The sequence below is a fragment of the Pelmatolapia mariae genome, linkage group LG6 (assembly GCF_036321145.2).
Source record: "Pelmatolapia mariae isolate MD_Pm_ZW linkage group LG6, Pm_UMD_F_2, whole genome shotgun sequence".
NCBI classification, from domain to species: Eukaryota; Metazoa; Chordata; class Actinopteri; order Cichliformes; family Cichlidae; genus Pelmatolapia; species Pelmatolapia mariae.
The window spans coordinates 3,658,605-3,802,783 of NC_086232.1; the positions used below are offsets into that span (position 1 = coordinate 3,658,605).

Consider the following 144,179-nt stretch of genomic DNA (forward strand, 5'->3'; position numbering starts at 1 on the left):
GCCCAGTATGGCCAAAGGCACCCCAACAGAACTCCAGCATTAGGGAGCAGCAACTTACAGCTAGTTAGATACAGCTGTCACCTCCTACTTTTCACTGAACTCCAGCCAAAGTGTGACACAATGCTAGCAAGATGAGATGCTTCCAGAAAGAAAGAACTATGTAGCACAGAGTGACATGAAGTATGAGGTGGGGGTTGCAGGGTGTGGTGCAGGGGTTGAAGAATGGTAGAATGGAGGAAAGGGCTAATAAAATATTAAGAGACAGTGTGGCAGCAGATTTGGCCAATATAAAACTTGACACGCAACTAGAACATACAGGGCATATGTACACACATACTTATAGAGTGTATGCAAGTGTGTGCGTGAAAGAGAAAGAGGAAAAGAGGCTGAGGAAAAGAGAGAACCCCCTGAATAGTCGAGGTGAAAGATCATCTGGCCTTTTACACATCTTGCTCTCAGTCTCACACACACACATACCCGTGTGTGCGCACACACATGCCTGTCATGGCTTATGCAGGAGGGATGTGCAGGGGGCACAGAGCAAGTTGTCAACACTGTCATCAGGCAGGCAATGAACTGCAAGAAGCAAAATGTGACAGGTGGTGTGCATGTGTGTGTGATGGAGGAAAGTGGTTGGAAAGGTCAAGAAATGTGGAGGGATCTGAATTATGTAAAAGTCTTTTATGTGTGCTGCAACTCAGTGTCAAATAATCTGTTGCTGAAATATCAAGCAGGAGGTGGCCAGAGCAGAAGATTATATGCACAGTGGCCCAAAGGTGAAGCCCAGAAACCTTTCAAAGTGTCTGACCTACCAACTAAAACATCCCCGTCTTAGCAAGTCACTTTGTCATTTGAAGACCTGGTTTCAGATACTGACACCCTTTTCAAAAAGATTATTTCACCAAACTGTGATTTTTTTTGTAATAGGTAATATGTTTAAATTGCAATGCTTGAATCTTAGATATGATCAACCTACCTCTATGAAACAGCTATGCACCACAGGCATCACTTGACCTAGCTGTCTTAGCTAATTATAGGCCACACCCCAATCTTCCGTTTACCTCAAAATTTTTTGAAAGAGTAGCTGTAAAACACCTGACTGATACTATTGACCATAATAATTTATTGCAGTGAGGACTGCATGCTGTAAAGGTATTAAAGGTACTGCAATGCAGTGGTTTGATTCATGTCTATCGAATAGATCCCAGTTTGTTCATGTAAATGGAGAGTCCTCTTCACACACTGAGGTCAATTATGGAGTTCCACAGGGTTCAGTGCTAGGACCAATTCTGTTTACATTATACATGCTTCTCTTAGCCAGTATCATAAGGAGGAATAGCATACATTCTCACTGCTATGCAGATGACACTCAACTCTATCTGTCCATAAAGCCTGGTATAACACACACCAATTAGTTAAACTACAGGAATGTCTTAAAGATATAAAGGCCTGGATGGCCTCTAATTTTTGTTTTTTGTTTTTTGTTTTGCTGCTAAATTTAAATAAAACTGAGGTTATGGTAGTCGGCTCCAGAAATGGGCAACATGGTATCAAAAGTGTTGCTTACTCTTAATGGCTTTTGGACTCCATCTTATCTTGATCACCTTGTAGTACCATATCACCTCAGAGCACTTTGCTCTCAGACCGTGGGCTTACTTGTGGTTCCTAGGATATTTCAAAGTAATATGGGAAGCAGAGCCTTCCGCTTTAAGGCCCCTCCTTTGTGGAACCTGGAAGACTTTCCTTTGACAAACCTAAAGTCAGGGCTGGATCAGGTGACCCTGAATCCACCTTTAGTTAATGCTGCAATAGGTCTAAGCTGCTGAGGGCTTCTCAAGATGCACTGGTTGTTTCTCTTTCTCGCTTCTCTTTTCGCTCACCATACGTTTATACATCACTCTGTATTTAATTATTGGTTATTATCAATCTTTGACTCTCTTCCATAGCATGTCTTTGTCCTGTCTTGCTCCCCTCACCCCAACTGGACACAGCAGATGGCAGCCCCTGCCTGAGCCTGGTTCTGCTGGAGGTTTCTTAAAAGGAAACCCACTGTTGCCAAAGCGCTTTCTCACAGGAGGTCGTATTCTTGATTTTTACTCTGTTTTCTTTGTGTTATTGTAGGGTCTTTACCTTACATTATTAAGCTCCTTGAATTGAAAGCCTGTTTACTTTCTTTTAAACAGCAGCCATAAATGTTCAGTGGAGTTGGGTGAAGACTGCAGGCAGACCTCTCCACTCTCAAATTCTGTAGTCTCTAACAAATCCTGCTCTGTGGTGATGAGCATTGTCAGGAGGATAGAATTCAGTCCCAAAGTTTGACAATATGGACTGCCATTGGTTGCAGAATAACATCTCTATATCCCTCTTCACTGAGATTGCCTCCAATGATGACAAACATTGTTTTCCAGTGAAGGTGATGCTGAGACACAACATCACACTGCCACCAGCCTATTGGCCAGCAATCAGAATAGTGTTCTCTGTATCTTCTCCACACTTTGACTCAACAATTCAACTGTCATTGGCAGAATCTGGAAACACTGCTGAACCTCTCTCCACATGTTCAGGTTCCAGTGCACATGTTGCCAGAATCAGCACACCACCAATGGGCCTGACGGTGAAGGGCAGCCATTGCAGTACAATAAGACTGAAGGTTTGCTCTGTGCAGTCTTTTTCTAAACTTGATCCACTGCCGACAAATCTTGTTAAACTCTCATTCCCGTCTCTTGCCCCACTGATTGCTAATATCGTACACTCTTCTCTTATATCTGGTTCTGTTCCTTCTTCTCTTAAAACTGCAATAATAACCCCAATACTGAAAAAGAATGGTTCAGATCCCTCCAATCTAAATAATTTCAGGCCAATTTCAAATCTCCTTTTCCTAGCAAAAAATCTTGAGAAGATAGTGGCTGCACAGGTTCATCATCATCTTACTGGAAATAACGTGTACGAACAGTTTCAGTCCGGCTTCCGTTCATGTCACAGTACAGAAACAGCCCTAGTAAAAATCACCAATGATCTTCTGCTTGCAGCTGATTCTGGACTTATATCCATCCTCATTCTCCTTGACCTTACAGCAGCTTTTGATACTATCTCCCACTGCATCCTCCTTCACAGATTAGCATCTATTGGCATCAGTGGTACAGTACTCGCCTGGTTTATTTCTTATCTCTCTGGCCGCTCACAGTTTGTTCAATTACTCCCTCACAGATCAGTATCTACTCCAGTTATTTCCGGTGTACCCCAAGGCTCTGTCCTGGGTCCTTTACTTTTTATCATCTATCTCCTACCCCTAGGTAATATTTTTAGGAAGCATAACATCCAGTTTCACTGCTACGCAGATGACACCTCTACCTATCCTCCAAACCCACAGCTACTCTCCCACCCACATCCATTTCTGACTGTTTAAGTGAAATCAAGGTCTGGTTTACTCACAACTTTCTTAAACTTAATGGCAATAAAACAGAATTCATTTTAATAGGCACCAGATCAAAACTGACTACAGTTCCAACCAGTCTTTCGTTATCCATTGATAACTCTGCTGTCACACCCTCCCCTCAGGTTAAGAGTCTTGGTGTCATCCTCGATAGCACTCTGTCCTTCACAGCACATATAAATAATATCACTCGGTCTTTCTACTTTCATCTTCATAATATTAACCGTCTTCGTCCCTCACTCACACCACACAGTACCGCCATACTTGTCAATGCTCTTGTCACATCTCGTCTGGATTACTGTAATTCTCTTCTCTATGGTCTACCTCATAAATCCCTCCGTAAATTGCAGTTAGTTCAAAATACAGCTGCTCGTATTATTTCCAGAACTAGATCCACTGAACATATAACACCTGTTCTTAAACAGCTCCATTGGCTCCCAATTCACCTCCGTGTCAATTTCAAGATCCTGCTTCTCACTTTCAAAGCGCTTCATAACCTTGCTCCTCCATATCTATCCAATCTTCTCCATACATACTCACCCCTTCGTACACTCCACTCTTCTTCAGCTTCCCTTCTGTCTGTTCCACCTGCTCGCCTGACTACCATGGGACTCAGAGCCTTTAGTTGTTCTGCCCCGAGACTTTGGAATGCACTTCCACTTGCTCTACGGACCACACACTGTCTCACCACTTTTAAATCACGTCTCAAAACTCATCTATTTAGAATTGCATACACCTGATCTGTCTTAGGCCATTTTTACCTTGCTCAGTTTTTATATTTGCTTTTATACTTTTATGACTGTTTATGTCTAAATTTTATCTTACCATGTTTGCTATATATACACATTTTTCTTATGTTTTTTATGGTATTGTTTACGTGTTACTGTAAGGTGACCTTGAGGGTCTGAAAGGAGCCTATGAATAAAATGTATTATTAGTATTATTATTATTATTATTATTATTATTATTATTATTATTATTAAATAGCTAGATGCCAACGCAAGATTAAATAAATAAGTCTTTAACCGTGATTTAAACAATGGCAGACACCCGGATAGCAACAGGAAGATTGTTCCATAAGACTGGGGCAGCTACAGCAAATGCAAGGTCGCCCCGAGACTTCAGCCGAGAATGAGGTTGCTCCACCTGGGTAGTTGGGTAGCAGATCTAAGTGCTCTGACAGGAGTGTGTAACCTAAGAAGTTCATTGAGGTAGCTTGGCGCTAAATTATTAATAATTTTGTACGTGCAGAGTAGTATTTTAAATTGAATACGGTACTTAACTGGCAGCCAGTGCCAGCCGGCAAGACCAGGAGTGATGGAGGAAAATTTCCTGCTGCATTCTGGACAGTCTGCAACCTAAGGAGAAGGGAGGAGGAAAGGCCAATGTAAAGAGAGTTGTAGTAATCCAACCTGGAGGTCACAAATGCGTGAATAAGTTTCTCCAGGTCTTTATGCGGAACATAGTGCATAGCCTTAGAAATAAGGCGCAGCTGATGAAAACTACACCTCACTACAGCAGACACTTTCTTGTCAAATTTAAACGAGCTATCCAATGATATACCCAAATTACCGGCATAATCAGAAGAGGAGCTAGCAAAGGGCATCAAAGCAGCACACAATTGGTCGCGGGGGATTTTACTGTTGAACACCACAATCTCTGTTTTCTCTTTGTACAAGACAAGAGAATTACTCTTAAACCAATCTTTAACCTCACGCATTCACGAAAATAATGAAAAGACACAGCAAGATCATCAGTAATCTCAAAGTAAATCTGTAAGTCATCGGCATAGCAATGAAAGGTAATATTATACTTATCAAAAATTGCTCCAAGAGGGAGCAGATATAATGAGAAGAGAATAGGGCCTAATACAGATCCTTGAGGCACACCACAGCGTACAGGTACCGAGGAAGACAAGAAGTTGCCCAAATTAACCGAGAAGGACCTGTCAGCCAGATAAGATTTAAACCAGTTAAGGGCAGTGCCTCTAATACCCAAAGTATGCTCAAGTCTTAGTAGAAGAATGTTATGATCCACCATATCAAAAGCAGAGGAAAGGTCCAATAAAACCAGGACCACAGAGCGTCCAGAATCAGTGCTTATAAGAAGGTCATTGAGAACTCTAAGCAAGGCAGTTTCAGTGCTATGCCGTGGCTTAAAGGCAGACTGAAATTTCTCGGCAATGTTGTTTGCGTCTAAATACGCCTGAAGCTGAGAAAGAACTAGTCACTCCCGGATCTTGGACAGAAACGGAAGCTTAGAGATTGGTCTGTAGTTCAAGAGATCATAACAGTCAAGATTCGTTTTTTTTTTTCAGAATAGGCTGGACTACAGCATGCTTAAAGGCCAGTGAGACAGATCCAGAGACTATTCCTAAATTATTAAGAATAGAATGCTCGGTCCAGTTACATCAAAGCAGCCCTTAACAATGCGTGATGGGAGAATATCAAACACAGTATTGGTGTTTTTCAGTTGATCAACCAGCTGCTTGAGAGTCAAAAGTACCACGGGCTCAACTCAATGAAAAGTTGAATTACACCCAGAGGAAAAAAACAGGACAAGAAGCAGATGAAGAGGAAGACTTAAAAGATGAAACCTTATCTAAAAAGAGAATTTGAAAATGCTCACAAAGAGCTTGTGAATATGGTAAAGGAATATCAGAACAGGGATTAACAACAGAATTAAAAATTTTAAGTAACATATGGGGGTTGTGACCATTAGCCAGAATGACTTTGGAAAGAAAAGATGCTTTAGCCATTCTAGCAGCAGTTTGAAAATTTGAGCGGTTAGTCCGTAACATATCATAAGAGACCTGAAGTTTACCTTTTTTCCACCTTCTATCATCATGGCGACAAACACGTCGTAAGGCATGCGTGGTATCGTTTAGCCAGCAATGAGAGTAGGTTCTAGAGCGCTTCATTTTGATGGGAGCAAGAGAATCAAGAATAGAAGAACAAAGAGCTAACAAGATATTACCATAACCATCAACTGAGCAGAGAGAACAGCAGTCAGGTACAGCCAAATCAGGGGTAGAAGAAAATAATGATAATAAAATATTAGCATAACCATCAGATGAGCAGCAGTCAGGAATCATAAATACCGAATCCAAAAAAGACAAAGCAAACTTTGACACATCTTCAGAGCTGAGTACATGTAGCAGACAAGAGGGAGCTACAGACTGCGGTCCAACGGCAGATAAACCAATATCAAAAATAACTGGGAATTGATCAGAAATTCCAGCGTCATTTATATCCTTAATACAGATATCCAGACCATACGTAAAGACCAAGTCCAAAATATAGCCTTTAACATGGGTTGGTCCATTTACCCACTGTAGGAGGTTAAAAGAGTCAGTTAAAGCAAGAAAATCTTTAGCAAGCAGGTCATGCTTACAACAGATATATATGTTAAAATCACCAATAATAAGAACAGAGTCATATTTATTAATAATAATAATAATAATAATAATAATAATAAATTTTATTTATGAGCGCCTTTCAAGTCACCCAAGGACACTTTACAATAGGATAAAACACATAATAAAACAATGACAAAATAAGAACAATAAAACAAAAGCACAAAATAAAATTAACAAACGGTGGATTCACAGTGAATATGCAGATTTGAACAGATGGGTTTTGAGTTGGGATTTAAACTGGGGGAGAGAACCAATGTTTCTTATTTCTGGGGGTAGAGAGTTCCACAGCCTGGGAGCAGAGCAGCTGAAAGCTTTGCTTCCCATGGTGGTGAGGCGGAAGGAAGGTACAGCAAGCTGGATAGAAGAAGAAGATCAAAGTGAACGGGCAGAACAGGTAGTGCTTAACAGGTCAAAGGTAAGGAGGAGCGAGGTTATGAATGGCCTTGAAGGTGAGCAGAAGAACTTTGAATATTATCCGGAATTTCACAGGGAGCCAGTGAAGTTCCTGAAGAACAGGGGTGATGTGCTGGTAAGAGGGGGTTCTGGTGATAATGCGAGCAGCAGAGTTCTGAACCAGTTGAAGCTTATGGAGGGATTTTTGGGGGAGACCATGCAAAAGAGAATTGCAGTAGTCAATACGGGAGGTAATAAGACTGTGGACAAGAATGGACGTAGAACGGAACCCAGGAAGTTGGCGAAGTCCGAGATAAAACACTTGTTATATTTGGGCGGTCAGTAGACCAACACACACAGAGTGGTCATCTCCAATAACTGAGCTTCAAAGCTAGCAAAGTTAGGTGAGGAAAGTTGCCTAACATTATATAAGTTTTCAAAAACCGAGGCTAAACCACCTCCCCTACCAGAAAGCCTCGGTGAACTAAAAAAGACAGTCCAAAGGAAGAAGTTCAGAGAAAGGGATGAGCTCACTAGGGCGAATCCAGGTTTCCGTAAGGAATAAAACATCATGGCTGCTAGTAGAGAAGAAGTCATTTAAAACAAAGGTCTTATTTATCAGCGACCTGACATTAAGCAGTGCCATTCGTGGCCAGGGTAGTAAGTCACCTCTAGAAGCAAGACATAGAGTACTTAGATTGCTTCGACAAACTCCCCGTCGGCGCAACGTTATCCAAATCTGAGCAGGAAAGCGTGTTGCAGAAAGGGCAGAGGAGGCTTGATGATCAACCGAATAAATCCAGCGATGAGTAAGCAACTTAGCGTCAGAGCAATCAAGGGAGGAAGGAGAAAATGATGGAGTGTCCAGGTTAGCATGTACATGGTCTGTAATTCTGGCTTGAGAAAGGCCCTGAGAAAGGCCCTGAGAAAGGCCCTGAGAAAGGCCCTGAGACAGACGCGACGGCCACTCCTTCTTCCCCGCTTCCTGTAGCGTTGTAGGTAGGAGAAGCCGAAGAACGGCTCCAGTTGTGGTAGATTAGCATTGCCTACACTCCAGCAGGGGTCGGTCCGACACGAATGGAAGGAACGAAGATTCAAAAGTGTTTGCCTGTCGTATGTTATCAGTGCACAACAACTAGATGAGCATACAATTAGGAAAATAAAAATAAAAAACACACTGCCAAGGTCCATAAGTGAAGGTAAAGGGAAAAGGGAGGGTAAAAAACGGCAAGACAGGCACGACCGAGGACGCCAAGCCAAGCACACCGGCGCCATCTTGGTATTCCTCACTAGCCTAGACCTCCCTCCCTGAGCTACTGTCTCCAGATCTTCTGGGGGAAGACCAAAGCATTCTTCTCTTCCATATTCAGCCAAGAGACATAATCTCTGACCCCCTCTTTAGGTCTACCATTAGGTCATCTGCCCAGTCTCCAGCTTCACTCTCTCTCCTTTCACGAATGAGACTCGGACATACTTGAACTTCTCTACTTGAGGCAAAAAAATCTTTCCTCACCCAGAATTGGTAATCCACACATTTCCAGCTAAAAAACCACACTATCTGTAAAATTAAATCTGATTTTTTTGGCCTTTGAAAAGAGCAGCAATATGGATCTAGACTGTGATAGTATAACAGAGAAGGAGGAGCTCATTCTGTCTATCAGGGTTTCAGTGAATCACTCAGAAATCACATTGGCAATTATCTATACTCTGAAGGATTTAATGGAAACGTGATGCTGTAAGAATGTTTGAAATGTTTGTCTGATCCACAAGTGTCAGACTTCTGTTGATCACATGAGTTATTCTTCAAAAGTAAGGGGATGAACTTTTCCATGGATTAGTGGTGTGTGTAAAAGCAGCTGCAGCACTATTGCATGTATAACGGGGGTTCTGTCTAGACTCTGAAATCAATAACATAATAGGTGGCTGATGGTAGCTGCCAAAAAGTTAATATTCTGTAATGGAGAGATAATGTTGCTACATCCATTCAAGACTGGTCAATGAAAATTCATATTAATATTCTCTCTGTGCATTCCTTTAATGCTATATAGTAATAAGTCTGAAAGAGGAATAAATCAATTTGCCAGAAGTGTCTCATATAAACATGACATTTTTGTGAATCCAACTGTCACGCATAGAATAACCTTTTACTATAATTTTATATTTTTCACTAATTGTTATTTACTTTGTGGCCAAATGTGAAATAGACATACTAAATGCATAATAAACATAATAAAGTAAATGGCCGCTACAGAAAAAAAATATGGATAATAACACTAATTTATGCTGCTGTATGATATTTGTGCACGGTGGGGTGGTGGTTATCTGGCTGGGGCCTTTCTGTGTGGAGTTTACATGTTTTCCCCATGTTTGCATGGGTTCTATCCAGGTAATCCAGCTTCCTCCCAGTATACAGTCACTGGGGTTATCAATGACTCTAAAGTGCTCATAGGTGTGAATGGTTGTGTGTCTCTCTGTGTACCCGCCTCTCGCCCTATGTTTGTTGGGATAGGCTCCAGGCCCCTGTGACCCTGATAAGGATAAGTGGAATATAATGGATGGATGTGTAATATTTAGTTGTATCTAAAGGTGTTATTTAACACTGGGTACCTTCCGTTAACAGTTTTCTACCCATTGTTTGTTCTTTTTAACATTGATTGAGCTTTTGTATACATCAAAAAAAGTTATAAAATATAATCTTAGCACAAAATGTAAAATTTGTGTTTGGTTGATTATTTCTTTGTTGTAACAATGCTTCATGGCAATAAGTCTTGCCCTGTTGGAAGGTCTGTTTAGTTTGCCACATTTGTAAAGAAACAGCAGAGCTGAGTATGTGGGGTGCTCCCATGAAAAAGGTTGCAAATCTCCTCTGCCAAAGCTAAATAGCCTATTTTGCTATTGACTGTTATTTGGTGTCATTTGTTGGATTGGCCAATTGAAGTCTGAAGAAACAAAACATATTAGCAATTTAACAATTTATACATTATACAGCCACAACAGCCTGGCACATCCTTCTCATGCTGCTCACCACTTTGATCACACACTGTTGTGGGATGACATTCCATTCTTAAACCAGCATTTGTCACACGTCAGCCAGTGTGGTTGTGTTGGTCACCCTAACCAGAACAGCATGCACACGTTGAGTGGAAATGGATCAGGACTGAGGGCAGACAATTCCATTTTTCAAATCTTTTGTCTGTATGATTGTAAAACCCTAACCAACATAAATAAACGATCACAATAAATCAGAGTTTGTGTCTGTGCAAGTTGCTGTGATCCTATGGTTTGGGACCACTTATGACAAAATTTGCAATGCCCTGGTAGACTGGAAAACTGCAGTGGTAATGTCTTGGAGATATTTCTGTAAATGACTCCATTCTGATCAATCTCCAGTTCTTTCTGTCAGTTCCTGAACCACCTGGCATATCTTCTCTCAATTTATCTTAATGTTGCACCTTCAGCCAATTGTTTTACCTGTCATGTGCTGGCCGTGTGAAGCAGACAGGAGAGGACCCAAGCACAGACTCAAACACAAAAGGTAAACTCAAAAGGCTGTTGCTGAACATTAGAAACTACAACACTGAGTAAACTTGGAAGGTACATGTAACTAAACAGGCAGGTAGGCAACACACAGCAGAGAATGAGGGTACGACACAGAGTAAGACAGGGCTTAAACACAGAGCGATAACGAGGGAATGAGACACAGGAGGAGAGCACAGCTGGGAGTAATCAAACATGATGAGACCAAGCGGAAGCAAAACTGAAAACATTAACATAGGACAAGAACTACCAAAGTAAAACAGGAAACATGAGACAGTTCACAAAGACGCAGACTAGACACTAAGACATGGAAACCTGACAGACCTCGGAAGAGAGGATGAAGCACAGAGACGGGAGTAACAAACTGCAACATGAGACACGACTGATTGGGGAGCAAGAGAATAAACATGACAAAACTAAACCTACACTAAACCTAAGAACTAGAAATCAAAAAACAAAGAAGAACTAGAGAGCCAGATATACAAAACAGAAACCAAAACACAAAGCGGTCAAAAGCTATGATGAAATCAAAGATCAATAATAGTACAAACTCAAAACACTGGGATGGGTGACATAAACCAATTGTTAACCGATTGTTATCATGAGGACATAAAAAGAAAAAAAATCATTTAGCTGGATGCTTCTAGGGAAGGTGCAGTTTGTGTGCCAGTGTGCACATTTTGACCAAAAGTTGCTATTGTCCAGTAATTGTAGACTTCAGGGATCTCTTGCTGGAGGATTCTTAACACAAGTTGGAACCAATTATAAAACCAATTATTATCTCTTGTAAACAGTCAGGCTGAAATCCTCCCTTCTTCGATTAGAATTTGATACCCAGGCTAACCACCGCTGTGGCCTGATCTGGCCTACACCCTTGTCCTAAAACTTTCAGATTCAAAAACAGAAACTATATCTACATGTTTACATTTTTGTTTACTGTCTAAATGGCCCAGGGGAAGAACCTCTTTTTAATCGTGGAGCTGTGGGACCTGATTAACCTGAAGTGCTTTTCCTCCTCTTTCTTGGGTTTCTGCTGCCTGACTTATTCACTGAGCACGCGGTCGGTTGGGGCCATCTTCCTGATGCATTCATGGATGTTCGCTGCCTCATTCTGGACTGTGGTGCTGACACCAGTCCCCGCCCTCCTTCCTTCCGCTTAGCATAGAGCCTCAGGGTGTAGGACTTGGGGTTACCATGCATGTTCAAGAGTTTTCTGGTCTTGATGTCAGTGGCTTCTATCTCCTCCTTTGGCCATCTTATTATCCCAGCAGGGTACCTGGTCACGGGCGTAGGTGTTGATAGCCTGGAGCTTGTTCTTACCGTTCAGTTGACTCCTCAGGACTTGCCTCTGCAGGTACTTGGTGGTTGCAGCATTTCTAGCAGCCTCTTCATGGTTCTCATTTTCCTGTGGGATCCCCAGGTACTTGTAGCTGTCCTGTATGTCTGCAATGCTGACTTCTGGTAGTTCGATCCCCTCAGTTCTTACGTAAGAACTACGTAAGTAAACTGCTTTACTTAAAGTCACTAATGATCTTCTAATCAGAGCTGACTCTGGTCTTCTCACCATTCTTGTCCTTTTGGATCTGAGCTCAGTCTTCGACACCATCTCTCACTCTGTCCTTCTAAGCAGACTTTCCTCCAAATCCAACCTTTTGAAGGCGAACCATTTCTCACTCACTATTGATAACTCCACAGTTTTCCCTTCTCCTCAGGTTAAAAGCCTTGGTGTCATCCTAGACAGTTCACTTTCCTATAAATCTCACATCAATAATCTCACCCATTCTGCCTATTTCCATCTACGCAACATTAACAGATTACGTCCTTCTCTTTCCACCTAGTCTACGTCCATTCTTGTCCACAGTCTTGTTACCTCCCGTATTCACTACTGCAATTCTCTTTTGCATGGTCTCCCCCAAAAATCCCTCCATAAGCTTCAACTGGTTCGGAACTCTGCCGCTCACATTATCACCAGCAATGTCCCCTCTAAGCTGCGCGCGTGCGCAATTGCGCACTGCTGGCACGATCTCTGCACACAGAAAATCTATGTTGCGCACAAAAAAAAAAACTATCCTGAATTGAAATGAAAATTAATACTTTAACAATTTTGTTTTGCGTTGTTAGTCAGTAAGTGACTGGCTGCTCCCGTATGGGATTAGAACGATGCCACCTTATCCCATAGTCCAGCCAATAATGCGATTCACATTCGTATATACGCAGCTAATCAACGTTGTTGACAAGCAAAGCGGCGTGGCTGATGTGGAGTGAAGCCACGTTAATGACAACGTGTACAACCATTGGAGATGTGAGCAGGACAGACGGAACAATTGACGGAAAAAGTGTGGACTTTATACCAGTTTTTAAATTGGGTTGATAGGCCACGTAAAACCAGAGTTATGATAAAAATATCTGCAATGTTTGGTTTTCTTCCTGAATACTATCGTTGTTTATATTTACTGCGGGAAGAAACGGTAAAAACAGCGTTTTATAAGAAAGCGTTCGAAAGCACTCTCCGCATGTGAGCAAAAACAAAACCAAAAAAACCCCCAGCCTTTCCTATTGGTCAAAAAATGCACCATGTCAACCAATCAAAAAATGATATGGCAACGTGGCATCTAGTTGTTAAGAAACGGGGGGAAGTTTTAGGAGTGACGGCGGTGTTTTGAGATGTGAGAGATTTGCGACGTTTAGCGCAAATCTTGTGTAGTTAGTGTGTAGTGTAGTCAATAGTTTTGTTGTGTGTGTCAGAACAATGAGGCGACTGCTGAATGTTACAGGTGTTACAGGAGTGATACATCTCCTGTTGTCAGGCCTGCAGGTATCAGGCTGTTGTTCTCCTTTATCTCATAGTGGACAGAAATTATTTTTTGGAGTGAAACAAATAATTTGTGTGTCATCAAACTTGATGCAGAACAGCTGATTGTTCTGTAAATAGTTTGAAAAGAAAGTTTAACATAAATGTAAATGCTGTAATTTGATTATTTTAATAAACCATGTAACTTGGATGCATTCGATGCTGGCGTGACCACAGTGCACACGCCTGCTGTTGCTCACAGTGGTCCAAGGGACCGCTCAGGGAGTTTGTGTGTTCGCTCAGACACATGAAAAATTAGAGGGAACATTGATCACCAGAACTCCCTCTTACCAGCACAACACCCCTGTTCTTCAGGAACTTCGCTGGCTCCCAGTAAAATTCCGGATAGTATACAAACTTCTGCTCACCTTCAAGGCCATCCATAAACCTCGCACCTCCTTACCTTTCTGACCTGTTAAGCACTATCTCTTCTTCCCGCTCACTTCAATCTTCTTCTTCTATCCAGCTTTCTGTGCCTTCCTTCCGCCTCAGCACCCTGAGGCGGCACCGCCATTCCGCAGCGCCATTGTGATATAAAAACATGAATTTAAAAAAAAGAATGCTTGGACACTGCTAGCATAATGGACAGGTTTTTGACGGGGCTCCCACTCAAACGCAAAGCAGAAGATGAGGCATCCCCAAATATGCTTCCAAACCAACTTCCTTCCAAGCCAAAGACTAGAAAATGTGATAAAACATATCTTCCCTTTGGCTTCACCTGCACAACGGTGGTGCCAAGGTAGGTCTCTGCGAGAGAATTTGTTTGCCCTGCGTCAGGAGCACGTACTGGGCTGTCCAAATCACGGACAAACAGTATCCCACAGCTGTTTATGTTTTTAAACCCATTTGCACAGAGGCATTTTTTGAAAAATGTATTGATAGCAATGTTGAATATTATTACACAGTAAAAACAAAACAAAAAAAAACAAAAAAAAACCAACTACATGTAAAATAATTACACCATGAAGATTATTTGTTTTTCTGTTATTTAAAAGAAGTAGTAGTTTATTTTATGTATTTATCAACCTGTAATTTATTGCAGTTTATTTGTTTCATTATTTACAAAAGGTTTGAGGTGTGAAATAAACTTGATGCTTTGCTTCAAATGGAGTTTGAAGTCAAATATGGGTGTGTGTGGTTGGAGGATGTGTTTGTGCTGGACCACCGTCACTGTGGCTTGTGAATGGTGTCAAGCCTTCATGATGCTACCTCTCCTTGCAATTTTGATGCATTTGATGCTTGCATTTTTTTAACAATAAGCATAAGCATAAGTCTTTTTGTGTGTGTTTGGAATAATAATCAACATTTTTTAAGTTGCATAATTAGTTTTTAATTATTTTTAAACATTAATTTGTTCATAATTTTCTAAAAAAAAAATTATAATAATTTAACACATTTAGAAACGTGTGTGGTTAAGGTTTTTTGTTTGGGTTCATGTATGGCATTTAAACAGCTTTCCATTGTACATCAAGGTTTGATCTGTCAGCTCTCAAACATTGGAGTAATTCAACTTGTATTTAGAATCACAATAAATAGCGCGAGTATGGCATTTGTCTTGTTTGTGAGATTGCACAAATAGAAAACAAATGAAAAAATACAATGACTTAAGCACAGCTATTCCAGTGAGTACAGGAAAGAGATTTTACTGTCCAGATGAGGAATGCCTCACTAATATGACAGACCTATTACCAGTAACGATCCACCAGACAAATGATGCAGCAGCCGATTCAATTTAACATCTACATTAGCCGTGTGATGTGATTTAGGGGATGCATGCACGCTTATTTTCCAGCCGGCACACACACACACACACACACACACTCACACACACACAAATACAGTCACCATCAACACAAATGCATGCTAAAGTCTGCATGCTCAGTAACACATAAATTTTGTAAGGTTTTTTTCAGTCCTCTTCTAAATACAGACACAAATACACATCTTTGGCCACACACACACACACACACACACACACACACACACACACACACACACACACATACACACTGTCAGGCTGTTATGAATTCCACAGAGCTGAGTGCAGAGCAGGAGAGAGATAATGATAATAAATGGAGAGAGCCTGAATATTATTTGACTACTGTGCCAATATTAGCTCCTAATCTAGCCAGTGTACCTCACATTAAACAAGCCTAACACTTAATGTCATGGTGCGGCTGTGCAGTAGGCAGGAAGAGGATCCAGAGGACACCAGAGACAAAACGTGAACTCAAACAGGCAGCTTTATTGCTCAACTCTTATAAAAGCACAAGGAAACACGGGCCAGGGGTAGATAATAAAAAAACTGAGATGCTTCAAGGAAAAACATACTACTGGGAGGGATGCAGCCATGAGGGGCAACGTGACAAAGGACAAAGGAAGACTTGAACAATAAATATATCAGGCAATGAGGGGAGATTTATCACCAACCTAGACACGAAACAGAGAACCAAAACAATACTAACAGAAACTAGGAACAAAGCCACTTCTTGAAACCCAAAAGACACTGAAAAATGCTAAACTCTGGGTCCACAATTCAAGAATCCTGACACTGACATGTGTCCAAGATTAACTGTTTTTTCCCACTTTCACAAAAAATATGACTTTTTGGTTTTGGTTTACTGTTCCACTCACCATTTAGTTGGAAGAGGTAACAGGGAACTAATGATGACATTAATTCAATTATAAAAAATTTAACAAGTGCAAACTGTGAAAACTACACATACAACTATCTGTACAGTCCAAATTTAACTGATATGAAATGACAAAATATACTCAAATAATAGTTCCCTGTGTGGCACCATTTTTAAGACAGATTTATTATTAAAACCTGTTTTGGATTACAACTTGTTTCATATGGATCCAATCCCAGTTGTCACTGGAGGAGAGTCAGGCTACTCACGTATCACTTGACTTCTGATTATGAAAATTATTTACTCCCACATTCACACCAACAGTTAATTTAGAATTACCAATTAGACACCAACTTCCTGTAATGATCTTCCTGTAGATATATGTCTTAACTACTCTGTCACAGTATAGTAGTGAACGAGTTGTTAACCATGAACAGCGAATGCACCATTTCGTCTTTGTTTTTTAATTATGGTGAAAAATAACAGAAAAGTGTTTGCAGAATAATATAAAGTAATCATAAAGTTAACTTCCTTACGAGTTATGCTTATAAAGTGTCATCATTTTCTTTCATTACCAATTGTTACCTGTTAGACATTTTTTTTAAATTAACTGTGGCCTTGAAAAACAGTGTGGATTAAAGAGATTCTTGTTGCAATTCCCTCCAGGGTCTCCTGAAAACCTGAAAACATAATTCCTCAGGACACAGCTGTCCACAGGAATTAAGAGGCATAAGTTAATGTTGTCTAACATTAATCACTGCCATTTCTGACATGACAGCAGTCAGCAAGAAGTCATTTATATATGGGCCAGGTGTAGGTCTTAAGTTATTCGTTCTCCCACTTGCTCTTGTTAAGTTATAGTCTAACTCCTTAACGAAAGCTACATTTGGGCTACAGCTGCTGTACCATCTGGCACTGTGAATTATGGAAGGGAACATCTAGTGTACACTGGATTGTGCTATACAGCAAAACCCTGTAACGTGTATTACATTAAGAGACTAGTCTGCTGATTCCTCTGTCACTCAGGACTCTATTATCATACTATCCATGCATAGGCACGCACGCACACACACACACACACACACACACAAATATATACAGTATGCCTGTATGTGTATAGACAAAGTGATTTTAACTTGTCGTTGTTGTTGCACGTTGGTCCAACACACATCTCCCACACCTTTTACACACTTTTAGACATTTTAATTAACTAAAGAAAACCAAAAATTCTTTAAATAAAAGGAACACAAATATATAAAAGCCACAGTGTGGAAGTTAAGGCCACGTTTGGTGTATATATTCTGCTCTCTTCTAACACATGAAATGAGAACACATGGCAGTATGTTTTTGCTTGGGTTTCTCATCAGCCCAGGCCTGACTTGGTCCTCCATCAACCCATGCTGTCAGTTTGACTCTACTATTCTTAGTGGGTCCGTCTGCCACTATAGTCCCCCTGGACACCATGCCTTCAGACACAGTTCCCATCTGACAAACTGCTCTTACTTCCCCCATACAGACAGGATGTATTAAATTGGTCATGGTAGGATTCTACTGCATTGTGTTTAATTAACACTGGTTGTCACTGTATAGGGGCTGGTGGGAGATGTAAATATCCTGAGGTTTCGCTTTGGCTCAGCACGGTGATGTTAGATGACAAAATACAGTATGAAAAATGTCTGTGATCTGTCAGAAATCCACAGAAAGGCAGCACGAAAGAAATCCACACTGTGGGTCAACCTTTAGAAACAAATTTGGCTTTTAAAAAAAGACTTTCCTCTTCCCTGAACATGAATTAACCAACTGAAACCTTACTTGTTTGACACATTGCTGGTTTACTGAGTTGCATTTATTAAAATCTGTTTCAGTAAAAGAGATTTTGGTCCTTACTATCATAAAACAATAAATGAAAAGAACATTACATATAACATATTTGTAATGTGGGCACCTGTCAAAAGGATGCTTGTAAGAACCATCAGACGAGCAAAAACAGTTGCATCAAGTTATGGTCGTCCTTAATCCTGCTGCTGCAACATTTGAAGCTAAATTCTAAATTTGACAGTTTCTAGTTCTATATAGTTTATTTAGTTGAGTTGCAGATTTTTCTCTCCACCAAAATGAGCTTCCATTATTGCATTTTTTATAATAATGGTAATAATAATCATAATAAAAATAATAAGCGAATACAACTGCTAGATTTTGTTTTACACAATACAGAAGTGTGTTTTTGCTCTTCTCTATCTTTCCTTAGGTCCATCATTGTGTACAGGTTTCATGGGAAGTATCAGAAGCAATAGAGGAGAGCAGGTGGAAGAGAGGGAAGGCCAAAGCTGTGCATAGTGGCCTTCCCTGACCTGGACTGCTTTGTGAAAGGCAGAGGCTAACAAAAAAGACAGAATACAGTAAGAAAAGAGAAGGGATGGCAGACAGTAAGAGACAAGAAGAAAAAGGGGAGGTGTGAAGAAGGAAAAAGCTAAAAGAGAAAAAACAAAAACGGCAGCGAACAAGGGAAAGAGACTTGACAAAGACAATCCCTGGGGTTGTCTTCCTTCTTCTGTGTGCAATTATATGTGCATGTGTGTGTGTCTGTATGTGTGTGCATGTTTGTGTAATGAGCATAGTGGGCTCCTGAAGCACTCATGCTGAGTTGCAAAACCAAAAGAGACAATAGAATGGCTGCAAAGAGGGGAGAGGGAAGTCGTTATGGACCCAATAATACATATATATGCAGGCAAGTCACACACAAAACTCCAGTGAATCAGTGAGCCAAAACTGTCACAGTGAGAGAAGGTTCCACTGGGTGCCAAGTTGTGTCCCTGTCGATTAGAAAAATGCTGGTGGCATTTGAAACAAACACACACACACACACACACACACACACACACACACACACACACACACACACACACACACACTTTGAAAAAAGAGTAGAACAGGCCTTGCAGTACAAGAGTGTATCTTCTTGTCACAACTGGCTTGTGGAACTGAACAACGAATGAACTGAGTACAACATTATGACACAGTTTAAAAGCTACAGAACAAACAAACTTGCAAAGACAATACAAACACCATCACGTTTGACAGTACACAGTTAGTCCATCTCAAATCAACTTTTAGACCATCTGGTTTTTATTAAAATTTTACAGTAGGAAGTTTGATGAGAAATCTCACCTTCATATGTCAAATACCTTTGAGGTTATATTTTCTGGAAAATTGGTCTGTCGACCCACTTTGAAGCCATCAAAACTTGATGAATATCACAGAAACTATTAAATATATTTTTAAAAATGCCTGAAATATCCAATGCCCTTTCTTACCATGAACATGAATTGTGGCCTATTGGTAACCTACCTGCATCCTTTCACTCTGCTCTGTGATTTTGCTGTTATTCCAATTACTTCCACGTTGTAATTTATACCTAATATTTCCAGTTAACCTTGGAATATTTAGTACCAAATAAATTTTTTGCATAGACGGCTTCCTATCATAGCACCAGGCAGTGAATTCTTGAGAGAAACCAATTTTTTCACAAAAGTTGGTAGAAACAGTTTAGATGCCCAGGTATTTGATTTTATACACCTGTGGCCATGGAAGTGATTGGAACACCTGAATTAAGTGATTAGAGTGGATGAGGGAATATCCTTGGCAATATAGTGTAATTTTACATTCAGAGATATAAAAAAACTAGTATAAATCAATTTATAAAACTCATAATAACTTATTTTGGAACAATCTTTACATGTTTAGAGAACAATTGTTCTCTCCCTGATCTCCTCAGCATCATTTATATTTGTATTTTTAATAAGAATGCTATTTAAGCATTTACTTTATTGTTATCAAAATCATTATTATTCAATAATACATTTTGTTCTGCACATTTTTGTCAGCTTTACTACATCTACATACTTTGTGCTACAAATTCCACTCTGGTATCATTTGTTGAGGACAATTGTGCCTTCATTCTTCATTTTCATAACTTTTTCTAATATTGATGTTTTTTATGAATTTTTCATACCATTGAAATGAATGGAGCAAGCACGAAATATGTTTCATCTCAAAATCTCAAAATTTTCTGTAACTAATCGCAATTAATCACAATTACTTGATCAATAGCCTGGTTGCAATTACATTTTTTCAACTATATATTTAAGCTTTTAACAGACATTTATGCAATATAATGAAGAAAATGCAGGATAAACACAAAGAATGTTAAATGCTTAAATTCAAAGTGAATTTGTATAGTTTTCTTCAATCTTTTAACACATGTTCTCTCCTCTGAAATGCAACATTTTAAAAAAAACCCTATATACTAATAGGTAAGTATACACTAATATATATAATATATATTAGTGCTGTCAAACAATTTAAATGTTTAATCAGATTCATCACAGGGGTACTGTGGATTTTGATTAATCACAATTAAATATCATTCATTTTTATTTTATATTAATCACCTTTCATTTTGCATGAGCAAACAGACTCGAGAAAAAAAGGGAAAATATACGCACTTAACATGTTTATTAAGCATCTTGAACATTCATGTTAACAAAAAACTCTGTAAACATTTATCCATTCTCTCTCTGTCACTCTTGGGGAGGCACTTCAAGTCCTTGAAACGAGGAACCAAATCTATGTAAAGCGCGTGTTCTCAACGATATTAATAGGTCTGCAGTTTGTTGCAATCCACTTGGCAATTGTGTCAGTCAATATGTCCGAGGTAGACTTACTGAGTCTCCGATGCTCCGTGAGTGGTTTGCCGCAAGCTGGGTGATGCATTAGCCAAAGTCCTAGCAGCTTGCCCGACTAACGTATGCTTAGCGTCAATGTAATATTTTAAGCTTCAAAGTGCTTCAGTGAAAAGAAAATTCCTTCTTGCACAATGTGCATAATACTTTATGGTTGACTGTTCCATGTTGTTATTTTTTCAATACTCAAATTTCCCATCAAGAGGGCCAGTGTGCGTTTCTCATTTTCCATATTCAATTCAATTCAATTTTATTTATATAGCGCCAAATCACAACAATAGTCGCCTCAAAAACCCAACAGTCAAATGACCCCCTATGAGCAAGCACTTTGGCAACAGTGGGAAGGAAAAACTCCCTTTTAACAGGAAGAAACCTCCGGCAGAACCAGGCTCAGGGAGGGGCGGGGCCATCTGCTGCGACCGGTTGGGGTGAAAGAAGGAAGACAGAACAAAAGACATGCTGTGGAAGAGAGACAGAGATTAATAACAATTATGATTCAATGCAGAGAGGTCTATTAACACATGGTGAGTGAAAAAGGTTACTGAAAAGGAAAAACAGGAAGCCAATGAAGGGAAGCCAATACAGGAGAAATCTGCTCTCTCTTTCTAGTCCCTGTCAGTACTCTTGCTGCAGCATTTTGGATTAACTGAAGACTTTTCGTGGAGTGTTTTTATTACATAATGGTGAAGTTCATTTTCTTTTGGTAGTCCCATAGAAAGAAAATAATTTAACACAAACGCCTTTTTTATTTAGATTCTCTGAATGTCCAAATGATTCTTTATTTCCATTTTTTGAAAAGGTGTTTCAGCAAATGCAGCTAAGCTTTCATTATTCTTTATTCAGCATAACATTCAGTTGTGGGTACTGCTACTTTTTAACATTGTTCAAGCTTGTTGATTTTTTCCCCCAGTTAAGATATTTCAGTAAATACAGTTTCAGGTATTTCAGGCTTTTCTGGGCATTGCAGGCAACATCTTTAAGTTTTCAACATTCACGTTTTGGTTAATGTTGAAAACTGTTGGCATTTTTGGTAAGAAATATATTTTTCTAATGTTATCATTATCTTTTTCATAGATTTCTGTCAAATACTTTCACATACTTCAGTTAAATGTGTGTAAATGTATGTTCAGTTAAATTTGCTTCAGTTTACAAAAACAGCTCTCTCTCGCTCTCTCTCTCTTCCAAAACTATATTTTACCGTCTTTTTAATATCGCAACTTAATTCAATTACTTGCGACCAATTCATTATAATAATTTACTCAGAAAAACAACCTCCATGTCTTATCCATACTGCTATGTTGTGCAACTTAACAATGTAGACCAAATGACTGCGCTGCTGTAATGATGAAAGAGGTGTCCCCCAATCCTTTGCTCACCTGTTTGAAAAAAGCAAGTTAGTGTAAAGTCTTTGTTAAATGAATCAATGAGGCTTTTGCATGTAAAAAAAAAAAATTCTCTTGAGTTAAAAAATAAGTTCTTTATAAAACATTAAAACTAAACTAGGTTGTAATGGCTCAGTGTAGGCAAAAGAATTATAGCTCAGAATCATTTAAATTGAGAGCTCCAGTGGGTTTTCTTAGTGTACAGGCTGTGATCAGCTGACCTGCTCTGTGGTATAGTAGAAAGTTGGTATGAAGGTGGAATTCAGTGAATCTAAACCTTATCAGCTAAAATTCATATGAATCTCTGCTACACGTGATGTAACCTTACTCTTACAATGAAACCACAGCCACTGTGCACCAGTCACTCACTGTTCGTTTAAATCCATCACAGTAAACTAACCTGTTTATTATGCAGAGTGTGTTCATGCAGCCTTTAAATAGCAGTTAGTCTACCTCAGTTTGTTTAGCAGCATGTTTCACAATATAAAAAAAATGTAATGTCACATGCACAGACCCAATATATGCTTTAAAAACATGAGGATTGACATGTAAGTTTTAAATTTATCAAACACCACTGAGAAGTCATTACCTTTAACACTAACCTCCCTTCTTCCTCTCCTCTCCTGTCCTGTCTTTCTTATCTTTCTCCATCTCTGAGTGAAGTTAGCTCTCTTTCTTTTCTCTCCCTGTGAAATACAGCAGCCGGACCTTTAGCTGCAGCACACTGTGAGACAAACCCAAAACAGTTTCTGTTTGCTGATGTTTAACTAATAGAAATGTTGCATTTGAAATTAGCTGTCACTTAAAAAAAATATCACTCCCTTTATGCTCACTCGTCTTCTGTATGGCTAGCTAGATGCTGAAGTATGGCAACCGCAACTTAGGACACCTGCAAGTGTTCCAGTGTTGTGTTAACCCCTGACTTTGGAATATGTCATTTCTTTTTATGCAGCATCCTCTGGTGATTAATAAACAAACAGGATACTCATTCGTGTTTCTGTTTGGGCTCAAATCGGTTTGATGTTTGGAGGCTTGCAGTGACGAAGTAATAACTCCCCCAAAATGCGTTTAAGCAATAGTAACAAGCCTGTTTTGAAAATGTAAGGAGTAGGAGGATACTTGTTTAAAAATGTAGGGAGTAAAGTAAAAGTAAAAGTAATAGTAGTAAAAATGTAATCAAAGTATAAGTCTAATTAATATGATGACTGCACAGACTCTCAGTGACAGGCCTGTTTATAGAATCATTTCATAGATTATAGTAAATGAACTGATTCTTATATAGCGCTTTTCTACTTTCATTAAGTATTTGATTAAGAATAAATATGATTTACTATTAGCAAAAGCACATATAGATAAACCATTTTTAACATCTTCGGGGGGACTTAAATCTCTCTCTCAATCCCACCTTTCTTGAAAAGGTAAAAACCTGCATGTTATTATAACATCACTCATTTTTCTGGTCTTAAAAATGAACAAATCCTTCGGTCTTAGTTTTCCAGGCCACCAGTTAGTTACCAAGTGCACGGATTTAGAGGGAAGCTGCTAATAACGGGGCCACCCTGGCAAGCACACCTTCAGAGACTGGAGCCTGGCTTCATCTAAACTCTGTATTGCCTTCTGGGTAATAATCAGAGATTAGTACTTTTTAAACAAAGAGTTGGTTCCTGTCTTGGCTGGAGGCCGATGTCGGTAGGGGACACCCTCTGGAGGCCGGCAATGAAGGAAGCAGTAGGACACCTCTATTAGCATGGGTAGGGGCCGAAGATGGTGAAGAAGTCCCCCAGCTGGCATATCTTGAGGCTGGCATGGGTGGCAGAAGAGACTGTCAGGGGGCTGGACTGAAGAATGGTAGGACCACTTAAAGTTCCGGGTCCACTGGCTTAAGAAGCGCATGCAACTCAGGACTTGGGCTCTGGCTCAGATGGAAAGGGTTTTAAGGTTTTATGGATAAATTCAGGTTCCATTGGAAGTTCTGCAGGTTCAGGGTTCCTGGCTTTTATTGAGTTGGCTTCACCACATCAAGCTGGGGCTGTGGCTGCACAGGACACCTGTGCGACCCATATTCAGAATACTCAGGTTACAAAGGATGCTGAGCTGGCACCGTGCTCCAAAAGAGCACTCAAAAACAAGTTTACTGTACTTATAGCAGAGGCAGACTTAGGTTTGATCTCTGGCCGGGGCCTGGACTGATAACAGGAGGAGCCCTCCTTCATCCTGGAACAGGGAGCGGTGTGGAGCTGTGGAAGTAGGCCTCTCATCCTCAGTCTATAGCCCCATCAACAATAAGGCAGGTGAGGAGAAGGTTGGGCGGGTGGCACAGCTGGGCTTCCAACAGGCTGGACAGCAGCACTGATGTAGGAAGTGTCTCAGGTGAGGTCAAGCCTAAGAACTGGGAGACTTCTTCATCTAAAAAAATGAAGTCTTTGGACTAATTACTAGTGATGTGTCGGTCACGAACAAAACTGCTCTTAGAGCCGACTCTTTGAAGTGAACGACACAAACCGGCTCCTTATGCGGAGCCATGGGTTTTTTTTCTTTCTCTCATCCTCTCTCTCTCACTTTTTTTCACTTCACTCCGCATGCGAGCCTTGTGCTTGCGCTGGCAAGAGAGGGGAGGGGCGGTAGTTACACTGCAGTAGCACAGGAACAGAGCAGGAGGGAAAGAGAGAGAAAGAGAGCCAGGGACAACAACATCACATTAGAAAAGTATAGTAATCATCCACAACTATTTTCAGTTGCGGATGATAAAGGATTCAGAAAGTTTATTCATGCAGGCCCATATGACAGAGAATGTGCATCTTCTTTTTGTTTTCATATTTTTATTTATATTTAATTGTGTTGTGGTTTGCAGTGTTTTGTGTTGTTTCACTTTTAAATATGTTTAAAAGGAAAAAGCTGAAAATTTAAATAGTTAAAAGTTGAAATGTAAATAGTTGGTTTTTGTATTATATGATTTATTTATTACATTTTATGTGGAGTGAATAAATAAAAGCACATTTACGGTGGCCCCTAGAGACAAAGCACGTACAAACTCCAAAACACGTACGAACTCCCAAGGACAGACAAACTCCAAAACACGTAAAAATTCAGAAGCACATAAAAACTCAGAAGCATGTACAAATTCCAAAGCACGTACAAACTCCGAAGCATGTGAAACCTCCAAAACATGTATAAACTCCAAAAAACAAAACAGAGCACGAAGTGCTGTGCTTTTGTTACCCTAGTAAATGGTCAATGAACTGCTTCTTATATAGCGCTTCTCTACTCTCACGGAGTACTCAAAGCACTGTATACAACAACCACACCCATTCTCGCAAGCACTGACTCTGAGTGCTTTTCTAAAAACATTCACACTCCGATGGATGAATCGGGGAGCAACTTGGGGTTAGTATCTTGCCCAAGGATACTCCATGCAGACTGGAGGAGCCAGGGATTGAACCACCAACCTTCTGATCAGAAGGTGACCTGCTCTACCTCCTGAGCTACAGCCACCCGTAGTGGCTACACAAGCCAGGAAGTACCAATGACAGGATTTGGTGTGTGGTAGTAACAGGTAAATTAACTTTTTTTTTTAAACTATTTAAATATATATGAGTGCTTCGGTATAAATACACAAACAATAAACATGCTTTCAATTGTGTAATTTAAGTGATCTAGGTAGCTTTGTTTTGGAAGTTCAGTTAACGCTAGCAATGCGTTTTGGAGTTCGTATATGCTTCGGAGTTTGTACGTGCTTTGGAGTTTTTACATGCTTTGTCTCTAGGGGTCAGCGTATATATTTATATATAAACATATATAAATAAAACCACGTTTGTTTGTTTTTTACATTAGTATTTCCTTTTGTGCATAATTTTATATTGTTGTTGATAATAAATTAATTAAAGCAACAAAACAATCTGAATAGCCGGTTGGGAGCCGGTTGGGAGCCGGAAGAGCCGGCTCTTTTTAGTGAGCCGAGCTGAAACAGACGGTTCTCTAAAAAGAGCTGGAATTCCCATCATTAACTCCTGGTCTGATTGGGGAGGGGACCAGAGAAAACTACAGATTCCGACATTGTTTTGGTAAAGTTACACACCGATTTAATATTGATTTTAGTGACCTCCGATTGGCGTAACCGGGTGTCATTACTGCCGATGTGAATTATAATTTTACTGAATTTACGTTTACCCTTAGCCAGCAGTTTTAAATTGATCACATTGTGTAATTTCATAACATCTCCACAACAAAATACTTTTACTGAGAAACCGATTCCTCATTTGTTGAATTATTGCTGTGTGGGTTACTGTGATTGACCAAACTATTCCAGCTCATGCAGCCCTTTGCACTTTGCTGCATTTACATGAATCAAACACAGCCTGTGTCATTATTACTCTCCCCAAGCACAATGAACTTTTAACCTTCAAAGCATATTAATATTTATCAAGAAAAACAAGTTCCATAAAATCCTTACATTAATATTTATCTTCAAACTAGCTAAAAGCAGTGTTTTCTTCTCTGTGACTTACATTGCAATGACTACGTTTTTATTGCCTCTGCTGCTGTGCTCTTAGATTAAATTTCTGTGCAGTTCAACATGTAATATTCACGCTTCAAAGGCCAGCCAACAAGAAGGCTCACGCTGTGTTTGAAATGTGGAAATGCTTTTCATTAAAACATTAATACAATCTCACAATAATAAAGCAATAACAACTGAAGTACATTATTAAAAAGTGCAGACAAGCTTTACCTATTCTACAGTCACAGGAGGGAAAGGAGATATATAGCACAGTTGACAACATCAGTTATCTCAAAGTGTGAAGGACAGCAAGAATAGGGGTGATGTGCGAGGACTGGCAGCCTAGCTGCTGGAAAAAATTATCTAAATGTGATATTAATGTTCATTTTCTTTTTTGTTTTCTTGTTTTTAGCTTTGTGATTTTTATGCTTACTGGTATATTATTTATAGCACCATTATACAGCACCCATTATATGTTAATTCAATAATTTATTAACAAGATAAATTAATAACTGGAACTTGAACTCATATGTCGGGCAAAAAAACTGCAATCCTTGTAGCAAGAACTCTTTTTTTCTGGTCCCAGTTATTTTCTTGGCTTCTCTCTTTCTCCTTTTCTCTCTGAGATCCTGAATGTTATTTTTCTCCCACAGCGGGTGACAGTGAATATCATTCTGCTCTCCTTCAGCTTAAGGCGCCTCCTCCAGTCTCTCTGTATCCTCCTCTGCCACAAATGTTTCCTCCACATGGCCATCATTGCATACCTCTTTGTCTAAGTCTCCCTCTGCAATTCAGTTATGAATTCTCTTTGCTGCATTCAGTGGAAAACCCCTACAGTGTTGTATAAAGCATCAAGGTCTAAACAGCATTCATAAACTGACTGAGCAGATTTCTCCAAATCCACTGTCCTACATGCAAACTAAATAGTTCAACAAGTTAAAAAAAATAGTGCTTTATCTCCTCCTTTACGTTAAAATGTGTGTGTACCGATTTCAGCCATTATGTAGGGCACAGAAAGAGGCTGCTTTGGTTACACAGCAACTAATAGAACACTGGCTGTAAAGTAATGTGATGTAAATGGAACTGGAAAACCATGGATGTCCTTTGAGGTTTCAACAAAGTAGCATACAAGCACCTTTCTGACCAGTGCAGCATGATAAAACAAAATTCAGAATCTTCTGTTTCAGCTGTCGTTGTATTTTTTAGAAACATCTAGTTGTGAATATTTTTCCTCAATCTGTCATCTGTCCCTTCTGTTTTAATGTTCCTCTATTAATCTGGTAGCACTAAAAGAAAAATGTACAATTTTATTAATTCTCTGTATGTTTAAAAAATGGAGCAAACAAAAGAAAAACACTTTCCAACTCAAAATTTCCTGAAAGATTGTAAGAGGATGATTCTAGTGAATAATTTGAAAGCGCCCTGTTGTAGCCGTCTATTCAAAGTAAACTGTTAATATAAAATAGAAAGGTGTCTTTTTGAATTTTTTTTAGGTCAGTTCTTTAATATCATAGTTCACATTATTAAAATGAAGCATTTTCTTTTTATCTTAGTTTTGTCAAATTGTCAAATTTCCTTAAAATGATATCACATTAAAAAGCAAAAAGAGCAATCTTTGAAAAAAATGAGAGTCAGAAGAACAAGAAATATTTTCTTCATCCCATGTCAGAACATCTGCACTTAAGGTGCAAGAAGCTTAAGTGCAAAGCTTTATGTTGCTTTTTTGTTACTATCATTTTAAAACAACACAATAAAAAAAATCATCATATTCTACGATCTTCTGATTACAAGCTTTATTTTATTAAGTGCTCCTGATAAATCACATTATTAGAGCATGACAGTGTTCCAAAGAGCTTTTAGTTCTAATATCATCAAATGCGTCCAGCTGTGAGGTGCAGTTGCTGTTCACCAACATTTAAAATTTGAAGTCAAAAGCTTCACAAACTATGGATTTTAAGAACTAGTCCTACTTAAAGCACTACATATCGGCTGGGACATACTGTCATTTCCTGAACAGAAAAATCTCGGTGGTTACAAAAGGTTCATCATGGTTTATAATGAACATGATGTTGCCTCATTTGAGTTCAATGTATCTACAGCAGATAAAGTTCTAGTAATATTGATTCTAAGTCATTTGAGTCAAAGACAGCTGTATCATGACTGATGACCTTTTCTCTCTCTGCGCCATCTCACTGATCATTCTCCCCCACATATCATCTAATACTGCAGAAATCCTCCATAAACATCCCTCATACACAATTTCCCCTCTCATTTGCACCTTATCCTGCTGATTCTGTCTAAAATAAAGCAATGAAATGAATCCATCACTGGGCTGATAATGAAAGACGACGGAGACACTGCTTCCGGGATTTTATTTTGTACATTTAGCCGGAAAATGACTCTGAACTGTCATAAAGTGAAATTCTCTGATGGAAGCATTTGTGTATGTGAATGCTGTATGCGTGTGTGTGTGTGATATGCATGTGTGTGAGAAAGCGAGTGTGTATGGCTTCCAGCCTCAGTCATCATGAATCATTGATTTAAATGATCCTAGCATGCTAATTCCTGCTGATTCCTTTCCATGCTGTTATTATAAAAGTCAGCACAACAGTCATTAAGAGCTGAAAACAGCTTAAAACTTTACCCATCTGACTCCTGAATGAACCCAGCACAGCACGCCATGAAACATGACCCTGTGTGGGTGTGTTTGCATGTGTGTGTGTGTGTGTGTGCATGTGTGTGAGAGAGAGGGGGAGTGCGTGTGAGCGTCCTAATCCAGGATTTATTGGCCATTAGTACAGCCTGAAAGTCATTACAGTTCATTTTGCTGCCGGCTTGACGTTTTATTAGGACAAATACAGGCTTTTTGGATACGTGTATGTGTGTACTTGTGTGTATAAGAGTGCGTGTGTGCTTTAGTGTTTGTGGGTAAGTTTGCATGTGAGTGTTCGAGAGTGACATTTTATCAGGACAAATTTCCCTACAGGGATCAAGGCCGTGATTTCTCAGAGCAGGAAAAAGACTAAAAAGCCTCAAGAAAGCAGAGATAGATAGATAACAGAGGGATTGACAGCTGGATAGAGACAGAAAAGAAAGATTCATATGAGCTGCAATAGACAAATGATGTGAAAGACAGACAAATGGACAGAGAGAAAGATCATATGTGGGTTGGACAGATGGACAGTGACCTAATAGGCAAATAATAGAGGGAAATTGTGTGAGATGATGTGGAGAAAAGCATATGAGAGTAGAGAGGCAGAAAGAAACATGTAATTGATAGACTGATGGTAGGTAACGTTAGTGATGATGGATGGAGTTCAACAAATCTTAAAGTTTCTGGGCTGACAATTACATCCACAATCTTTAGTTCTGTTCACCAGGTTTTGGCGCTGGATATGTGAAGACCAGTGTTATTAAGTAACGCATTACAGTAACTACGTTATTATTGTGGTAACGAGCATGGTAACTAGTTATTATGCCAAAATCAGGAACGTTTTAATCATTACTGGGATTTAGATAGGGTCGTTATTCGTTACTTTGTGTGTTGTGTTCGACTTACCTCGGAAATCGGAACACGGACCTGGGAATAATGTCACACTCGAGTAAACGGTGTTCTGGTTAGCCTCATTGGAGAAGTCGAGATTCCAATATGGCAATGCCCTCGAAAACGGCTGTTTTGCTAGCCCTCTACAAAAAGACTAAACACTACTCCTACACTACTACTAAACACATATGCAGCCATAGCTGGACTCGGTGGGCTGATGGTGATTTTTCGTTTTGATGTGCCAATGTTTTGGGGGTTTTTTTGTTTTTCCATAACGGTATAAACAATGAAAGGTGGTGGATTGGCCAGATGCTGGCAGATGTGTAAAAATAACTCAATTGTTTGGTGGTGGCATCGCGGCGCTTCCACAGATTCAGTAACAGATCATATGTGGGCGATCGTGGCACAAGAGTTGGCAGTTTGTCTTGTAATCGGAAGGTTGCCGGTTCGAGCCCCGGATCCGACAGTTTCTTGGGCAAGACACTTCACCCGTTGCCTACAGGTGGTGGTCAGAGGGCCCGGTGGCGCCAGTGTCCGGCAGCCTCGCCTCTGTCAGTGCGCCCCAGGGCAGCTGTGGCTACAATGTTGCTTGCTATCACCAGTGTGTGAATGAATGGGTGAATGTAGTGTAAAGTAGTCTTTAGGGACAAAGTAAAAGCGCTATACAATACAGGCCATTAGCAAGTGGTGGAGGCCAGCAGGTGGATGAGGGAAAGGGGAGGCAGGAGCAGGAGAGGCGGCCGCCGGTCCGAGTATCAGGTGAACTGAACTTCAGGTAAGAAGTTATGACCTGCAGTCTATCTGGGTCAGATATAAACCAAGTTTAGGTGGAGTTTATTTTCGTTGTGCTGACTTTTTACAGTCAGTTACAATAACTCGTACTGCGTACTAGCTAGCATGACGGAGTTTCTATACAGCTTCGTGGGTGCTATGTTGTTACTGATAGTGAACTGTATTTCGTTCATAAGGTTAGTTAGTAGAGTTGCCAACCGTCACGTAAAAAATGGAATCGTCTTGTATTCAGAGAAAATATTACGCGTTTCGTATTGAGCTGAAAAGGATCGCGATTTGTCCCGGACTTCAGCTAGAATGAAAAAAGACACAAAGGTGTTATTCTGCTGGCTCGTCTTCTCTCATTCTCTCCCCTCCCTCTCCTGTTGCTACTTCAATCATGAAACTGATCAACGATCAGCGGATCGGCTTTTCTGTCCTAAGTCCCGTCTCTCTTGTTTGTTTATCGCCCACTTTGCGCCAGAAAGAGGAAACCAGCGGAGGTCGCGCTAAACAACAGCAGCACGTTTAAGCTTGATAAGCTGTTGTTAGAATTTATTTAATATTAATTTCTAGTATCAGCTGATGTTTGCTGGAGCCACAGCTGTAAAAGCTGCTGGTCATGATATCGGTTTAGATATGTGGTGAGAGGGAAACATGATGATGAAACCAGGAGATGTCCTTACTGAATCATCAGAGCTGAACAGGTGATGGAGAAACATGTTTACCTTTTAGGTGACATGAATGAGTTGAAGGGAAGTTATGAACTGTTTCTGACAGACAAATAACACCAGGATCCTTTTTTTACGTAGCAGACAGCTGGTAACAGCGGGTCTAGCAAAGTTTTGCCAGGGGGGCCAGGAAGGGCATTAAAACGGAAAAGGGAGCACAAAGAAATACTTTTCTTTCTTATTCTCATTTAAAATATCTAGCTTTTAACAAATAATTATCTGAATCTTACAACAAAAGATTGATTGATTGATACATATATACCAACAAGACAGTGTACATCACTGTCACAACAGCGTTTGTTTTCATTCAAAGGCTTTGTGTTTTTTCCTATAATGGTGGGCTCTAGTCAAAATGCCTGGGCCGATTTTTTGTCCCAGTCCAGCCCTGTATGCAGCTCATCTGCAGTCTGGAGTTACCTACATCTTCCTACTCGGAAGGCAGAATTTCCGAGTTCTGAGTACAATCGAAAGCACCACGACTGCAGTTTTCGTATTGGATGTTAAAAGCACATGTGACGCTGTGACGTAGGCTAGAATCATGGCGGCAGTCGACGACGGTCCAGGCGTGGGATTTCTCTCGTGGAAATATGCACATTATTTTTTCCTTTCTGTTGGTAGGTGGCACAGTGCACTTGTGGCAGGATAGTGCTAACATGTAAGCAAGCTAGAAGATTGGCAATCTTGCTGGGTATCCAGTTAGGGAAGCAACACATTAACAAGAGAATTCTGAGTAAAACTAAAGTTACTTTCCCTAGTAACTAGTTACTTTCAAAGTAAGGAGTAACTTGGAGTAACTGAGTTACGTTTGATAAAAGTAACTAGTAATGTAACTAAGTTACTAATTTAAAGTAACTTATCCAACACTGGTGAAGACTTATCAAAGTGTCTGAAATGTAACATTCCAGCCTTCCCTTCAGTTTGCTTATTGGGCGACTTAGATGATATCACTATAGAGATGAATATAGTCCACATGAACTGGAAAAGTAAAAATAATCTTAATTCTAACCAATATAGAGACCTTTTATAGTCTTAATACAGCCCCTGCTGCCACATGAGCTCAATCTCTCTGAGCCCTTTTGATTGGCTCCATCACCTAGTGGGGGTGGGGGGTTATGGTTTTGTCCGGCCTTTGTTATTGTAGTTGATGTGGGGATGAGTATGGGCTTGGGGTGTCTGGGGGTTCCCTATGGACAGGTTTCTTGGGGAGCTAAACCCAGGGGCTGTGATCATGACCTGGTGTGATCTTGGGTGGTGTTTTTTTGGGGGGCAGCTGCATGTGGCACAGCTGGGGGGGGGGGGGGGGGGTCTGGCAGACGTAGGTTACCGGTCTGGTAGCGGCGCTGCTCCTGGGTGGGTCTGGGGCAGGCTTTGGCACTTGGTGTTCTGGGGTGTGCTTCACTTCCGGGCTGGGGTTCTGGCTGGGCCCGGGAGGTTAGTGTGTCACCTGGGTTGTGGGTGGGTGCATGCGCAGGCGGCCTCTGGTGGAGCGGTGGAACTGGAGGCCTTTTCAGCTGGCAGGGAGGTTGTTACCATCCTTTGCAGGTGGTCTCTGCACTTGAGGAGTCCACTCTGCAAGAGGGGGTTATCTAGCAGAGGTGGAGGATGAACTCAACTTGGGTGTCTATTGTCTTATGTAGTCTGGGAGTTGACTGAATGTTGGGGTGGGTGTAGTTTAGGGTTGCCACGATTAGTCGACTAGTCACGATTACGTCAACTATTAAACTCGTCGATGACTAACTTAATAGTGGATGCGTCGTTTGAAGCTTTGTAAGATCCTGAAAGACGCAGGAACAAGTGGTAGGATTTAAGAGTGTAATAACGGACTGAAACAGAAGATGGCAGCAATGCATCTATAAGGATGTCAGCTGTCGTTAAACACCAAATAAGAAGTAGCAGTCTCCGATAGCATGGCTACCTGGCAATGGAGCTTGAAAGTCTGGGAGCATTTTGAGAAAATGAAAGAGAAGAATTTTCGGTGCAAAATCTGCAAAATGGAACTTGCCTTCCATGGCAGTACGACCGTGATGCACGAGCATCTGAACAGGAAGCACGTCGTGGCTAATTTAAGGACGACGAAGTCGTGCAGTCGTTTCGGTAAGCTAATTGGCTAGTTAGCTTCTAACATTAGTGTAAACAGTGAGCTACTTACGCATATTGATAGCTGTAAATGTTACGTTACAGTACTGCTAATAAAAAGACGTTCGTCTTCAATGACAACTTTGTCACCAAGCCAACAACATGCACACCTCGGCAAGCAGATGTCCTGACTGAATCAATCTTGAACATGTTGGTGACGGACATGAGGCCCCTGTTCATGGTTATTGATCAAGGATTCAAAGAGATGATCAAGCAGTTCAACCCAGATTAGCGTGATAACTACCTACCAGGCTGATCCCACTTCACCAAAATGATGGAAAAGAAATATGATGCAACCTTTGAGAAGGTTTGTCTCTCTATGTCTCTCTCTTCCGTCTCTCACACCGCAAACACAAAACAGCAATTTGTATTACAATTTAATACATTTCATGATGAAATAATATTAAGCGCAACCAATAAAATAATCTTGGTTAAAGCATGTAAAGATTGTTTTACTGATATGTTGAATGTTTATTGTTTAACCTACTTAACTGTATTTCGTGTAACTGAATTATTGAACTGGTAAATTTAAATCTTGATGCATAAACTGACAAACATTATTAATAATGAAAAAATATACTGTAATTTTCTCCCTAATGCTTACTATTGTTCCAAATCATCTCACATCTTTAGGTAAAGCAGACCCTCGGGGTGTCAAAGGTTTCTTCACCCTGACTGCTGATGTCTGGACCAGTCGTGCAACAGAGGCCTACCTTGGTGTGTCTTGCTATTTCCTGAGAGAAGATTAGAAGTTGCTTGAAGAAAAACATGGATTGGCCTCTATCCGCGTCGCTGGACACTCACTCTAGCTAGTCATAGTCAATACTGCTCTCAAAGAAACCACCATCAGCAGAGCACTAGGTACTGCTAGGCAGCTAGTGGAGCATTTTAAGAGAAGCGAGCTGGTTAGTACAAGGCTAAAAATGAAACAGGAGCAAATGAATGTGAAGACTGATCTAAGATGTCAGTAAGATGACAATAGTACATTCTCCTCCTCGAACAGCACTGGCCTCTCACTGATCAGATCCTGAGGTAACTCTGAGGGGGAAGCACTACTTTGACTTGAAGCCAGAGCTTCAAGAACTGAAGCAAGCTTGAAGAACTGAAGCAAGGGTTGGTGCCTTTTGAGCCTGCTACTGTTTACCTTAGTGGACAGCAGTACACAACCATTTCCGGTCTTCCACAGGTGGTCAAAGGGCTGACGCAGGCTGTACACCAAAGCCAATTTGAGACGAGCTCAGGAAAATCTTTCATTGCCAGCGCAGAAAAAGGGATAACACAGAGATAGGGGAGTATTTGCACTTTCTCAGCAGAGAAAGAAAACCCTATTATTCTCGCAGCTGCCTTGGACCCCAGATACAGAAAGCTGAAGGTTTTAGCTCCTGAAGATGGCATCAGAGTGCAATGGACTGTTGAAGTGCTTGCTGTCAAAGAAGCAAATGCTGGGACACATGAGCATGCAAAACTGCAGACGGCCAATGGTTCAGGTATAATTGAAAAGACTGTTCTGGACACCCTCCTTGAGTTTGACACAGACAGTCAGGGTGAAAATGGAAGAAGCATCTAAGGAGGACCAAGATGTCCAAGTTGTGAGAAGTGAAGTACTTTAAAAAGGCCACAGTCTCTAAAAAGGATGATCCTCTTAAATGGTGGAGCAAAAATGAGGGACATTTCCTCACACTATCAAAGCTAGCTAGATCTTTTCTGTGCATTCCTGCAACCTCCACCCCATCAGTCTTCTCCACAGCAGGGAACATCTGCTCTCAAAAGATAGCAAGCCTTTCTGCATAACATGTAGAAAAGCTAACTTTCCTGGCTATGAACAAGAATCTTGAGTAGATGGGGACTATATAGTCAGAGTGTAGTAAAGTTCAATATAGTTATGAGCACTGAGCAGAAAATGCACTTTTGTTATATTGGTTTTCGCCAACTGGGGCAGGGAGCCGGATGAAGGAGCTGGTCGTCTGGTCGATGTCTGGGCTGGGCCTCCCTGCTGCTGCAGGACCCAGGGGCGGTCTGCTTGTTTCCATCCCAGAGTAAAGAAAACCTTCTCCTGGGTCTGGGGGTGGATTGCCCCTCTGGGGGTGCTGGTGCCTGGACCTGGGAGTATGGATGGGGGACGGTGAGTGAGTGTAATACATTCATTTCTGTGGTCAAGCAGATTTTCTGTGTCTTTTCTCCATCCTATCCCTCTTCTCCTCACATTTTGTTTCCCTCTCCTTCAGTTAACTCTCTTCCCAACTTTTTTTCTTCTTTCTCTTTTCCGTACCCCAGTCCTGTCTGTTCTGATTGTAATAACTTAAAATTAAATAAATAAATAAAAATCGAATAAACTATGACAATCAAGTGGACCAGTATAGCAAAAGCTGTAGCGTTCCACTTGGGAAAATAAATCTGTTTGGCAATTGTCCTGGCCTTTTGACAATAATTCTGATTGCTACAGTGCCGGACAGAAAAGGCAAATAAATAAATAAATAAAACGTTTCTGGGCTGTGAAGAACAAACTAACAGCTCAATACTTTCTGGACAATTTAGGCTAAACAATGAGTAACACAGCTAGTAACAAAATGTAGATTTAGGTGTAGATAAAATGTAAAAAGTACAAAAATTAGTTCACCAACAGAAAAATTAGAAGCAATTACAAATCCCTCTGTAACCAGCAGGGGCTAATTTTAAATCATAAATAACACAAAGTGAAATTTAAAATTCAGGGGTTTTTTTGTTTTGTTTTTTTTTTTGGCCCAGTCACGTTTCAAGTAAAAAAAGTAGAATGGCAATGCAAATTTCTATGTACGTAGATAGAAATTAGAAAGAAATTTGCAAATCTTTGCTCTCTGATTTGCAACAGATTTGTCAGCCTTGCATTGACAGTTAATCACTATATTATCACAAACAGATTGCATATAATTCCAAACTTGACTGCTTTCAGTGAAAAACTGAGAGCGGGCTCACTCCGTTTTGACTCACCAAAGTTGCTTTTAATACAGCAGCTGACAGCAAGACGTCACAGACTTCTTCAGTTCAGAAGCAAAAAGATTGCAAGTTGCAGTACATGGATTGCACATGGTTGGTTGTGCCATGGTCTCCAACTACTGTTTTCTCTAGTCCATTTCTATCATCAATGTAGAACTTTATACTGGTGCTTTACAGATTGGAAAGGTCATATCCGAAGATGTAACACAAAATGTTCCTTATGATCAGGTCGTTGCCCGCTCACACATTAATGAAATTCATCAACTGTTGGCAAAATAACAAAAAAGTAACTCATTTTAATATGTTATTGTAGAGGAAGAACAGAATTTGCCACAGTGGCCATCTGTTTTTCCAGCTCTAGTAAACACATCCAACCCCATTCAAATTTCAAATCTGCTGTGTGACTTGGTCAGCTTACATTTTTTTGAAAATTCCAGGCATGCACCATTAGTCAGTAATATTGCCATATGACCATTTAACCAGAATATTATTCTTGTCATAGTGGAATGGCTTCTGCAAAAGCATTTAGACCATCAAGGGACACTGACAGCATTTCCCACAAGCAAACAGAACTGTATTGATTGAATTTACAATAAGCATGGAATCAATCAAACTGCATCACATCCATCACTCTGGACTGGAAACCATCCAATTCTGAATAACAGCACTGTATTGTTTTGATCTATCAGCCTAATCCACTCTGTGTGTATGTATGTTTTTATTTAGTCATTTTCAAATGTGTGTGTGTGTGTGTGTGTGTGTGTGTGTGTGTGTGTGTGTTCTCTCAAGTGTTCTGTCTTAAACCAAATAATTGCCATATATAAACACTCTGCATACGCTGTGGTCTCCATCCCCTCCGATCATCAGTTACTCAGCTGTATTGTTATCTTTATAATCAAGCATTGCACTGTACATTGTAGACAATGAACAAAGACCTACACTTTTGCATAATAGGATTCACCAATCATCATAAACCTTCTAGCAAGAAACAAGAAATATGAGTGTGAGTAAGAGAATGGGAGAGTTGATAAAATACAATAACCACACATCATAATGATGCATATCTCCCTAAAAGGAGGGAAACTATTCAGCAAGAAGGAAACGCTGTTCAACAAGAAGACAGTATTGGGTAAGATTCAACCATATTCCTGAAAAGCTAAAATCACACCAGAATAAGAAGAATCCAGTCCATGTACCACTAAAAGTCAAATCACCCATATGTATAAGTAGTAATGCTGGCATAGTGGCCTAAGTAATTATTAGCAAATAGCTTCCCGAAACAGCTTTAATGAGTGCACTTATTTCTTGTCAAAGCCAGATAAACTAATTGTTGTACCAAATAAATCGCTTCTATCTCTAATTTGCAGCTGACATTGTTGCCATTGTTACCACAGAAGAAAATCAATGTTCTTCTTAGTTTTGGTAAACAGTCAGAAAAACAGACTGGCTTTATTTGAGCTTTGTTCAGAAACCTCTGGCAGAACTATGCTCAGGGAGGGGCGGCCATGTGCCGCGACCGGCTGGGGTGAATGGAGGAAGACAGGACAAAGACATGCTGTGAAAGAGAGCCAGAGATAATTAAATGCAGAGTGATGTATAAACACTGTGAGTGAAAAAGGTGACTGAAGAAAAAAAAACAGTGCATTATGGCAATACCATCAAGTGTAAAAAGTAAATACTTTAAGACCTCTGTGAAAATCATTTACAGTGTATATCACAGAATTTAAGGCCTTTAAAATCACAGAGCATACAGAGAAAAGTACTAAACTGAATCAATTTCAGCTTTTGTTTTTCATGATGTATATTGTATTAATAATTAAATTTCATTATCTGTGTCTTTACCACACATTTGCCACACAGGTGTAGATACTGTAGGTTCAGTGAATGCTTAAATTGCACTGATTAGAATATACTGGACATTCAAAGCTAAGATTCAGCGCACTGTGTTAGAGGCTGGGATTTGATGAATTCATCATATATACAACCTTTGATCATCATTTACGTCCAGTTGAGAATGAATCTGTGCACTCACATATTAAATGAACTGAAATCAGTAGTGCGATCTCCAGTCTTGATATAAGGAATGAGAGAACTGACAGCTGTTATTTTAATCAGCCTGTCTCAGTTGTTTTAACTCTAAGTATCACAAAGTAATGTGGTAACATCTGGACTGACGAGTTTACTGTCAGCATTTTAATCGCTAGTTTAAAGGCTGTAGGCTGCAGCCATTGCTCTAACACTGTATAAATGTAACAGGGCTCAGTGCTGGTTCTAACAGTCTGAGCTGCTTCCAGCTTTATTTGTGAAGAGCACAGCAGCTTACAAAACACGTAGCTAGCTCGTACAGCTGCGACGTAAAATTTTCATGAGCTAAGATGACCTTAAAATAACGGGGCTACGTGCGGTGATGCTAGCGTTAGCCATGTTAGCACGTTACCTTCAGACTGCGTAAACAGGCACTCAGTCAGAGGTTGCGCTCTCCGTTTCGCTGCAGGGTCCCTTCATTCTTCACATATCCGTGTCAAGCTGAGTGTAAATCCCGAGGCTGCACGGCCTTTGTACAAGCACACACGCTTCTTAGCAGGGCGAAGCTATGAGCTAGAGAAATCCAGGCAGACAGCCTGTGTCTGTCCAACCAATCAGAGAGCTCCTTACATCCCATGATGTGGCTAATTTGATTTTTAAAATGAAGTTGTTAATCCAACAGCTAATCCAGCAGCTAATCCAAAAGTTAATTCCAGGGCGAACAGGAAAGGGAAATGGATTTTGAAATGCAGTTTATTAAATTGGAATTCAAAAATGTTTTTTGAAATGAAGTTTTTAAAAAGCATTTTAAAAATCAGTTTATTAAATTGGAATTCAAAAATGAATTTACAAATGGAGAATTTATTCTACAATTCATTATTTCAGCACAGAATTCTTTATTTCGATTCGCGTGGCTCTTGTGGTCCTCCATATCCATCAAGCCAGATAACACACACTAATTAGTTAAAGTTGACTGCAGTGCAGTACCCTTAATACCTACAGTATGCTCTAATTGCCGTAATAAAATATTATGGTTAGCAGTATTGAACACTCCAATGAGGTCTGGCAGGAGAAGGACATAAATGAATCTACTGTCAGAGGCCATAAGTAGATCATTTGTAACCTTCACTCAAACTTTCTGTACTGTGACGAGCTTTGAAACCTGACTGAAACTTTTTAAATAAGCCATTCCTCTTGATCAGTTAGCTTTTTTACAAAAATCATCTTTCAAGAATTTTTGAGATAAAAGGAAGGTTGAAGATTGGCCTTTAATTAGCTAAAATAGCTGGGTCTAGAGATGGCTTTTTAAGTAATGGTTTAGGTACTGCCAACTTAACGGTCTGTCGTATGTACCCCATTAAAAGAGATAAGTTAAATGTATTTAAGATTGAAGCATTAATTATTGTTATGATTTCTTTGAGCAGTCTTGTAGGAAGTGTGGGATTATTATATTATCTTATGCCATGTTATACCCTTAATTAAAGATTGTGAAATTATTATGTAGTTTTAGTCTGCATTATTCTCCTGACTTAGAAGAAGGTGACAACTATTACAGTTATTAAACTGATTTGTATTACATTAGACTGCTGATTCAGTGTGAATGAATGATATTGTTTATGATGCATTATGCTGCTGAGTTATAAGAAATACTGTTTTCAGAGAGTCAGGACCTTGCATTTTCTGATAGTAGAGGAGACAGAGAGCACATTCCACGGGAGCTTCACCCCCACCGTTGTTGAAGGCAGACAAAATAGGGAGCCAAGGCCATAAGTCAGGCTCGCTAGGAGTTAGAAAACATGTGAATGTTTAGGTTTTTACGACTAGGTGGGGGCCACTAGAGGCTATAAGAGTTTGAGTAACCCTCCACCAGTTTGAGATTTGCTGTGACCCTCTGCATGCATGTCTCCCCATCCGGATGGTTTATGCTCAAAAGGGTTGAATTGTATGTAATAAAGTAATTGTTGATTGAGCATTTATACACCGAGTATTGTCCTACCTTCAGCCCAAAGATCGAAAGAATTGGGAGGTTTTAACAGAAGTTAGTGGCCATCCAAGTCTTTATGTCTTTAACACATTCATGCAGTTTAACTAATTGGTGTGTGTTGTCTGGCTTCATGGATGGGCGATCGTGGCTCAAGAGTTGGCAGTTCATTTTCTAATCGGAAAGTTGCTGGTTCGCGCCCCGGCTCAGACAGTCTCGGTTGTTGTGTCACTGGGCAAAACACTTCACCCGTTGCCTACTGGTGGTGGTTAGAGGGCCCGGTGGTGCCAGTGTCCGGCAGCTTCGCCTCTGTCAGTGCACCCCAGGGCAGCTGTGGCTACAATGTTGCTTGCCATCACCAGTGTGTGAAGGACTGTGGATGGCTGAATGTAGTGTAAAGCGCTTTGGGGTCTTTAGGGACTAAGTAAAGTGCTATACAAATACAGGCCATTTACCATGGATAGATAGAGCTGGGTGTCATCAGCATAGCAGTGAAAATGTATGCTATGTCTTCTAATGATACTGCCTAAGGGAAGCATGTATAATGTAAACAGACGTGGTCCTAGCACTGAACCCTGTGGAACTCCATAGTTAACCTCAGCATGTGAGGAAGACTCTCCATTTACATGAACAAATTGGAGTCTATTAGATAGATATGATACAAACCACTGCAGTGCAGTACCTGTAATACCTACAGCGTGCTCTAATCGCTCTAATAGAATATTATGGTCAACAGTATCGAATGCTGCACTGAGGTCTAGCAGGACAAGCACAGAGATGAGTCCACTGTCAGAGGCCATAAGAAGATCATTTGTAACCTTCACTAAAGCTGTTTCTGTGCTGTGATGAGCTCTGAAACTCTTCAAATAAGCCATTCTTCTGCAGATGATCTGTTAGCTGTTTGACAACTACTCTTTCAAGAAGTTTTGATATGAAAGGATGGTTGAGGATTGGCCTATAATTAGCTGGATAAAGGTTTAACTACAGCCAGCTTGAAGGCCTGTGGTACATAGCCGATTATTAGAGATAGGCTGATCATATTTAAGACTGAAGCATTAATTAATGGCAGGACTTCTTTGAGCAGTTTTGTAGGAATGGGGTCTAAAAGACACATTGATGGTTTGGAGGAAGTAATTATTGAAGTTAACTCAGAAATATCAACTGGAGGAAAAGAGTCTAAATGAATATCAATGGTACTGAAAGTAGCTGTAGATAATATTACATCTGTGAGATGGTTGTGGGTAATTTTTTCTCTAATGATTAAAATTTTATTTGTGAAGAACTTTATGAAGTCATTACTAGTTAACGTTAAAGGGATGGTTGGCTCAACAGTACTCTGACTTTTTGTCAGCCTGGCTACAGTGCTGAAGAGAAACCTGGGGTTGTTCTTATTTTCTTCAATTAGTGACGAATAGTAAGATGTTCTAGCTTTACGGAGGGCTTTCTTATAAAGCAACAAACTATTTATCCAGGCTAAATGATGATCTTCTAAATTTGTGACACGCCATTTCCTCTCCAGCTTACGAGTTATCTGTTTTAGGCTACGTGTTTGAGAATTATACCACGGAGTCAGGTACTTCTGGTTTGAGGCCTTAGTTTTCACCGGAGCTACAGTATCCAGAGTCGTACGTAGTGAGGAGGTAAAATTATTAACAAGATGATCGACCTCTGTTGGAGTAGTGTTCAGGTAGCTGCTCTGCTCTGTGTTGGTACAGGGCATTGAAGATGATAACAGTGGGTGGATTATATTCTTAAACTTAGTTACAGCACTTTCAGAAAGACGTCTACTGTGATGAAGTCTACTCCCCACTGCCGTGTAATCAATTATTGTAAATGTTATCAGGAAATGATCAGACAATAGAGGGTTTTCAGGAAACACTGTTAAATGTTCAGTTTCTATGCCATATGTTAAAACAAGATCTAGAGTGTGATTAAAGTTGCGGGTGGGTTCTTTTACATTTTGAGAGAAGCCAATTGAGTCTAATAACAGATTAAATGCCATGTTGAGGCTGTCATTTTTAGCATCTACATGGATGTTAAAATCACCCACAATAACTATTTTATTTGAGCTGAGCACTAAATCAGATAAAAAGTCTGAGAAATCAGAGAGAAACTCTGTGTAAGGCCCAGGTGGACAATAGATGATAACAAGTAAGACTGGTTTCTGAGTTTCACAGCTGGGGTGGACAAGGCTAAGCATCAGGCTTTCAAATGAATTAAAAGTCTGTTTTGGTCTTTGGTTGATTAATAGGCTGGTGTGAAAAATTGCTGCCACACCGCCCCCTCGGCCTGTGCTTCGAGATTTCTGGTAGTTAGAATGACTCGGGGATGTTGATTCATTTAAACTAACATAATCATCCTGCTGCAACCAGGTTTCTGTAAGGCAGTCAGTCAATTCGTTGAACAATTATTAAGTCATTGTCACGACCCGCGGGATCAGCAAGGCGCTGATCGTCATGTTTCCATCTCTTGCGCTCTCTGTCTCTCTCTCTCCTGTTTTGCCGGGGTGGAACTCATGGTGGGTTCACGCCCTCGGCCCACGCCTCCCTGTATTGGAAACACCTGGACCTCATCAAGACCAGCTGGTACTTAAGAGGGAAGAGGTCTGCTGTTTGTCGCTGGATCGATGTTAAACTCTCATTCCCCGGACCTATCTCTGTGTTTCCTCGAGCGGTGTGTGGAAGGAGCGACTGGTCACTAGTGGAAAGAGAGGTCAGAGTGGAGCGCATGTATGATTTCCCTTTTTCCCTGGAGCCCTGTCCCCCTCACGTCTTGTATATAGCACTATCCCTGCACAGCCTGTAAATACACTTGGTGAAGAAATTGTAAATAAACTTTCATTGTTAAACTCACAACTTAGGAGTCCTGTGTGTGGATCCTCAAGGGCAACCCGTGACAGTCATGTACTAACAGAGACTTGGAGGAGAGAGACCTAATGTTTAATAATCCACATTTCACCGTTTTACTCTTTGGTTCAGATGTGGATACTGTATTGTTCTTTCTTTGTGATTTTTTATGTTAAGTTGTTTATTGCTAGTTTTTAGTTTGTTTTTTTTCTGTTTGGGAGCTGACACAGTCTCTATGGAGATGGGGTTTTGGGGGGGAACAGGAGGAGAGAAGCTGCAGAGAGGCGTGTAAGACTGCAACTCTGCTTCCTGGTCCCAACTCTGGATAGTCATATTTTGGGGGGTTTAATAAATTTGTCCATATATCTAGAAATGAGAGTTGAATCATCCAAAGTGGGGTGGATGCCGTCTCTCCAGGTTTCCTCCAGAAAGTTTCTCAATTATCTATGAATTCCACATCGTTTTTTGGACACCACTCAGACAGACAGCAATTTAAGGAGAATATGCGGCTAAAAATGTCACTCTTGGTAGTGATGTGTCGGTCGCGAACGAAACGGCTCTTAGAGCTGTCTCTTTGAAGTGAACGACGCGAACCGGCTCCTTATTGGGAGCCATGGTTTTTTGTTTCTTTCTTTCTTTCTCTCACTCCCTCTCTGGCACTTTTTTTCACTTCACTCCACACGTAAGCCTTGTGCTTGCGCTGAGCAGAGGGGGGAGGGGTGGTAGTTACAGTCGCAGTAGCACAGGAACAGAGCGGCGGGGAAGACAGAGAAAGAGAGCCAGGGACAACAACGTCACATTAGAAAAGTATAGTGATCATCCACAACTATTTTCAGTTGCGGATGATAAAGCATTCAGAATGTTTATTCATGAAGGCCTATATGACAGAGAATGTGCATCTTCTTTTTGTTTTGCATATTTTAATTTATATTTTATTGTGTTGTGGTTTGCAGTGTTTTGTGTTGTTTCACTTTAAATTTGTTTAAAAGGAAAAGGCTGAAAATTTAAAAAGTTAAAAGTTGAAATGTAAATAGTTGGTTTTTGTATTATATAATTTATTTATTACATTTTATGTGGAGTGAATAAATAAAAGTATATTTATGGTTGTCCCTAGAGACAAAGCCTGTACAAACTCAAAAACACGTACAAATTTCTAAGCACGTACAAAATCCAAAGCACGTGAAACCTCCAAAACACAACGGAAGTGCTCCAGGATGCTATGGGCAGTGTTGAGCTTTTGTTACCTAGTGGCTACACAAGCTAGGAAGTACCAACGACCGGATTTGGTGTGTTGTAGTAACAGGCAAATGAACTTTTTTTTTTTAAATTATTTGAATATATATGAGTATTTGTGTATAATTACACAAACAATACACATATGCTTTCAATTGTGTAATTTATCTAGTTAGCTCTGTTTTGGAAGTTCACTTAACGCTAGCAATGTTTTTTGGAGTTTTTACATGCTTTGGAGTTTGTACTTGTTTTAGAGATTGTATGTGCTTTGTCTCTAGGGGCCACCGTATATATTTATATATAAACATATATAAATAAAATCAAGGTTTTTTTTTACATTAGTAATTCCTTTTGTGCATAATTTTATATTGTTGTTGATAATAAATTAATTAAAGCAACAAAACAACCTGAAGAGCCGGCTCTTTCTAGTGAGCCGAGCTGAAACAGACGGTTCTCTAAAAAGAGTCGGAATTCCCATCATTAACTCCTGGTCTGATTGGGGAGGGGACCAGAGAAAACTACAGATTCCGACATTGTTTTGGCAAAGTTACACACCGATTTAATATTGATTTTAGTGACCTCCGATTGGCGTAACCGGGTGTCATCCCAGATAGCAAGGAAACATTGAAACAATGTTGAGTCAATATCAGGCGACGTCATTGAAGCAACGTTGAAGTGTGACGTTGACCCAACATCACTCTTGCACCCATTTTTAACGTTGAAACAACGTCAGGTTTTGATGTTGAATCAATGTTGAAACCTGACATTGATTCGACGTTATATTTTCTAACACTGTTGACATTGAAACAATGTCAGATTCTGATATTGAAACACTGTTGAGATATGGTATTGATTTTCCACCTCTTTCGCACAGTTGCTTTTTATTGAAAAAAACAAAAAACCAAAAAAGGTCAATAGACATGTATCATTTGCAAAATACTTTATTAAAAGACAAAGTTTCCTATTTACATTTCTATGTTTCACGTCACTTTTTATTATTTACTCCGGGATGGGGATGGATGATGGGCGTCCTGCGCGCCACCCGTACGACCTGGAGCATATCTGAGCCATTTCTGGACTGCTTGAGCAAAGACCAACTCAGACATAGAGTTCGCCCCTACCTGCTGCGCCAGGCCATCTAGGACAAAAAATAGACACACAAAAAAAGGGAATTAGAGCACATGAATAAGCTCTTGTTAATTGTCTTCAGCAGGGAGAAAGTATGTAAACTCCTAGGCTGATAAACATGAAAGTCACCAGGCGGAAATCAGCAAACTGCCGCATTTGATTCCCAAAGAGCTATAAGCTGAAAATGCGATATGTCTTAGCATGGTGTGCCGTGTATCCTTTAAAAAAAAAAAAAGAAAACATGGGTCCTCGGGCTGTACAAAGTGTACAACCCGAGGACAAAACAAGCCGAAGACCAAAGACTCCATCTCCAGATTAACCGGACATGAAAGTCTTGTTATTAAGAAAGACAAAGTAATATAGCAAAAAACAGACATAGGAAATGTGAAATGCACCCAGCACATCAATTGATCCCTTTATTGTTCACTTTAAGCTCATAAAACTACAATAAATGTTAAAACTTACCAAATATGCATCTGCACGGCGCTGTCTCTTTAAATGCCCTTTTTTGCTTTGTCTGGTCCTTGTTTTTTTCCCCCTGCCCAGTTGAGTACAGAGGCCAGCTCCTTTGTAATGGCATAAACCATTACACGGCGGACTCGCACCTCCAGTGTGGTCCAGCAGCACCAATCAACGCAAAGCGTCTCACCTATAGACACATTTTATGAGATGGAATTAGCGAGTCTCATGTCTTAAATGTGTATGCAAGTGCCTGTGTGTTTACTTCATGTAATTGATGATAGAAACATGTCATTTAGTTTTCCCTAAAGCCTGATTTTCAAGTCATACAAAGAATAAACCAAAGTATTGGCAGTGCAATGTATTTCTATTCCCTTTTGTTGGATATTCATTTGTTAGTTCTTGTAACTGCTAAAAGTGTTTACTAGTTTTTGCCTGTCACATATATTTGTTATACCATGTAAACTGTGAAATTCCAAGATTTTCAAACTTGCCTTGTAATAGTGGCTTCACAGAGTCTCTGGAATCTACAGAAAAAAAAAATCACAACAAGATGACATTCAGGAGTATAAATTAGGTTTTTTTTTTTTAGATAAGAGTACAATGACATTGTGATGCAGCTTTAAAGCTTTTTTAAAAGCATACCATCTATAGGGAAGACATCAGACTCTGCATGCTGGCGAGATCGCAAAGCTGTGTCGGTTTGTGCCGGAGTGGCGAAAGGTGCCGGAAGCTGGGTGGGGCATTATGATGGTTGCTATCAGTGGGCTGGGGGGCAGACTGCGGAGTGATGAGGGCTGTTTAGAAAAAGATAATTTTTTAAGTATTTAAGAATACAGACAACTTGTCAAAAAAGTTTCCTTGTGTCAGACACAGATATGTACACAGACACTAGACAGTATTTTATTACCTGGTATTTTCACTCGAGGGGCCTGGGGAAACCGTTTTTTTGTAGGCTGCTCATCCTCTGAGTCCGTATATGTGTACAGGGGATTTGGTCTAAAGAAAATAAATTAAAAACGGTCTTAAGTAATTGTAAATATGCTTTTGGCATATTGTTTCCTAAAGTTAGTTTGATTTCTAACAACACACACAGGAAACAGAGACGTGCAAGAAGGTACAGTATACAATGAATTTTTGAAGTGCACAAGTGTACACGGCTTTGCATTTTTAAAAAGTTTACAAACTTCCACTTTTTGGACTATATTATGTGGTGATATTGCAGTATGCAAGCACCACAGATATGTATAAAAGACAAGATCATAAATTCTTAACAATCAAAGATATGTTTGTGAATATAAAGGTTTTACTTGTGCTTTCTTTTAAGACTGGTCTGGGTTTCTTCTTCGGACTGAAGGTCAGACGTATCACAGCGTTCACGTGGATATCTCTGAAGACTGCGTTCTGCTTCGTGAAATGTGCCTGGAAATACAAACACAATGTACGGCCAGACATACATTACGTGTGGACAAAAGGTGCAAACGCATAGAAAAATCAGCGGTTTCAGAAATACGCTGGTACGTGTGGACGTAGCCTTATTCATTATTCAAGGCACAAACGGAAAGTCATGTACGCGTGCAACTTAAAGTTAGTTGAGCGTGCAACGTACAGTCACGCATGCTGCGTGAGCATTCAAACTGAGTCTAAAGTTTTCGTGTGCGCATTGAAGCGAGTGCTCTCCAATCATCAAAAGTAACAAAGTCATTGAACACGTTTATACAGTTAACTTTACGTTTATCAATCATATATCACAGATTTAGAATTTTTTGTAGTACTAAGCAACTACAGAGCGAAAGTCTGGGTCAAGCGCCGAGGCGACGGCAAGAACAAAGGAAACCTCGAAGCGTTAAAGCTAGCTTTGTAAGGGAATATAACGAAGAAATTATGAAACGAAAATGTTTTCTTTGTTGATATACTTTGTTCGCAGTGCAATTTATTTGTTGCCAGATTGTAAGAAGTAGACACAATTTAAAAAACTCGTTAATGTACAACATTAACAAGTTTTTTTTTTAATGTTATTCAAATGCAAACATGGAAATACCGAGTAGGAAAAAAAAATCATTCATTCTTACCTTATACTAATCGTGGTGCGGGCCAGTGCAGTGCATGAACTGATGCCTTCTCCGGTCAATTCCGCTGAGAGTAAATTAAATGTCCCGCTCTACTGTAGAAGACAATGAATACCGGGGGAGGGGGGGGGGGGGATGTACCAATGTGAGAGGGGTGCTGCGGAATAGTCCAAGTGATCGCTGCTTTAATTTCCCGGTCAACTATACATAAATTGCACGTAGACACGATTTTTTAAAGCTGGTGAACTAGACCAAGTCATTTATAACAAATGAACAATAAATCTACTTTCTCTGGTACTTTATACCCGATCAGTTGCAATGCAATTTAATGCTCAACTACAAATCGATGGTTTTTGATGGTGACCGGAGCCGAATGATCGTCAACTATAAATAGACGTTTTCTCGATGTTGTTGTTGTCACCTGGTCGACTATAAATAGATCAAATATCAATGACAAAAAAACAACGGTGAATCAACATCGTTACAACGTCCCTATAGTAAGACCGTCGGTTTACCACAGTATTTCAATGTTGTTACAACATTGGCATTTCAACCCCGACCATATACGACGGTTCGGATGAAAAATCAACATAGATTCAATGTCGTCTTGCTATCTGGGATTACTGCCGATGTGAATTATAATTTTACTGAATTTACGTTTACCCTTAGCCAGCAGTTTTAAATTTCCCTCAATGTCGCCTGCTCTGGCCCCTGGAAGACAATTGACTATGGTTGCTGGTGTCTCTAGCTTTGCATGTCTCAGAACAGAATCGCCAGTTACCGGAGTTTGACCCCCGGTGGGTTGTCGCCGAGTGGGGAAAAACGGTTTGACATATGAACAGGTTGGTGGTGTACCTGGGGCTTCTGTTTAAGACTATGCTTCCTCCTCACCGTCACCCAGTCGCCCTCTTTCCCCAGCTGCTTGGGGTCTGCTGGGGAACAGCTAGCGGGGCCTACGCTATCTTCGGCTACACCGCCTATAGGAGCCTGGCTAGCTACAGGTGGATCGAGGCTGTGAAGCTGAGTCTCCAATTCAGCAATCCTGGCCTCCAGAACTGCAAATATGCTACATTTGTTACAAGTATCATTACTGCTAAAGTAGGCCGAGGAGTAACTAAACATCTGACACAATGAGCAGGAAAGTGCAGGAGGGACAGGTGAAGAGGCCATGCTGCTAGCGAGTCGGCTACGAGCTAAGTATAAGAACAAGATGGTAAGATTGAAAACATGAAGTGGCCAGCACAGTCTCCAGACTTAAACTTCATCAAGCTAGTTTGGGATGACTGGACAGAAGAGTGAAAGCAAAGCAACCTACAAGTGCCACACATTTGTGGGAACTTCAGTGCAAGTTTTCTAGCCCTGAAGATGGTAGTTAAAATTAAGAAAAGAAGATAAACTGATGCTGAATGTACAATTTTTTAACAAAACAAAAACTTCTGAGTATATGTTAACTGAAGCCAGAGGTAACTTGTGTACTTTGTTTTGGAAGAGTAGGGATGGAGCAGTTAAGACCAGCTTTATGATTTCCTAAAAAACTGAAAAACAGTAAGTAGTTTCAGAACATGATCCTCTCCAGGCAAAGTGTAACAAGACAGATTGTGCCACTGTAGGAAACGTGGTATTTCAGCTGAACAACAAAGCTGACTTTTTGCTTGGCTCTGGTTGAGAGCTGTCTTGAACATCTTAGATATCATGGATAGACTTGAGCTGAAATGGGACAAACTACCAAGTGGCACAACTGATGGTTGTCCAAATTTGACAGGGAAATGCAGGTAATTAAGGTAATTAAACTACAAGCTAGATAGCAATAGTGGCACCGTTTAGCTCAGTGGGATTAGCAGATGACCACATGCCATATGTCTGGGGAGCAGTAGGCCCAGGTTTAAGTCCGACCTGCGGCCCTTTGCTGCATGTCTTCCCCTCTCTGTATCTCTCCACTGTCACTATTAATTGTTTGATATTTTTATTGGTTAATTATAACATCTACTATTTCCAGTAGTGGTTTATAAACAGATCAGTTCAGTTTACTGGTGAGCCATGCACAGCAGTCCCAGTTTCTCATGTGTGTCATTGAGAAAATTACTTGCTCACCCCTGTTCTAGGTCGTAATCCCACATCTGGGGTTGCCAAGTCTATATAGGAATGGGGAATAAGGAGAGCTGGATTCCCAGACAAACGTTGCAAGTATAAAAAGTGGTTCAGAATGGATGGAAATCTGGTTTTGGAAACTCTTTCATAAACTGGTTAAAAATATTATATAATTCCCTAACAGCCTGTGTCAGGACAAATGACCAAACATCCTCCAGCTTCTGTCTCCAGATTGGCACCAGGCAGTCATGCCCACTCTCCCCTTCACTGTTTGCAGTTTTTATCGAACCACTAGCAACAGCAATCAGACAGGCTATTCCGATTAAGGGTATAAAATGCAAGAATGTAGAACATAAAATCAGCCAGGAGCCAGGAGGGAGGGGGTGAGTGAGTGAGTGATTCGTACATGCTATGATTCAGCACAGGAAGGGAGGGGGTGAGTGAGTCAGTGATTCGTTCAGCTCGTTTGAGCAGTGAGCCAGGAGGGAGGGGTGAGTGAGTCCTGAGTGATTCGCTTACGCTACGATTCAGCACAGGAGGGAGGAGGTTAGTGAGTCCTGAGTGATTCGCTTACGCCATGATTCAGCACAGCAAGGGAGGGGGTGAGTAACTCAAATGTTCTGTTAGCGTGTTAGCTGAGCGATGCTACTGTGAACCGAGGAGCTATTGTCTTGAGGTGAGCTTCTACTCAGGGTTTTTTCTTCCAGTTCAGAGCAGAAATGTTTTTGTTAAGAAACTGGCTGTTGTTTTTTTCCCACAATTTTAATTATAAGCTAGATATATTTCTACTAATGAAATTAGTTTGCTAACAGCAACAGGGATGAGTCAGTGAGTCAGTTGTGCTTGTGAATCATGATTCACGAGTCAGTAAAGTGATTCTCGAGTTTTGAACAATTCGTTCACGAATCGAACATCACTAGTCTTAATGCGGATGATGTGTTGCTTTTTCTCCAAAGCCAATCTCTCTCTGAAGTAATTGCATTAATAAACCCTTTCGCAAAGTTTCTGATTATTCAATAAACTGTTTAAAATCTGCAGTTCTTCTGATTAATTGCTCCTTCCATAATTCTTCTTCTGCCCCACTACAATCTGGAAATATTAAATATTTAGGTATTAATTACCTAACTAAACTGAGGTATTAACTAAACTAAACCACATTCCACTTTTAAAGAAAGTAGAAGACGATCTGGCTAGATGGAAATCTGTACCCATATTCATGTGAAGGGTCGCATAAAAATAATGCTCTTGCCAAGAATCAATTATTTGGTCCCAATGATCCTGAGTAAACCATCACCGGTCTGGTTTAGCTCTCTGGAATCATCCATTTCTAAATTCCTTTGGAAAGATAAACCCAGCGTATTAGTTTGAAAATGCTACAAAGGGCCAAGGATAATTTAGGACTATATCTGCCTAACTTTCAACACTACTTCTTAGCCAACAGGCTTCAATTCATCTCAGAATGGTTAAACATAACCTCTTAGAGGAGCCCTGGCAGGAGGTAGAACAGGCACTATGTAATAATATAGAGATTTTGGACCTAGCATTCATTAGATCAAACATGAAATGAAATGTATGCTTTAACAGCATCAATATCGGCTCCTCTCTGACAGCATGGTGAGAGTTTCTAAAAATAAGAGTTTTCATTAATCCCATTCAAATGTATACCCATTTGGAACAGGCCTGACATACTACAGCACAATAATATGCTTAACTGCCTCAAAGAGATTCTGGCAAACTGTCAGGCGACTCACGAGGGGAATGCAGTGCTCTACCTGCACTGTGTATAGGGCGAGTGGAGCACTACTGACTTCGAATGAGAACATTGTCAGGCGATGGAAGGAATACTTCGAGGACCTCCTTAATCCCAATGGCACATCTTCCTTGGAGGAAGCAGAGTCTGGGGACAAAAGGGACAACTCGCCTATCTCTGGGGGTGAGGGCACTGAGGCAGTTAAACAACTCCTTGGTGGCAGAGCCCCTGGGATGGATGAGGTCCACCCTGAGTTCCTGAAGGCTCTGGATGTTGTAGGGCTGTGACATACCTGGGGACAGGAAGGTGTGTTCCAACTATAAGGGGATCACACCCCTCAGCCTCCGTAGGAAAGTCTATGCCAACGTGCTGGAAAGGAGAGTCCATCCATTAGTCGAACCATGGATATAGGAGGAACAATGCAGTTTTCGTCCTGGTCGTGGAACAGTGGACCAGCTTTTTATCCTCTCAAGGACACTTGAGGGTGCATGGGACTTAGGCCAACCAGTCTGGAGGTACTTTGTGGACTTGGGGAAAGCATTTGGCCCTTCGGCCCTCGCGGTGTCCTGTGGGAGGTGCTTCGGGAGTATGGGGTGTCTGGCCCATTGCTACGGGCCATTCGATCCTAACACAACCGTTGCAAGAGCTTGGTCCGCATAGCATGCAATAATTCAGACTCATTCCCGGTGGGTGATGGACTCCACCAGGAGTGCCCTTTGTCACCAATTCTGTTAATAATTGTTATGGACAGAATGTCTAGGTGTAGCCAAGTGGCAGAAGACTGTCACCTGGGTGGTCTCAGAATCTTATCTTTGCTTTTCGCAGACGATGTGGTTCTGTTGGCTTCATTGGGTGATGGCCTGCAGCTGCACTGGAATCGTTCGCAGTTGAGTGTGAAGCGGTGAGAATGAGAATCACCATCTCCGAATCTGAGGCTATGGTCCTCAGCCAGAAAAGGGTGGACTGCCCACTCCGGGTCAGAGACGAGTTCCTGCCCCAAGTGGAGGAGTTTAAATATCTCAGGATCTTATTCACAAGTGATGGGAGAAGGGAGTGGGACATTGACAGACGGATCGCTGCTGTGGCTGCAGTGATGCGGATGTTCTTATTGATCGCAGATACAAGCAATGGAAATGAGCTTTTTCCAAAGAGTGCTCTCCCTTAGAGATAGGATAGGGTGAGAAGTTCAGCCATCCAGGAGGGACTCAGAGTAGAGCCGCTGCTCCTCCACATCGAAAGGACACAGTTGAGGCTTTTTGATATCTCACTCAGGAGGCATCTGATAAAGATGCCTCCTGAGTGAGGTGCTCCGGGCATGTCCCACTGGGAGGAAGCCCTGGAGCACCTCCAGGACATGCTCTCTCACCCTCTTTTTTCCTCTCCTTCAAGATTCAAGATTCTTTATTTGTCACATGCATAGTTATATGAGTACAACACACAGTGAAATGTATCCTGACATGCTCCTCGACTGTGCAAAAAGGGAGAGAACATTATAAACATTTAGCGAATATTACAGGAGGACATTATGTGCAGTAAGTAGCATTATATGCAGCAAGTAAGTGAATTGTGTACATTAAATGTATTAATACTAAATAAAATAGAAAATCTGATTCTGCCTGATTGCAGAAGTTCCAACAGATTGTTGCCGGGATATGACGGGTTCTTCAATATCTGAGCTGCTCTAGTCCAGCATCTCCTGGTGTAGATGTCCTGAAGGGAGGGGAGAGCAGTCCTGCAGCAGCGTTCTGCCGTACGGATCACCCTCTGAAGACCTTTTTGATCCTTAACCTCAAACCTTAACCTCAACACCCTCCACATCAAAAAGATGTGGAGGGTGTTGAGGTTTCAGGTCTCTTGTGTTCCAATTTACTGATATTGCTATCATTCAGCATAGCTACATCTATCACTACAGCAGACTTCTTCTGCTTGTCCACCCCTACTATGTCTGATTGGTTAGCCATTACTCTGTCAGAAGAGGACTGAGATCTTCCTTTTCTAACTGGCTGATGGACTTCCTGTCAGAAAGACCCCAGTCAGTCAAAGGTGGAAACCGAACACAACTGCAAGCACTATGGACTCTCAATGGATAAATGCTGAGTCTTCTTTACATACACTATGCAGACCAACACCAGCAATATAAATTTTGGAATTTGGGGGATTATACTACAGTCACTGGGTTTATCACTAAAGGAAACCAGCTTAGGGATGTCACAGGGACGAAAAGAGGACCAGTGGACTGGTATATCTCTCTCAAATTGCAGATGAGACCAAAAAGGTTTATTGAGCCTAGGAGGATGAAGTAGCGTCACACTCAAACTGAGATGCGCTGATCACAGCTGAGAGAAAAGGAGCTTGCACATTAGCTCTAAGAGAGAGAAGAAGTATGAGTATAATGGAGGAAGAAAATGAAAGGAAAACACTTTATTTGAAAGAGCTGGAACTCAGACATGGTGGTCCTGCTTTGCCAAATGCATTTATCTAATATCACCATTGTGTGACGAGGATAAGGATAAATATTTTGTCCTGTTTGATTGTGTGGCTAAAACATTGGGTTGGCTGCTAGATGTGTGGACTTTATTTTATTATTGCAGTCTATCTTTATAGAGTTAAAGGATGCGATTATTTTGGTCCTCCATCCATCAAAGTGCTTGATGGGCAGAATAAAAGTGTTAATGATGTGCATTTGTTAGAGACTTAGAGCTTTTTATTGTCATTGTGCAGTTTCTTGCACAGCGAAATTGGGTAGCTGGACCACAAAGGTGCAAAAGTAAGAAGAAGAGAAACCAATATAGAACGAAGGGGGAAAACATAAATAAATAAATAAAATAAAAAGCAGTGTATATGTATACATATATGTGAGTGAAACTATATACATGGTGTATGTGTAAGAAACATTGAAACAGACTGGGACCAAAATAATTGCACATGAGCCAAAAATATTGCACAGAACATGGAAAGACTGAGATATTGCACATAGATGATCAACAGCAGTCTCAGAGTGGATGTGTTGGGGAAGTCTTTACACACTCTTAGTTTGCATTAAGAGTTCTGACAGCCCACGGGAAGAAGCTGTTCTTTAGTCTGTTGGTTTTGCACCTGATGGATCTGAGCCTTTTTCCAGAGGGCAGGATGTTGAAGAGGTGGTGGTTAGGATGGAGGTGGTCCTTTATAATTGCCCTGGCTCTGGAGAGACATCTTGAGCTGGCAATTAAGTTCAGGGAGGGGAGTGGACAGCCGATCACCTTCTCTGCAGTTCTGATGACCCTCTGTAGTCTCTTCTTGTCAGCTGTTGTGCAACCAGCGTACCACACAGGGATGGCGTGCACCAGCACACTCTCGATAGTGGCACGGTAGAAGGACACTAGGAGTTCAGTCTGCAGCCTGTTCCATCTCAAAACCCTCAAGAAATGGAGGCGCTGCTGGGCTTTCTTTACTAGGGCTGATGTGTTTGTGGACCAAGATAGGTCCTCAGATATGTGGGTGCCGAGGAACTTAAAGGAGGACACCCTCTCCACATGAGGACACCCTCATGTGGAGTATCTCAGATCTGAGCAGAGTTGTGATTCTTTTTTTTTGCTTCCCTCCCTCCCTCACTCCCTTCTGTTTGATCTTGTGCCTGAGGAAGAAGTTGCACAGAAGGTGTGTGTATATCTGAGTAAGCCACATTCTTTTTCACCACATTCCTCACCAATGTTACTGATCTGGTTAAAAGAACAATGTAAAGTGATACTGTATTGTAATGTCATTTTTGCGAAAAATCAGGTAAACCAAATCAGACGATTCGATCTTATCCAATATATCCCATTCCGGCTGTCGGTGTGCCATCTGATCATGCTTTATTGGATTGTGTTGGCCCAATAAAGCCCCACAGAAATGCTTGTCACAATTTTTTATTAATTGTGATGTGTACGTTAACTAGGTTTCCTGAGGCAATTCCTATGGGAAATCTTACTCTTCCTGTGGTGGTCAAATCTGTGATGAAAAGGTCCTCAGTCTTTGGTCTGCGCGAATATATCCAGACTTCATAGCCCAGTTCTGTGCAAGTGATTAAACAGCTCGACATATTTCACTGTTATTCCAGTGTATACCACCCCAAAAGCCAAGGTGTACTCAAAGAGGTTTTATCAAACTGTCAAAAGCATGATCTGAGGACACTACCTTAAGTTTGATGCAGACTGGGTTGAGGGTGTTCATCTTCTGTTTGTGGCATGAGAGGTGGTGACTTTAATCCAGCTGCACTCATGTTCACTCTTAAACTGGGCCTTTTGAACTATTGAGGGGAAAATGGCTTTGGAATGAAAAACCACAGAATGCACTAGATTATGTCAGTGCTTTCTCCTTCAAACATCACTGGGCCTGCAAGTTAGAAAACAAAATCTGTACACAGTGCAGAGGAAGAGCAAAGGATTGTTTGTTACACATGCAGAAACAATTTACTATATATTGCTGCATGGTATTGCAGAATGTAGTTCTAGTACAAAAAGTTCACACTGCTTAGTGGCCACTAAGTGTTATGGGTCTGATTGCTTTTCTACACACTTTACAAAGATCAACAGTGTCACAAAGCCAGACTGCTCCCCTCTTCCACAAATGGAAGGCTGCATAGACTGTGTTGGCTTAGCATCTGTTGTTGGCAAGTGCCACTGATTCCTTGGGCCATATTTAACACATAGGGGGTGTAGGTGCTACATACCTTCAGTGTGCCAGTACATCCATCATCTTAATGTCATTTTTTCATTCTTATTAACCTGTTCTCTTGTCTGTTTTATTCTTAATGCTGATTGACTCCAGAAGTGTCACTATAAGCGGAACCATTGACTAGAAGAGTTGCGTCAACTCCATTCACTTCAGTGGACCTTTACATTTTTTTAGCAGTGGCAGAAGTGTGCTTTGTTATTAGCACATGTAAATTAAATTAATTTGTATGTGAACCATGTTAAGGGTTCAATCACCAGTGACTTAGTAGATTCAGGGCTACCCAGTAACACTTAATTGATTGAAAATTAGGTTCTATAAGTGTTATTTTCTCTGCTATTGTGAATCAGTTGTTCCTCATTTGATGGTGTTGAATGTTAGTGACATTATGAAATTAAGTTTTCAGCATGTTTATACAAGTGTATCCACTGGACGTATGACAAATTTAAGACTGCACTATGTTAAAGGAATGGCCATTTCTGTCATTTATGGCTATAAATATAGATTCAGGAAGTATATTTGATATTAGGCATAAAAAGAAAGCAAATTGTGTTTTAAGGGTTTGAGATTCAGTCCACTGTTATCCTCTGTTGTATTTTCATTCTCGTTTTGCTACACCAGATTCGTTTTGCTTTTACTATCAGTTGCGAAACAAGCAAACAAAGTTAAAAATATGCCACCGCTTTTAAAAAAATACATCACAAGGCTTAATGCTAAAAGTTTGTATTGTAGGCTTATAAAGTCTAAAAGATACTATGACAGTTTTAGTGTTTATATTTGTTACATAAATTCATAGTAACTGATGACAATTAGTACATATTAACTTAAAAAACTCTTGAATTTACATAACCTAAGTTGGGGAATAAAACTCACACCTTGCATTTACCAGTCCAAGCCTACACAGGTGTGTATTTAACAGAATTTTAGTGTTTTTTTAATGGACTTTGTTTGTTTGGGAACGACAGCTTGTTATTTACACACGGCTGATTTTTTTTTTTTAGATATTGTTTTTATACCTTCGTTTTTTGTTTTTTTTTTGTCTTAATTTTTTCCCTACCCTGGCCAGGGCTGTTTGGGTGCTGTTTGGGTGCTGTACTTGGTTACACACTGCTCTCCACCTGTTCAGAATGGTTTTTCCCTTTTTCATTTGGACCCACAACTCTATAAAAGAATTAGAGAAAAACTGCTGTACTGTTCACTTTATTAGAGATTTACATTGCGAATAAATGAATTGATGAAGTACTAAGTAAAAGTCAAAACATACATAAATGTGTTTGTAGCAAGGAGCCCACGCACACAGAGTGTTGTCAGGTTGATTGTCTATGGCAGCAGATTCTGTTGTTTTGGTGTTCTGCACACTGCGAACTCACTGTGTCACCCCTCCTCTGCAGTAGGCCAGAGACTCCGCCACAGTGTTAAAATGTCAAAATGTCCATTAAAAACATCTAATATTAATAATAAGTAGCAAGTGCAATGACACATGATGCACATGTCATGACCCAGTGTTTTGTGTTTTTTGAACATTGTTAAGCATTATTGTTTTGATCTTGAGGAGTAATTTATGTTTCCTAGGCTCTATTGGTTTACTTCAAACTTTAGTTTCCCTGTGCTCATGAGTTTTCTGTTATATTATGTATCTCTAGGGTACTGTAGGGTGACTAGTTTAGTTTCCTTTAGCGTACCCCTCTGGTCTTTGTCCTCGTCTTTTCTTTGTTTTAGTGTTTGGTTTCCTTCACTCTCCCTCTCTGTCTGTCATTACTGGGCCCTGTTGCTGTTTGCTTACAGCATCAAGTTTGTGTTTTGAGTCTGGGTCTCTGTTTATGTGTTTATCGTGCTTCCTGTCTTCCTGTATTCTTGTCTCGTTGTGTCTAATTGGTTCCAGCTGTGTCCTCCCACTCTCCTAATCACCTGTATGTGTATTTATTGTGTCAGTTCGCCTTTGTCCCTTGCCAGAACATCAGTTCACCTTCCTTCACGTCTTTTTAGGCTCTCTCATGTTTTTTTGAAAGCCTTACACAACACTTATCATGCAATTACTATAAGCATGATGAAAGGAAACTGAAAGGAAACTGGAAATTGTCATTTTTTTTAAATATTCTCTTTCATCAATATACTGTAATGCCTATTAGAATTCCACTGTTACAAAAGTTTAAAATATGTGAAAGAATATAAAATATACAAATATTTAACTACATTTATTTCACTGTGGTATACAAACCACTGCAGTACTAATTACAAAAATACAATTTTGTCCAACTGCTCATTAAGCACTATCAGAAGTCTACATGACAGACTTATTCTAAATGTTCTGCATAAATCATATAATCGTGGAGCATCGAGGCTGGCAATCGGTGACTCTTTCTGCTCCTGTCTTGACGGTGAACAAAGACCAGTGCATGTTGCAGCAGCTGCACCTTTTGCCTACCAGGAAGGAGAAGCCAAACCTCCAGGTAACTCACACAAAGACTTATGTATTAATACAACATACCACAGAATTTTGACCTTGCAGTGTCCCTGTTGTTTAGCTCCTGTTAGTCAGGTTTTAAGCTTTGGTTTTACTTTTTTAGGTTCCTTCTGCAAGATTACAAAGCCATAGGAAGTATGGGTGTTGAGGCTGCTGCAACATGCACTGGTGCAGGATAGAAATCCTGCATGCCACAAAATTTTAAATATTAATAATAATAATAAAAATAGTAATAGCAGTATAAAAAAGAAAACAAATACCCTCTTGCATTGTGGCCAGTCTTTATCCTTCAAGCTCAGAGCCTCCACCAGAGGCCTGGGACCTTAAGGGTCTTGTGCAGTCTTTTTGGTGTTCCTAGGACAGTGTTGTTCTGGACAAAAATCTCGAACGTTGTTCCTGGGATCTGCTGGAGCCACTCACCCAGCTTGGGGAGGTCGCTGCTCCAAGTGCCCTGAATGCCACTGGGACCACTGTTGCCTTCACCACATCTTCTTGAGCACCTTTCTCAGCCCTTGGCATTGCTCCAGCTTCTCATCTTCCTTTTTTCTGATTTTGCTATCATCCGGTATAGCTACATCTATCATTATTGCTGTCTTCCTGTACTTGTCCATCACTACTATGCCCGGTTGGTTAGCCATCACCAATTAGTTTCTCTGTATCTGCAAGTCCCACAGGATCTTTTTCAGTGGTGGTCAAGTTATGGATTGTCCATAATGCTGCATTCACATCTTCTAGTAGACCATTTAGAGGCTACTTCACATTCAAGGTTCAAGGTTCAAGGTTCTTTATTTGTCACATGCATAGTTATACAAGTATAACACACAGTAAAATGTATCCTGACACGCTCCTCAACATGTGCAAAAAAAAAAAGGGGGGGGGGGTAGAGGAATAACATTATAAATATATATATATATAGTATATACATTGGGTGAATGTGCAGTAGTAGCAGCAAGCAGGTGAATTCTGTACATTAATATGAATAGACATCTGACTATTTTACAGAATGGACAATATAAACATATTTAAAGTTAAAGGAATTGAGTGTCTGGAGGAGAGTCTCAGTCTCAGCCCGGATGATGCGGAACCTTCTACCAGATTGTAGAAGTTGGAACAGTTTGTTGCCAGGATGGGACGGGTCCTTCAGTATCTGCGTTGCGGCATCTCCTGGTGTAGGTGTCCTGAAGCGGGGGGAGAGCAATCCTGCAGCAGCGTTCCGCTCTACGGATCACTCTCTGGAGAGCTTTTTGGTCCTTCATCATCTTGGTAATTGGCCTCAGAGGGTCCAGGGATACCTGAGAGAATACCAGAAGGCAAAATTGCAGACATCGAGAACAGCTACAAGTACCTCGGATTTCAACAAGCACATGGAAAAGTATGAAGAGGCTGCTACGAAGGCCCAACCACTAAATACCTGCAGAAAATAAGGCAAGTCCTGAGGAGTCAGCTGAATGGGAAGAACAAGATCCAGGCAATCAACACCTACCCCCAGCCTGTGATCAGGTACCCTGCTGGGATACTAAGCTGGCCAAAGGAGGAGATGGAAGCCACTGAGATCAAGACAAGGAAGTTACTTGGAGGGTTTTACCCCAAATCCATTACCATGAGACCACACACTAAGCAGATGAAAGGAGACAGAGGACTAGCCGCTGCTCGTGCGGTCGACCGGCCAGTCAGCTGAGCAGTTTTGCGTTCTTTTTCTAACTTTAATGCTCTTTTCGTTGTTGTTTTTCGCCATCTACTCAGTATATTTGTATTCTTCTGTATATTCTGTGTATTTATTATCTCATTCTTATTGCCTGTTTATGCCCTGTCCTTATCTTCAACATCATGCTGCTCTGTTGTATCTTAATTGCTCCTTGGGGATAAATAAAGTCTTTCTGATTCTGATTCTGATAGAGGACTAGTGAGTGTCAGAACTGCTGTCCAGGATGAAACAACAAACATCTATCACTACATCTGGAAGATGGCTACAACTTACCACATGCATAGTGAATACCTCTGGCAGCAGAAACCCCCCAAAAAAGAGGAGCAAGCAGAATGATCATCATGGAAGGACAGGCCCCTGCACTGTATGTACCACTGTCAGTTAGAAGAAGTGACTGACATCCAGAAATCCTTCCAGAGGCTGGACAAACCTGGACTGAAAAACGGAACAGAGGCACTAATCATGGAACAAGGAACAAGCTCTGAGCACAAGATCCATAAAGGCTGGAGTATATCACACCAGGGAAGACCCCAGGTCCACGCTGTACACAGATGCCCCTGAGGCAATCCAGTTTGTTTCTAGTATTCAATAGCACAAGAAAATGGCAACAAAAAGCAGCACTTATAGTACATACTCTGATATCCCAATTACCTCAGCTTATTTTTTGCTAGACACAAAGCAGGAAGCTACTCTTATCAGGCTACCAACTGGATATCAAAAAGGATTATGGTTAATGGTCCTGTCTGTAAGCTGTAATATGGCTTGGGTGTTATACTGAAAGTGACTCCTTTCAGACACCATGTTTTCTTTGTGTTTTCCCTTTATATATTTTTCCCTTTGTGTTTTCCTTTAAATTTTATTTTATTATGTGTATCATCACTATTGTGTAACTTACCAGTGAACTGGTAGAAAGTCACTGTGTTAATGTATTCACATTTTTTTAAAGAACAGAAACAAAACATCCAAAAACAATGCACATTTTATAATATAAGGATGTTACTTAAAAGTAGAGAGGCACAGATTTTCCTCCTCAGAGTCAGTATTATGAAGAGGATGTTAGGAATAGAGTGAGGTTAAGGCAGATAATCTATTGTGCCAAATCCCTAATGGAGCAGCCAATGAAGTTTAAAACTTAACCATTCTCCAATATTGCTCTCATCTGCTTCGATCTTTTGAATGCTTAGACCTTGGCTCATACCAAGGCTATTGGATTTTGGCTGGCTCTGAGCTCTTGACAGCTTTAAACATTAACCAGCTGTTTTGTAAATGCCCACGTTTTGTTTCTGCAGATGTTTGTGTTGGTCGCCCTGAAGTTTACCTTTGTGAACCTTGTGACTTCACTCACAGTGACTGTGAGTGAAGAGCCGTGCAAACTACATGTTAGTGTGGCTGTGAATGTGCATGTGCATCCTGCTTTGTGGTGTGCACGTTGTGCACATGCATGAACAGATGGATTGAAATAAGACACAAGTAAGACTTCCAAATAAGGTATAGGTACTAATTTTAAAAAATTAACACTTATTTCCCTTCAGAGGTGGTACCATACAATTTCATAACTTGGCTTCATTTTTATTTCTCTAAGGAGCTCCCCACTGCACGTGCATAAAAGCAAGCACAGCATTTATGCTTTATGATTATTTAATGCAGAGAAGTGGCACTTTTTACAGCTGAGATGTGACTGAAAAAGAAATATTTACCAACTTTGCCTATTAGGTGCTCTGCTGTGCAAAAGCTCCTGTTGAGTTAAAGTGCTTTCAGAATGCAGTGAATATTCTACTTTATACATTTAATATTTCATAGCTTATATTCCTAACTTTACCAATTAAGATCGCCCTGGGGGAAGAAGGACTCTCGCTCTGTCTCCCTTTCTCTCTCTCTCTCTGTCCTTCCCTTCTCTCCTATGGCACAGTGTCAATTAAAATGACATTTGGTGTCACTGTCACTGTCGATGAAATGACACGCTTCTCCTGAAAGCCTTAATAAGATCACCCCTCCACCACTCAACCCAAATATCTGCTGTAATTGTTCCACATTCAGTCATCACCAAATGTTTGAAACTTTGGCACTGTTTCCCCCCACTCTGTACACCCTTTTCCAAGTCTCCCTCAACTCCCCCCTTTGTCACTTTACCCCTTTGCCCTAAAATCATTTCATTTTAACTTTTCACACAGTCAACTGACAGCACAGACGGCATCTTCACATCACTGTAAAAGGCACCCGAAAAGCAATTGCCCACTATAGGTAACCTGAACACTAATACAGTTGATTGCAAAAGTGTTGCAACACCCCTCGATTCTTTATACACTGAACAAAAATAAAACGCAACACTTTTGTTTTTGCTCCTATTTTCTACATACACAAAGGACCCATTACTATCAAATATTGTTCACAAATCTGTCTAAATCTGTGTTAGTGAGAACTTCTCCTTTGCCGAGATAATCCATCCCACCTCACAGGTTGATTGATTGAAGGAAATGGGAAATAGGTGCAATCTATTAAATTTAATTCAGCATCATTTTATTCTCCACCCAGGGAGGGAGTAGGGATGGTAATCAAGAACCAGTTCTTGCAGTAGTTTAATTCCTTGGAAATGTTGGTCTGCTTGCCTGTCGATTCCACTTATTGGTTCCATTTTTACTTTTCGGTTTGTGTGCCAGAGGAGGAAAATAGTGGCAGTCTATACAGTGGCTTGCAAAAGTATTCGGCCCCCTTGAACTTTTCCACATTTTGTCACATTACAGCTACAAACATGAATCAGTTTTATTGGAATTCCACGTGAAAGACCAATACAAAGTGGTGTACACGTGAGAAGTGGAACGAAAATCATACATGATTCCAAACATTTTTTACAAATAAATAACTGCAAAGTGGGGTGTGCATAATTATTCAGCCCCCCGAGTCAATACTTTGTAGAACCACCTTTTGCTGCAATTACAGCTGCCAGTCTTTTAGGGTATGTCTCTACCAGCTTTGCACATCTACAGACTGAAATCCTTGCCCATTCTTCTTTGCAAAACAGCTCCAGCTCAGTCAGATTAGATGGACAGCGTTTGTGAACAGCAGTTTTCAGATCTTGCCACAGATTCTGGATTGGATTTAGATCTGGACTTTGACTGGGCCATTCTAACACATGGATATGTTTTGTTTTAAACCATTCCATTGTTGCCCTGGCTTTATGTTTAGGGTTGTTGTCCTGCTGGAAGGTGAACCTCCGCCCCAGTCTCAAGTTTTTTGCAGACTCCAAGAGGTTTTCTTCCAAGATGGCCCTGTATTTGGCTCCATCCATTTTCCCATCAACTCTGACCAGCTTCGGCAAACTGCAAACGGGACTTCTTATGGTTTTCTGTTAACAATGGCTTTCTTCTTGCCACTCTTCCATAAAGGCCAACTTTGTGCAGTGCACGACTAATAGTTGTCCTATGGACAGATTCCCCCACCTGAGCTGTAGATCTCTGCAGTTCAAGGGGGCCGAATACTTTTGCAAGCCACTGTATTGTTGGTAAGGTGCAAACTGCATCCAGAAAAGAAACAACTGCATTCAGCTCCTAACAGAACTTTGGCTCGTTGCGAGCATCTACACAGACAGAACCCAGAGTAGTTTTAAAGCTGAGTGAACGCAGACCCAAACACGGCAGCTAGACCCTGAACTTCCACTGGTAACGAACAGATGAGCAAACAGGCTTAAGCCTCTGTTTCAACCTGTTCATGTTAATTCTACTCCAAAGCAATTGCCACAGTGATTCTACTTTAACGTCTTTTCATGCTGGTTATTACCTTTGCTTTGTGTTGTTGACTTGTTCATACCTAATACTAAGAGAAAAATCATATGTGTGTTCTCATTAGAACATACATTTGTTTTGAGATGGGACTGAAGCCTGAGGGTTATATTGTTACCTGGGAATTATAGGGCAATGCATGTCCAGTCATTTTACAGAGAAAGAAGAAAGTAATGTAACAAGATGTACAACAAATTACTTTCTCCTGCGAGTAATTATGTAACATACTTAATTACTTTTAGGGAAAAAATTTCTGTGTAATATGTAACTTTTTTGAGTACTAACCCCAACACTCATCACAACAAAAGAGGGGAAATATCTCTAACATGCATATTTAACTACACGTAAGTAAGTAGATTTTTTTCCTCCCCTACTTTATTTTTTATTTTTTAGCATATAAGCTAGTGATGTGTCGGTTGCGAACGAAATGGCTCTTAGAGCCGGATCTTTGAAGTGAACGATGGGAGCCGGCTCCTTGTTGGGAGCCGTGTTTCTTTTTTTCTTTCTCTCACCCTCTTTCACTTTTTTTTCGCTTCACTCTGCACGTGAGCCTTGTGTTTGCGCTGAGCAGAGGGGGGGCGGTAGTTACACTCGCAGTAGCACAGGAACAGAGCAGGAGGGAGAGGGAGAGAAAGAGAGCCAGGGGCAACAAGAGACAGCATCATCACATTAGAAAGGTATAGTAAAGAAAATGAGTGACACCAAGAAAAGAAGCAAAATCTGGAATCATTTCAATTTTATTGACAATAGAAAGGCAGAGTGTCGAGTCTGCAAAAAAAGGATCTCATATAGAGTCTGCTCCACAAACAATCTGCACAGGCAGCTGAGAACTGTCCACCCATCAGTGCAAGGAGAAGATAAAACGCAGTCAATTGAGTGTGATATTAATGAAGGTGCCAGTGTGTCTACTGGAACTGTTGCTGCTGCTGCATCTACAGCATCTTGCAGTATACCACCACAACCACCTAAACCAACCCAGAGCTCTATTAGACAGTTTTTTGAAGAAGTCTGTGACCCCAGCAAGACAGAACTCAATTTATAAAGACCTGGCAAAATGATTGCACTTGATTTCCAACTATTTTCAGTTGTGGATGTTAAAGGATTCAGAAAGTTTATTCATGCACTGAATCCTATGTATGCAATTCTAAGCAGGAAAAAAACGCTCCCCCAAAATATCATCCCAGGCCTATATGACAGAGAACATGCATCTTCTTTTTGTTTTGCATATTAATTTATATTTTATTCTGTTGTGGTTTGCAGTGTTTTCTGTTGTTTCACTTTCAATTTGTTTAAAAGGAAAAAGCTGAAAATTTAAATAGTTAAAAGTAGAATTGTAAATAGTTGTTTTTTGTATTTTATAATTTATTTTTTTAATTTTATGTGGAGTGAATAAATAAAAGCATATTTATATAACAAACATATATAAATAAAAAACACATTTTTTTACATTAGTAATTCATTTTGTGCATAATGGTATATTGTTGTTGATAATAAATTAATTAAAGCAACAAAACAACCCGAAGAGCCGGTTGGGAGCCGAAAGAGCCGGTTCTCTAAAAAGAGCCAGCATTCCCATCACTAATATAAGCCCTATAAAAATATGCTTTGTTCACATTTTAATCCAGAAAATCAGTAATGAACATCATCCGTGCAAAGATTTATGCTTCTAAAGCGACACAGTGAAAAGCACCTTTAATAAATAAATATTCAGGTGTTGTGCAGCTTGCTCAATTTTGGCACACTTTGGTCACCATGTCTGAGTTGCATTTTTTGGGTGTTGAACCCGCGGTAATTATTTAATTTCATTTACATGCCTAAAAATGCTTTTTTTTAAATATATTTTTGAAGAATTACCCACAGACTGTCATCCAGCGGGCCCATTCTCCTGTGTGCCATAGACAGTTTAAATGGACTCTGTTGCTTTAAATTCTGAGGCGCTGTAACGTCTGCTTTTATTGGCTGATTTGCATGATTGACACCTCTTTTTACCTTGACGAAAACTCCACGTGACACTAAATTTACGACACATATCAGTAGCTGGGCTTAAAATGGCGATTGTTGACGTTAGTGGCTCTGATGCATCGTGTTCGTGCTGCCATTCGGTCTTTAAGTCTAACGTCATTAGCCGTTTCCAGGTCCGAACTCCGCTTTAGGTCCCAAAGTCAAACGAACACTGCGGCATCACTGAGAGTTACAAACTGTCTAAATTCTTTAATAAAATGATCAGCATTGCTGCTCTACCAGCTGTAACAATTAAGTTCAATCAATCAATCAATCAAAGCTTTATTCGTCACATGCAGGTTGCCCTGCAGTGAAATGGGACCCCCCCCCCCCCCCCCGACCTTAGATACACAACACAGACATTACATGGGGATACAAGTCGGAGATTGGTAGCGTTGGAGAAAAAAACATTGAAATGTACATTACAATGGGAAAGTACAAGAGGAAAAAAAGAGACCCCTTCTCATGCTGTGCTTCCATGGTAGGACAGCACGAGAACAGGAAACAAAAAAAAAACTCCTCTGCACAAAAAAGCACATAAATGTCTACAGCACAACATTGTGAAGACATAACAAGCCACAGGGTTGGGTGTTGGGTGAGGAGAACACAGCAGCCGCCTCGCACAGCGCTATCTTATCCAGCGCAGCACGTAGACCCGCCGTGTTCCCCCGCAGGAAACAAGCGTCGAAGGCGTTTGGAAAGGGAGGGGGATGAGTGTCTGCTTATCAGTGTAAGTGTATGTGTGTGCGTGTCCATAGTTCAGCGGAGACAGTGTCCTTCGCCCTGCCAGGCTAAGTAAACAGTCTACCAGCCAACCCAGGTGGCCTTGCATGGAATGGGAAGGAACAGTCTCAACATAGTCGTTATCAGGGATTGTTTTGATCGGCTCCAGCCTTGAGCCCACAGCTGGCGCCGGAGGGGTACCGCATTATGATGGCGATTTTCTTTCTACAACTCATGAGAATTTCGAGCTGTTTTTTAGCACTCCGACACTGGTCTCTCCATCTCCCGTTGGATAGCTGCCAGTTTCTCCATGATGTTATTTACCCTCACTTCCGTGGTCTTATCCCTCTTTTGCTCACAGAGCAGATTCTGAGACCTCACGACCGCAGCCATCTGATCCGTGATGTATTCCAGCTTCCGCCCATAGGTGTTGATTTGAGCGGATTCTTCCCTGATGTGTCCCAATATCCGCTCAGAGATCTTATTCTGAGTATTCACTGCAGCCGCAATTGCCTCCAAGCTCTTGACCATGTCCCCGTCTGCCAGCCCTTTCTGAGAAACCGCACCTCGTCCCGTCAATTCAATCTCAGCGGGCAGCTTTGTGGGGGTTTGAACAGCCGGTTCCACTTTCTTAATTCTCCGATAAGCCAGGGCCAAGCCAGCTCCGATCAGCAAGAACCCTGTTATCATGGTTCCGAATAGGTAGATATCTTCACCGTCCTCGATCGACAGTCCCGCCAGGCACACGATCCTCCATTTCTGCCACCCGTCCATCGTGTATCCGGCAGGGAAAGTCCCTCCAGGGCACTCGGGCTCTCCCGAGCCCAGACTTCTCGTTGAGAAAAGGGTGTCAATAGCATTCAGAGACCAGTTGATCAAATCCATAGTTCTCTTTAGGTTTTAGACACAGACTGTGAGAGAGTGTTCCAGGGAGGTGAGAAGAAAAAACACGAGACAAGACAAGGACATAAGCAGCTAAGCAGGGAAGATAGGGGAAAGGAGGAGAGGAGAAAAGTTTAACATCCAGGCATCCATGAAAACTGAATTTATTAAGTTTAATGGAGTTAGAAGTTAGCAGGAAGTTAGCTTGCTAGTTTCCACCGAAACATGATATAGCATGTTCTGACTGAGAGATTTCAGAAAAATTAAAACATCCAGCTCTGCTATCACTTCCAATATAAATAGAGACAGAAACCTAGACAGCAGTGACGTTTGAAGGGTTACTGAAGTTGGGCTACGTAGTGGCTAGCTACACAGCTATGGTTAGCATAATATAAACAGTGAAGCTGTAGGATGAACGCTAACTTTTCCACTTGATAAAAGTTAACATGAGGGTTCCTGATGATGGGGCTGTAGTTACATTGGTTGGTTTAAAAACCAATCTTTATTAAAAACTGATAGACGCTGACGGTGATCACTGACTTTTTTTTTTTAAGGGGCTTGTTCAGACTAAATAGAACAAGATACAAAGCATTAAAACATGTTAAAAACACAACAGCCTTGATAAAAACAGAGTAGTTTGGACCCAGAAGCAGGGTTCATACGTCATCACTTAAAGACTGGATTGTCAGTAGCTACAGCTGTTATTGGCTATCACAGGTCCGAATTTCTGTCTTAACAGATATGGGACACTACATATTTTTGTGGGGGTTTTTTGCGGCTGGTTCAGTTACTTTTGGTCGGAGCGTGGGCAACGTGCAGTTTTGCAATCTGTGAGATCTCTGCTAGCTAACAAGCTATACCTTTTGTGGTTGCATGAAGTCAGGAGAGTTTTTGGCTGCCAGAAGGTGATTACCATTCGCGAGCGCATGAACAAACACATTTACGCGTTTGTTATTAGGCAAAGATATGTACTTATGGAATTTTAATGTTTTAACCAAATTATGACTATTGTCAGAAGTTTTTTTTGTTTTTTTGCAGTGTATAGCACAGTCACAAATGACTAAAGGCAGCACGATGTTATAATTAATGCCTACAGGTTTAGTGTGTCTACTCTCGTTGTTTATATTGGTAAAAAAATAACGACTTAGAACATGGAGTTTTTAAGCTGCCAAAAAGTGATTGTGGCTTATCACTTATGACTGTAATACTGTTTCAACCGCAGAATTGCTTGATTCAGGAGGATTATATGTGACACATTATACTACAAACTTTAAGCGAGAACTTAAAGCAAAATTTAACAGACCAGAAACACGGGATATAGTGGAGGCTAAACACCAGGAAACCAAGGAACTAATATATATATACACATATACACACACACACACATATATATATACACATATACACACACACATATATATACACATATACACACACACATATATATACACATATACACACACATATACACACACATATATATATACACACATATACACACACATATACACACACACACATATATATATATATATATATACACACACATACATACATACATACAGTCAGGTCCATAAATATTGGGACATCGACACAATTCTAACATTTTTGGCTCTATACACCACCACAATGGATTCAAAATGAAACGAACAAGATGTACTATAACTGCAGACTGTCGGCTTTTATTTGAGGGTATTTACATCCAAATCAGGTGAACAGTGTAGGAATTACAACAGTTTGCAAATGTGCTTCCCACTTCTCAAGGGACACACTATATCTTTCTTGGCTGCTGCCTCAAAGCATACTGTGTGCTGTCGGTCTTGCGTGCTGCTCAGTAACATTCAGTATTTATCTTTTACTGTTACTTAGTTATCTAGGTTGTTGCTGTGGTCTCTTTGTGTTGTTCTCTTTTTGCTTGTTTTCTTGTTTTATTCCCCCACCAGGTGATCCAGTGGACTTTTTAATGTCTTTTCTCTCCGTCCCTCTTCCCCTGTGTTTTTCTTTCCCTCTCCTTTTCTTGAACTCCTCTTGTCTACGTCTTTCTCTTTCCTATCCCCTGTCATGAGATGGCTGTGTGCAGGCAGGAAAAGGACCCAAAGTGCAGACTCCGGAGACAAGCGTGAACTCAAACAGAACAAAACTAAGAATCCAAATAACTTACACAGGCAGACAGAACACACAGCATATATGATGGTAGATCACGACACGGACAGATGAAAACACAGGGCTTATATACACAGAGGGAGCAATCAGGGAATGAGAGACAGGAGGGAAACACAGCTGGGACAAATCAGAGCTGACGAGACAAAGGAAGCAAAACCAGACGCATTAACATGAGATACGGACTTTCAAAGTAAAACAGGAAACACAGACTGAACTTACAGACACAGACTCACAAGCAGGCACTGCAACAGAGGGAACAGAGACGTGGGACCAGGGCAGACACAGACACTGACTGGACACAGAATAGAGGGAGTAAGGAAACCAAAACTTGAGAACTAAATAATCACACACCAAGAAGAACTGGGGAAAAAAACAGAAATGCAAAACAGAAACCAAAACCTTCACAAAAATAAACTAAGATAAGAACTCAAATAAAAAGGTACAAAACTGAAACCACTGGGTCAACGACCCAGGTACCCTAACATCCCCCAGACATGTCTGTTCCGTCTGTAATAACTTAAAGGTAAAAAATAAAACAAATAATAATAATTATAATGATAATAATAAAGACCAATCAAGTGGACCAATAATGATCCACTTCGAAAAATAAATCCCTTGGGCATTTCTCTTGGTCTTCAGACAATCATTCTGATTGTTACAGTGCCGAACGGGTCAGGCAAAAAACGAAAAAATAAAACATTTAAAATGTTATTTATGTCGTGGTCCTGGGTCCATTGTTTATTTTTGGACTATTTAATATATTCTGATGTAGTGTTTTCCAGGGTTTGGTCTTCTGTGTTTCTAGCTTCCTAGGTTCTTTAGTTCTTTGTGATTCTCAGATCTTAGGTTTTGTTCCTTTGCCTTTCCTGCTTAGTTACTCTTGTCTCCACCTTTCATGTCACCTTGTCGTTATGTTCCCCATATCTCCCCAGTCACTGTGTTAAGTTTGTGTGTCTTGAGTCTGAGTTTTGGTCTGTGTGTTTCCTGTTTTATTTTGATAATCCATGTCCTGTGTGCAGCATATCTAGTTTTGCTTCCCCTTGTTTCTTGATGTCTAATTATTCACAGCTGTGTTTACCTCCTGTTGCTCACTCCCTCGTTACTGGATGTGTATTTAAGCCCTGTGTTTTCCTCTGTTGCTGGTGTGTCTGTGTTTCTTCTGCTTGTCATCTGTGTTCCAGGCTCCGTGTTCTCCGGCTCAGGTTTTTGTTTCATGTTCTGGGTTTCTAGTAACCCAGGGTTTGTTCCTTTGAATCATTTTTAGTTTCTCCAAGTTTAGGGTTTTGCTGTAGTCCTGCTTTTGTTTGTTTTTTGTTTCCTCACTGTAAATAAATATTCACTCGCATAAAGTCATTCATCAGTACCTGCACTTGGATCCTTCTCTCACCACTCCACAGTTTATTTTTAACTCACTCTGTATTCAGCCAGAATTTGAGTGGGGTACCTCGCCTGTCTTCCAAACATTAAAAAAAGGCTGAATACCTTGTGGTCACATGGCGCTTTGTCCTCAAGTGACGGCATCCAAATGTTTGTTCAAGAGTTGAACGCGCACGGGCAGAAATGTTGACACATTGCGAGCAAATGCAAAAACTGAGCGAGAGGGGCTGCTATTGTGTGTGTGTGTGTATGGATAATAGCAAACACTGAAATACATTTTTTTGCACGCAGCAATGAATTTTGTTCATTCAAATTGAGCTTTTCTTCATTCAAAATAAATTTCTCCTCAAAATGCAACACTTGCACCTGCAATTTTTTTTACGTGCGCTCAAATTTTTTTTACGTGCGCTCAGAATAGTGGCACAAAAATAACGCCATATGGGAGCAGCTGTTATGTTGCTGACGCTCACGCTGTAGTGCGCTGCATTTAATGAAACTCCAATTAAAATCATGTGTCAAATACAGACAGCATAACAGTGACAGGCTAACAAGTACTCATCGACAAGTCAACAAACTCACCTTGAACCTCAAAGCTCTTCTTCTTTCAACCCTAAATTTTATTTTTGTGTTGTAGAAAACCCACTAGGAAAAGTTCAGTTGGTTTTATAAGACACAATATGCACATACAGAGTGGGATCCGTTACTCTGTAGCTCTTTACTTACACAGTTTTAAATCGAAAGACTTTGGGCCTATCAATTGAGCTGTAAACCAAACAACAGGATGCAGGCTGAAAGTAAATAGTTTTTTTTTTTTTAAAATCCCAACTTAAAAGTTTGAAATATGTAAGATGTGTGAGTTCTTTGAAAAAATAGAAATGACCTAAATGGCTTAAGTCAAAATATAGTTTTGCATCTACAAAAAAATAAAACAGAAGAAGCATTCAGTAACTTGAAACTAGTATTACAGATGAATATAGTTTAGCATTGCCTGACATTGTTTTAGGGCACACTTTAATCATCAAAGTACCCCACGCAGTGACTTCAATTTTAATCTAAGCTAATTAGTCTTACCTCACACATGCGAGACAACTCTCAAATGTTGGAATCTTATTGTCACAATCACAGATTAGAATCGAGAAATGTTGTCAGTTGAACCCGAGCGCACTTTTGGCCTCACCCGAAGAAGGTCATCCACACTGCTGTATGAAAAAATTAGATGAGGAGACAAAGCCACGTGGTGACATTTACAGCACACCACTAGTGGTTTCACTGACGTTTTTGTAGACGGCTCAGCGTCTAAAAGATCTGTCAGAAACACAATTCACAAGGCAATCTGAGGACAAAGAGAGGACATTTCCCCATGCCACCTCATCCATTTCACACCATTCACATGGACTTTATTGAATCAAGTGAAAGTCAAGGCTCAAAATACGCTCTAGTGATTATAGACGTATTCTCAAAATAGCCAGAGATTTATCCAGTGAAAAAAAGCAGATGCAATCTCAGTTGCAAAAAGTGAACCTTTAGACAAATCTGTCAGAGAAACAACTCTGGCAGAATGGATGGCAAAACTACTAGAAAATAAGGATATTGTTTTGAACAATAAACTGCCGTATGACTTTTCTCCAGTCTCTTGCAGGTTGAAACCAGGCGATTGGGTCCTAATATGGGTGCTCCAGAGGAAAAATTGGAGTTTACCCCACTTGGAGGGCCAATACCAAGTGTTATTGACAACACCCACAGCCTGTAAAATTGCAGAGAGACCCTCCTGGATACATCAGAGCCAATGCAAAAACGTTGAGGTCCCGGGAAGCCCCGACACCAAGGAGGAAGCACCTACGCTTGGTTGTTTCGGGGGTGAGGGTGGCAAGTGCTGATTGGGCCCCCGTGGGGTAAGCCCGCACTCCAATCTCCATCCGATCAACTTTAGGGCAGCCAGGTGTAGGTGTGATGGACCTATGTGTAACCATGGGAAGGGGAACCCTCCTGGTTACCTTGACTACAAAGCTCACCCTTACAGGACAACAGCTGATGACAACAACAGCTGATGACAACAACAGCTGAACAACGAGGCAGACAGAGAAGATGGACGTACGACAACCTAATGGACATGACACAGGATTACATCCATCCTTGGATGAAAAATGCCTGATACAGATACGTGTTTTACAGAACCACAGAAGAAGAATGTTATGTTTGCTCGCACATGCCGAGCGTATTGACACAACCATTTATGGGAAACATCCTGGAACAGGTGCACTAACTCTGATCTCCGACCACACCTTCAGAGTGACTTTTGTAAAGTGCACAACAACAACATCAACATCCTCATCCAGGAAGAAGCGCTCAACTTTAACAAATTTTAAAAGAGACTGTTGATCGTCATTGGACTTTTCCTGGTTTTATTTTGCTTTTCTTTACTTATGTTATTCCTTGTTTAAAAGCTGTAATTTCACAGGTGATAAGTTTGTCATTTACAGCATATGCAGATGCATCACAAACTGATGAAGATCATGAAGACTTCTTTTCCTATTTGTTTCATAAAGATGAAGTGTAACTAATGATGTAGTAACTGAGAATGTGAAAGACAAGTAGTTACTCACTGATGAATTGTACATTTCATTTCTCTGATAAACAGGGCGGAATGTCAAAAGAAAATTGTATATAATGTGATCAGCTAGATGAAATGTATTCTTTTACTTATCACTAAGCAAATGTCTACGTGACTTTTCACCTATTAACTTGTGTGATGAACTTATTCAGCTACTAACCGCTTCCTGTTTTCAGAGAACATTTAGATGTAGAGAAGAGAAACCTCAGCTCTTTTACGAGAACATACAGCTGTAGAAAAGGGAAAAACCCGCTGCTCTGAGTGACGTTGTTATCTTTGTATCACACACACACACACACACACACACACACACAGATACACACACACACACACACACACAGATACACACACACACACACAGATACACACACACACACACACACAGATACACACACACACACACACACAGACAATCTTGTATAAATAAAGGATGCAGACAGTCATGAGGCGCAAGTCTTGCGTTCCATGACTGCCCCTCGCGAGTGAAAGACAACTGCAGTGTTTGTGTTTTCTAACTCAAGAATCTTAGCTGAAGAACTACGGGGTGATTTAAAGAAATCCCCTGTCAGGAACAGAGCAGCTGTGAAATCTGTCTATGTTATTATGCTCAGCATCTTTTAGTTTACATTTTGACTGCACAATTGTGAGCTCTTTGTTATGCACAAAAACAACATAGTTTTCTTTTATTTATGGAGCATTATTATTTAATAAATGCTCATAATTTATTTTTGAGTAGTTTTTTTCATGTACATCTATGCTGTATGTTAATAAAAGTGCCTGTGTGACATCTGGGACACAGCTTTGACTAAGAACTCTATTTTTGTTCTTACTTTATGGCTTTAAAAAAATATCACGATATACATCTTATATCGCCATCCAGCTAAAAAATATCGAGATATGAATTTTATTGCCCAGCCCTATACCACACATCTGTTTGACCTCACCAATTAATCTGCAACACGAGTTAATTTGTAACACTGTTACTGGGGGCTTTGGGGCTCTCCTAGTTAATAAATGATAATGATAATAGAATCACAATCACTGGATTCTTAGCAATTGCCATTCCGAGGAGAAGGTGTATATAAACAGTTCCATTTGTTTGTTTGTCAGTATGTCTGTTTGTAAGTCTAGCATCCACAGTTTTCAAGATGTTCAAATTTTGTCTGAGCATGTGACCAATAACAGCTGGAGCTAATAATTTTGGTGACAATAGGGTAAACATCATCACATCAAATTGGACAATCAGTAAAGACTTTATATTACCCATGAATCGTCCTCAGACTTCACAACATACCAGGCCTTGGAAAGAAAGGGAAAAAAGGGAGCACAGAGATAGGTTAGCTAAGCATTTACCTTGACCTTCATTGTTAGTTCCTAAGGTCAAAGTTGACATTGAAAAAAAATTCACGAAATCATATCTAGTATATTTTATCATATGAAAGGGCAAAGAGACAGCTGTACAACACACTTTTTGTTTTTGTTTTTGTCAATACAATGGCCTACAACTTCATAATGATGCCATAAAGTTTTGTAAAATCACACTACATAAATATATCATAAAATGTCAAGTTTTCAGATTTCAGCTAATTCTTCTCCAATCGTATAGGTAAAGATAATAAAATAGACCATTTAAGTATGCAATGCTTCAAGGTCGTAGGTTAAAAATCAGAGATCAGTGTGTTGTTATAAAAGCAGGCTGATGTCAGCATATTGTAATAAAAGCACGCTGACATCTGCTGAATTCACAACCACAGAGCACAGGGAGCCTCGGTAAGTTACTGTCAAAGCTTTGTTTTAGAACATGAACACTGTGATTAATAAGGACCCAATGCAGACACAGAAATTCCTCATTCCTCAGCAGAAAAAATGAAAGTGTGGCTTCTTATTAGTGATGCGCGAATCATGAACGAATCGTTCAATACTCGAGAATCACTTTACTGACTCATGAATCATGATTCACAAGCCCAACTGACTCACTGACTCATCCCTGTTGCTGTTAGCAGCAATATATCTAGCTTATAATTAAAATTGTGGAGAAAAACACAACATCCAGTATCTTAACAAAAACATTTCTGCTCTGAACTGGAAGAAAAAACCCTGAGTAGAAGCTCACATCAAGACAATAGCTCCTCGGTTCACAGTAGCATCGCTCTGCTAACATGCTAACAGCACATTTGAGCTACTCACCTCCTCCCTTCCTGTGCTGAATCGTAGGGTAAGCGAATCACTCAGGACTCACTAACCCCCTCCCTCCTGTGCTGAATTGTAAGCGTAAGCGAATCACTCAGGACTCGCTCACCCCCTCCGTCCTGTGCTGAATCATAGAGCGAACGAATCACTCACTCACTCACCCACTCCCTCCTGGCTCACAGCTTCTTCTTCTTCTTGGTTGGCAACCAATGTTAAGGCGCATTACCGCCCCCTGGCTCACAGCTCAGTGGACATTTAGATGAGAAAATATATATTTGACACATTTAAGGAAAATACTAATAAAGTAAAAATAAACAAAATAAATGTTCCCTTTAGAAATCTTTTTGCTCTATAAAATAGTTGTTTTCTTTTAGAATCACTCATCTTAGCAGTAGGATATACATGAAAAGAGAAACAAATTAAGTTTGAGTGAAAATGTAAATTTTTTGCACTCTCTGGTCAACTGACTCAGTGAATCAAATAACTCAAAAAACCCGATTCACTTTGGTGAGTGACTCATTAAAACTCGATTCAGTAAAAAGAATCAAATTTACCATCACTACTTCTTATTAATTTTGTCCCAGTGCTGACAGTAAAAGAGGACTGTTAGTTCACCTCTGAATTTGCACTCAGAACCACAGGACTGTTATTCAGTGACATTAAGACATCACACTATAAGTGACACTAAATCACAGTCCTCTTCATGCTGATTTACTCATGTTTATTATAATACGAAAAACAGGAACCCAAGGTCGTAACTTAGGCTCACTGAGCGATAGAAAGAATGTGGATGTTTAGGTTTTATGATTAGGTGGAGGCCACCAGAGGCTATAAGAGTTTGAGAAATGGTCAGACACTTCGAGATTTTGCCAGACACCCTCATGTGCAAATCTCCTTTATTTTATGTACTGATCACATATTTTAATCATATCACTTTAGTATAGCAAAATCACTCCTGACATCTCTTTGTATACATGCATGTGGAATGTTATCACAAGTGGGCCTCAGGTTTTATTACACCTCACAGAGGGTGCATTGTAGACTTGAAGATCTCCAGAACATCCTGCTCTTAGGGAGGTGACGGGTGGTTGTAACTTTTCTTAGAGTGGGAGAGGGGCAAGGGTGAGCTGGATTGAAGGTATAGATATATGATGTGGTGTGGAATGTTCTTTGTTTGAGAGTGTTTTGGGAAGGTATAAAATGGTTCAGGGCAGTGGCCTTCGTCAGAAAATTGTTTGGTGTTTGACCTGAACATTTTCTCCACTGCAGTGTTTTCCTTTTCTTTTTTAATAAACCTCACTTCAAAAGACACGCTTGCCTGGTGGTTGCAGTTTTATTCAAGATTTTCCATAACAATTTGGCGTTGTCGGCAGGATTACTTGGGTGAGTTTTGCTGAATCATGGGCAAGCGGTGACTGGCCATCCTGAGGTGAAATTACTTCAGTCCCACCGTTCTTTTGTTTTCAAAAAAAGGGGGAACCGCAAGATGTGCTTCAGCGACTCTCACATGCAGGAATTCTAATGAATCAAGAGGGGAACTGAAAAGAATCTGCAACGGTGAGCGGGTTTTGAGGACGCTCCGTTACATTATGGGAAAGGGGCCATGGGAGGCATTCCTCTAGGTGGTCTGGGTTAAAACTCCATTTTTGATTCCATGGTAAAAAAGTTTGGACTTTATAGTATCAGATATGTTGAGAAATGGCAAAAAAAGAATGGTTTTCCTGAAAAAGGTTCGCTTAGTGTGAACCAGTTGAGAAAGGTGGAAGAGCAGCTGGGGGGGGGGGGGGGGACAACAAATGTTAAAAAAGAAAAACGTTAAATCGGCTGATGTGCGTAGGATAAATGATGAAAAGAAGTGTTTTAAAATGTGGATAGAGGAAGCAGGGAGACGGGAGAAAAAGGCAGCTCTTAAGGAGATGCCAAAATCAGATAAAAAAAGGAGCTGAGGGAGAAGCAGCTGCTGCTAAACCCACAGCTCCACCACCATATGTTAGCGACAGTTCACTGCCCTCTCCTTTCCTGCTATTTTGTAGGCTGCCCTACAGGCGATGAAGCCTGACCCCGACTTGGACTCCTGTCCTCCCAGACCGCAACAGCCGCAACAGGACCAGCAGCTCCAGGGCTCAGTGCAACCTTCCCAGCAGCAAGCCAGATTGCAGTCATCCGGCGCTGTAAGACCACCACCTCCACCAAGACTCCCACCCCCACTACTGCCTCTGTCTTCATTCTGGCCCCGAAGAAAAGGGAGCCACCAACCGGAGCGAAAGGTTTTTGGGTCCAAACCAGTGGGCCTGAAATGTGGGACGGTTGAACTCGCCCAGCCTGAGTATCCGATCCTAAAATCCCTCTCAGAGGAAGAGGATGGGGCTCCCGACACCGGTGAAGACATGCTCACAGAGGTGGACAATGAGGAGAGTGACCAATGGAACAGGGTGGAAGAGAAAGTTGAAACCCCCAAAGGTGTGAGCTATTTTCTGAGAACTAGGGAGAAGAAAGAGCGAACCACCCCACAAATGCCAGTGGTTGAAGTGTCGGGGCCAGCTGGGCCCATTTTGGTACACAGACCATGGACAGCTTCAGATGTGAAAGAGGCCACCTCTCTCCTGCCAGACCCGACTGTTTCTGGTGCAAGGTTTGGAGAGCAGTTGCTCTTTTTCTGCCAGGAGTATAGACCTACGGGCGCGGAGGTTCGCTGGGCAGTTGCGGTAAAGATGAAGCCTGCAGACCTCCAGAAGATTTCCCAAAGTCTGACAGCGCCTGATCTCCATATTACACACCCTGTGTGGACAGATGATGCAAACCGGGACTATGGGGATGCCATAGCTAATTTGAACCTGGCTTTGCGACAAGCTTTTCCTGAAAAAGTGGACATGGTGGAAATAAACACCTGCATACAACATAAAGATGAGTCAGTGGACGACTTTATTCATCGCCTTATGACCACATTTGAATCTTAATAGTGGCATGGTTAAACCCCCGAAAATGGACGGAGCGGAAGCTGATCCTTATGAGAGCCACCTCTGTGGACACATTTACAAAGGACTGAGCCCTGACATAGCAGCTGAGGTCAAGCAATCCTATGTGGGGGGAGAGGATGAGCCGAGGCTGGTCGAATTATGCCGTCATGCCCGTCACGCCCAGAAGCGGTTGGATGTGAAGAAAACAACTAAGGAAGCGATGCAAAGCACTGACCTGCACAATGCAGCACTGACATTGTTCAGTGCTGTAGCAAGTGGGGGTGCAGGCCAGCAGGGAAATGGAGAAAGAAGGAGGCGCAGAGGAGGAAGGGGAGGAGGAAGAGATAACCGCTGGAGGATGTGGAGAGATGGCCGCGATCGTGACCGCTGCTACTTTTGTGGGGGAGCTGGACATTGGAAGAAAGACTGTCCTGATCGGAGGTTTAAGAAAGCTGAAGGAGGAGAGAAAAGCCGGCACCGGTCCGGGGCAGATTTAGGGCGGGGGGACAGGACTCCTGACGAGGTTACAGGCTGTGGTTTGCCCGCGACGCCATTAACACAGGGAGGTAATACACATAGACACACACATCCTAATGCAATGAAGAATGCTTTGCCCATACGCACATTGCCCACTTAGAGAAAGTTTGCCCGTCACCTGAAGGAACTTATGTGCATTTTAGTAACGAGTCCTATAAATCGTTTCCCACCTATAAAATGTTAGTTTGTGGCAAAGAAGTCGAGTTTCTAGTAGACTCGGGGGCAACATTCCATATCTGCATCAGGGACCGTTCAGAGGGAGAATTTCACCACACCCCTGGCCTGCGGATTGTGACCACACAATGGTGAAATACAGTCCTGCCATCCCAGCATTTGCTTATGAATGGAAGCTGGGAGGTGGGCCGGTGGCTGAGCACTTTGTGCAAGCAGTAAAGCTTTGCATGTCTCCAGAGCATTGTTTTATGGCTGCTGTAGACCTGCATTGCACATCATATTTCCCCACAGGGGCCTGATGACAGGTATGAGGGAACACGGTACCGGGTGAAGAATGATAACTTAAATGTAAAATGTTTGTTTTGGAGCTCCACGTTTGCTGCTCTTATGATTACGCTTTCTGAAGAGCAACAGAAAGCTCATGATCGCCAGTGGGAAGATGTGGGATTGTTTGTGCACTGGTGCAACAGCGCTCGTGATTGGCAGGCCACAGAGGACCCCACAGTGCTATATTCCCTAAAATTGGAGGCTTACAAGAAAACTATGCATTGCACAGTCCACGGTGTCCGCTCAGTTGAGCTGGTAGACAAAACTGTTTCACAGTGTGTTTTTTCAAGCAGCATCTTCTGCAGACCTCACACACCCACTGCTCACAAAGGTGCTTGATGGCCTGTGGGCCTCATCTAAATATGATGTAGGATTGATTAAAGACCATGAGCCTGTGGTAATAACTCCAAGGTCCTCTTTTCGGCCGTGTCAAAAACAATACCCTCTGAAACAGGAAGCTGTGGAGGGGATCACTCCTGTTTTTGAAGCTTTGTTAAAAGCAGGAGTGATTGTTCCATTCCCCACTGTTCCCTGTGAAAAAATTTAAGGGGCCGAATGAACCTTAAATTTTTTGTGCAAGTGGCGAGTGGCGTTTTGTGCAAGATTTACAGGCTGTAAATAAAGCTGTGGTCCCCAGAGCCCCTGTAGTTCCAAATCCTCATACCATTCTGTCACAGATCTCTTCAGATGCTATGTGTTTCACTGTTGTTGATTTGTCTAATGCATTCTTTTCTGTTCCAGTTCATCCAGATAGTCAATTCTGGTTTGCTTTCGAGTTACAGGAAAAGCCTTAGACCTTCACCCGTCTGTGTCAGGGTTATTGTGAGTCCCCTACAATTTATAATGCAGCGCTTAGGGATTCTTTGTCAGATTTGGTTCTTTCCCAGGGCACGGTGTTGTTGCAGTACATGGATGATTTGCTGTTGTGTGCACCCACACAAGAGCAGTGCAGAGAGGATTCTCTCTCCTTGTTGAAACATCTGTATCATAAGGGTCACAAAGCCAGCAAATCTAAGTTACAGCTCTGCAGGGAGCAGGTCACATTTTTAGGATATGTGATTTCTCACAACTCACGCCAGATCTCTTCCAAAGGGGTGCAGGCGGTCACAAACATTCCAAAGCCTCGCACCAAAAACAGATGATGTCGTTCCGGGGAACCACATCATACTGTCAAAATTTCATTCCACAGTATTCTTCTGTGGAAGCTCCACTGGCTGCGCTCATACACGGTACGAACCTGTCTGCACATGATTACATTTCCTGGACACCGGAGGCTGAGTTGGCTTTTGTGTCACTTAAGGAGTTACTACAGACAGCACCTGTTTTAGCGCTTCCAGATGCGTCCAAACCATACATTCAAATGGTGGATGAGAAACATGGTTTTATGTCTTCTGTTCTTTTACAGCAACACAGTGATTTGCTTCGTCCCGTTGCCTACTATTCTTCTAAGCTTGACCCAGTGGCTGCAGGCCTTCCTGGATGTCTGGTGCAGTCGCCGCGTGTGAAAAGGCTTTGCTTGCCTCCCGCGACATTGTTGGGTATTCCCCTTTGACGCTGCAGGTACCCCACGCAATTTCTGTTATTTTGCTAGAGCAAAGAACCTCACACCTGTCTACAGCTCGCTGGCTCAGGTATTCTTCTATGTTGCTTGATATGCCCAACATCACAGTGAAGCGTTGCACAACACTGAACCCTGCCACTCTCCTCCCTACACAGGAGGATGGTGAGCCACACAGTTGTATTTCGGTGTTGACTGAAACCTGTACACCCCATGTTGATTTGCTAGATGTTCCTCTTGAGAACTCTGATATGGTGTTGTAAGTGCATGGCCCCTCCTCACGTGATTCAGGAGGAACTAACCATGTGGGTTTTGCTGTGTGTTCTGATCATGCCATTCTTGTTTCAGGCTCGCTGCCCAAGCATCTCTCGGCGCAGACCACGGAAGTTGTGGCACTGACACAAGCCTGCAAACTTGCTGAGGGTCGTTCTGTCACTATCTACACTGATTCTTGTTATGCATTTGGTGTGGTGCATGACTTTGGTGCCCTGTGGAGACACAGGAAGTTTCTGAAATCTAATGGGAAGCCCATCCTCAATGCAGACCAGGTAGCAGCACTGCTGGAAGCCATCCTCCTACCTGCGCGCATTGCTATGGTGAAGTGTGCTACACATACAGGTAATGCTGACACTGTCTCCCAAGGCAACGCTGCAGCTAGCTGCCTCAGGGGGGCCGTCCTTTCAACTTGTGTTAGCTTCATTACCCACACCTGACCTCACTGACCTTTCTGCTGTGCAGTCTTTTGCCTCTCAGGCAGAGAAAGATCTCTGGCGTAAATCTGGCTGACACAATCCGCCTGGCGTTTTCTGACGGCCGCCCATGCCTGCCTAAGCATGTTTTCCCTTGGTTTCTCAAGTGGGCACACGGGTTAGACCATATGTCCAAAGGGGGGATGCTACAGGCAGTAACAACGCTGTGGTTCACAAAAGGCCTTTCTGCAGCAGCTGAAAAGTTTTGTAAAAAGTGTCTAATTTTTAGTAATGTGGGACGTCCAGCTTGTGTAGATACCGTAGCACACCCTCCACCTGACATGCCCTTTGACCATCTTATGATGGATTTCATTGAACTAACACCAGCAGAGGGAAAGAAGTATTGTTTGTTGGTAGTGGACATGTTTTCTGAGTGGGTAGAAGTGTTCCCAACCAAGCATCTGCATGCTTGGTTGGTAGATGTTGGTAGGTGTCGGGGGTGCAGATCCCATGAGGTTGTTTAGTGTGAAATTTGGAATGGGCAAATGCAAACTCAGCCCATGTCTCGACAGAGTTGCCAGGACATCAATTAGTTACTTATTTGAACATAACTGGACCTGAAGACGTGGTGCAAATAGAGACAGGTTATGTAGATAAGAATGTATGGCTGGATTGGATATAGTGATGTGTCGGTCGCGAACGAAATGGCTCTTAGAGCTGACTCTTTGAAGTGAACGACGCGAGCCGGCTCCTTATTGGGAGCCGTGGGGTTTTGTTTTTTTTTCCTTTCTCTCACCCTCTCTCTCGCACTTTTTTTCCGCTTCACTCCACACGCGAGCCTTGTGCTTTGCGCTGGCAAGAGAGGGGAGGGGCAGTAGTTACACTCGCAGTAGCACAGGAACAGAGCGGGAGGGAAAGAGAGCCAGGGACAACAACGTCACATTAGAAAGGTATAGTGATCATCCACAACTATTTTCAGTTGCGGATGATAAAGGATTCAGAAAGTTTATTCATGCAGGCCCATATGACAGAGAATGTGCATCTTCTTTTTGTTTTCATATTTTTTCATATTTATATTTAATTGTGTTGTGGTTTGCAGTGTTTTGTGTTGTTTCACTTTAAATTTGTTTAAAAGGAAAAAGCTGAAAATTTAAATAGTTAAAAGTTGAAATGTAAATAGTTGGTTTTTGTATTATATGATTTATTTATTACATTTTATGTGGAGTGAATAAATCAAAGTATATTTACGGTGGCGGGTGGAGTGTAAACAGTTATGGGGGAGGTGGATGGCCAGGTGAGCTCCTAGAGGTGTGAGTGAGAGGGATAATTCCAACCTTGTTTTCCAGTGATCCACAAGAGATGGTGGCAGTTGGAGGTGGTGAATGATGCAGTGATGTGTTTGGGAACAACTATGAAAACTTGTCGTGGAGATTAGATAAAGGACTGGCATCAGCTGGGAAACATGGAACATGGGGTGTATGTATGCGTAAGGTGGCAGGGAGTTTAAGCTTTACTCCACAGGGGTTGATTACAAACTCGATCTCATAGGGGCTGATAAAGCAGGGAACAAGCTTGCAAGAGAGTGCTTTTAAGGGGATATCCTTAGCAGCAAGCCATAACTTCTGCCCCGGAGTATACCTGGGAACTGGAGCTTTTAACCAGTCTGTGTACTAGCGATGACGATCAGTGGCCTTGAACCCCTTCCGAGTCCAGATGTGGTTGCAACGTTGGAGATGGTGCTGGACTAAGGGAACAACGAGTTCATCTTCTGCCTCTGGAAACAGGGGTGGCTGATAGCCTAGCGAGACTTCAAAGGGGGTGAAAAATTGTTGCAGATGATGTGAGAGTGTTATGTGGATACACCACACGAGGTAGATGAGAGGACCAGGTTACAGGATTATGAGTGGTAATGCGGAGGGTAGACTCTAGCTCCTGGTTGAGCTTGCATAGGGTGTGGCAGAAGTTCTGTTTCAGATCATCTCACTTTGGCATCCCGAATGAAATACTGACTGACCAGGGGCACATTCCTCATGTCTCGCACACTAGTATGAATTACCAGGGCATTAAATCTGTGAGTTACTGTTCCAGGAAAAAAAGGCCTTCTCCACTCTGTATGGTTTGTACCAGTTCATTACACTTCTGTTTGGCTTCGTCTTGATGCATGCTTAATCAATCAAGATTATTGTAAGATGGCAAAAGATGTACATCGGAACGTACGTCGGAAACCACCGCAAAATACGAAGAGTGTCCTCAGTGGCCAGAAGAGAGAAGGATGTGACACCGAGGATGTGGACAAGTGGGTGAAGAATTTGTCTGACAGACAGCTCACCCAAACAGAGAAAAACATCCTTGCTAAAGGGTTGAATTTTGCTGTCACACCAAGACAAATCCCACTAGTGGAGCTGATCACAGCCACAGAAACAGCAATTCGTAACAACAATATTGCAGAAGTGGAAGCAGAGCAACTACGGACGAAAGTTTCGGCCTGTCTCAGCAATGCAAAGCCCCCAGCATCCAACATCACCATGGAGGAGAGGAAGGCACTCACATCACTTAGTGATGACGACAACATTATCATCCTTCCGGCAGACAAGGGTAGGTGCACAGTATTGATAAACCAGAAAGACTATCATGAGAAAATTTTGTCACTACTCAGTGATGAAAATACTTATGAGCCCCTGAAACGAGACCCAGGAAGTGGCTACAGGAAGAGGGTGATAGACTGTCTGAAACAGTTAGAACAAGACAAGGCTATTGACCGGACCTCATACCACAGGCTGTACCCAGGGGAGTCTACACCAAGTCTGTATGGTTTACCGAAAATACATAAACAGGGTGCACCTTTAAGACCGATTGTCTGTATGATCAACATCTCCAAGTTTCTGGCTTCGATCCTCAACCCACTGGTGGGCAGCTCTGAACACCACATCCAGAACACCCTGGATTTTGTTGAGAAGGTGAGAGATGTCATTATGGAGGCAGATGAATCCATGGTCTCGTACGATGTTACATCTCTCTTCACTTGCATCCCAGTCACGGAAGCGTTGGAGGTAGTCCATAAGAGATTACAGGATGACCCCAACCTCAGCAACAGGACCACTCTCAGCATCGACCAAGTGTGTTTGCTTTTGGAACTGTGTCTTCATTCCACCTACTTCACATACAAGGGTCAGTTCTACAGGCAGAAACATGGGTGTGCCATGGGCTCCCCAGTTTCACCCATCGTGGCCAATTTGTACATGGAAGAAGTGGAAAAGAGGGCTTTGTTATCCTACCCTGGAACACCACCAAGCCATTGGTTCAGATATGTGGATGACACCTGGGTGAAAATCAAATCTCAGGACGCACCACAATTCACAGATCACATTAACTCGGTGGACCGACACATCAAATTCACCAGGGAGGATATGAAAAGTGGCAGGTTAGGCTTCTTAGACTGTGAAATTTCCATCAGTAATGGGGGACATCTAAAAGCTGACGTGTACCGTAAACCTACGCATATGGATCAGTATCTAAGGTTTGACTCTCATCATCCACTGGAGCACAAACTGGGTGTCATTAGGATGCTACAACACAGAGGGAACACCATCCCCACTGACACAGCGGCCAGGGAGGCAGAAGAACAGCACATCAAGAAGGCCCTGAGTAAATGTGGTTATCCCAGCTGGACTTTTGTCAAAGCTGGAAAGGCACCTAAAGAAAGCTCCAGCCAATCCAGGAGAGAAGGACAACCACTGCCCAAGCAAAAACCTGTAGTGATCCCATATGTGTCAGGAGTATCGGAGCAGTTGAGACGCATTTTTTCTAAACACCGGGTCTCTGTGGCTTTTAAACCCCAAAACACGCTGCGCCAAAAATTGGTCCACCCCAAGGATCGGGTCCCCCGACACAAACAGAGTAATATAGTGTACGCTGTTAAGTGCCAGGAGGATTGCCAGGATTTATACATCGGCGAAACCAAACAACCTCTGGTGAAGCAGATGGCACAACACAGAAGAGCTACCTCGTCAGGCCAGGACTCTGCAGTCTATTTACACCTACAGGCCAGTGGACACTCTTTCAAGGATGAGGATGTACACATCCTGGACAGGGAGGAACGCTGGTTTGAGCGCGGAGTCAAGGAGGCCATTTACGTGAAAAGGGAAAGACCATCTCTGAATCGAGGAGGGGGCCAAAGGGTACAGCTGTCACCATCTTACAATGCTGTGATTGCAGCCATTCCCCAACTCTCTGTGAATGGTACTCATGGCCATTGATCAGTGGGCTTTGATCAGTGGGTTTTGGTCAGTGGTTGTTGATCAATGGTCATGAGAATTTGAATAATTAAGATTAAGGAACTGACCTCCCAGCCCATTGTTCCTTCAGTGGGCTGGTTTCAGTCATTATGCAAATGTACTGTTTATAAGATTGGGGAAACCTGCAGTCAGCTGAGACTGAAGAAGTCACTTGGATGAGTGACGAAACGTTTCTCCCATAAAACGCTACGTCCAGATGAACAGAATCAACTTTTGGAGATTCTGTTTGGCTTGTTCAGAGCCCCCACCACTTTGCAACCCCTCATCCACCTGGTGCTGCTTCCACATGCTGCATATGCTGCCGCCTGGTGATCCATTGGGTGGTTGACTCCCTCCATTATAACCAGTTGTCTAAAAACCTCTAATGCCACTACAAGTCTATACATACCCACAATGCTACCAAAGGCATAGGATGTATGTGGATGCCACTGGATTTATTTGGCTAAGGCCACCATGCTGCACATGCCTTCTCCTTAATTTACAGACTTACTTCCTGTTTACTGACGACATCATGTCCTATTACCGACTAAAGGTTTTAAGGTGGCACCAGAGAGTTACAATTGCATATTTAAACATTTACGAAATCCAAGAAAACAGTCTACCTTAAAATAACTTTTGATATCAGAACACGTATAATTAATTCAGAATCGGTGACTAATTTTTCTGTCGCTTTCCTCAACTCTGCCTCTACTACTATCTTTGACTGTTCCAAACCTCATACGGTTGACGACATCGCTAATTCTTTGCTATCCACATGTTGTTCTATTCTTGATACAGTAGCACCGACTAAAATGAAATCCTCTAGAACTCATTCTCAATTCTATAAGTGCCCCACGGCGCGTATGCCACCGAGCTAAGAGGAAATGGAAGAAAGATGGATCTCCAGGTATCCTTTGATATTTTGCATTCTAGCCACCTGGAGTTTCAAGTTGCTGCTAAACGCACCAAAGCGGCCGTCTTCTCTGATATTATTGCGACCAATGGCAACAACCCTCGATTGCTATTTAAAATCTTTAATTCAGTGGTTAACCCCTGCCCTGATATGCCGATGGTCCCCTCCTCGGCTCTCTGTGAACAATTTCTAAACTACTTCACTGATTAAATTCTATCTCTCAAATCCTCACTCCCCCCAGTGGTGAGTGGTGAGTTCTCTCGCAACTCCAGGTAAACTCCAGGTTTCCCTGGATGCGCATGACATCTGTGATAAATTTCAATCTGGTTTTAAACCACGCCACAGGACCGAAACAGTTTTGCTGAGAGTCCTTAATGATCTTCTCTTAATTACTGATTCAGGGCTTTCTGCTGTATTAGTCTTATTGGATCTGTCCTCAGCCTTTGATATGGTCGACCATAATACTTTATTAACGAGGGTTAGAGCGCACTGTGGGCATTCGGGGTGAAGCCCTTAACTGGTTCAAATCATACCTCTTGAACAGGTCTTTCTCTGTTACCTTGGGTACTTATTCTTCCTCAACTGCATCCTTATGCTGTGGTGTGCCCCACGGCTCTGTGCTTGGCCCAATGTTATTCTCATTATACATGCTCCCTAGGCTTAATCTTTAAAAAATATAACATTTCTTATCACTGCTATGCTGACAATATACAAATATATTTTCAATTAAATGATGACGACATTGCTCTCTCATTGCACTGCTTCCTAGAGTGCATGGGAGAAGTCAAAGAATGGCTTTTGGGCAACTCCTTTATCCTGAATGATAAGAAAATGGAAATTGTGGTGTTTTGCAACCATATCCCTCGGGGCCTATTAGCTGATACCCTTGGTTCCTTGGCTACTTCTCTCTCTGACACGGTTAGTAACTTAGGTGTTGTATAGGAATTTCTTTTATTTATGTATTAATCACATTATTTTATTGTATGATGCCTTGGTGCCACTGGATTTTAACATGTCTCACACTCATTCAGTTAGACAAATGGTGGTGGTCTGGTAAGGAAGTTGGGGGAAGCAGAAAACTCCACAGGAAGAGTATTTTGTCTCTTCAAGGACTCTGGGAGGTAGCAAGGGAGTGTGAACCTTAAGGTGTGAAACAGCTGTGTACTGCCTTTTGTTCCTGGAGAAGGTATGTAAACTGAGAGCCATGCTAGGCTCAGTGAGACTCTGCTGACCGTCTGCCCCGCGATCATGCAGGCTCCACCAAGCTTGGTTTTTCTGTTCTTTGTTTGTGATTAAAGAATGTTAGCTACCGCTCACCGCTTGTCTGCAGGCTTTATTTAATGGAAAACTTCCACAACAGTGTCCTGCTGGATAGCTCTTTTAAATTTAACAAACAAGTGTCCTCTTTAATTAAATCTACCAACTGCGCCTTATTTCTAAGGCTAGTGCTTAGCCTTAGAAATAAGGCTAAGCACTATGTTCCTCATAAAGATCTTGGAAAGCTCATTCATGCTTTTGTGACCTCCAGCTTTTCCAAAATGCTGCAGCTCGCCTTCTGACTGGTACTAGAAAGCATGCCTCTATCACCCCTGTTCTTGCTGATTTGTATTGGTTACCCATCAAATATCGTATCGAATTTAAAATATTGCTGCTCACCTTTAAAATTATAAATAATTTAGCCCCTAGCTATCTTGTCGAAGATAGAATAGAACAATACAAACAATACTGGGTAGTGGAACATTCAACCAAAATAAGGGAGTATCAACAAATGCTAATTTTACTATTTACATAAATCCTAACTAGGCACTTTACACAAGAGCCAACATGAGAAATTAGTGACGATCCCTTAATGACCGCATGGCAGAAGCTGCTTCGCAGTAAACAGCAGTAACATTTGGTAAACAAAGTGTGCGCCAAGGATTTAAATAAGGGAGGATAATGGCCGCAGCAAAGAACAAACAGGATAAAACACAGAAACTTACAGTCTCATGGACGCACACCGCTAACAGTATAAGAAGGAACGAAAATCCACACGGTGAGTAAAACTCTGCTGACTCTCCCCACCTGCAGCTCCGACCGAACTCTCTACGTCGAAGCGTGTGCGTAATGATGAGGTAGAATTGTGTCTTCTGATTGGTGAAGAGGATGGGTTGCCTCACCGCTGATTGGCTAATCGGCAGCTGTACGCTGATATATTTACTCAGCAGATGTGGCTCCGTTCCTGAGTTCCGCCGACTGGCTGGCCTTTCGTACATGGTCTTTCATTTAATCATGTCTTAATTTCCCTGTTTCTATTGTAAAGCACTTTGGTGTACCACTGGTTTTTAAATGTGCTATATAAATAAAGTTGTATTGTATGGTATTGTAAATGATTAACTAACAATCTTGTCAACACAAAGTTCTTTATTTGGAGCACATTTCTACAAGAAAGACAAGTTATTGAAAAACTGCTTGTGTTTAAAGTGCTTTAGCACTCTTTGGCAATATTGTAGACAATGTCAAACTTAATCATCACATCGGCCTCCTCTGACGACCTGTTTGCTCCTGCCTGCTGCTGAAAGGCAGTGGGGAGAGGGGACACTTGGGCAGTGCATTTATCGCAGCATATAATGTGTTTTCTGGATACAGGGTGCTTTCTTGCGTTGAGAGATTGATGGCTCCTTGTCAGAGCACTGGCTATGAATTTCAGACAGATCAGGCCCTAACTTAACAAAAAAGTTATCAATAGTTCTTTTACATCTTTTCTTATTACCCACAGCTACATCCACTTCTGTCAGGCCCAGGCTACTCACTAGGGCTGGGTGTCATCACTGATTTCTATAATCCTTTCGATTCCGATTCACAAGGTCCCGATTCGATTCAGTTTTGCCTCAGACAGTCAGAAATATTATAATTCTGATCATTTATCAGTACTGATACATGTGAGACTTCATCAGAGGTGTGAGCATCACGGCACATGCCTTTGCGTCAAAGTAACTGAGGATAAAACACAGAAACACATGAAGGAAATTTTTCTTGGCCTGGCTTTTTATAGCAGATAATATTAAAAAATATTCTGCAATTTTGCATAATTTTAAAAAGTTTACATTTCTTCAGTACTGAACAGCAGAAATTAGGCTTTCTTGTTCTAGGTCATTTAAATAAAGTAAAAAAAAAGAAAAAAAGACAGCGGCCGACAGTGCTGCAAACAACAGTAGACTGGTGGGTAATAAGCGAATGAATAATGCTGAAAACAGAGATTTGAGATGGGAAACTGTTCTTGAAGTACACAGAGAGCGATCTGAGCATGAAGTGTGATTTTATCGTGGTGGAAGCAAAACAGCAAAAGTAGGAGGGAATTACTGACGATATTTATCAAATGTGAATCGTAGTTTGGATCTTCTTTTGCTGCTGGTTCAGTGAATTTTGGTTGGAGAGAGACAAAACAACAAGACGAAACACAAAGTGCGGATCCGCCGACGCATCAGAATCAGTGGGCTGTCGGCTTTCAGCCCCGACGGCGTGACCGTGTACGGGCCGTCGGCTGAAAAAGCCGAGAAAGAGAAAGCTGATTCTGATGCGTCGGCCCACACTCTGTGTTTACTTCTTTGTGCAGAATCCGTTTTCCTGCTCTCATTTGCTGTTTGGTGGATGTTGAAATAGTTTTGTGAGCTTTAACCTGAGATTCTGGCGTTTCTGGCAAAATACATTTATATTTAAAAGTCGATTCAGGATTTAACGAATCGATATCTCTTTATTCAAGCTACTCACCTCTCTCTATCCACCTGCACTTTCAAACATACACACGAAGAACTACAGGAATATCCAGACCACAGCCAGTCAGAGAGGTCCTGCCCCTGACTATCTCTGATTGGTTTAGACCACAATAGAGTTGCGGAGAATTTTATTTTACTTTTTTTACTTGAAAAGTTCGTCGCACTGACTTATATTTTAGAAGTACCACCCTTTGCTTTATTGACAGTGCTGCAAACCCTCGGCCTTCTCTCAATGAGCTTCATGATGTAGTCACCAGAAATGGTTTCACTTCACAGGTGTGCCTGTCGGGGTTCATTTGTGGAATCTCTTGTTTTCTTAATGAGGTTGGGACCCACAGCTGACACCCCCATTTGACAACTGTTAGCTGATTGGTTCTTGCCATAGTATGAGTTCTAATTAAAGAGAAACGACAGCCCATCATTACTTTAAAAACAGCTAAGGCTGGCTGTTTTGAAGAATCTAAAATATAAAACATGTTTTGAGTTATTTCACACTTTCTTGTTTACTACATAATTCCATGTGTGTTTATTCATAGTTCTGATGCCTTCAGTGAAAATAAAAGAAGAACCGATAAATGAGGCGTGTCCAAAGCTCTGAGCTTTGGCCATCCACTTGAAGAGGTATACCAGAGAAATAGAAGGCAGGAGAATAAACCAGCTGTTCTCTACAGAACCATTTTAGGTGTTCCCAGTGGCAAGGGAACAATATGAGAACAGCACCACCAAGGCTGCATCTGTGCTCCACCCAGAGACTATTATACCTACCCAAGTCTGCTGATTCCAGGTTCCTTGCATTAGGTTCAGCCCTGTCTTTCCAAAGATGGTTGTCCGGTCCTGACCAGATCTCCTGCTTCTGAGATCGCGTGTCCTGCTGAGCAACCCCGGCTATTGGAGCAAGCTGAATGCGCTGCCGTGCAGCCGCAGAGCCTGAGATTCCTGAGCACACGGATCCTGAATTACTTAATCCGCCTGAATTCATGGTTCCCATGCTCCCTGAGAATGTGGCCTGGTCAGAATACACAGACAGTCCCTGAAATAATTGGCTCAGCAGAAAAAAAAAACTGCCTCTAAAGGTGTTCACTGTGAAACATAAATATTCCTTGATATGACCGGCTTGGCAACTCAAAACACAGTCTTTGGAATTGCAGGCTGGACAACGTCAAACTTAGAATCTGATTTCTTAGGCTGGAAAACACAAAACTCAGACTTGTGCTCATCTGGCTCTGGAACAGAAAATTATTATGATTAGTCAGCTCAGGAACAAAACCAAAGACTTTATTAGCCCTCACTGGCTCTGAAATAACTCAGGAAGCATAAACTGAATTTGCCAGTTCAGAAACATGAATTGAAATCTTATTAGTTGGTGACTTAGGGACACAAAATTCATTTTTGTCACAGTCTGACTCAGAAACGCATCTCTTGTAATACTGTCTGGCTCTGAAACAACACCCTCACTGGTAATATTGCCCAGCACTGAAACACAAAAATCACTTCTAGCTAGCTCACGCTCATGTTTCAGCAGTGACAAAATGATAGTAGACAGCCCGTGGTAGTTTTGGTGATTCTAGGTATAACTGGGTGGTAATTTTCGTTTTTAAAACCAGCACACACCAAAATTTACTAGTCATGAAATATGAAATTATTGGGTTTTAGTTTAACAGCCTTACATAATATTTAAAATGCCAGGGGGTCTGGGCTGTCATAAGTGGCAGTGACACACAAAAAAAATTTTTTACCAGCACAAAACACACACACATATAAAAAAGACAAATTACACTCTGTTGGCATTCCCTCCCTTTTTTATAGAGTGTACAGAAAAGCACACAAGAAAAGCACAATAGAGCGGAGTTAGAAAGGAAGAGAAAGAAAAATAGTGGAAAATGTAACGAGGGTGTCAGTTAACCACAGGCCAGCCCGCGAACTGCCTCATCCTCTGCAAACACAACCTGTCTAAAACACGGATTAGGATACACTCAGAAGGAGTGTGTATGTGTTTGCTGTTGGGACCTTAATTACTTTGTGCTGACTTGTGCTTTTGTGTGTATGATTGAAACCTTTTTTATTCAGTTGTCTTCTCAAACGTGAAAATATTCTGGTTCTGTTCTTCCTTGCTGTTTCTTTCTTGTTCCTTTTTTATACATTAATTTATCTTGAAAAAAATAAATATATAGAGTCAAACCACAACCCTTTAGATCACATATAAATCTGAAAAAATCTTTATAACCCAAGTCTGAATTAAAAATTTCACTAGAAACTGTTCCTGTTTAAGTTGCTCATTTATACAACTTAAACAGGAAAAGAAGGGCATTTGTGGTTTTTCAAGTTGCTATCATTGGTTTTCCACAGGTAGCTGAAATTCTGCACAAAGGTGTAATAATGGGAAAAAAATGAACACAGTTTCCAAAGGAAGCAAAGAAGTAGCATAAAAAACAAGTGATCCCTGGGAGGGCAGTCAGCTGATGGAGAACATTTTAAAACTTGAGTTTAAAAGTGACATTTCTTCTAGATCAGTAAACAACAAAACATGCCCACCTTATATAAGGTTTTTTAAAAATCAAATCATTCACTGCATGGGAATGGAGCCCAGTATGCACCATGTGCAGATTTAAGATTGCATTTTAAGAATGCAACAAAGATTTTTCTAAGATTGTGTTTTTTAAAATATTTATCTTGCAGTTTAACACTGCAAAATATACTTAAATATATAAATCTCCTCCATACCTGCTTCATGCCCTGGAGGACGGGGCAGTGGCCCCCCACACCCTCTAGCAGATCATTACATGAAGGAACCTTTTAAAAAAAACAAGCGCGTTCATGCTCACAGGTGTACACACGGGTGATCATACACACAAACTACACCCTTTTTGGCTCCTACCTCAAAGCACACTGTGCGCTGTCGATCTTACGTGCTGCACAATAATGTTTAATATTTAGTATTTACTGTCATATTCCCATATATCTGTGTGATGTTGTTTATTCTATTACTCTCGTTTTCTTCTGCTTGTTTTCTTTTTTCTTTCTCAACAGGTGATCCAGGTGATCGATATATGTATTTTTTGTCTGCTTATTCTGTTGGTTTTTGTTTTTTGCCCTTTATCCCCGTCCCTCTTCTCAACTGTTTTTCTTTCCCTCTTTCTTTCTCCCCTTTCTTTCCCCCAGTCAAGTCTGTCCCGTATTCAGCAAATGAAAATAAAATAAACAATAAAAGGTGAATCAAATGGACCATTACGGCAAGGCTGGGATGGTCAATTTGGTAAAGTAAATCCGTTGGGCATCTTTCTTTGCCTTTAGACAATAATTCTGATGGCAAAAGAGTCAAACGGGACAGGCAATTGTCGTAACACACTTAATAGGTTTTGTATTTTTTAAGTCATATTTGATAGGCATAAAATCTGTATGTTCTCATGATAAGATATAAATATTTTAATTATAAGACTGCAAAATCTGCATCTGTTGCACATGATGCAGATTATTACATTCCTTTCTTTATAAATTATGAAATTATATTCCATACTGTAATTATATTTAAACTTGAATTTTACTCAATCTTACTTTTTGAGATTTGAGTTGATTATAATGCCACCTGCATGTTATTAGGAGTAATTATTTTACTGAATACATAAAGTGTGAAACTGTGAAATCTTGTTCAATAAAGATCAGTCTTATGAAATTGTTAGATCTATGTAAAATATCAAACTACAGCAATGATAATACTATATTGTAGTTTCTTTTAATATATATGTCATTTAAAGTTCTGCAGCTGAGCCATGCTTAATATATTGAAGTTAAAAATTATTATTTAAAACACATTTGCGGAATGGAAATGGCTGTCTTCATTAAATGTCTTCTAATGAGAAATTTATGCCTTAAATACAGGATTTTCTTTTGTGTTTAATATCAACATATCAACAATATCACAAAAACATCACATGATGGACAGTAAAAAGATATGACAGACATTTTAGAACTGTCTGTGTCTTCTGAATACCATTAACTTATAATTATGAGATCTTTTAATTTTAGTAGTTATTTTATTGTAATTATGTCATTTTTTGCAAACAAAATCTCGCTTAATTTCTTTCCTTTTTTTCAAAGTCCATTCATACATTTATTTGCACATGCACCAAAATGATTTTCAACTTGCAGAAAGTGCATCTGTGTCACAGGACTGAAAGTTGGATCTAGACAACTATTTACAATTAACTGATATTAAGTTGGCATAAGTGGCCAAACATTTTTCTTCTTTTGGATAAGCTCACATCATTATGACCGTATCTGCCAATAATGCCTTGAGGAAATGTGTCCATCACAGCACACTTACACAGCCAAAATGGTTGTTGAGGTGTGACTTTTTCTCTCTGCCCCTGAGGACTTCTGCCAATCACACCACTGGCAAAAGACAATGGAAAATGTGTTTCTTTATTTTTATTTATTTCCATTTTCTCCAAAGAAGATAAGTGTCCACTGCCCCTAAGAATGTGTCAGTGGGATCAAGAAATGTCAAACCTAGTGCTGTCTCACATTTAGACGACATTTACACACACACACACACACACACACAACAGCTCACTGGATACCTCTGGTCTTTGTCCAGGGATATTCTGACAGCACCTTGGGAACTGACTTTAGGGATCTGTGTGTGTGTGAGTGTGTGCACGCGCGTCTTTGGATCCATTAGGAACCCATGGGAAAGATGTCAGTCTATGACAAGGGACTGGTCCATTCCCCAGAGGGGACAGCAGGGAAGGGGTAGTAATGGTGCTGACAGGTGAGCTCCACTCTGCTTTTTTCACTTTTTCTGGGCGTGTGTGTGTGTGTGTGTGTGTGTGTGTGTGTGTGTGTGTGTGTGTGTGTTAGATTTAATATTGTCAACGAGGCCGATGATGTGGAGGACAGATGTTTGGGGATTTTACACTTATTTATATTTAAATAAGAGAACGCTGCAAACAATAAACTTGGCTATGCTTAGATGCTATTTCTAGAATTGTTATTTAGCCAAACCAGCATGATTGTGGAAGGCAGTCTGGCATCTGTGTATGCATTTATGGACCCGATCTGCTTTGTGTCAACAGCTAAGGCAACTATTGGCGGTGTCATGATGTGTGAAATGTTTTCTTGGCACACACTGGGACCCTTAATACCAATTTCTCATGGTTTGAATGCCACAGCCAGGCTGAGTAGTGAAAATCTGCATCACTATCACCATCTTCAAATGGTTGCGTCCAGCAGGACAATGCACCACTGTCATAAAGCACAGGTTGGCTAAAGTTGATTTGATGGACAACACAATGAACTTCAGCTTTACAATGTCGTAGAACAGTAGGAAGAATCCTATAGAATAGAATATTAAACATTTACATGACCTAAAGAGCAATATTAGCTGCATTGCTGCATGAGAATTTCACTAAACTGAAATAAATCCGATTTTTTTTTTGCCAGTGGTCAGTGAATTACTTTTGCTTTTCTATTTTAAATGTGCCCCAGTCTACCACCCTGGAAGGCTCTGCTGACAGATGTAATCAGTTTCTGTCTTTTTTTGTAAACAAGGTTGAGTCCATCAGGTCAGCAATAGTACCTCCTACATATAATCCATCCACGTTTAGTCCCTGTTCAGCTGCCTTATACCAGTTTGAACCCATCTCAATTACACTTCTTAACGAGATGGTTAGGCAAATTAAACCTTCTGGTTCTCCTGTGGATGTTATCCCTGCATGGCTCTTTAAAGAGGTTTTCCCTTCAATTGGAACCTCAGTCCTTGCTATTATAAATAGCAGTATTACTTCCAGTGTGATTCCTGATGGTTTAAAACATGCAATTGTAAATCCTTTATTAAAAAAACCTGACCTTGACCCTTTAGTTTGCTCAAATTTTAGACCCATTTCAAAACTTCCATTCCTTTCAAAATTATTGGAAAAAATAGTTTTTACGCAACTGAATACGTTTTTAGATATTAATGGTATCATGGAAGTTTTTCAGTCTGGTTTTAAACATCTACACTCCACTGAAACAGCACTTTTATGTGTTTTTAATGATATCTTTTTAGCTAGTGATTGTGGAAGTCCTGTGATCCTTGTGCTTTTAGATCTTACTGCAGCATTTGATACTGTTGACCACAATATTCTTACCTCTTGTTTGGAACACCTGGTTGGCATCAAAGGTGCAGCACTGGATTGGCTTCATTCATATTTGAGTGGCAGAACGTTTAGTGTTAAAGTTGAAAATTTTGCTCAGTCCTTGGCCCTCTTCTTTTTTCATTATGCCTGCTCCCTTTAAGGTCTATTTTTAGAAAACACAAAATATCCTTTCACTGCTACGCAGACGACTGCCAAATTTATTTGCCTTTAGCACCAAATGGCCCAGGCTCCATCCAAATCCTTTTGAACTGCCTTGAACATGTCAAAGCTCGGATAGCTCTGAACTTTTTGAGTTTCAATGAGAGTAAAACGAAGGTGATTGTATTTAGACCTAATAATATTTCATGCAACCCGCTTGGGAATTGTGGTTGGCTAGGGTCTTATATCAAACAGCATGTGACAAATTTGGAAGTCATTATGGACTCAGATTTTAAATTGGACAAACATATTAGTTCTGTGTTGCAAAAAAGTTTTTCTAAGTTGAGGCAAATAGCAAAGCTGAAGCCAGTTTTGTCAAGACGTGACATGGAGAAGGTAATACATGCCTTTATTTCAACACGGCTTGACTACTGTGATGCACTTTATGTTGGAGTCAGCCAAGGATCTCTTGCACGTCTTCAGCTCATTCAAAATGCTGCTGCCCGCCTCTTGACTGGTACCCACAGGCATGAACTAGAGTCGGATGTCTCGAGACCAGTCTTGGTCTTGAGACTTTTACGTGGTCTTGGTCTTGTCTTGGTCTCGACGGACTTTGGCCTTGGTCTTGTCTTGGTCTCGGATCCCTCGGTCTTATCTTGGTCTCGCTGTCGTGGTCTTGCTGTCTCAGATCGACATAGTGGTCGGGAGATTTGGAGTCAACAGTATCCATGACACACAACGTAACGTTCAATAATGTGTCATGCGCAAAAGCATCAGCTCTAAGAGCCGTGCTTAGAGAGTGCTTTGTAGTGAATCAGAAGAGTCGACTCCTATTGAGCGAGAGCCGGCTCCTCACTTAATTTCCTTTCGCTGCTCAGCTCTCACACAGTGACTCAGCTATGCTCCAATCCCTCCATAGGGATTGGAGTGCATCGCAAAAGCACATAAATATGCCTGACACCCGTAAATGAAGCAGCATCTGGCTGCAGTTTAAAGACTTTTTTGTCTCGGTCTTGGTCTCGTCTCGACTTTGTCTTGGCCTTGACTTGGTCTGTCTTGGTCTCGATGCCCTCTGGTCTTGGTATTGTCTTGGTCTTGGTTTAAGCGGTCTTGACTACAAGTCTAGCATGAACATGTAACACCGGTCCTGTCCTTTCTTCGTCAGCTTCCTGTTCATGACAGAATTAATTTCAAAGTCCTAACGCTGGTTTATAAATGCCTTAATGGTCTTGCTCCCCCATACCTTTCCGAGCTACTTCAGACTTATATTCCTTCGCAGACCCTTAGATCAGCTGACCAGCTGCTGTTGGTTGTCCCAAAATCTAGGCTAAAACGTAGAGGAGAACGAGCCTTTTCAATTATGGCCGCCAAACTTTGGAATACGCTGCCTTTAAATATTAGACAGGCATCTTTGTTCCGTTTTTAAGTCACTTTTGAAAACTTTTTTTCGATAGCGTTCAGACTGGTGTGAGTTGATATGTTTATTATGTGTATTATTATGTTTTTATGTGAGTGTCAGTGGTTTTATCTTGTGTTTTACTCCTTTGTTTCTGTACAGTACTTTGGGCAAACTTTCTGTTTTTAAATGTGTTATATAAATAAATTGGATTTGGATTTGGATTTGGATTTTGGCATCAACCTTCCACTCAACATCCAGCTTCTCCAAGTTCCAGGCTAACAGCATCTACTTACAGCTGCTTACAGAGTCAATATTGTCAGGGGATCTCTGAAAATATACTGTAACAATACCAAGTCTCCCTGTCTGTCTATCTGTACGTGTGTGTGTGCATGTGTCTATATGTGTGTGCATGCCTGTATGTGTTTCTGTGGCCCCAAAACAGTGATTGATCATTAATATTTTATTTTTCTGCCTTGGTGGAGTCTCTCATGAGAAAAACACATTATTATTCACACACGTTCACCCGTCTCACATATGCATCCACACACACAAGCAGATGAACACATGTGGCCTAAACCACACTAAACCACATGGAAACATAGACTATAAATAGAGCACAAACACACACACAGTCCAATTTGCCTCCGCAATGGTTGAGTTGTTTTGGACATGCAGTCTCAAGGGAACTACTATGTCCACACTGTGTGTGTGTGTGTGTGTGTGTGTGTGTGTGTCTACGTGTGTATATGATGGCCACAACCACACAAGTATAAAGTCAGTAAACCCACATACATGGCACGTACACACTCACCCTGTAGTGAATGCACAAGGAGCAACTTGGGGTTGAGCATTTTGCCCAAGGCTTCTGCAACATACAGAATTGAAGAACTGGGGATCAAGTTATCAACCTTCTTATTAGCAGGCAACACGCTCTACCCCCTGAGTCACAGCCAATAGAAGTAACTTTGTAAAGTATCCGTTACAGATAACTTTTAACCATTAATGACACTTTCAGTACAGCAAATAAATATGTACCATGTTCACTCAATCGTGGTATTGAGTAGCGATCTGCTCTTCCATGGTTCCAACAGAATCTTCTCCCTCTTTTCTGTATAACTCTCAGGTTTGTTTATCCGTCTTTGTTAATCGCCTGTGAATACAACTAAAATCTTCAGAAGTGTGGGGAAAACTGAAATATACCCCCGACATAATAAGTGAAAGCCCACCTTAGGGGGGTCCCATTTCGCTGCAGGGCAACTTGCATGTGACAAATAAAGGCTTTCTTGACTTGACTTGACTTCCTGCTTCTTGCCTTTTACTTGCAGCAGCAGTCTGGGTGGGTCCTCAGAAGTGGCAGTACTTGAGAAGTGGGAGTGACTAAAGGCACAAAGATTCCTCCTTCAGTCTCTTTCAGTGGGCAGCTTTCATTTCCTCAGAATCACTTGTTAGGTTAGATTCTTAGATTATTTTTTTCTTGCATCCTTCCCTTTCTTACAATAGTGATTATCAATCCCCTACTAAAACCCTACACATCCATATCTCCCTTAGTGTTCAATAAACCAATTGGAACATTGAACTCTGTGTGGAATCTCATTTGTTGTTAGCCTGAGTTGTTAACTAATTGGGGATGATCCAGGATTTAAATTGGTGCATTGTTTGCTTTCGATAGGTGTTCATTGTTGCTCTGTGTAATTTTTCTTTATTTTGTGGAGTCAGATATTTGTGTGCTTATGTTACTGTGTAGCACTTGTTAGCATAACCACAAAGGATTGTTGTACATCTAAAGAGCTGTATCGTTTTCACCTTAAGCAAAATTTATGGTCCCACAAATGTGTTTGCATGCACATTATTGGTCAGACAATGACCAGAAACCCATTGCAGACATGCTCTGGTTCAGTCTTCCAAAGTCCTAATTGCATGTCACAGGAAGTGGATGATATATGCATCTGACAAATGCTAACTGGTTGACAAGTGGTAGATAAGTTTGCATCCTTCAGATTGTCCACAAGGGTTTGGGACCTAGTAGCTTTTAGTTCTTGCTGTTTTGTTCAATTAATATGGCTTTTAGTATTTTTGCTTGCAACAATTTTTGTTTTATGTAGTCATGCTAAGTAGAGTGAAATAACTCTTTTGGATATGTTCTTTATCTTAAAAATCTAGCCTAAGTTGTCTAAAAAGGATCCAGGCACAAGAGGGAGACAGAAACCAGACAGACCTTGCTGTTGTAGTGAGTGTTTTCTGCTTTGAGCATATATGATAGTGAGAACTATCAAAAGGTTAAGACTCCCGAATCAAGTGTGTGAACTGGGATCAGAGGCAAAAGTCTGGAAATGCCACAAACCAGGACAATCAAATAAATGTCCAGTTTCCATGTGAGCTGAAAATTGTACTCAATATATGACAAGTTGCCTCTAAAATGCTGACTTTACTACTGCTGTATTAGCTTCTTTTGTTCGAGCAGTTTAAATCTACAGTGTCTTTAAAGAACAAAGGGCACTTTCTCAGATAGTCAGGGAGGAATACCATTTAAACCATGGGTCCTTTAAAAGTGGTTACAGTTGTATCAAACAGGACCAGAGCAAATAGTGTAACTACTGCTTATGATGAAGTCATAACTGCCCTGTGTTAAAATCTGTAGTAAAAAGAAAAAGTTAAACAGCAAAAACAGATTTCTCTGCTTGTCCAAATGCAAAAGCTAATGATGCAGGTGCAGTAAAATGTTAGTCCAATCCGTTCCTGCCCGTCATGAATCTCCAAAGCTTCTGATGGAGATGATCCAGGATACAGGCCACATACAGGCCACATAAAAGTAAAAATATCTAGGAATATGGGTCCTTTAGAATCATTCATCTTGGCATCTGTATTGCTATTTTCCACAAAGATACGGAGCACTGTGCTACAGTACAGGGAAGGAGTATAAATATGTTGACCTTCCTCTTCATCATCAAATTCAGGGGTGCTGGAGCCCAGCTACCATAGAGCAACAGCCAAGGTACTCCAGGTCGCCAGCCTGTCACAGGACTAACCCACATCGTCGTCACGGACGTTAGAATGATTAACTTTGCCTCCCGTTTTCCTTTTAAAAACTACAAGCAGTCTGAGAGAAAAGTGCTCTAATGGGGTGATATGGTACTACGAGGTCTTAAAGATCAGATTGGACCTGATTTTTCAAGACCTTGTATGTGAGGAAAAATGTCTTTAAACTTGATTCTGGGAACTAGTCAAAAGAAGCCAATACAGGAGAAATCTGCTCTCTCTTTCTAGTCCCTGTCAGTACTCAAGCTGCAGCATTTTGGATTAACTGAAGGCTTTTCAGGGAGTTTTTTTCTATTGAGAATTCTTATTGAATTATTATTTATTTATTTAAAAACTACCAGTTTATTTAATGTTATTGTGTCTTATCATATATTTTTATTCGCTATTATGGCACCTAGTGCAGACATGAGAGTCACTGTTAGGGGAACATCTGATCATTGGAGTTCTCTCTTTAATTTTACAGGATTCATAACTGACACAATATAAATAAAATGAAAGTGAGATGAAATAAGTAATATGTTTCTCAGCTGTGTTGATGGATTAAAATGATGAAAGCAGATACAGACTGTTACAAACTGCATTTTATTAATTTAAACATTTTCTGACTTTTTTTTGCATAAAAAAGAATAAGAAAGAAAGAAATTGCCAAAGTTTTGGGGGGACACTGTGATGTTTGGGGGGGGGGGTTTCTCATTTTTTACCATCTAATCAAAATCAAACCATTAAGCTAATGTGAGACCTAAAAACCCTCCAAGTGCTTCTGTAAAGAAAGAAGCAGAAAGTTTTAGCTTGTACACAGTGTGACTGTAAGCTTTATTTACTTTGGAAAAAAAGCTTTATATTCTTTCTGCTATAGAGTGAGTAATTTAAGTGTTTTACAAGCAATTTTAATTACATTGGCATTTATTAACAAGTTAAAAACACACACATTAAAAAATAGAATGCAGGTGTGTTCAGCCTCTTAGAGCATGACAGCTGGGAAGGGCTCCAACTTTCTCCCTACAACACTGAAGTGGATAAGCAAAGATGAGTGGATGGATGGATGGATGCAGGGGTTAAAAAACAAACAACAGTCTGGACTGTATCAGTTTTGAAAAACAAGCTACTGTGGCACTTCATAGGACAGAGGCGATGTCCTTTCTAGACCTTGAGGTTCCCGTTAGATAACACACCACTACATTCACTGACACTTAGAATCTCACCTCCTCTTCTCACTGAATAAATGACAGCCAGTATTGAGTCTATCCAGCCATTTCATTTATACAAATGTTTTTAGCCTTCTGATTTTTTTGTCAGCTTTTTCATTTTTATCATGTAAATTTTTTATGAAAGGAAAAAATATAACTGCCATCTGTTTAACAATGCAAAACCTCCTCTAGCTCGCATTCTCATTGTCAAAACATCTGGGTTTTAATTGATTCCTGTTTTGTGGTATTCACAGTTACTCAGCTTCCTACTTAGACCACATGCATATATACTCAAAGGTGAAGTCATACTAATGTGTGTGAGCGCAGCACTGTCACACTAATTGCTGGGCTCATATACGTGATAGGGTTACAAGCAGCCTGGAGCCAATTTTTTTTCCTCAGTCAAATAAAAGCTGCAGCCTATCCGCGTCCTTCCTCTGAGGGGCGCTGCTTATTGTTTAAACATCTGTCTTCCTGTTGCCCCCGAGTGTTCAGCAATTTGGCAGCAAGGCTGTGTGTGAGTATGCATGTGTATGCAGGCAAACTAGACGTGTGTAAATGTGGTTTGAGCAACTAAGTTTCTGAGGAAAAGAGGTTCTTGATATAACTGAAATATACAGTGGCTTGCAAAAGTATTCGGCCCCCTTGAACTTTTCCACATTTTGTCACATTACAGCCACAAACATGAATCAATTTTATTGGAATTCCACGTGAAAGACCAACACAAAGTGGTGCACACGTGAGAAGTGGAACGAAAATCATACATGATTCCAAACATTTTTTACAAATAAATAACTGCAAAGTGGGGTGTGCGTAATTATTCAGCCCCCTTTGGTCTGAGTGCAGTCAGTTGCCCATAGACATTGCCTGATGAGTGCTAATGACTAAATAGAGTGCACCTGTGTGTAATCTAATGTCAGTACAAATACAGCTGCTCTGTGACGTCCTCAGAGGTTGTCTAAGAGAATATTGGGAGCAACAACACCATGAAGTCCAAAGAACACACCAGACAGGTCAGGGATAAAGTTATTGAGAAATTTAAAGCAGGCTTAGGCTACAAAAAGATTTCCCAAGCCTTGAACATCCCACGGAGCACTGTTCAAGCGATCATTCAGAAATGGAAGGAGTATGGCACAACTGTAAACCTACCAAGACGAGGCCGTCCACCTAAACTCACAGGCCAAACAAGGAGAGCGCTGATCAGAAATGCAGCCAAGAGGCCCATGGTGACTCTGGACGAGCTGCAGAGATCTACAGCTCAGGTGGGGGAATCTGTCCATAGGACAACTATTAGTCGTGCACTGCACAAAGTTGGCCTTTATGGAAGAGTGGCAAGAAGAAAGCCATTGTTAACAGAAAACCATAAGAAGTCCCGTTTGCAGTTTGCCACAAGCCATGTGGGGGACACAGCAAACATGTGGAAGAAGGTGCTCTGGTCAGATGAGACCAAAATGGAACTTTTTGGCCAAAATGCAAAACGCTGTGTGTGGCGGAAAACTAACACTGCACATCACTCTGAACACACCATCCCCACTATCAAATATGGTGGTGGCAGCATCATGCTCTGGGGGTGCTTCTCTTCAGCAGGGACAGGGAAGCTGGTCAGAGTTGATGGGAAGATGGATGGAACCAAATACACAGCAATCTTGGAAGAAAACCTCTTGGAGTCTGCAAAAGACTTGAGACTGGGGCGGAGGTTCACCTTCCAGCAGGACAACGACCCTAAACATAAAGCCAGGGCAACAATGGAATGGTTTCAAACAAAACATATCCATGTGTTAGAATGGCCCAGTCAAAGTCCAGATCTAAATCCAATCCAGAATCTGTGGCAAGATCTGAAAACTGCTGTTCACAAACGCTGTCCATCTAATCTGACTGAGCTGGAGCTGTTTTGCAAAGAAGAATGGGCAAGAATTTCAGTCTCTAGATGTGCAAAGCTGGTAGAGACATACCCTAAAAGACTGGCAGCTGTAATTGCAGCAAAAGGTGGTTCTACAAAGTATTGACTCAGGGGGTTGAATAATTATGCACACCCCACTTTGCAGTTATTTATTTGTAAAAAATGTTTGGAATCATGTATGATTTTCGTTCCACTTCTCACGTGTACACCACTTTGTATTGGTCTTTCACGTGGAATTCCAATAAAATTGATTCATGTTTGTGGCTGTAATGTGACAAAATGTGGAAAAGTTCAAGGGGGCCGAATACTTTTGCAAGCCACTGTAGTTGCGCCTGTGCATGTGCACGAGTTGCCAAACATACATTATGCAATATGAAAGAGAAGAATTTAAGTATATCTATAAAGTGAGCTATTGGTTTTCCATCCTAATCGGAAATTGAATGACTTGACCCTTTTCTAAAAGAAAAAAACTACTTCCACGATTACAGTAAGCTTGCATACAACTAGTAAGTAGATGCACAATGTACTTGCTCACTCATGTTTCATTTTTGCCTTTGTTTAAAATGCTAAAACACATCCTGGGTAGAAGCATGTTCTCCTCTGCAAAGGCTAATCGTTCACAAGCCTAATTTTGCCTGATCAGTGAAGCAAAAAGGAACCCATCACTATTTTCTCCAGTAGCACCTTCTTGACAAGTCATGCTGCCACATGTAGGATCATAGAGATATGATGCGCTGTTTTCCCATTGTCTACTCGGTAGAAATGAAGACTTTTTAAAAAAAAAAATACTGCTTTAATTTGTTTGGTTTACAAAGCTAAGAAATCTCAGTTTGTAACAGAGTTCCGCAAACTTTTCCAGAAATAGTGACCTCTAAGAACAAAAAAGTTTCTGGCTTTGGAAGTAAACAGTGACAATTATTTTTCCTGTAATCCCTTAACACAGTTACAACAGCACTGGCAATCTATGGTTTTCACATGAACTCAAAGCTACTGAACATGCCCACCTATTGATGAATAACATATACAGAGCAGATTGGGGGATCCACAATTGATATCAGTACAGCACACTAGTTATGTGATATTTGGACTACATGTCCACTCTTATTGTTTTTTTTTTTTTTGCTCTCTCCCTCTCTGCTTTTGACTTGCTGTCACTTGGATCTTGAACAAGTACAAATAAGCAGAAACACCAACGTCTCTGCATTATCAGAACAGTTTGAAATTTTGCTATACTTCAGTTAAAGTGTGTTTTAAATCTGCATCACTGAGTTGTGTCATGAAATTACCTCTTTATCGCGTTTCTTCTGCAGCCTTATTGAAATAAGCCACACTGTTGAAGCAGCAAGACCTCTGCTAGTGTACTGTAACCTGTTTTCATTCTGTCCTGTACTGTTGGCATAGACAAGTTAGGAAAATATAACATTTGAATACGATAAGCAGAAAATAATACTAAAATGCGCTATTATTACTACTATTAATATCGTTATTTTTAGGGGTGCTCTGATGAAATTTGCTTAAACACTACCAAAAAGGGTCTAAACTCACATATGGCTTAGCTTATGGCACTAACATGTGAGTACACACCTGCTAATCCAGGCTATCTGTGGCAGTTCATTTAAAGTGAAAGAATGATTTACTTGACATTGGAAAAATACTTGGTCAATTTTACTATGACACAACATTAATGTGACAAATTAATGCTGCCTGAACTTTTTTGGTCCTACACTGTACAGTTTTTGTCCAATTCAACAAAACGTAAGATCATTTACTTTTACTTTAACTATGAACATTTTGTTCTTCACCTCCCACACAGCAGCAGCAGCACTCATTTCGATTGAAAATACATGTAGCTGTCCTCACTTTGATAGCTTTCAGGGATTTATATAAAGCTCTGGGGCAAAATATGGATCACAAGTCCCCAAAATGTGTCGTTTCTCTTCTATCTTCATTTTTCCAGCATGGATAGATGTCCAAGTAGTCTTTGCTCGAGACAGGTGAAAAAAACGTATCCTGCAATACTACCGACTGTCTGCTATTGGCCATCATGATGGAGTAATGTTTTTCTCACTGGAGTCATACAGTTCATTTCTTGCGTACATTTGTAGGGTTGTATTCTGATGAAACTATTTGTCTCACACTGGTGCCACAGTTTCTAAAATGGGGGCTGGCTGGAGGGAAATTAAGAAATTACGGTGGCTAAGCTGATACTTTAAGCCGCTGAGGTGGTGCACTTGACTGACCTAATGATGTGCTGATTACTTGTGTCTGATAAATGAAAGTCCCAGGCAAACTTTCCTTTTTTTTTTAGCCGGTCTTATCTGGAAGCTTTTGCAATCACAACTGTGATCTGAATGCGATGTAGTGCAACACATTTGCTTTCCAAGATGAGCTTTATAAATTCTGTCCGTCCACACTTTAGAGGGTGGGGTAATTATGGATGGATGTGTGTCTCTGTGCAGTTTCTGTCTGTCTTTTTCCTTTATAAATGAACTGAGTTAGCTGGAACTACACTTCTATTTGAAGCTGTGGTTTTTAATATATTTTTTCTCTTATGAACCACTTTTTTGTTGAGTTGTTTTTTTCCTTATTGCATGTTATTTAATAATCTGTCGAAAAACTCAGGGGCCATGTGACTAAGTTATGCATGAATCTATTGCAGGAGTTGATCTGAGTGTCTAACGTGATTTCTAAAGATAGGTCAAACCACTACAAGGTGTTGTATATCATTTGAGTGTGCTTTGTTACAGGTGCAGCAGTTAAAGACCCAGCATTTTTGTTTTTTTCATCCTCGACTTCCCCCCCACCCCCATTCTTTTCTCTCTCTTTTTCTATTCCTCCACTTTCTTCTTCCATCCTTTGCCTTAACCCCCTGTCCGCTCCAGCACAATATCCACACAGACAGTAATATGAATAATAAAATAAAATAAATAAATAAAATAAAACCATTAACAAGACAAGCCTACAGAGAGTCTATGGTGATCCTCTTGGAAATCAAATATGTTTGGCACAACGAAGCATTCAGACCATTATTCTGTTACTACAACTGCTGAACAGGACAGGTTAAAAAAAAGACAACAAAAACAAATAAAACCAAATAGAAACTCACAATGGATCACAAACTGCTGCATTTGTAAGAAAAAAAAACATAACCATACAACACCTGGAACACAAAAAAATAATTAAAAAGCATACACCAATCAACAATCTTGTGTTTTGTGCAAGTATGCGTGTGTATTTGTGTATGTGTCTGTGAAGCCCCAGATGCAGCGCCCGTGGCCAGATGGTGAGATTGCACGGTGGCAAAATCCAAGAACTGGGCGTCAGGCGCCCAAGAACTGCCCGGCATCCGGCAGAGAGGGTGAGAGCAGGCGCACTCGCAATTCAAAATATTTCTTTTCATCGTGCACTTTCACTTTATTTCTAAAGCACTACATAATAGCTGGCCCAAGTACTTTACCAAAATAAAAAATAAGAGAACAAAAGAATAAATCAGTACAAGTACATACAAAGGGTAAAAAGTTTAACACATATGACAACTCACACTGGGTTAGCCAAGGAGAAAAGGTGTGTTTGTGAACTAGTTTTAAAAACAGCGAGGGATGGAGCCTGCCTGACCTCCAGAGGCAGCTCATTCCACATTTTGGGAGCCAAAGCTGAAAAAGCTCAGTCTCCTCGGGATTTATAACATGTCAAAATCACCTGGTTAGCTGATGTAAGAGCATGTGACAGCATGTAAGGGTGATGCAGCAGCAGTTAATTTTTGGTAGTTACCTCAACAGAAAGAAGGACTTAACAACGGTATTGACATGTTGGTCAAGTTTTAGGCTGGGATCCATTTTCACACCTAAATTAGTAATGCTAATGTTAGTCCCACACATCATTTGGGAGGGAAACAAGCAGATGGACACAGTCTCAGACCAATAGACCAATTGTTTGAATGGACTTCAGTATCAATGAAGGAAATCCTGGAGCGATGCAAGGTTTTGTTCCCAATCTGAAAAAAATTTCCTACAATGAGGCTCCTGGGCTGCAGGCTGCTTAATCACGACACCACGACACGGCTGGCACTGAGTTAAGTGATCTATAGCTACAGTAACGTAGCTGTGTTTCTACGTGTTTCTTATTTTCTCCTTTCACTCTCATTTTCCACTAATCTAACATACTTCTGTACATAGAACAACTAATGTTGTTTAATCTGTTTTTTCCTGTTGATTTTAGGTCACTTCGAAATGGTTCTTGATAACTGTCTTATTTCCCTTGTGACAATTCTGTTTACACTATACAGGGTGGGCCATTTATATGGATACACCGTAATAACATGGGAATGGTTGGTGATATTAAAGTCTTGTTTGTGGCACATTAGTATATGTGAGGGGGCAAACTCCTCAAGATGGGTGGTGACCATGGTGGCCATTTAGAAGTCGGCCATCTTGGATACAACTTTTGTTTTTTCAATAGGAAGAGGGCCATGTGACACATCAAACTTATTGGTAATGTCACAAGAAAAACAATGGTGTGCTTGGTTTCAACGTAACTTTATTCTTTCATGAGTTATTTACAAGTTTCTGACCACTTATAAAATGTGTTCAATGTGCTGCCCATTGTGTTGGATTGTCAATGCAACCCTCTTCTCCCACTCTCCACACACTGATAGCAACACCGCAGGAGAAATGCCAGCACAGGCATCCAGTATCCGTAGTTTCAGGTGCTGCACATCTCGTATCTTCACACCATAGACAATTGCCTTCAGATGACCCCAAAGATAAAAGTCTAAGGGGGTCAGATCAGGAGACCTTGGGGGCCATTCAACTGGCCCACGACGACCAATCCACTTTCCAGGAAACTGTTCATCTAGGAATGCTTGGACCTGGCACCCATAATGTGGTGGTGCACCATCTTGCTGGAAAAACTCAGGGAACGTGCCAGCTTCAGTGCATAAAGAGGGAAACACATCATCATGTAGCAATTTCAAATATCCAGTGGCCTTGAGGTTACCATTGATGAAGAATGGACCCACTATCGTTGTACCCCATATACCACACCAAACCATCATTTTTGTTGGTCCAACAGTCTTGGAGGGATCCATCCAATGTGGGTTAGTGTCAGACCAATAGCGGTGGTTTTGTTTGTTAACTTCACTATTCACATAAAAGTTTGCCTCATCACTGAACAAAATCTTCTGCGTGAACTGAGGGTCCTGTTCCAATTTTTGTTTTGCCCATTCTGCAAATTCCTCGCGCCGATCTGGGTCATCCTCGTTGAGATGCTGCAGTAGCTGGAGTTTGTAAGGGTGCCATTTGTGAGTAGCTAATATCCGCCGAAGGGATGTTCGACTAATGCCACTCTCCAGTGACATGCGGCGAGTGCTACGCTGTGGGCTCTTGCTGAATGCAGCTAGGACAGCCACTGATGTTTCTTCATTAGTGACAGTTTTCTTGCGTCCACATTTTGGCAAATCCAACACTGATCCAGTTTCACGAAACTTAGCAAGCACTTTGCTAACTGTAGCATGGGAGATGGGTGGTCTCGTAGGGTGTCTTGCATTGAAATCTGCTGCAATGACCCGGTTACTGCGTTCACCAGGTATCAACACGATTTCGATCCGCTCCTCACGTGTTAACCTCTTCGACATGTCAATGGCTGTGAACAAAGAGAAACTTGTAAATAACTCATGAAAGAATAAAGTTACGTTGAAACCAAGCACACCGTTGTTTTTCTTGTGACATTACCAATAAGTCTGATGTGTCACATGGCCCTCTTCCTATTGAAAAAACAAAAGTTGTATCCAAGATGGCCGACTTCTAAATGGCCACCATGGTCACCACCCATCTTGAGGAGTTTGCCCCCTCACATATACTAATGTGCCACAAACTTTAATATCACCAACCATTCCCATGTTATTACGGTGTATCCATATAAATGGCCCACCCTGTACATGCTTCCCTTAGGCAGTATCATACGATCCGGCCCCTAGACGGATCCTAGGCCCCTAGTGGACATGAGTGAAGCTGTCGCTCCCCTCCCCAAGACCCAAGCTGTGACAGGAAACAAATCAGTTCGTTAAAATGTGATTTATTTACAATGTGATAAAAAAGGGAGTATCAACACTTCAGGGTGAACGAATCTACACACCCCTTACCAAAACAAAAGTCAAAAATAAAGACAGAGTCTGACCTCCTTAACTTACTCAAAACAGGAGAAAATGGGTGATCAAAATAAACGGTAGGTCACCCCTACCCACTCCACTTCCTCAACTGTCACAAAGTGACGGCAGCCAGCGGCTGTCACAGGCATACTGCTCGGACATTGGGAGAAACGCAAGAACCTCTCTCGCCACGGCGCTCCAGCCTCAATTTAACAGGCAGGTCCTTCAGATGGAACTAGTCACTCCGGAGCTGTGCACCAATCACAGCAGGGCCCCGGCACAGCTGTATTAACATAACTAGATGTGTTGATTGCACAAAACAAACACATACAATGCAGAGTCGTAACAGCATAGCATACATTTTCACTGCTAAGCAGATGACACCCAACTCTATCTACCCATGAAGCCAGATAACACACACCAAGTTAAACTGCAGGAATGTCTTAAAGACTGTCACGGCTGGGGCAGCAGTCGTGTGGTGAAGTGAAGGAGGACCCAAGTTGCAGACAGCGGCGGTGATGCGAGTGAGTTTATTTACAGTAAACGACAAATAACAAAGGCGAGGGCAGAACTAAACAAACCTAAACTGGGGAAAACTAATAATAAACAAGACCCGAAACCATAACTCACAAAGTCACATGCAGGGAAAAACATAAGGAGGTTACGCAGGGGATGAAGAGCTGGGAATGGAGAGCAGAATGTGGAGCAGAGAGACGCGGAGATGACCAACCATGAACCAACCATGAGCACAGGTAGACACACACTATAAATACACACGGAAGGGAATAAGGAATTGCCCAAACAGGAGGGAGACACAGCTGATCCTAATTGACATCATGAGACACGAGACTCAGACTTTCAAAGTAAAACAGGAAATTCACAAACTGTTCTACAACACTAACTTAGGGACACGAACAGAGCACAGAAGGGCGAACACTAAAACACTAAACACAAGAACCAAACCCTAAGAACTAATACAAAATAAGAATTAACACAAAACACAAGGTGATACCAAAATGAAACACAAAACGCTGGGTCAAACGACCCAGGACCATGACAAAGACATAAGGACCTGGATGGCCTCTAACTTTCTGCTTCTTCATTCAGATCAAACTGAGGTTATTGTACTCTTAGAAAATCTTAGAAATATGGTATCTAACCAGATTCTTACTCTGGATGGCATTACCTTGGCCTCCAGTAACACTGTGAGGAACCTTGGAGTGATTTTTGACCAGGATATGCTCAGTGCAGTGACCCACAAGCTAGGCGAGTGTCTCCAGCAGATCTGAGGAACAACATCCAAGATCTCTGTCCAGAAGAGTCCAGTCCTGGGAACAACAAAGATACTGGGCAGGACCCACAAGCTCCCAGACCTCTGGTAGAGGATCCGAGCTTGAAGGATAGACCGCCCGCAGGGGCGAGAGGGGAATTTTATGCAGCTTTTTATTGAGGAAAAAAGTTATGAGAAATAACATTTCTGGTTGCACACTGGCACAAAGTTTTACTAATAGCTACACTGTACTTTCACATAATATCCAGACATTTACTTGCAGTATCTTCTTGTGACAATTTAAAAGGAGGTTTGTCCCTTTTGGAAAACCTGTATTACAATCAGAACCACAGTGGAAACTGATAGCATATCGTGATTAAATACATAGTACTAATATCCTGTGAACAGTATGTTAGAGAATCTGAAAATGAAGTGCAATGGATAATAGCAAAAAGATAAAGATGCTGGGAAAGTGGATTAACTCAGTTTGTCCTTTTGAAGACAACCTCTTGTTGAGCATTAAAGAAAAACTTTTGTTGAGACCCTGAATGCTTTCATACATGCTGGGTTTCTGCATAGGAAACAACCGTGGTGTTATGTTTTCATGTGACACTGTCAGCTGCCCAGATAAAAGACTAAACTTGTTAAGCGTTACTGTGGGGAATTTCACAAGTGTGATTGACTGTGTGTCACTGCAGAAAACTTAACATGAGCTTCAAATGACTTTCTGTTAACTGGCCTTCTGCTTCTAAACTGCTTTTTTTTTATTTTCACTCCTTTAAGATCTTATTAGACATCACATCAGAGACTCCAGACTTACTCAGCTGTGTCACTCCCACCAGGATAGCCACTTATCCTGTCAACCCCCCCTGCCCACTGGACATGGCAGGACCCTTATTAACAGGCAAAGCTCCAGTGGGTCGTACCAAAACCCCCAAGGGGGGGTGGTGGTCATCAACGCTGTGCTGCTGTGCTGGTGAGTGACAACTAAACGGCTTAAAATGTCACTTTGAATACAAAGCAGGCCACACACAAGGGCTCACATGTAGTGCACACAGGGATGCACACACACACTCGATTTGTTTTGTCTGTCTGCTGTGCGTGGTTTCTGCGGGGTGTGCACTTGTCTTTGTTCAGCCATGGAGTTCATTATTAAGTATGTAAGCAAACCACAAAGTGAATGTAAAACTAAACAGCTCCGATAAAAGTTTAAATCTCACACATAAGAAGCATCTTTTTGCTGTTTCCATTCACATGTTTTGGTTCCACGCGCTTGAGCTCTACTCACCGAACTCTAACAAAGTGAATCCATGAAGTGAGGCTTCCTCTGCTGCACATTCTAAAAAGTATCCTTACTTCTCCTTGTGTAATGGCACGGTTAACCAAAAACTGGTCTTCGTTTGTTTGGTGAGTCTTTTTTTTTTCCTTTTTATGCCTTTTTTTTCTCCCAGTATGAGTTCAAAAAGGAAAAGGAATATGAATGTTCCTTTAATTAGACAAAGAAACTGGAATGACAAGCAGATTTGACTGCAGAAGGAGAGGTTGAGGAGAGTAATTCAGGGAGCTGGGACGATTGGTACATGTGATATGTATTCACTTTTCTGTGTAGTAGCTCTGGATTTTGTATGTATAAGAACAATTTATCAACAACAACACATCTCTCAGCATGTTTATATTGTTTTACTTTAAGTAATGCAAAATAAAGCAGAAAAATATTTATAAACATGAACATTTATTATCACAAGCAGGATGCTAAATGATGTAAAATGTATTGTAAACAAGTTGCTAAAGTAGAAAAATAAATGCTTCACGGGTATAATTACTTCAATTTAAAAAAGTTGTGTTAATTTTTACATGTATAGTGACAAGCATTTTCCGCTCTGATCATGGTTTGCAATCTATCTATCTATCTATCTATATATATATATTTATAGATATAAATAAATAAATATATATATATATATATATATATATATATATATATATATATATATATATATATATATATATTTATTTATATCTATAAATATATATATATATATATATATATATATTTTTTTTTTTTTTTCAATAGGTCCCTCATCCTATTCATGTAACCCCTTCCGCCAGGGTTACTTGCGTAGTAGCATTCCAACAATGCCCTATTTTCGTCTCTTGCCCACCGATGCCTTCTAGTTCCTCTTCTCGTCGGGGTGCCCTGGTTTTCCAATTTTGACCTCGGAACTTCCAGGCCATATTCAGCACAGACGTTTCTGTATACTATGCCAGCCACTAGGTTATGGCGTTCCATGTAGCATCTTACTGCTGCTAGCATCTTACACCCTGCAGTTATGTGCTGGATTGTCTCAGGGGCATCTTTACACAGCCTGCACCTGGGGTCTTGCCTGGTGTGATAGACCCCAGCCTCTATGGATCTTGTGCTCAGAGTTTGTTCCTGTGCTGCCATGATTAGTGCCTCTGTGCTGTCTTTCAGTCCGGCTTTGTCCAGCCACTGGTAGGATTTCTGGATATCAGCCACCTCCATTATCTGCCGGTGGTACACATCGCCCCCTAGGGTGGTGGAGAATGACCGAGCTAAGATCCTGTGAGACTTACAGATACAGACGGACAAAATGGTGGTGGCTAACCAACCGGACATAGTGGTGGTAGACAAACTGAAGAAGACAGCCGTAGTGATTGATGTAGCGGTTCTGAATGACGGTACATCAGGAAGAAGGAACATGAGAAGCTCGAGAAATACCAAGGGCTCAGAGAAGAGCTTGAGAGGATGTGGAGGGTGAAGGTAACGGTGGTCCCAGTGGTAATAGGAGCATTCGGTGCGGTGACTCCCAAACTAGGCAAGTGGCTCCAGCAGATCCCAGGAACAACATCGGAGATCTCTGCCCAGAAGAGCGCAGTCCTAGGAACAGCTAAGATACTGCGCAGGACCCTCAAGCTCCCGGGCCTCTGGTAGAGGACCTGAGCTTGAAGGATTGACCACCAGCAGGGGCGAGCAGGGTATTTATATATATATATATATATATATATATATATATATATACCTGTCGTTCGGGCTGGAGAAGTGTAGTCGGATGGTAACAAAGAGAGGGAAGGTAGTCAGAACTGAGGGGATTGAACTACCAGAAGGCAACATTGCAGACATAGAGGACAGTTACAAGTACCTGGGGATCCCGCAGGCAAATGGGAACCATGAAGAGGCCGCTAGGAAAGCTGCAACCACCAAGTACCTGCAGAGGGTCAGGCAAGTCCTGAGGAGTCAGCTGAACGGTAAGAACAAGATCAGGGCTATCAACACCTACGCCCTGCCCGTGATCAGGTACCCTGCTGGGGTAATAGGCTGGCCAAAGGAGGAGATAGAAGCCACTGACATAAAGACAAGAAAGCTCCTGACCATGCATGGAGGGTTTCACCCCAAGTCCAGCACCCTGAGGCTGTACGCTAAGCGGAAGGAAGGGGGCCGGGGACTGGTGAGTGTCAGCACCACAGTCCAGGATGAGACAAGAAACATCCACGAATACATCACGAAGATGGCCCCAACTGACAGTGTGCTCAGTGAATACCTTAGGCAGCAGAAACCCAAGAAAGAGGAGGAAGGCGAGGAACCATCATGGAAGGACAGGCCCCTGCACGGTATGTACCACCGGCAGATAGAGGAGGTGGCTGATATCCAGAAATCCTACCAGTGGCTGGACAAAGCTGGACTGAAAGACAGCACAGAGGCACTAATCATGGCAGCAGAAGAACAAGCTCTGAGTACAAGATCCATAGAGGCTGGGGTCTATCACACCAGGCAAGACCCCAGGTGCAGGCTGTGTAAAGATGCCCCAGAAACAATCCAGCACATAACAGCTGGGTGCAAGATGCTAGCAGGCAAGGCATACATGGAACGCCATAACCAAGTGGCCGGCATAGTGTACAGGAACATCTGTATAACCTGGAAGTCCCGAGGTCAAAATGGGAGATGCCCCCAAGGGTGATGGAGAATGACCGAGCTAAGATCCTGTGGGACTTCCAGATACAGACGGACAAAATGGTGGTGGCTAACCAACCGGACATAGTGGTGGTAGACAAACTGGAGAAGACGGCCGTAGTGATCGATGTAGCGGTTCCGAATGACAGCAACATCAGGAAGAAGGAACACGAGAAGCTGGAGAAATACCAAGGGCTCAGAGAAGAGCTCGAGAGGATGTGGAGGGTGAAGGTAACGGTGGTCCCCATGGTAATCGGAGCACTAGGTGCGGTGACTCCCAAGCTAGGCGAGTGGCTCCAGCAGATCCCGGGAACAACATCGGAGATCTCTGTCCAGAAGAGCGCAGTCCTGGGAACAGCTAAGATACTGCGCAGGACCCTCAAGCTCCCAGGCCTCTGGTAGAGGACCCGAGCTTGAAGGATAAACCGCCCGCAGGGGCGAGATGGGTGTTTTGTTTTATATATATGTATATATATATATATGTATGTAGGAGAGAGAGAGAGCACAGCAACAATTTCCTTTAATTTTCCAGGTTTCAGCTAAAGGAAAAGGATAGGTAGATAGCTGGATCTTACCATATTAAATGACAAGTGCATACATACTTAATTATATGACTTCAAATAACTTAAAATTTGTAACCTTTAGTCTATTATGGTATTGAATTAACTGACAGACTATTTTAGAAAACCAATTTTTTATCCCCCAGTACAGCAATTTTTAAAAAATTTTTTTTTTTAATTAAAGCCACAGGTAGGGTGTAAAAGTTTACTGCTTCAACGTTTTTATTTATAATGTTAAGTATAGGCAGCATCAATTGAATATCAATTTTCAAAGTATATCCAACTAAAATATGTCTCTGTCTTGAGACCTAGTGGAACTGGGTTTTAATAAGTTTTACCTTACAGAAAGAAATCACCACCTGCAGCACTCATACACAGTGTGCATAATATATTATATATGCTGGGTTATATGTGGGTTATAATCATGGTTTTTTTTGTTTTACAAAATAAAGAGTGGAGGGAGGGAGACAGCGTCAGAAAAAAGGCTAGTTAACTGCTGCACTCTTTTTAGGGCCCCTGTCCCTTAGAATCATCATCACTTTTCTCCCTTTTACAGCACTCTTGCTTATCAGTAGTGGAACATTTGGACCTTGAATAAAATCACACATTTCAACAAATTTTTAACAGAGGTATGCATTTTTAAGTAAATGATGAATTATTTTCATTACTATTTTTTTAAATCCTGGTTAATGGATGCTAAAACAGCTATGCATACACAAGGCTTTAAATAGCATACCAAAAATAGTATTTACAAATTTAGCTCACAAGCCAAATCTCAATTTGTTAATCTTCTCTTGATGTATTGGATTGATGTATAAAAAAGGCCTATACCAACCATAGACTGTTTAATGACAAACATATATTAGCTAATACTTTATTGTTTAGCACCTGGTTCAGATGAGGTTGAATCACGCTTACACCATAGACAAACTGCTCTGGTGTTCGTTTGGAATTGTAGCAAGACCACATACTCAAAAGGCTTGCAGCATGATTGTTTTGGTCCACACCTGAGTGCATTTTCTGTGTTCACATCTATACAAACAAACCGGACAAAAAAAAAAAAAAAACAGACTTAGATTTAAGTTTATGTTTTGCATTTCTTATGTTATATTTAGAGATAATGTTGAGTTCTCGGGTTAATATTAGTTTGCCTTGAGTTTTATTCTGGGTGATGTTTCATCTAGATCTTCTGTGCTAGTCTGTCATTCTTGTCTGTGTGTTTCATGTTGTCAAGCCTGTGTTATCATGTCTATGTTTCCTGTGTTATTTTGAAAGTCTTGTGTTTCTGTGTTCGGTGTGCTTAGTTTTAGTTTTCCCCTGTGACTTCCTTATGTGCATTCCAGTTAGCTGTTTGCCGATGTGTTTCCACTTCCCCTGATCAACTGCTGTGTGTATTTAGTGTGTGCGTTTTCATTCAGTCTTTGACAGATCATCTATTTTACTTCCTCCACGTCACTTCATGATTCTGTTCAGGGCATGTTCATGTTTCAAGTTCATGTTTGTGTCTCAAAGCATCTCATATGCTCCTGCTCAAAATCATGTTCATGTCATTCCTGGTTATTCCCAGTTCAGGTTTTAGTTTTAGTTCTCACCCCCTGTTCACCTTGCTTTGTTTTTGTTTTCATGTTTTTCAGCCAAATAAATGGCTCGCTTTTTGTTAACCTTAGTTTGTTTTCCCCCATGTCTGCTTTTGGTTCCATTCCTTAAACACCGGCTGCACAGCCGTGACACCCCGAGACTTGGGGCCAATCTGCATGCTCTAAATAACCCTTTACGATGGGGACAGTGGGGGCTGACCTTGAGCACTTTGGTTCCACAGGGTTTTGTCACTGGGTGGGGTGTGGGAAATGAAGGTCCTTATTGAGCAGGTTGGTTAGCTGGCTCAGTAAAAGGAGAAGAGGGCCATTCACGTGGCTTTGCTCATGTTGCATGTTGACTCACCTCTCCTTTTTAATTACACTAGTTATTGCAGGTTTTGGGAGGAGGTGTGGATGAGCACTGTTGAACAGCAGTCTCACCTCACATCTGTTCCTCAGTTATAAAAGGAATCATGATTCACATAGTGATACTCATCGATTTGACCCCTCTGGCTACCTATTTGGTGTGTCCCAGAGATCCCATGGGTTATGTTGTCAGGGTGCTTTTTGCCTCGTGGTAGGGTCTCCCATAACAAATTGGTCCTGGGTCAGAGACCAGACAAAGAGCGATTAAGAAGACCCCTATGGGTACAACATCAAGGGAACAGTTTACCCTGCCCGGGATAGAGTTGTGGGGGCTAAGCACGCTGGAGCCAGGCCTGGGGAGGGTGCAAGGAGGGCAAGTGCCTGGTGGTCGGGCACAGCCCAAAAAAGGGACATGAGACCATCTTCCTGTAGACCCACCATCCGCAGGAGGTGCCATAGGGGTCGGGTGCAGTGTGTGCCGGGCAGGAGCCAAGGTAGACACCACGGTGGACCGATCCCTGGCTACCAAGGCTTACAATAGGGACATGGAACGTCACCTATCTGGTGGGGAAAGAGCTTGAGTTGGCGTGTGAGGTTGAGCAGTAACAGCTATATATATTTTGGGTGGGTATCCTGGTATCCCCCCAGCTTGCTGTGTGTTTTTAGCATTTTTCATGGTGGACAAAAGAGCTTGTTCCCTGCACCTTCAGGTCAGGGAATGGTTCATGACTAGAGTTGGGTATCAATTTTGATTTCTATAGCTGATTCGATTCCATTTCACAAGGTCCTCACAAAATTCGATCCAAAATATAATTTAATTTAATTTAAACACTAACAAGAGGAGCCTATAGAGACATGTTAACTCAGAAAGCATGTACAAGAAGAGAATGAAAATGCTCTGTTTCCTGAGGAAGATGAAATCTTTCAACATCTGCAGTAAAATATTTGCTCTGCTACACACTGGATATTTTTGAAAGTGTAATAGAGACAAGTTCACTAAATAAACTGTTGTCTCGTTATCTTTTTCTTATTTATCTGGTCCTTTAGAGGTCACCACAGTAGACAATCTGCTTCTATCTCACCCTATCCCTAGCATCCTCCTCTGTCACACCAAGCCTCTGTATGTCCTCGTTCACCACATCCATGAATTTTCTTTGGGATCTTCCTTTTGTCCTACTGCCTGGGAGCTCCATATTCAACAATCTTTACTCAGTATATTCACTATCCCTTCTCTGCACATCTCCAAACCATTTCAACTTTGCATCTCTAATTTTGTTTCCAAAATGCACAAGCTGAGCTGTCCTTTTGATATGCTCATGTCTAATCCTGTCCATTCTGGTAACTTCCAATGAAATTCTGTGAACATCATAGTCCATGGAGACTTCCGCCTGACTTAATTTGTCAACCTGTCCATCACCATTGCAAACAAGAAAGGCTCAGAGCTGATGCTAGGTATTATCCCACCCTCCCTTGAACTAATCTGTCACTCTTACTGCACACCACACCACTGTCCTGCTCTCCTCATTCCTGCATTACTGCCACATACTTCTCTTCCACTCCTGACTCCCTAAGACACACACACAGTTCTTCTTGGCAGCGTATCATCTGCTTTCTCTAGATCCACAAACACAGGGTGCAGGTCCTTCTGACCTTTACTATAGTACTCCATCAAACTGACCAAACTGTTATCAATCATGAATAATTCTGACCACTGTCTGAATGCTTACTAGACAGGCAGCAGCACCTTCTCTAAGAGCATGATTCAGCTCCACAGCTCAAGGACAGAAGCAGTAAATATATCGTAATACTTTTAATAATTGTCTATAATACAATTTATCTGTCTGGCAGAGCATCATCTGTCAGACAATAATTTATTTGTACTTTGAAAGTAAATATATAAGCACAGTATACAAAGAAAAAGAAGAAGAAGAAACAGCTGAAGACACAATAGAGAAATAATACATCATAAATAATCAATAATATTACATTATCATATTTATCCTTTCTTAAAGGTAGGACCTTATCAGGCATCCACAAGATAATCAATTACTGATGGCTTGAAAACACAGAAGTCCTCCTTTCTTTGTTTCTCCTTCTACTGCTTCCTGATAATACCAGTATTTTTGAAATGGTTGAGCTAAGTCCTTTGGCTAAGTGGATTGAATTTAACATCCTTGTCAGATGTGCTCTTTTTGTTTATTCAGGCACAGTCTTAGCTTTTCCATGGATATTTGGTTAGCTGGAAACTGTGTGCTGTCATGTTTTCAGAGGATGATCAGAAGGATGGTGATGAAATTAGAAAAAGCAGAAGAAAAAACTGCTTGTGTTCCTGTCAAAAACCTCAAAGATTTACCACATGAGAAAAGAAAGAGACAAGGAGAGAGAGCGAAAAACAGGGCAGATAACTGTGAGCTTGAGTGTCTGTGCAAAGAAGTGTGTCTTTGGGTGGTTGGTAATGTAGGGGAACTAAATATTCTTGTGGTTATTCTCCCGTAGGGAAAAAGCAAGTCTGTGGAGTGTGTAAATGCTCAGTCTATGTGTGTGTGTGTGTGTGTGTGTGTGTGTGTGTGTGTGTGTGTGTGTGTGTGTGTGTGTGTGTGTGTGGTGTTGTGATTGACAGGCCATGACGAGGTGCCTCTCATTCCTATCTCATTCCCATCTGCAAACTGAACCTTGTATCCGACAGTTCTTTGGATCAATCAAAAACTTCCAGGATGGGAATGTTGAAGAAGCAGGCAAACATGACTTGCTTCCCTGGTTTTACACAAATCGAGACAGACAGATTGAGCCAATCTTCTCCCCTCTTCTCCACAACATTAGACAACTGTTATGCCATGCTACCAAATTCTTTTTGCAGACATTCTTCTTGAAGCCCTTCCAAACACGTCATACATATTCAGTCTTTTACTAAATGTGCTCTCATGATCCCTATAGAAGCAGTAAGTGTATAGTTAGTTTTACTGTAAAAGAAAGTTATTTTCACATGACTATCATCTTAAATTAAATTAGGGCTCCACCACACTTTAGCTTTCTACAGATTTGTACCACAGAGGTGTACCAAGTCAGTGTAACATCCAGTATGCTAACATTTAAGAAAGAGGATATATGATGGAGAGGAAGAGAAAACACTGATACTAATGTGGAGGGATAGGTATTGAAGGTAGGTAGTGAACGACCTAAAGATTTGTCGTACAACCACCAGCACCAACTCCCACTAAGAAACTATTCTCAGTTGCAAGTATGTGAAATGATAAAAGTAAACATTGGGAGGAGTGTTCCACTGCTGGTGATAGCTCACGGACAGCAAATAAATGATAGTAAGTCAGTAAGTAAACGAATAATGATGCTAAGCTCAACACTGTTAGCATTAATGTTTGCTAATGTACTAAAGTGACACACTTTAGTTGATCTTCATGGGAAAGTGCTGTCAGTTATTCCCCAGGCACCTGGCGTCTGTGCTGTTCACAATTCCATCGCTGAACTTCCTCTCTGCGCCGTCGATTAGAGCTTGGCATGCTCCTTTCATCCTTCAGTTTCTGTTCCAACGCAGCTGAAGAATTAGGGTAGAGCAAGTCTTACACACTAGTTGTCTTCCTCAACGTCAACGTCGAATCTCTTTCACTCCTTCTGGATGTTTGCTGTTCAAAGTCTCCTCTCAACAATCTTCTGGAAGCCCAGTGGCACAGCTCTCTGCTTTAGCTCCTCTAGATCAAGTGGCACAGCCCTCTATGGGTTCTCAGCTGTGCTGAAGGTGATCTCTGCTCCTCACTGATCCTCTTGAAGCCTCTCTCCTGGCCTCAGCTTCCATCTTGTAGTCGATCTCCTGCAGTCGCTCCTTCTCATGGTACCTCACGACACCTGCAAGTTAAAACTGAAACTCCTGTTTTGCCACACGGCCCATGCCATGCCAACTTCACATTTGCAAACAACTGCGTCTCATAAGAGTAATAAAGTATTCAGCATTACAGAGACAAGTATCATTGCAGTTTTCTCAAATCATTGAATGGGAGCTTTTTTGATCAGAGCTGACTCCTGACTTTTGGTGGCGCTGTCAATTGGTGTTCACTCTCTCTGCGGTAGAGTATCACTTCCTGTTCCTGCTTAAACACAGTGGTGTTTTTGAGTAGCTTATCTGCTTAGTAATTGAATTAAAAACTTTTAGATACCCTTTTTCTTCATAGTATAATCTTAACGTGCTTCATCCGAAGCACACTGTCTGTGTGTGTACTCACTACCTAACTTATAGCCAAAGTATTCACTCACTGTGTTTTTACTGTTTCGCAAGCTTAGCTTAGCTCGTAGCCAACTCGCTAGCAGCATGGCCTCTTCACCTGTCCCTCTTGCACTTTCCTGATCATTGTGTCAGATGTTTGGTTACTCCTCGGCCTCCTTTAGCAGTAATGATACTTGTAACAAATGTAGCATATTTGCAGCTCTGGAGGCCAGGATTACTGAATTGGAGACTCGGCTTCGCACCCGTCATTCACCCGTAGCTAGCCAGGCCCCTGTAGCTGGTGCAGCCGAAGATAGCGTAGGCCCCGCTAGCTGTTCCCCGGCAGACCCCAAGCAGCTGGGGAAAGAGGGCGGCTGGGTGACGGTGAGGAGGAAGCATAGTCTTAAACAGAAGCCCCAGGTACACCACTAACCTGTTCTTGTGTCTAACCGTTTTTCCCCACTTTGCGACACACCCACTGGGGGTCAAACTCTGGTAATTGGCGATTCTGTTCTCAGACATGTGAAGCTAGAGACACCGGCAACCATAGTCACTTGTCTTCCAGGGGCCAGAGCAGGCGACACTGAGGGAAATTTAAAACTGCTGGTTTAAGAGTAAATGTAAATTCAGTAAAATCATAATTCACGTTGGCGGTAATGACACCCGGTTACGCCAATCGGAGGTCACTAAAATCAATATTGAATCGGTGTATAACTTTGCCAAAACAATGTCGGACTCTGTAGTTTTCTTTGGTCCCCTCCCCAATCAGACCAGGAGTGACATGTTTAGCCGCATGTTCTCCTTAAATTGCTGGCTGTCTGAGTGGTGTCCAAAAAATGATGTGGGCTTCATAGATATTTGGCAAACCTTCTGGAGGAAACCTGGTCTTGTTAGGAGAGATGGCATCCATCCCACTTTGGATGGAGCAGCTCTCATTTCTAGAAATATGGACAAATTTATTAAAACCCCCCCAAAATATGACTATCCAGAGTTGGGACCAGGAAGTAGAGTTGCAGTCTTACACGCCTCTCTGCAGCTCCTCTCCTCCTGTTCCCCCCCAAAACCCCATTTCCAGTGAGACTGTGACAGCTCCCAAACAGACAAAAAACAAACTAAAAACCAGCAACAAACAACTTAATCATAAAAAAATCACAAAGAAAGAACAATACAGTATCCACATCTGAACCAAAGAGTAAAACAGTGAAATGTGGATTATTAAATATTAGGTCTCTCTCCTCCAAGTCTCTGTTAGTACATGACTTAATAATTGATCAACATATCAATTTACTCTGCCTTACAGAAACCTGGTTACAGCAGGATGATTATGTTAGCTTAAATGAATCAACACCCCCGAGTCATTCTAACTACCAGAAACCTCGAAGCATAGGCCGAGGGGGCGGTGTGGCAGCAATTTTTCACACCAGCCTATTAATCAACCAAAGACCAAGACAGACTTTTTATTCATTTGAAAGCCTGATGCTTAGCCTTGTCCACCCCAGCTGTGAAACTCAGAAACCAGTCTTACTTGGTATCATCTATTGTCCACCTGGGCCTTACACAGAGTTTCTGTCTGATTTCTCAGACTTTTTATCTGATTTAGTGCTCAGCTCAGATAAAATAATTATTGTGGGTGATTTTAACATTCATGTAGATGCTAAAAATAACAGCCTCAACATGGCATTTAATCTGTTATTAGACTCAATTGGCTTCTCTTAAAATGTAAAAGAACCCACCCACCACTTTAATCACACTCTAGATCTTGTTTTAACATATGGCATAGAAACTGAACATTTAACAGTGTTTCCTGAAAACCCTCTCCTGTCTGATCATTTCCTGATAACATTTACATTTACAATAATTGATTACACAGCAGTGGGGAGTAGACTTCATCACAGTAGACGTCTTTCTGAAAGCGCTGTCACTAAGTTTAAGAATATAATCCACCCACTGTTATCATCTTCAATGCCCTGTACCAAGATAGCGCAGAGCAGCTACCTGAATGGTCGATTATCTTGTTAATAATTTTACCTCCTCACTACGTACGACTCTGTAGCTACGATACTGTAGCTCCGATGAAAACTAAGGCCTCAAATCAGAAGTACCTGACTCCGTGGTATAATTCTCAAACACATAGCCTAAAGCAGATAACTCGTAAGGTGGAGAGGAAATGGCGTGTCACAAATTTAGAAGATCATCATTTAGCCTGGAGAAATAGTTTGTTGCTTTATAAGAAAGCCCTCCGCAAAGCCAGAACATCTTACTACTCATCAGTGATTGAAGAAAATAAGAACAACCCTAGGTTTCTCTTCAGCACTGTAGCCAGGCTGACAAAAAGAAGAGTTTCAGTCAGGTTTCAGAGCTCATCACAGCACAGAAACAGCTTTAGTGAAGGTTACAAATGATCTTCTTATGGCCTCTCACAGTGGACTCATCTCTGTGCTTGTCCTGCTAGACCTTAGTTCAGCGTTGGATACTGTTGACCATAATATTCTATTAGCGCGATTAGAGCACGCTGTAGGTATTACAGGTACTGCACTGCAGTGGTTTGTATCATATCTATCTAATAGACTCCAATTTGTGCATGTAAATGGAGAGTCCTCTTCACACACTAAGGTCAATTATGGTGTTCCACAGGGTTCAGTGCTAGGACCTATTCTGTTTACATTCTACATGCTTCCCTTAGGCAGTATCATTAGAAGACATAGCATACATTTTCACTGCTATGCTGATGACACCCAGCTCTATCTGTCCATGAAGCCAGAAAACACACATCAATTAGTTAAACTGCAGGAATGTCTTAAAGACATAAAGACCTGGATGGCCGCTAACTTTCTGCTTCTTAATTCAGATAAAACTGAGGTTATTTTACTCGGCCCTGAAAATCTTAGAAATATGGTATCTGACCAGATTCTTACTCTGGATGGCATTACCTTGGCCTCCAGTAACACTGTGAGGAACCTTGGAGTCATTTTTGACCAAGACATGTCCTTCAATGCACATATGAAACAAATATGTCAAACTGCTTTCTTCCTTTTGCGCAACATCTCTAAAATTAGAAATATCCTGTCTCAGAGTGACGCTGAAAAACTCGTTCATGCATTTATTACTTCTAGATTGGACTACTGTAATTCATTATTATCAGGAAGTCCTAAAAACTCCCTGAAAAGCCTTCAGTTAATCCAAAATGCTGCAGCAAGAGTCCTGACAGGGACTAGAAAGAGAGAGCAGATTTCTCCTGTATTGGCTTCCCTTCATTGGCTCCCTGTTAAAACCAGAATTGAATTCAAAATCCTGCACCTCACATACAAGGTCTTAAATAATGAGGCCCCATCTTATCGTAATGACCTTGTAGTACCATATCACCCCATTAGAGCACTTTGCTCTCTCACTGCAGGCTTACTTGTTGTTCCTAGAGTATTTAAAAGTAGAATGGGAGGAAGAGCCTTCTGTTTTCAGGCCCCTCTTCTGTGGAACCAGCTTCCAGTTTGGATTCGGGAGACAGACACTATCTACACTTTTAAGATTAGGCTTAAAACTTTTCTTTTTGCTAAAGCATATAGTTAGGGCTGGACCAGGTGACCCTGAATCCTCCCTTAGTTATGCTGCAATAGACGTAGGCTGCTGGGGGATTCCCATGATGCATTGAGTTTTTCCTTTCCAGTCACCTTTCTCACTCACTATGTGTTAATAGACCTCTCTGCATTGAATCATATCTGTTATTAATCTCTCTCTCTCTTCCACAGCATGTCTTTATCCTGTCTTCCTTCTCTCACCCCAACCAATCACAGCAGATGGCCGCCCCTCCCTGAGCCTGGTTCTGCCAGAGGTTTCTTCCTGTTAAAAGGGAGTTTTTCCTTCCCACTGTCGCCAAAGTGCTTGCTCATAGGGGGTCATATGATTGTTGGGTCTTTCTCTGTATCTATTATTGTACGATCTACTGTACAATATAAAGCGCCTTGAGGCGACTGCTGTTGTGATTTGGCACTATATAAATAAAATTGAATTGAATTGAATTGAATTTAACCCCTACTTTTTGCCATAATTTGCTCCACATCATGGATCATCTCAATTTAATCATTGACTATCCTTAAGTTTGTCACTCACTTATTTTATTACTATGAGCTCAATAGTGGTCAGATAATGAGCCCAATGTTAAACTATTCCATAATCACTGCACATTTTATTTTCTCTCATGTCACTTGTCTTATCTGTGCTGTATTCTTTACAAGCACTCTTAAAGAAAAACATTAGCAGTAGCATTCTAGGTCAGGCCTAGGTCACCCAAATTCCAGAGGTGCTGTAAAAAGACCATAAAGTCAACACTCTGGTGTAAAAAGAAGTAACACTGGTTTCAAACACAGTATGTCTCACACTGTATTCACATTTCCCTCTGTAACATTCACATTTTCTCCAACATTTTCTCAACAACACAGTGTAATTGCATCACATCCACCCCTTTGTCACATCTGCGTGGGGCTTAACCTTGCACAGTTGTATCAAGTCAGTCAACTCTTGTCAGCTTTTACCAGTCCAGTTAGTTCACCATTTTAATTTCCCTAATTATTTATTCATTCATTCATTCATTTATTCATTCATTCATTTATTCATTGCTGATAGTGGAATCTATCGTCGTATTTCGTTTCCACCCTCAGCAATATGACGCCATTTCAAAAAGGAAAAGAATTTAGACTGGATTACCTTGCTGAATCCTTTTAGACAGGGACTCGCTTTCTGATTGTCCCAATAAGTGACTTTCTCCCAAGCCCATTTTAATTTGGAGAAACTCACTTTGCAACCGTTCCCGACAGCATGTTGTGTAGCTCTTCCTGTTCAAACGTTCAGATCTGCTTAAATGACAGAGATGTTAGCAACAAAACATTCAGTGCACTGTGAAAGTAACAAAATAAAAAAGAAAAAGAAAGGCCTTGTTAAGTCATGACACATGTTCTTCGTCCCAGGAGGGTAAATCATACCAAACCTAATTGGCAGGTTCAACTTTGTAACAAAGGACAAATCATCAGCCAGTTTAATCTCAAACATTGATACATGAATATTACATTACAAACATAAATATTACAAATAAACATTTATACCTAAGTTAACAAATACGCGATAAACAAACACAGTTAACATACCTCGCTGGCTGCACGTAACCGTGAGGGAATGAGTCCGCTTCAGGAACAAAACTTAACAAAAATAATTCCCAATTTCTTCTTCTTCTTCTTCGCAGCTTTCTTTTACTTTAAAACTCCTTATTTATTCCTTCTTCTGACTTAGTTAACTTATAACTTATAGCTTCTTTGCACATGCCTTTTGACTTCCCTTTACGTCACTTAAAGGGCCTGTGCGCAACACAGAATGAAACTTAGTTCCTACCCCAAAAAGAAAAACAATAAATAAAGGAAATAAACATAAATGAACACAATAAATTAAACAAACTGACATAATTTACATTTATGGCAGTTAAACTCCCACCAAATCTCAACTTGAGATTTCTTCACAGATTTGAATCTTCAAGTTATAAGCATTTACAACAGTTTAACACACGCTTATTCTGCTTCAACAAGTAGAACTATTTTTTGCACTGGCCTTTCAAGATAACCTGGCTTAGATGTGCGTTTTCCCTGTTTGTCCATAGTTGAGTCACTAACCAACAGCTTTACCTTTCTGACCCTTCCATCAGAGCTGGGGTACACCTCTGTGACTCTTGCTAGTCTCCAGTGATTTCGCGGAGCACTGTCCTCTTAGAGAATAACAATGTCATTGACCTTGGTGTTTCTTTTATCCCCATGCCATATCTGTCTTTGCTGGAGATTAAGAAGACACTCCCTCCTCCACCTTGTCCAAAACTCATTCGCCAAGAACTGCACCTGACGCCATCTCTTACGCAGGTATAAATCTTGACTCACGAACTTACCCGGAGGTGGCGATATGATGTTAGACTTCATCAGAAGAATGTGATTTGGTGTGAGCGGTTCAAGACTTGTTGGATCATTCAGGTGCTCTGTTGTCAGCGGTCTGCTATTTATAATAGCCATCACTTCATACAAAAATGTCCTAAGTGAGGCGGTGTCAAGTCTTTTAGCAGACTGATCAAGGATTGCTGTTAGAACACTTCTGATTGTCCTTATTCGCCTCTCCCAAATTCCTCCCATATGGCTTGATGATGGGGGATTCATTACAAACTCACAGCCATATTTCTTCACCTGCTCATGATCCAAGTTCTTCATTGAGTCCACGAACTCTCTTTTTGCACCCACAAAGTTGGTACCTTGATCACATCTCAACTGTCTTACATTCCGACGTATTGCAATGAAATCAAATCAAATCACTTTTATTGTCACATCACATGTGCAGGTACACTGGTACAGTACATGTGAGTGAAATTCTTGTGTGCGAGCTTCACAAGCAACAGAGTTGTGCAAAATACAATAATGTAAAACAAGCAAAATATAAAAATGGCTAATCTAAAAAGTAATAAATATATGTACAATATGTAAAGGTATATACATTACTGAATGTGTATACTAAATATGTTTTTCTACGTGTGTGTGTTTGAGTGTGTATATAGTATGTATATACATGTTTTACAAATGAAATAAAGTAAACAATAAAATAAGATATATAAAATATACAGAGGTTGGTATGTGCAAAACAGTGGTATTTATATACAGTATGGAGTGCATAATGTTGAAGTTCCAGTAGTGAGGGTGAGGTGTCTATGAAGTGTTCAGCAGTCTGATGGCCTGATGGAAAAAGCTGTCTCTCAGTCTGCTGGTACGGGACCGGATGCTGCAGAACCTCCTTCCTGATGGAAGTAGTCTGAACAGTTTATGGCTGGGGTGACTGGAGTCCTTGATGATCCTCCCCGCTTTCCTCAGGCACCGCTTCCTGTAGATGTCTTGGAGGGAGGGAAGCTCACCTCCAATTATCCATTCAGCACACCGCACTACTCTCTGGAGAGCTTTGCGGTTGTGAGCGGTGCTGTTGCCGTACCAGGTGGTGATGCATCCAGTGAGGATGCTCTCAATGGCACAGCGATAGAAGGTCCTGAGGATGCGGGGGCTCATGCCAAATCTTTTCAGTCTCCTGAGAAAGAAGAGGCGCTGCTGCGCCTTCTTCACTGTTTTGTTTATGTGTACTGACCACGTAAGATCCTCAGCCAGATGTACACCAAGGAAGCGGAAGCTGCTCACTCTCTCCACAGCGGCGCCGTTGATGGTGATGGGGGTGTGTACTCCTCTGCACCTCCGGAAGTCCACTATCAACTCCTTTGTCTTTGCGACGTTGAGGGTGAGATGGTTGTCTTGACACCAGTGGGTCAGGGCGCTGACCTCTTCCCTGTAGGCCGTCTCATCACCGTTGGTAATAAGACCCACCACTGTAGTGTCGTCCGCAAACTTCACAATGATGTTGGAGTTTCTAGTGGCCATGCAGTCGTAGGTGTAGAGTGAGTACAGGAGAGGGCTCAGTACACACCCCTGTGGAGCACCAGTGTTCAGTGTGATGGGGGATGAGGTGGTGCTGCCCAGTCTGACCACTTGGCGTCTGTCAGACAGGAAGTTAAGGATCCAGCTGCAGAGGGAGCTGCTCAGTCCTAGATCCTGCAGTTTCCTGTCCAGCTTCGAGGGAACGATGGTGTTGAATGCTGAGCTGTAATCTACAAACAGCATTCTCACATACGTGTCTCTCTTCTCCAGGTGTGAGAGGGCAGCATGGAGTGTCAGGGCTATGGCATCATCAGTGGACCTGTTGTGGCGGTATGCGAACTGTAGAGGGTCCAGTGAGTCGGGTAGTGCAGAGCAGATGAAGTCCCTGACCAGCTTCTCGAAGCATTTGCTCACGATGGGGGTCAGGGCTACAGGTCGCCAGTCGTTCAATGAGGAGATGGTGGAGGATTTGGGTACAGGGACGATGGTGGCCATTTTGAAGCAGGCTGGGACTACAGACAGAGAGAGGGAAAGGTTGAAGATGTGTGTAAACACTCCAGCCAGCTGAGCCGCGCATGACTTGAGGACGCGGCCGGGAATCCCGTCCGGACCAGTAGCTTTGCGTGCGTTCACCCTCCTGAAGCACTTCCGCACATCCTCCTCAGACACAGTGTGCACACTGACGTCATCCGCGGTGCGCACACTGTCCGGTCTCGTGGTGTTCGCTGTGTCGAATCTAGCGTAGAATACGTTCAGATCCTCACACAGAGAGGCCGTGGTCTGCGGTGTGCTGGTTTTCCCTCTAAAGTCTGTGATCGTGTTTAGTCCCTGCCACATACTCCGAGGGTTGTCAAAATGTTGCTCCACCTTGTCCCTGTACTCACGTTTGGCTGCTTTGATCGTCTTCCGGAGTTGGTAATGTGCGTGTTTGTAGTCCGATGTGTTCGCGGAGGCAAAAGCGGTGCTCCGCGCCGCCAGTGCTGTGCGAACATCTCCGTTAATCCAGGGTTTTTGATTTGGGAAGGATTTAACTGTTCTGGATGGGACGACATCTTCCACGCATTTCCTGATAAATCCGCAGACTGAGTCTGTGTACTCATCAATGTCTTTAGCAGCCACGTGAAACATTTCCCAGTCCGCGTGATCAAAACAGTCCCGCAGCGTAGACTCCGATTGGTCCGACCAACGGTGCACCGCCCTCAGGGTTGGAGCTTCCTGTTTCAGCTTCTGCCTGTAGGCGGGCAGGAGCAGGATGGAGCGGTGATCTGATTGGCCGAATGGGGCGCGGTGGAGGGCTCTGTATGCATCCCGGAAAGAGGTGTAGCAGTGGTCAAGAAGCCGGTCTCCACGAGTGCTGAAATGGATGTGTTGGTGTAGTTTTTGTGAGACTTTCTTCAGGTTACCCTTATTAAAGTCCCCGGTCGTGATAAACGCCGCCTCTGGGTGTGCGGTTTCCTCACTGCTGATCGCGCTGTACAGTTCCCTGAGTGCTCGGTCAGTGTCGGCTTGTGGGCCGACACTGATGCGCAATGCATTGATGAAAGCATCTGAACTAAGGTCATCAAACATTTCGATATGTACAGCTTGCAACACATACAAGTGAAGAGAAGACCATACTTCTTCAGTTTCTTTCTTGCATCCCTCACATAGAATGGTCCAAAGCAATCTATGCCACAATATGTGAATGGAGGGGTCATTTCCATTCTGTCCTTTGGCAAATCTGCTATTTTTGGATCTTGTGTGTTCCTTCTATACTTTCTGCATGTGACGCACTTAAAGATATGTGAGGCAACTGCACTGCTGCATCCAATGACCCATATCCCATTAGATCGCAATTCATTTACAGTCATACCTCTTCCTTGATGCTGTACTTTCTCATGATAATGCTTGATCAATAAAGAAGACACGTGACTTGTTTTTGGCAGAATAGCAGGATGTTTAACATGTGGATGAAGATCACTTCTTGTTAAGCGTCTGCCTACTCTCAGCACACCCTGCTCATCCAAAAATGGACTTAATTTGCATAGCTTGTTTGCTTTGTCTTTGGATTTTACGTCCTTGCATTGCTGTAAATTCTTGATTTCACTGCTGAATACTTCTCTTTGGACCAATCTGATTATGAAAAGTTCAGCTTGTTGTCTTTCCTCAACATTTGTACTTCCATTGAGTTTGGGACTAAGACCCTTAACTTGCTTAGCATGACGTTTAAGACAAGCAATAGCCTTAACAACTCTTTTCCAGTCAGAAAACTTAGTCAGGCGGTCCAACAATGTTCTATTTGCCCTTGCACTGGTGTTGAGCACCTGAGCCCTTCGAAGTTCTGGATCATTGTCACTAACCTCTCCCACCTTAGCACCTCTTGTGGGTAGCTCCTTTTCCCACAGAAAGTCTGGGCCAGTGAACCAATTTGAAGCAACGAGCTGATCTGCCGATAACCCTCTCGAAGCATGGTCCGCCGGATTGTCTTCGGACTGCACATGATACCATTGGTTGGCATCTGTGGTGGCCTTGATTCTCTGGATCCTATTTGCCACGAAAACATGAAAGCGTCTGGCATCATTATTAATGTACCCGAGAACAACCTTTGAATCAGTCCAATAATATTCCTTAAGGTTGTCTATTTCGAGCTCATGTTTTAACACGGCACCCATCTTCGCAGCAACCACTGCTGCAGACAGCTCAAGCCTTGGAACTGTTGTGACCTTAGTGGGGGCAACACGCGCTTTCCCCATGACAAGTGAGCAGTGTACGCTGCAATTGTCATGGGGAAAGCGCGTGTTGCCCCCCATGACAATGGCAGCGTACACTGCTCACTTGTCATGGGGAAACCGCGTGTTGCCCCCCATGACAAGTGAGCAGTGTACGCTGCCATTGTCATGGGGGGCAGTGTACGCTGCCATTAGAGTTGACTGCTCTTAGATAAGTGCACTCCCCATAACCTGTGAAGCTAGCATCTGAGAAGTGATGTAATTCGTACTGCTTGACATCTATGAAGCTTGCTGGCATGTAGCACCTCTTAATCTTTACTTGACACAAGTTATGGAGATCTTGTAACCATGACTGCCACTGTGATCTGCACTCCTCTGAAAGTGGTTCATCCCAACTAGCTTTCTCTCGACTCAACTGTTGCAAGATCAACTTCCCACGTAAAACAAATGGTGCTACGAAACCCAAAGGATCGTAGATGGAAGCTACTGTGGATAGCACTCCCCTTCTCGTCATTGGGTGTTTCTTGACAGTTACTCTGAACTGAAAGTCATCAGAGGATACACACCATTGCACGCCCAGTGCTCTTTCTAGGAGTGGCTCCCCTAAATCTATGTCTAGCTCTTTGACACTGTCAGCACACTCTTCCTTCGGTATTGACTCCAATACCTTCTTGCTGTTGGAAATGAACTTGTGTAGTCTAAGCTTGCCTGCATTGCAGAGCTCTCTCGCTTCCTTGATCAGCTCGATTGCCTCAGCATCAGACCTTACACTCACCAGTCCATCATCAACATAAAAATTTCTTCGGATGAACTTGACAGTGCTTTGGTTAAATCGATCCTGACCTTCTGTGGCTAGATGTTTAAGTCCAAAATTGGCACAGCCAGGTGAGGAAGCTGCTCCAAACAAATGGACTTTCATCCGAAAAACTGATGGCGGAGACTCGAGATTACCATTCTCCCACCATAAGAACCTCAAGTAGTCTTGGTCTTCAGGCTTTACATGGAATTGATGAAACATTCGTTCCACATCACACATAATAGCGACTGGGCCCTTTCGAAATCTACAAAGAACTCCCACCAAGGTGTTTGTGAGCTCTGGCCCTGTAAGAAGGTGGTCATTCAGTGACATGTCTTGAAATCTTGCCGAGCAATCAAAGACCACTCGCAGTTTCTCTGGCTTTTGAGGGTGGTATACGCCATGGTGGGGAATATACCAAACTGATTGTTTATCAAGCTCTTCTTCTGGGACCTTTTCTGCTTCACCACGACTGATAATGTCTTTCATGAAGTTCATGTAATCTGTCCGATATTTCTGGCCTCTCTTGAGCTTCTTTTCCAAGCACATGAGGCATTGAACAGCACATGGCTTGTTATTTGGTAGCTCTGGCCTGCTCTGTTTAAAAGGCAGAGGCATTTCAAGATGTCCGTCTTCTTTGTGCCTAATTTCTTCTTTCATTTTAGTCAAAAACCAGAGATCTTCTTGCGAGAGATTTGCCTCTTCTCCAAGCCTTTCACTGAAGTCAGATTCCAGCACCTTAAGTACGTCTTCTGGAGCAGTCATCCCCTTAATTCTTGTTTTGCAAACATAATGAACTTCGCTCTTCAACTTACTTGTTACTTTGGGTTCAGGGGTTACTTGCTTTACAATGATGTGGTGACTTACTCCAATTGCATCACTGTAGTGTTTGCTTGGATCACCATAGCTCACTATGCTCCAGCCTACATCAGTTTTCTGTACGAAGGGCTGGTTGTCCTCACCACATACAACTTCTCTAGGCATTAGTGCTTGTGGACAGTTATACCCAATAAGAAGACCGATTTCACATTTCTTCGGCGGGGCAATGTGTTCCGCAAGATGCTCTAAATGAGGCCATGCCCTTACAGTCTCTGGCATTGGAATGTGTGTACGATTGGCAGGTATGAATTCACGAGTGTAGACCGTTGGCACTGTGATCTTCTTAGAAGAAGATAACCCTCTTATTTGTAGACCTTTGATTCTTTTGCATGATACAATTGTCTCCTTGGAAGACATTGTGGACAGCTTCAACTTGACTGGCTCTGCATTAACATCAAGAGCATCTGCCACTTCTTCAAGAATGAATGAAGAGTCACTTTGTGAATCTAACAGAGCATAGACAAGGACTTCTTTGTTTGAATCACCTGGCATTGATGCATAAACAGGAACTATTGCTGAAGTCTGAGCATTGTTACCATCATGTACAACTCTATTGGATGTGGTTTCTTGAATGGTGTCTTGCGGCGATTGTAGCTTTCTTTCCTTACTGCAACTTGTCTCGTCATTTTCTTGTTGTTTTGAGCGATCCTCATGTAAGCATGTGGGGTGGCGCTTTGAGCAGGTGTTGCAGACCATCCGGTTGCTGCAATTCTTGGATTGATGGCCAGGACTCAAACAGCCGAAGCACAGTTTCTCACCTTGAATGAACTTCACTCGGTCAGCAACTGGCCTTGCAGTTAGTCTACGGCACTTGTGTAAGACATGTCCTGTTTTCTTACAAAACATACATGTGCTTATGTTCTTCTCAGTGGTGTTAGTTGTAAAAATCCTTGCACTTGCTGCTTGGTTCTTAGAGGTCACGACATTCTGAGGTTTAGATCTTGTCCTTTCCGGCTCCCCTTGCCGCAAAGCATAGTAAGATGTAACAGGGTTACAAGCAATACTAGCCTCCAATGTCAGGAAAGTTACAAAACCTTCCATGCTCTAGCTGATACTGTGTGGCTTTTCGGTTCCATCTGCTGCTTAACCAATCAGGCAACTTGGCTGTCAGTTTTTGATTTTCGATGCCATCATCAAGAATACGCAGACTCTCATTGTGAGCCATGGCACATTCACAACTGCGTAAAAAGTCCACGAATTTCCTTAAGTCAGCGCTCTCTCTTGACGCTATTTTTGGCCAGGCATGTAATTTGTCTCGGCAGACTTTGGCAATCATAAAAGGCTGGCCGTATCGCTCATTGAGCAGTTCCCATGCAGCAACATATGCAGTATCTGAACCAATCAGAAAATAACCTTCTAATGCCTCTCTAGCTGCTCCTCCAACGTATTTCTGGAGGAAGAATATTTTCTCTGAGCTTGGAATGTTTTTCTTTTCAATAAGAGTTTGGAAGGATGACTTCCAATGTTTAAACTTGAGTGGATCACCACTAAAAACTGTGGGCTCTGGAATGGGTAGCCTATTTGCTGATATAGCCTCAGCTAAGACCTTCACAAGCTCTCCTGTGCTATCTTGAAGCACATGTGTTGGCACTGCATCCTTTGGTGGTTGTGAGTGCTGGTCCTCAGGCTTCACCTGATTGAGTGGCTGCATAACCTTGTGTAGATCCAGGCTCTGTGGAGCATTCCCTTGGGCTGGACTGAGCTCATTCTCATCATACACTTGAAGCCTTGCTTTGGCTGCATTCAGCCTTTTCAAATTCTCCAAACGCTCAAGTTCTCTCTTTAGGTTTTCTACAGACCTTCTTCTTGCAGCATTCTCTTCTTGCTGTTTCTTTAAGAGAGCAGCCTCTTGTTTCTCTCTTTCTAGCCTACGTTCAGTTTCTTCCCTTTCTCCTTCAAGACGACGAGCTAATGCGGCTGCTTCTTGGTCTGCAATGATCAACCTCTCTTCAGCTTCAAGGTTTTGCAGTTTCTCTTGGTGGCCCTCTTGTTCAGCCATAATCTGCAGTACAGCCTGAGTAGCTGCATACTCAGCAGCAGCTTCTTGTCTTCTAAGTGAAGATACATTTGAATGAATAGAAGAAGCTTTAGAACCATTAGAGGCAGGAAGTGAAACACTGGAAGCTGAGGATGAGAATACAGAACTATGATCTGGCCAAATCAACTCCTCTGCTGCTCCCTGCATTTCAGATTGAGCATTTTGTACTACAGTCTTAGTGATCGAGATGCAGTTATCCATCTTGCGACGCATGTCATGGGCTGGTTGATCAATTCTTCTGTAATCATCATAAGCAATGTTCAACTCAGATAATTCCCTTTGAATACTGGTGATGTGTTCTTGTAGGATGTCACTAGGATCCCGTTTTAACACAGATCTTTTAGCTACCTTAATCAGAGCTTTCCATCGTTCATATTTGCTGTCAAAGCAAAGCAATAGCCCTTTGATTTGCTCTTTCTGAAACTCCTTTCCTTTTTCTGTTAATGTCTGGGCTCTTTCACTTCTACGAGGCTCTTCAGGTGGTGCTATATTTTGCCCGATATTTGATTCATCTGTCTGCTCTAACTCTGTCTCTTCTTCCGGAGCAGCTGCTGCACCGAGCTTTTTTACTTGTACGTGACATTTTGATTATTTGTACACAGGCAGCATACAAGAGCAAGCTGCAACAATATTTGCCAATACTGAATAAATGAGCTTAACTAAATGAAGTCACTCTCCTTCAAATTAGCCCATACATGTAGAATATTACAGAGTAAGTACACTTAACGGAGTTCTTATTATAACCTTGTCACACACCGAACTTGTAAAAGACACTGAACCATAAATACAAACTGAATTTCTATCAAAATGTACAAAGTTTACTTCTGCCCCTTAAGAGCCAACTATAATTATTCAACTGAACATGAATTTACATCTCTTACGTAAATGCACATTCATATACGTGAAACACCGTGGCTGCCAGGCTATACACAGTTCCTTTTAGTTTCCAACTCTTGTGTCACTTTTCAGACCAAAAACTTTATAGTCTGACTTATAGACTTCTTCATGAAAACCTTATGAACCTGTGAGTCCTAAACAGTGGCTTATCTGTGTTCCCGTCTTGATGAGCTGTCGAATTTGCGCTGATAGGGCGAGTCTGGGCAGGTTCGAGTTTGACTATCACTCCCTCCAGTTAATACACAACACCACGGTTCTTCATTCACTGATGGATTTATTCCTCTGTCACACTTCTCCTCCGAAACACCATAAAATCCACTGTCAAACTGTCATTACATAAAAGTACAGAATGACCAAACATAAATATTACAAATAAACATTTATACCTAAGTTAACAAATACGCGATAAACAAACACAGTTAACATACCTCGCTGGCTGCACGTAACTGTGAGGGAATGAGTCCGCTTCAGGAACAAAACTTAACAAAAATAATTCCCAATGTCTTCATCTTCTTCTTCGCAGCTTTCTTTTACTTTAAAACTCCTTATTTATTCCTTCTTCTGACTTAGTTAACTTATAGCTTAGCTTCTTTGCACATGCCTTTTGACTTCCCTTTACGTCACTTAAAGGGCCTGTGCGCAACACAGAATGAAACTTAGTTCCTACCCCAAAAAGAAAAACAATAAATAAAGGAAATAAACATAAATGAACACAATAAATTAAACAAATTGACATAATTTACATTTATGGCAGTTAAACTGCTGTTGTCTCTTGGCCTGCTGTCAACTGTTGATGTTCATGCCTGTGCTTCTGGAACTGCACTCCTTGTCTTCAAGGAGAGGTTAGCTTCCTTGGAGCTTGCTTTTTCAGGGTGAGGAACACAGTGAAGCTGTAAACACAATTCAGCCAAAAACTCGGCCTGAGTGTTTCCTAATGATGTTTAACCTATAATTTTCCTCCAACTGTTGCATGTGGAAAATTGATCCAGGTCTGCTCTTCACCTGCAAGTGGCACACTGAGACATTTTCATCATTCTCATCACTACTGAAACAACACACATCTCCTCTCTCTGGTTTTTGAACTCTCCTTTCTTAAAAACAGAAAGTGAGATTGTAGTTGTTTTAGGCTGAGAAACACCAAACGCTCTTCATATTATTGTTACTTCTTTCATCAACAACACAACTATTTTATTTCTTTTGTGTCCACTGGGGTAGTTGGTGACCTGCAGAATCATCACTGCCCCAGCTGGAGACTGCTTCACACACACACCATGATGTCAGACACATTCACACTCACTGTTCCACCTGCTTTGTGCACAAATTCTTCAACGATCTACATACTACATGCTGCCCGGTGAATACTTTTCAGTGTATTCCATCCCCTTTCAAGGCAGTCTTACTCAGTTTATTCCCCATTACAAGACAACAATCAGCCACACACAAGAGGGGAGTTCAGACGCTGTATCACCGGCCTGGCGGTCAAGATGGCGCCAGTATGTTCGGCTCGCCGTCACTTGACCTGTTTTTTGGTTTTCTGTTTGCTGTTCATTGCTTTAACTGTGGAAATTAATTCGCTCCGGACCTATGACCGAAAAACTCTTTTTATTATCCGAGACTTAGCAGTGACAGCACCTTTGTCCTTTGTTTTTGATGGGCAAACAAGCAGTGCCCCTCCACCGCTCGATGGCATTCCGCCTTATCTACGTCGCACCTGGTTCCTCCCTCCCAAGCTACACCGGAGAAAACGCTGGAGAAGACGAGGAAAGCGAAGTGGTCTCTTGGTTCGTACAAAGGCATTCCTGTCACTTTCTTGCCTGGCTGATCCTCTACTTGTACAAATGGGTTTTTGCTACTCTGCTACTGTGAGAGGCTCACTCCAACCCAGAGGACCCTGGGTGCGCATTGTCTCTCCAACTCCGCCTGGTGCTGCTCCTGTTTCACCGGTGGACCCGCTTCTTGGCCCGCGCCTTCTTCAGTCGTCTGGTTCACTCCTCGCCATGCCGGCGGTGGCGTTCTGCTCAGGTGAGCGACTCTCTTCCACCTCCGGCCCGCGCCTGATGCCTGCTCCTCTCCTGCGTGATTCTCCTAGTATGTCGCTGGTTGCTCCTGTTCTGGGTGCTGGGTCATCGGCTCCTCTACAGCCACGGATCCGCAGATTTGGTACTGTTATTTCAAACCTCCGTCCACTCAGCCGCACATCAATCCCAATGACAGCTACTGATCTCATTTTATCTATGGCTTTGATCAACACTCGATCCCTTTCCAATAAGCTAATTTCTCTTTCTCAGCTGCATGAAACAGTCTGTAAGGTCAAGTCTACCAACTGTTCCACTGACGCTATTCCCTCTCGTCTTCTGAAACAGGTCCTGGACTCAGTTAGACCTTTCCTTCTGGTCCTGATCAATGCCTGTCTCAGCTCTGGTTGTTTCCCAACACTTTTTAAGCATGCTGTTGTTCAACCTCTCCTCAAAAAGCCTAATCTGGATCCATCTATACTCTCTAATTATAGGCCCATCTCCAATCTGCCCTTTCTGTCCAAAGTATTGGAACGAGTTGTCTTCAGGCAGCTCCAGTCATTTTTAGACAACAACAGTCTCTATGAGAAGTTTCAGTCTGGTTTTAGAGCTCGTCATAGCACTGAAACCGCCTTACTGAGAGTTTTTAATGATTTGCTTTTAACTGTAGACTCTGGTCGTGCTGCTGTTCTAGTAACCTTAGACCTGACAGCAGCCTTCGACACTGTCGATCATAACATACTGTTATCCCGCCTAGAACACTGTGTCGGTCTGAAAGGTACTGTTTTAAAGTTTTTCCAGTCCTACCTGGATAACAGGAGTTTTTCTGTTCACCTTGGTGAACTATCATCTCCCAGAGCTCCTTTAACGTCAGACAGACAGGAGAATAACGGCTGCAAAGAGTCCTTACAGTCTAACCTCAGAGGGAGGTAGATCTGAATGTCATCAGCAAAAAAGTGGAAGGACACATTATGTTTGCAAAATAAACAAAATAAACAGCAGGGGGCCTAAAATGGACCCCTGAGGTACACCACAAGTTAAAAGACTTGGATGGCTCTTAACTTTCTACATCTAAATGAAAGTAAAACTGAAGTCATTGTGTTTGGGCTTCCTAAAGACCCTAACCCTTCTTTTGATTTTATGGGACCCCTAACTTTTGAATGTACTTCCTCCATTAAGAGCCTCGGTGTTACTTTTGACAGTGCTTTTAAATTTGATAAACAAATCAGCTCCGTAGTCAAGGGATCTTTTTATCACCTACGGATTTTAGCTAAAGTCAAGTCCTACCTGTGCAGGAACGATCTAGAAAGGGTGGTCCATGCTTTTATTACTTCACAGCTGGACTACTGTAACTCCCTTTATGCTGGTTTAGATCGTTCCTGTTTGCATCGCCTCCAAATGGTGCAGAACGCTGTTGCTCGCATGCTGACCGGTTCCAAAAAGAGAGACCACATCACTCCGGTCCTCTGCTCTCTCCACTGGCTCCCAGTTGCTTTTAGGATTGATTTTAAAATTTTACTGCTGGTTTTTAAGGTTCTTAACGGCACTGCACCTCCTTACCTGGCAGAGCTTCTTAGCATTTACTGCCCCAGGAGATCTTTGAGGTCAGCAGACTTGATGCTTTTAGATCTTCCCAGGTACAGATTAAAGACTAGGGGAGAGAGGGCTTTTGCTGTGGCTGCACCCAGACTGTGGAACAGTTTACCCCCTCACATCAGATTCTCCACAAGCCTAGGAACTTTTAAAACTGCTCTTAAAACTCACCTATTTTCATTGGCTTTTAGCAAGGTTTAACCTATTGTTTTTAATTTATTGTTTTATCAGTGAGGTACTTATGTACCTGTGTTTTTATAGTATTTTATATTTGTATTTTATTGTACAGCACTTTGGTCAGCCTTGGTTGTTTTTAAATGTGCTTTATAAATAAACTTGACTTGACTTGACTTGACTTGGCCACAAAATTAAGTACTGGGGCTTTCATCAGGCGTCCCGGACGTCCTGGCTGCTAGGAGACTTCGGTGTCTCGTCTCCCCCTCCTCAGTGGACGCGATGTGTTGGGCTCTGGCTCGGAGGGACCAAATAAATGTTGGGTCTTCACTTCCACAGGCCCCACTGGCTTAGAAACTTATTCCCGTTAACAAAGCAAGGAAGCAAGACGAACAGCTTTAACCGGTTTTTACTTGCTAGCAAGGGAGGCTGGTCGGAACCAGGCTCTTGGAGCTGAACACTCCTCACCTGTCTCCTAGCCAACTTCAAATAAACAGCCTTCCTTGCAGCCTTTTTATTGAATACAGTGAATACAAGCACCACCCTTTGTAAAAAAAAAACCCTATGGTCACAAAAGGTTAAAACACTGCGTGTGTGTGTGTGTGTGCATGTATGCATGTGCGAGAATGTGTGTGTGTATGCATGTGAGTGTGTGTGTTTGTGTTTGGGGGTGGGTGCGTTTGTGTGACCTCCTGCCCACAAAAGGGTCTTCTCCCCCACCCTGTATATGGCTTAACCCCTCTAACAGTCTCACCAAACACAAACACAGGTGAGGTCATAAAGGCAGGAAGTAAAACATCCTCACTAAATAAGAAAACAGAACCCTCACATAGGATGTGCCTATAATGAAACACTACAGCCTCCCCCACCAACAGGCTGGGGAGGTCAACAGAAACAGAAGAATGTCTTTGATCCTATAGTTTGAACCAAGACTTACAAATTTAATTAACACAATGACAACATTTAACAATTTGACTCCAACAATAAGACATATTTAGAATTATTTAAAAAAATTCTTTGCCTCATAATTCCATATATTTTGCATTTATTTGATGTCTTCAGTTTGTATCTACAATGCAGAAAGTAGTAAAAATAAAGAAGACACATTAAATGAGAAGGTGTGTCTAAACCTTTGACTGGTAGTGTATGACAGAAACAGAGAGAGAGATAGAAGAGTTTATTTTATACTTCCAGCAACAAGTTATGTGAATGCTGGGTGGCGTTCAAGGTTGGAGGCCCTGGTGGTTTGATCCTGGGTTGAGGCTGGCTGTTGACTGCACATTAGGACATGGAATGCAAGTTTGGGAAGGCCCCTGACCTCCTAAAGAGAGATACTGACTAAATATATTGATGCATGGCTTAATT

The 144,179-nt window shown here is 41.5% G+C and overlaps 1 long non-coding RNA gene across 1 annotated transcript; it reads right to left on the bottom strand.

Moving 5' to 3' along the window:
• Nucleotides 1-46,049: 46,049 nt before the first annotated feature.
• Nucleotides 46,050-47,464, bottom strand: LOC134628392 (uncharacterized). The gene is made up of 4 exons (XR_010093977.2): nt 47,357-47,464; nt 47,206-47,238; nt 46,718-46,901; nt 46,050-46,262 (listed from the first exon to the last, which is right to left on the bottom strand). It is a non-coding gene; the product is annotated as an uncharacterized LOC134628392 (long non-coding RNA).
• Nucleotides 47,465-144,179: the final 96,715 nt, after the last annotated feature.